Source organism: Lynx canadensis, chromosome D1 (genome assembly GCF_007474595.2).
Source record: "Lynx canadensis isolate LIC74 chromosome D1, mLynCan4.pri.v2, whole genome shotgun sequence".
NCBI classification, from domain to species: domain Eukaryota; kingdom Metazoa; phylum Chordata; class Mammalia; order Carnivora; family Felidae; genus Lynx; species Lynx canadensis.
Window position 1 is genome coordinate 108961059 of NC_044312.2, and position 107771 is coordinate 109068829.

The following is a 107771-nucleotide window of genomic DNA, read 5'->3' on the forward strand; positions in this document are numbered from 1 at the left end:
GCTTTCACTGAGTCCCTCCCATGTGCCACATACTGTGACGAAGGGATGGGATTGGAAAATGAAATGACGCTTTCTTCATGCTTGATCAATCAGACAGCATCTTCGGCCCTGCTACCCCTCTCCACCTTTCTTTTTTAAATTTTTTTTTTTCAACGTTTATTTATTTTTGGGACAGAGAGAGACAGAGCATGAACGGGGGAGGGGCAGAGAGAGAGGGAGACACAGAATCGGAAACAGGCTCCAGGCTCTGAGCCATCAGCCCAGAGCCTGACGCGGGGCTCGAACTCACGGACCGCGAGATCATGACCTGGCTGAAGTCGGACGCTTAACCGACTGCGCCACCCAGGCGCCCCCCCTCTCCACCTTTCAAAACAGGAAAAGCCCACTGAGAATCAGGCTCTAGAGGTACACTGCCTGGATGGAGTCCCAGCCCTGTCACATCCGAGCAGAGTGCTCATGGAGAAATCGCTTAACCTGTCCAAGCCTCAGTTTCCTCATCTGTAAATTAGAGATGATGATAAGACCTAATTCACGGTGTCGTCCCGAGCATTAAGCAAGACAGGTCGTGAAAAGCCCTTAGCACAGTGCCCACCCCAAAGAAAACATACACCGCAAGTTGAGTAGTAGTATTTTTGTCACTGTATCATCAAGCCCTTTCCTGTTCCACAGAAATGTCAGGTCAATTAACACTACAGTTAAAAACAAGAAGAAAAGCTGATACCTTTCGGGTGCCTGTTAGTGTGAAAATACAATAACATAAATTATATTTTTCAGAATCACAGCTATGCATCATAGACCACACTTGGTACCATGTGAACCTGACCTCCAAATGAGGCAGTCAAGGGTGGCTGTTATTGAGTTGTGCGAGTATATCTGCCACCATGGTGTTTGCTGCCACTGAGGAATGGGTCTAACTACTGCCGTGTCAGCAGTGCCACAGGTAGGGACAGATGTTGGGCTGGCTTACATGAGGGTGTGATAGATTCATTGGTGAGGGAATAGTCTGAAAGAGTCCAAGCCCACTGCTTCCCAGACAACTGGTCTGCTTTCCATGACTACTATGAATAAGTTTTACCACCAGCTTTTCTAGGATCTTCTTTGTACCCCTGTCAAAGACTGGCAAGGGGCTGAGACTGCCCCCTACTTGCAGAGTAAGAAGTGAGCCCACCATTGTCTTGTGCATGCCGGCAGAAGACATGAGATTCTTGGGTCAGAGTCAAAGGACTTCATTACTCAGGGCACAGTAAACAGTGTGATCATGAGCCTATTGACATTAGTCCCCTTGTCCCTAAGTCCCATGGAGGTGGCATCAATGGGCCAGATAGATGTCTGCACACAGTGGGTTGCACTAGGGAGAGGACTCTAAATTTAGAGAACCCAAATCTTTTCTTGTTTTTAATATATATTTTTTGTCAAGTTAGCTAATTTACAGCCTATACAGTGTACTCTTGGCTTCGGGAGTAGATTCCTGTGATCGATCACTTACATACAACACCCAGTGCTCATCCCGACAAGTGCCCCCCTCAATGCCCATCACCCATTTTCCCTGCCCCCACCCCCATCATCCCTCAGTTTGTTCTCTGTACCTAAGAGTCTCTCTTTTTTATTTATTTATTTATTTATTTATTTATTTATTTATTTACATCCAAGTTAGTTAGCATATGGTGCAACAATGATTTCAAGAGTAGATTCCTTAATACCCCTGACCCATTTAGCCCCTCCCCCCTCCCAGAACCCCTCCAGCAACCTCTGTTTGTTCTCTATATTTAAGAGTCTCTTATGGTTCGTCCCCCTCCCTGCTTTTATAGTATTTTTGCTTCCTTTTCCTTATGTTCATCCCTTATGTTCCCTTAAATTCCTCATATGAGTGAAGTCATATGATATTTGTCTTTCTCTGGCTGACTGATTTTTCTTAGCATAATACCCTCTAGTTCCATCCGCATAGTTGCAAATGGCAAGATTTCATTCTTTTTGATTGCCAAGTAATAGTTTAGTGTGTGTATGTGTGTGTGTGTGTGTGTATACCACATCTTCTTTATCCATTCATCTGTTGATGGACATTTAGGCTCTTTCCAATGTTATAGCACTGCTATAAACATTGGGGTGCATGTGCCCCTTTGAAACAGCACACCTATATCCCTTGGATAAATACCTAGTGGTGTAATTGCTGTGTCGTAGAGTAGTTCTAGTTTTAATTTTTTGAGGAACCTCCATAACTTTTTCCCAGAGTGGCTGCACCAGCTTGTATTCCCACCAACAATGCAAAAGAGATCCTCTTTCTCCACATCCTCGCCAACATCTGTTGTTGGCTGAGTTGTTAATGTTAGCCATTCTGATAGGTGCGAGGTGGTATCTCATTGTGGTTTTGATTTGTCTTTCCCTGATGAGTGATAGTGATCATTTTTCATGTGTCAGTTGGCCATCTGGAGGTCTTCTTTAGAGAAGTGTCTATTCATGTCTTTTGCCCATTTCTTCACTGGATTATTTGTTTTTTGGGTGTTGAGTTATCATGATAAGTTCTTTGTAGATTTTGGATACTAACCCTTTATCTGATATGTCATTTGCAAATACCTTCTCCCATTCCGTCGGTTGCCTTTTAGTTTTGCTGATTGTTTCCTTCTCTGGCAGAAGCTTTTTGTTTTGATGAGGTCCCCATAGTTCATTTTTTGCTTTTGTTTCCCTTGCCTCCAGAGACATGTTGAGTAAGAAGTTGCTGCAGCTGAGGTCAAAGAGGTTTTTGCCTGCTTTCTCCTCTAGGATTTTGATGGCTTCCTGTCTTACATTTAGGTCTTTCATCCATTTTAGGTTTATTTTTGTGTCTGGTGTAAGAAAGTGGTCCAGGTTCATTTTTCTGGATGTCACTGTCCAGTTTTCCCAGCACCACTTGCTGAAGAGACTGTCTTTATTCTATCGAATATTCTTTCCTGCTTTATCAAAGATTAGTTGGTGTACTTAAGAGTCTCTTATAGTTTGCCTCCCTCTCTGTTTGTAACTTTTTTTCCCTTCCCTTCCCCCATGGTCTTCTGTTAAGTTTCTCAAATTCCACATATGAGTGAAAACATATGGTATCTTTCTCTGACTGACTTACCTCACTTAGCACAATACCCTCCAGTTCCATCCACGTTGTTGCAAATGCCAAGATTTCATTCTTTTTCATTGCCGAGTAGTATTCCAGTGTGTGTGTGTGTGTGTGTGTGTGTGTGTGTGTGTACATACACATCTTCTTTATGAACCCACATCTTTTCTTTTCAAAAAAAATTTTTTTAACGTTTATTTATTACTGAGAGACAGATACAGAGCGTGAGCAGGGGAGGGGTAGAGAGAGGGGAGACACAGAATCTGAAGTAGGCTCCAGGCTCTGAGCTGTCAGCACAGAGCCCGACGCAGGGCTCAAACTCATGAACTGTGAGATCATAACCTGAGCCGAAGTTGGTCGCCCAACCAACTGAGCCACCCAGGCGCCCCTGAACCCACATCTTTTCTAATGGCCAGCAAGCATGTCTGCCCTTTGCTCTGGAGGAGACATTGTTTCCATCTTCTCTTCCATGGCTGCTCACTGTACCAACATCCTTGAGAGGAGTCCAGGACAAGGGAGATAGTCCCTCTCTTGCAAAATGTGCAGAAACTTAAGAGACTCCCGGAGAACTATTTTGCAATAATAACCAATCCTCATTTCTGAACTTTGATTTTGGCAGATTTTCCCACGAGGGTACCACATCATCAGTAAATCTGATCAACAGAGTCTGGGACCAAATCTGTTCAATTTGTCACACACAGCATTACGTAAGGCTTCTCTCAACAGGAATTGAAGCAGCAGAATGAGGTCAGTTTATAGTACTGACCTCAACCTCAACCATGCCCCTCAGGGTCCTAGTTCAACAGATTCATTAAGCATCAGATCTCCCTTAAAGAGAGAGGTTGCAGGGTGACCAGTTAAGCACCCAACTCTTGATCTCAGTTCAGGTCTTTTTTTTTTTTTTTTAATGTTTATTTATTTTTGAAAGAGAGAGATAGAGCGTGAGTGGGGAGGGGCAGAGAGAGAGGGAGACACAGAATCTGAAGCAGGCTCCAGGCTCTGAGCCATCAGCACAGAGCCCGATGTGGGGCTCGAACTCATGAACCGTGAGATCATGATCTGAGCTGAAGTTGGATGCTTAACTGAATGAGCTACCCAAGCGTCCCCCAGTTCAGGTCTTGATCTCAGGGTCTTGAGTTCAAGCCCCACATTGGACTCCGTGCTGGGTGTGAAACCTACTTGAAAAAAAAAAAAAAGGCGGGGTGGGGGTGGTTGCTTGCTTCTAGGTATCAACCTTTCCACTTGACCAGAAGTGTTAACCCAGGTAGGTATAGCAGAATATATCACAATTGCACGGACTCTGCCCCGGCTGGCAAGGAAGAAGTCCAGGGAAATTCTATCCTCCATAGCAACACGAGGTAGTGAATTAAAACTCTCCTAAAAGATTTCTAGGCCGAGGTGGTGCCACTGATCACTTCAACTAAAGTCGGATAAATTAAAAAAAATTTTTTTTTAACGTTTTTATTTTTGAGAAAGAGACAGAGCATGAGCGGGGGAGGAGAGAGAAAGAGGGAGACACAGAATCCGAAGCCGGCTCCAGGCCCTGAGCCGTCAGCACAGAGCCCAACGCGGGGCTCGAACTCACGGACCGCGAGATCATGACCTGAGCCGAAGTCGGACGCTTAACCGACTGAGCCACCCGGGCGCCCCAGAAAGTCGGATAAATTTGAAGTCATCCTGTTTTCAAGAAAGAGGCAAGTTAACATTTAACTTCCACACGAGTCGTGCAGTCTCGAGGATGCACATGGTGCTTCTGGGAAGAAACCTAACCCCCCCCCCCCCCCCCCCCGCCAAGTGGGACCTGCATCAGTTGGGGGCACAACTGACAGCGCCTCCAGTGTGGCTTCTCCACGCGCTAGTCGCCTTAGAGTGCCCAGTCCAAGTCAAATAATGGAGTGTAGTCTTTGTTTCCGGAGGGACTGATTGAGGGCCCAACCTCTCTGGGTTGTCCTTGCCACCAGCCAGATGGCATTCATCTACCCCAGGGAGTGTCTGAGTGATGACGGCTACAGGCTTGGGGATGAGGAAGACACCTGGAGGTGCTGGTGTTGGCAGGTGTTTTATGTGGGAAGCAGAGGGGCCGAGGCCACCCTCTGCTGCTCCCGGCCTCTCAGCTCAAGCGGAATGGCAATCAAAGCAAGGTCAGAGCTGTCGAGTGGACGATAACAGACCCAGCGGGCAGTTAAGTTTAAGGCACTCGTGACAGTTTGCGTGCATTGGACCAGGATGTTTTCCTTAGTAAGGGGGGCTCCAGGTGCCTCGGAAAGACAAAGATCACTAATGTCTCTCTCCCCCTCATGGCTCCTGTGTCTGAAGTGCTCCCTCCGAGCTGCCCAGGCGGTTGTTTCACTCCCATTGTTACAAGATCAATCTGTTCTGTTCCAGTAGCCAGAACGTCACCTTTTTCCAAGCATTCCCTACTGACATCTTTCATCTGGAAGGGTCTGGTGCAAGAAGGACAAGGACATTTAAAAAAAAAAAATTTTTTTTAACGTTTTTATTTTTGAGAAGTGAGAGAGCATGAGCAGGGGAGGAGAGAGAGAGAGGGAGGCACAGAATCCGAAGCAGGCTTCAACCTCTGAGCTGTCAGCACAGAGTCCGACGTGGGGCTCGAACTCACAGACCATGAGATCATGACCTGAGCCGAAGTCGGATGCTTAACTGACTGAGCCACCCAGGCGCCCCTGACAAGGACATTTTTATAAAACTTACAGGGACTCATTAGGTCCCCCAGTCTACATTTGGGCCACTTCTGAGGACTCAAAGAGAGAACACTCCAGTTGTTTTCACGATCCAGGACCACATCTGTCCAACAAGAGAACCTAGGTGGTTGAACCACGATTCAGTGTAAATCTCGTAGGTCCCCTTTGAGCTGCCACCGAGGAAATGCAGCAACCAGGCTGGGGCTAGTGTTAGGGGAAACAAAGAATCATGTATTTTTTTGTTTTCTAGAGATTTTACACCAAACATGGGGCTCGAACTCACAACCCTGAGATCAAGAATCGCCTGCTGTACCAACTGAGCCAGCCAGGTGCCCCAGTGACTTTTTATTTTTTATTTTTTTATTTAAAAAAATTTTTTTAACGTTTTATTTATTTTTGAGACAGAGAGAGACAGAGCATGAACGGGGGAGGGGCAGAGAGAGAGGGAGACACAGAATTGGAAGCAGGCTCCAGACTCTGAGCCGTCAGCCCAGAGCCCGACGCGGGGCTCGAACTCACGGGCTCAAACTCACGGCCCACGAGATCGTGACCTGAGCCGAAGTCGGCCGCCCAACCGACTGAGCCACCCAGGCGCCCCCCCAGTGACTTTTTAAAACTGGTCTATCTAAACCCCACCCCTCTCATCCTGATCATTACAAAGGACATAGCCAAGAGGAGATGGTCCCACCCTGGGGACAGCCACATTCAGTGACTGAACTGCTGTACTGAGTTGTGTGGACCGGGGGGAGGGCCAGAAATATTTTTGAGCTTATTATTTCTTTAAGTAAACTCTACCCCCAATGTGGGGCTTGAACTCCCCACCCCAAGATCAAGAGTTGCATGCTTTTTGAGTTTAGTTTTGAGGAAACTACTTCAACACTCAACAGTGCCACCTGCCTGCGGATGATAGCATGAAAGGGCCACCAAATCCCTAGACCATCAGCCCCTTGTTGCGTGGCTTTTGGGATAACAGTTGCCCTGTTCCTACGCTACAAATCATCCAGAAAGTAAAACGCACAGATGAGTCTCAAGAACCACAATGATGTGGCCAAAGCTGCCTGGCCGGACTGGCACAGCACGACCGTACCCTGAAAAAGGCACCGCCGATAGCCCCAAGAAGGAGTGAAAGGTTCTATGTAGTCAATTCCCCCGGAGAGAACAGGGGCAACACTACCTACGCTGTGGCCTCCCTCGTCGTAGGACACACAGATGAACGTTCGGCAGGAGTCACAAGTTTGGCAGGGAGTGGTGGCCTCTGTACCAGAAGCCTAGAATCTTCTACTTTGTGCCCACTCTATGGTGGTGGACGTGTTGTGTATGATGAAAGACCCAGGAAGAAATGGAGACAACCTGGGTGATGCAGGACCGATCAACAGCTTGATTCTTGCCAGTCTCGTTAGAGAATGGCCCATAGCATGGGCAGCTACGTGAGCGATCTGTATTGAGCAGCCGCGGTTTGTTTCCACAGTTAGCTGAAAGCACTGCCATGCGAAGCCCCCTATTGGGCGGCAGGGTTACTATCACTGGCATTGACCTCACATGTGGGGACTCCCTGACATAGCAACCACAGCCACGTTGCTTTCTGGCTGCAGCTGCCAGGTTCACACCCTTTGGCTAACCTGGGCCTGAGCCGGTCAGTCCAGCAAAAGGTTTGTCAATTTTGTTGATCTTTTCAATGAACTAATATGTAGGGTAGTTGATTTTTCTCTAATCTTTACTGTAGCTTTTCTTTTGTTTGCTTTGGGTTTAGCTTATTCTTCTTTCTCTATTTTCTTAAAAAATATTTTTTTTAATGTTTATTTATATTTGAGAGAGAGAGAGAGGAAAACGCAAGTTGGGGAGGAACAGAGAGAGGGAGACACAGAATGCGAAGCAGGCTCCAGGCCCAGAGCTGTCAGCACAGAGCCTGACGCGGGGCTCGAACTCAGGAGCCGTGAGATCATGACCTGAGCTCAAGTCGGACGCTTAACCGACTGAGCCACCCTCTTTTTCTATTTTCTTAATGTGGAAGTTTAAGCTCTTGATTTTAGATCTTTTTTTTTTTCTTTTTAAATTGAAGGTTTTAGGGGTGCCTGGGTGGCTCAGTCGGTTAAGCGTCTGACTTTGGTTCAGGTCATGATCTCACGGCTCCTGAGTTCGAGCCCCGCGTCAGGCTCTGTGCTGACAGCTCAGAGCCTGGAGCCTGCTTCGGATTGTGTGTCTCCCTCTCTCTCTGCCCCTCCCCTGCCTGCATCCTCTCTCTTTCTCTCTCTCTCAAAAATAAACATTTAAAAATTAAAAAAAAATAAGATTTTAGAACTATAAATTTCCTTCCAAGCAGTGCTTTGACTGTATCTCGTAAGTTTTGGTATGTCGTGTTTTTGTTTTCATAAATCTTAAAGTAGTTTCTAATTTCTCATGTTATTTTTTCCATGTGATTTCTTCTATGACTCATCAGTCATTTTATTTTATTTTTTTTTTAATTTTTTTTTTCAACGTTTATTTATTTTTGGGACAGAGAGAGACAGAGCATGAACGGGGGAGGGGCAGAGAGAGGGAGACACAGAATCGGAAACAGGCTCCAGGCTCTGAGCCATCAGCCCAGAGCCTGACGCGGGGCTCGAACTCACGGACCGCGAGATCGTGACCTGGCTGAAGTCGGACGCTTAACCGACTGCGCCACCCAGGCGCCCCTCATCAGTCATTTTAGAGTCTGCTGTTTAATTTCTACGTATTTGTGAATTTCCTAAATTTCCTTCTGTTATTGAAAACTTCATTACATTGTGGTCTGAGAACTTCCTCTGTATGATTTCCACCCTTTTGAATTTACTGAGACTTGTTTTATGATTTACCATATGGTCTCTTCTGGAGAACGTTCCATATATACTTGAGAAGAATATGCATTCTGCTATTGTTGGGTGGAATATTCTATAGATGTCTGTCAGTACTTGGGCTTGACTTGCACGTCTGTGACTTTTAAAGGAAACTACCTTGGTCGAGGCTCTTTCTGTCTCATTGTGATAACATCTTGGTTTTTTTCCTGGTTTTAATGTAAGGGCTAGGCGCATTTTCTAGGGCAGTGGAGCTGATCACAAAAATTTATCCAGATTTTTTTTGGCCACCTTTAGCAGCACTGTGAACCCATATTAAGACAATAAGAACCCAAAGAGCAATCCATGCCTCATCTATGGTTTTCTAAGGGAGCTTGTCTGTCTCCAGAGAATCTCCCTGAGTGGGATAAAGCTTCGATATAGCAGCTAGGACTCATTGGCAAAAAAACAAAAACGAAAACAAAAAACTGAGCAAAGCTGAGACTTTTCATCATCATCTTGGCATGGGTATAAGATTCGCATGATAGGGGCTCCTGGGTGGCTCAGTCGGTTGAGCGTCCGACTTCGGCTCAGGTCATAATCTCACAATTTGTGGGTTCGAGCCCCGCGTCGGGCTCTGTGCTGACAGCCCGGAGCCTGCTTCGGATTCTGTGTCTCCTTCTCTCTCTGCCCCTCCCCGACTTGTGCTCTGTCTCTCTCTGTCTCTCAAAAATAAATAAAACATTTTAAAAAAATGTAACGACAACAACAACAACAAAAAGATTCGCATGATAGACTGTAGGAAGGACTGAGCTGTTAGATGGTCCAGCTGTTACTGTCCTTCCTTAACAAGCATCCCATGTCCTTCTCCTCATCTCCCGAGTGAGCCAACAAAATTCTCATGATTCATCTGACTTTGGTCCATAGGGGTAGTAAATTTCCCTCCCTTCATTGTTCAGTGGGTATGTGCCGTCTGAAAGGGGCTGGAAACTTCCGTATGCCCCAAATGAGTCCTAGGGCTGGTTGTTACAACGGGGCAGACCCGAGGCTGCCTGCCGGGCTGTGGGCAATTACCCCTGCATCCCCCAGTCCCACCCAGAGGAGAGTTAGCAGCGTCTGGCAGCTGGCTTTGACCCTACTTCCAGGTACTCCACCTGCAACGACCTCCCTCACTCGTTCTCATGAACAGGAAAGGAAGTCGCAGGCCGTTTATTGATTGGTTGATTGTACGATTTGGTCAACCTGTGCGCTGCTGCTTCCCTTGGCCTTCCCCTCAACATGTGTTCGTCAGCCCGTGAGGTCCTCATACTTCCTCTTACAGAAAACTGTGCTTCCGTCAGCACCTCATCCTCAGTGCCAGAACAGTCCAGAACTGTGAAAGGGTCTCTTATTATTATTTTTTTTTTGCAATTTATGATATTTATTTATTTTTTAAAATTTTATATTTTTTAAAAATTTACATCCAAATTAGTTAGCATCTAGGGCAACAATGATTTCAGGAGTAGATTCCTTAGTGCCCCTGACCCATTTAGCCCATCCCCGCCTCCCACAACCCCTCCAGCAATCCTCTGTTTGTTCTCCGTATTTATGAGTCTCTTCTGTTTTGGCCCCCTCCCTGTTTTCATATTATTTTTGTTTCCCTTCCCTGATGTTCATCTGTTTTGTCTCTTAAAGTCCTCATATGAGTGAAGTCATATGATATTTGTCTTTCTCTGACTAATTTCCCTTAGCATAATGCCCTCCAGTTCCATCCACGTAGTTGCAAATGGCAAGATTTCATTCTCTTTGATTGCCAAGTAATACTCCCTTGTATAGATATACCACATCTTTATCCATTCATCCATCGGTGGACATTGGGCTCTTTCCATACTTTGGCTGCTGTCGATCGTGCTGCTATAAACATGGGGGTGCATGTGTCCCTTCGAAACAGCACACCTGTATGCCATAGGGTCTCTCATTTCACCCTACTTTCAAATAAACAAGGTGACACAATTTCAGGGATACTGGCAGAAGACATGAGACTTCTGGGCCAGAGATATAAAGGACTTCATTACAGCACAGCACGCGTTATGAGCACGAGAATACTCGTCACTTCCCCTTACCCTCAGATCTCACCAGTGCAATGCAGGTGGACTCATATGGATGCCCACACACAGGGCGAGTTGTGTCACAGTAGAGGAACCCTGAACTTGGGCCACCCAGGGATTTCATAACGGGCAGTAAGTATGTCCGCCCTTTGCTCTAGAGGGAGCCGCTATCTCTGTTGTCCGAGGCTGTTGACTCTACAAACATCCTGGGAAAGACAGTTCAGAATAAAGGTAGTGTCTCTGCTCATGAAACCTGCATTCGTGTGAGAGGCTGGGCGACAACTGTCTCCTACCACCTCTCTCCTCGCATCTCACTAAGTCCCCACGGCCACCCTGCCAAGTAGGTGTAACTGACCCGGTTTCACAGATGAGGAGCTGGAAGTCCAGATAAGCGAAGGGAATTACTGCTGGTGGCGGAGGCAGTAAGCGGCGGATCCAGGACCAAAGCCAGGCCTACCTGATGCCCGACCTGTGCCTTGTCTACCCTCCTGCACAACTGGAGGCAGGGACGGGCTCTGAGGAGAGAAAGGTGATGAGAATCCCCTTGAGTAATGGGAGAGCGGGCTCACAGGGAGAGCGGGAAGAGAGGAAGTGGGCCGGGAGCCAAATTCATAGGACCTTGGAGACCATAGTAGAGACTTTGGATTTTTGTCTGGGTGTGATGGGGAGATGCCACAGGATTTTGGGCAAAAGAGCGATATGACTTGATTTGTGTCTTTTTGTTACTGTTTATTTACTTTTGAGAGGGAGAGGAAGACAAAGTGGGAGCAGGGGAGGGGCAGAGAGGGAGGGAGACACAGAATCCGAAGCAGGCTCCAGGCTCCGAGCCATCAGCCCAGAGCCCGACGTGGGGCTCGAACTCACGGACCGTGAGATCGCGAGATTGTGACCTGAGCCGAAGTCGGACGCTTAACAGCCTGAGCCACCCAGGTGCACCCTGATATAGGTCTTAAAAGCATTATTGTTGGGGCGCTTGGGTGGCTCAGTCAGTTGAGCGTCCAGCTTCGGTTCAGGTCACGATCTTACGGTTTGTGGGCTCAATTCCCACGTCAGGCTCTGGGCTGACAGCTCCGAGCCTGGAGCCTGCTTCAGATTCTGTGTCTCTCTCTTTCTCTGCCCCTCCCCCCGCTCATGCTCCCTCTGTGTCTCAAAAATGAATAAATGTTATAAAATTTTTTCAAAGCATTATTGTTTCCTGTTCTGTAGAATGGGGATAACAGTAGTACCTTCCGGATAAGGCTGTCATGAGGAGTAAACTAAAGGGATGGAACAGGAGGATGAATGTCAGGATCTTAGTTGGTTCCAGGAAGAACAAGCTGTTGAGGGGATCCTGGCCACGCTGATGAGATGAGTTTAGGATGGGGCTGGGAGCTGAAGCGGTATGGACCTGGAGGGTCTGTGCATACAGGTTAGAGTTCAAGAGTTCCACCAGTCAGCTTGGCTGAACTGACTTCGGGTCAGCCTGAGAGTCAAGAGCACTAATGCCCAGAAGCCTGCTGGTAAATGGAGAGAGTGAAGAGGGGCACAGAGCTCTCCAAGTAAGCAGGAGGCAGCAAGGGTCAGAAAATGGCAGTTCCGGGGAGTCTATGTAGAAAGAAGATGGGGCCAAAAGGAGGGCACTCGATCTCCAGGTAAGATTGTAGCCAAAGAAGGAAGTTGCCGATTAGATGATGGGGGTCTAAATCCTAGCTCCTTCTCCTCTGCCCTGGGGTACAGCCTTAAGGCACTTCGGGCTGCACATCTGGGGACCACTGCCTGCCCCGTCTGGCTTCTCTAAATCTAATAAAGGAGAGAATGTATAAAGAAAAAGAACACAGAAGAGAAGGAAAAATCAAGACCAATGTCCAGGGAGCCCTAGTACTTTTAACAGAGACCTACCTAAAAAAGAATATTACAACTTCAGCCAGGTCACGATCTCGCGGTCTGGGAGTTCGAGCCCCGCGTCAGGCTCTGGGCTGATGGCTCAGAGCCTGGAGCCTGTTTCCCTCTGTGTCTCCCTCTCTCTCTGCCCCTCCCCCGTTCATGCTCTGTCTCTCTCTGTCCCAAAAATAAATAAACGTTGAAAAAAAAAATTTTTTTTAAATAAATAAATAAAAAAAGAATATTACAGTCATACCTATTAGGTCCCTCAGCCTCACCATCCAGCGGGAACCTCTCCGCAGCAGCTGGACCAGCTCTGGTGCCTGTCCAGCACAGCACTTCTCAGTCAGCCAGCGTTTTGAGGGCTTACACTTTTTTAAATGTTTGTTTATTTTTGAGAGAGAGACCGAGGGGGAGAGGGGAAGGGGCAGAGAGAGAGACACAGAATTTCAAGCAGGCTCCAGACTCTGAGCTGTCAGCACAGAGCCCGACGTGGGGCGGGAACCCACGAACTGTGAGATCATGACCTGAGCTGAAGTCAGTCCCACGCTTAATCGACTGAGCCACCCAGGCGCCCTATTGAGGGCTTAAACTTTAAAAAGAAGAGAAGGAAAGAAAAAAAGGAAGGAAGGAAGGTAGGTTAGGGGTGGACTTTGCATTAGTTGAAAGAAAAAAAGAAAAGAAAAGAAAAGAAAGAGAAAGAAAAGTTAGGGGCAGTCATTGCATGAGTCAAAAGAAGAAGAAGAGAGAGAGAGGAAGAAAGAAAGAAAGAAAGAAAGAAGAAAGAAGAGAGAAAGAAGAATAAGAGAGAGAGAGAAGAAAGAAAAGAAAGAAAAGAAGAGCGAGAGAAAGAAAATGACCTAAAGAAGAGAGAGAGAAAAGAGGACAATAGAAAGAAAGAGAGAAGGAAAGAAGAAAGAAAGAAAGAAAGAAAGAAAGAAAGAAAAGAAAAGAAAAGAAAAGAAAAGAAAAGAAAGAGTCAGGGGCGGACTTTGCATCAGTCCCAGGCCTTGGGGCTAAGGGGTCGGCAGATCGGGACTCCGAACAGGCAGAAAGGGGTGGGAGTGTCTTGAAACAGGCTGAAAGGAATAGAAAGGGAGACCGATCCCCGCCTGGCCTGCCTTCTGAAGTGAGAAGTACTGAGGCCCGAGGAGGCTCGACGCGCGCGCAGGGGGCCACTAGACGACACTGCCCGGCCTGCCGGTGCGACCGGTGCGGAAAGGGAAGCCCTAGGGCAGGTGGAGGCCAGCGGGGATTTCACCAGCCAAGTGGTCTTCTTCATCTGCGACGGGTAAGACAGGCGACCCCGCACACCCACCACTTTCCGGTCCTCCGACCCGAGCGGCGTTACCCCGGGGACTCCCCTCCTGCGGCCCCGCCAGCCCAAAGTTCGCAGACCCGGTTCCGGATGCGGGGCTCGCCAGCAGGCCAGCGTCGCCGGCAGCAGCCACGCCCCACTCCTGGCATGTTGACGTCTGAGGGGTGCCGTTTCCGCCCTCATCCTAGGAGGGCGTGAAGGGGGCGGAGCCGGGCGGAAAGCGCGCTGCTTGTACGTCACTTCCGGTGAGCCTAGTGGCGACAACGGCAACATGGCCCTGAACGGCGCTGGTGAGGACTTGGGCTGCGGGGGCCTGTGGTTGCGGGATATAGGAGGCAACCCGCTCGGGCAAGACCTCTCTGTCTCTTGTGACTCTCTTCCGCCAGAAGTCGACGATTTCTCCTGGGAGCCCCCAACCGAAGCGGAGACGAAGGTTCTGCAAGCGCGACGGGAGCGACAGGATCGCATCTCCAGACTCATGGGCGACTACCTGCTGCGTGGTTACCGCATGCTGGGCGAGACGTGCGCGGACTGCGGGGTGAGGAGACTCGGGACGTGGGATCGGGGATGGGGCCGCGGACCAGGCCTCCACGGCCCTTCCTCAACTCTCCCCCCTGGATTCCATGGCCTTGCGTCTCACCCCTGCCCCCGTACTTTCTGCTTCTAGACGATCCTCCTCCAAGACAAACAGCGGAAAATCTACTGCGTGGCTTGTCAGGAGCTCGACTCAGACGTGGATAAAGATAATCCGGGTGAGGGGGTCGAGTGTGCTTGGTGGAGAAGATGCGTGCTAATAGAAGCCCCGGAACAGTAGGTTTGGGAGGTGACAGTGGAGTCTGCGGGTGGGGCGGAGGTAAGGTGCTTTCTCCTTTCGGCTCTAGGAAGGACCATTCGTTCAGTGAGAGCACTAAACACCTACTTTGTGCCAGACACTGTGAAGAGTCTGAGCTCCATCGGGCACGGTCCTGATGGGAGAGATGAATCAAGGGCACAAATAACTTCGACACAAAGGAGAAAATGGATGCGTTACCTAATAGAGGGGTTAGGAAAAACATCTCAAGCATAGAAAGAGCAGAGCAGTAAAGAGTAAGGAGGTGGCTCAGCGCCGAGAGGGGACAGGCGTCCTGACCATTTCACCCACTTTCTCCTTTTTTTAGCTCTGAACGCCCAGGCTGCCCTCTCCCAAGCTCGGGAACACCAGCTTGCCTCTGCCTCGGAGCTCCCCTTGGGCTCCCGGCCAGCCCCTCAGCCCCCAGTACCCCGTCCAGAGCACTGTGAGGGAGCTGCAGCAGGGCTCAAGGCAGCCCAGGGGCCACCCCCTCCTGCTGGGCCTCCAAATGCAGACGTCCTGGCCTGCACACAGGAGGCCCTCCTGCAGAAGCTGACCTGGGCCTCAGCTGAGCTGGGCTCTAGCACCTCCCTGGAGACTAGCATCCAGCTGTGTAGCCTAATCCGAGCTTGTGCTGAGGCTCTGCGCAGCCTGCGGCAGCTTCGACACTAAGAGGCCCCTCCTGAGAAGAACCCTCTAGAAAAACAGCTGTCCTCTCGTGTGGTTTGTTCTTTTCTTGGTTCTGAGTTGCATGCCAGCCCCGGCTCCGTGAGCCTTTTCCCTGCCTTTGGCCTCTTACCCTACTACTGTCTGCTCTTCCTGATGCCCTGAGAGATTCGTTGGGCTTGTCTCTGCTTGGTTTCCCCGCCCAGAATGAGGGAAGAGGGAGAGGACTATGTGATACTTTCTTTCTGAGGAGGAGGCCAAAGCCTCTTCAAAAGCCGAAGGAAGAGGGGTGGTCCTCTCCGCACCCCTGCAGCCTCCTCAGCCATCCAGTGCTCATTTCCCATCCTCCAGTGACACTTGGGGGTTCCAGGCCCCTTTGGCATCTTCTCCTTCCCCGGAGTATTCTGGTACCATCATCCTGACCCACCTCATGCCCAGCCCAGGTACTCAGACGCTTGACAGGACGTCAGGGACCAAGTATGGACTTACCCAAGTCTCCCGACCGCCCCAGCCCCCTCGTTTTGGATCCTTTCCCTTGGGAGTTATAATTGGGCAGAATGGTTAAACACATTGTTGTGGGGGGAGCAAAAAAGAACCACGAAGGAACCGCGTGCGCCGCTTTTGGTCACCCCCACCCCTTTTCTGGCTCCTGTTCAGTGGATGCCCCATTCCGTTTTCTCAGCTTTTCGAGATGTGGTCCCACCACCATAGCCCTTTTAAGGGAGGCCCCGCCCGTGTGAAGGGGGTGGGGCAGGGGCGGAGTCGGAGGAGTCGGGGAAGGAACAAAGCGCGGCCTGCGGGCGGCGGCTGGGCTCGGCCGGCTGGGCCGCGCGGTGCGGGGCCTGCGGGCGGCGGCCCGGGCGCAGCGTTGAAGGGAAGCAGGCCGCAGCGGGGTCCGCGTCGGCCGGGCCATGAACGGGCTGCCCTCGGCCGAGGCGCCGGGTGGCGCTGGCTGCGCCCTAGCCGGGCTCCCTCCGCTGCCGCGCGGCCTCAGCGGTCTCCTCAACGCAAGCGGGGGCTCGTGGCGGGAGCTGGAGCGCGTCTACAGCCAGCGCAGCCGCATCCACGACGAGCTGAGCCGCGCCGCCCGCGTCCCAGATGGGCCCCGCTACGCTTCGGGCGCCACCAGCGCGGGACCCGCCGCCGGTCCCCCCGGTCCGCGTCGTCCTGTCAATCTCGACTCAGCACTAGCAGCGCTGCGCAAGGAGATGGTGAGTAGCTGGGCCCGGGACTTACTGGGCGGGGGTCTGCCACTGAGCGTGAGGGTCCGGGGCGGGGCGGAGGGCAGAGGCACGGAACGGGGAACGCATAGCTTGCGTCTCAAGATCTACAGAAGCTAGTTGGGTCAGAGGGGATATGGTAACAATAATTATAGTTACTGTTTATGGCACTAGTTACCATGTATTTTTAAGAGCTTTACTCGTGTTATTTCATTCCATCCTGCTAGATAAATGTTATCCCCATTTTACAGATGAGGGTCAGTGACTCGCCTAAAGATTCATAGCTTGCAGGTGGCATCTGATGTCCACAAAACTTTGTGCTTAGAAAGGTGCAGGAAGATTGGCTAGGGCCGAGGGTGGCCTGGACCCCAACCCCAGCCCACCCTCAGTCTTTTGCAGGTGGGGCTGCGGCAGCTGGACATGTCCCTGCTGTGCCAGCTGTGGGGCTTGTACGAGTCAATCCAAGACTATAAGCACCTGTGCCAAGACTTGAGCCTGTGCCAGGACCTGTCATCCTCCCTGCATTCAGACAGCTCCTATCCACCTGATGCTGGCCTATCTGATGATGATGAACCTCCTGATGCCAGCCTGCCCCCGGACCCGCCACCCCTCACTGTGCCCCAGACACACAATGCCCGTGACCAGTGGCTGCAGGACGCCTTCCACATCAGCCTCTGAAGAGCTGGGGGTGGGGGGGGAATATGCACCCATGCAAAAGGCTCAGAAACTCACCCGTAGTAAGTACTCAGACTTCTAGTGCCTGCTTTCCCCCATACCACCTCACTTTATAGGAAGGCAAGGCTTGGGCCCCTCAGAGGCAAAATTGCCAACCTCTCTCTCCTGACTCTGGTTAGCTGGCACTGGGGCAGGCACCTGGCCTACAGCCTTTGCCCGTGGCACTGGACCTCCACTTCTGCCACAGTGTGCACCCAGCTTGGCCAACCTTCAGTCTGGTGGTGGGGCCCAAAGCATCTGGCACTCCCCTTAGCGTCTCTGGGATTTTGGGATGAGTGCCTGGTTCCCATCACCTTTTCACCTTTTGCTGCTACTGGCAGCTGCTGGCTCAGGGGCATCCCACCTCTGGTCCCTGGGTTCCACTGCTCTAGACCAGGGCATCCCCATTCCTGCACCCACCCACGGCCAGGAGGGCCAAGGCTCCATGCTGGATATTTAAGTTTAGGGGCCAGACTCCTGGGCACGGAGGTAAATAAATACTCTCTCAGCGTTCTTGTGTTCTGACTGCCTGGCTCTGCGGCTGGAAGATAGCGGTGTTTCTGGCAAGTGCGGCCCCGCGCTTCGCCGGCAGATGGCGCCCAAGACCCCCGAGTGGAAGAAGGGCTGGCCGGTGATGGAATGCGAAACCTCCTTCCACCGACGGGGTTGGGGAGCTGGCCAAGCTGGTCCCGCGGTTCTGCGACGGCTGGCGAGGAACTTCCCCTCTCTGGCCGGACATCTAGGAGTCCAGCCCCTCTCCCCCCCCCGCCTCGCTTTGGTCCTTCCTGGCCGGCTGGGAAGGAAGGAGAAGGAGCCGCCTATCTTGAGAGAAACTTTCCACCCCGAGTGGGGGCGGAGTTGGGGCGGCACAGGAAATGGGTGGGCCTGAGCCAGCGGGCCTAGGGGCCCCTCGGCAGGAGAGGGGAAGACGCCTCCAGGAAGGGCCTGGGAGTTAGTGAGTGCTCTTTGGGTGGAAGGAAACAGCTGCAGAAGCCGAATGGGGTGAAGTTGCGTTGGCCCAGGCCTCCGTAGAGGCCACACAAGCCCTGGAGGGGAGCTGGGGGCAGGGCCCCAGGCTTCCGTGCATAAGACCCAGCTTTGATGAGGGGCGACTGGGTGCCAGATACTCCCATCCCGCGCTTACAGGCTGCCTAGCCCCCCCCCCCCCCCCCCCCCCCCCCCGGCCCCGGTCGCACTTGGAACCTTTAGAGTTATATGTCAAGGGCTTTCTCTTACAGAAGAAACCGAGACTGCACTGCTGGGTCTGGGAGCCAAACCCAAACCCAGGTGTCAGGCTCGCTGGAGGAAGCCTGCACAATTGGGTATGGTGGGTGCTCAGACCTCCAGGCACACACATAACACCCCCGTAACTTCCTGAGATGAAAAACAGAGCACCTCGAAATTGCACAGCTTAGGTTTACAGGTTGCTCACCCCCACACCCTGCTGTACGGTCCCTTGCCTCCTGGACACAAAGGCAGGCACTCCTGGCAGATCAGTTATCCTGTTCAAACCGAGTATTTACTAAGCACCAGCCTGCAGTCCATTCACAAGCCTTGCAGAGGGCAGGCAGGGAGGGAAGGAGACTGACAGTTCTCTAACTCGGCCTGATACCTGCAGGTGCTCATTACCATGCAGGTAGGCGATAAGGGTTCTAATCTAGGTGTGAACAGGGCGGTTGATGCCTGGGGCAGGCTTCTTAGGGCAGGGAGAGTAAACTCATTTGTGCGTGCACACACACACTTTCCAGTCTGTGATAACGGGTTCCATTCATTTGTTTTAAGTTTATTTATTTTGAGAGAGCCAGCGGCAGTGTGAGCAGGGGAGGGGAGGAAGAGAGAGAGTGAGAGAGAATCCCAAGCAGGCTCCATGCTGCCAGTGCAGAGCCAGACACGGAACTCGAACTCACGAACCACGAGATCGGGACTGAGTTGAAACCAAGGAGTCGGACTTTGAACCGACTGAGCCCCGCAGGTGCCCCGGGTAGCGGATTCCATTTAATAAGACCTCAGAAAATCAGCCAGTCTCCGTACTAAACGCTTCCCAGGATTTCATATTCTCAGTGACTGTGTAAGAGGCAGAACTATAATTATCCCTACTTAACAGAGGTAGAAACTGAGGCTCAGAGTGTTGGTGCTTTGCCCAAGGTCACACACTTGTTGGAAGTCAGCTGCTTGTGTGATGTTGGGGCTATCTTCCCACTTGCCAGCTAAGGAGTCAGGTTCTGAGACTGGCAAATGGGTGCTGCCCACAGGTAGGGCCACCCAGGTTGACCCCTGACTCTGCTCCTTCCTACTTAGGTTAAGACTCAGGTGGCAGCAGAAGTCCGCCACCCGTGTCGAGGGCAGTTGGCTCTGGCCCAGGTTCTCAGTGTGGACCTGAGCAAGTCCGTTCTTCCCGGGTCTCTGTTTCCACCACCTGTGAAATGGGGCCAACAGTACATACCTCCCAGGGCTGCGGGCAGGAAGGGTGGCGGCCAGGGCAATGCTCGAGAGGGCGGCACCAAGTTGTCGGTTGCTCTCTCCCCTGGCCCCCGCGTCCGCACCGCCTCGGCGCGCTGCGAGCCGGCGCTGCGGACCGGGCGTCCCCCTCGGTACCCCTCCCCTCCCCGCCAACCGCGGTAGAGGCGCGAGGCCCCGGAAGCCGGGCCGCCCCGCCCCCCGCGCCCGCCCGGGCCCCGGCCCCCGCCCCCGCCGGAGCCCCGCCCGCCTTCCGACGGGGGTGCGGCTCCAGGAAACGGCGCGCTCGCCGCTCAGCGCTCCAGCGACCCGACGCGCCCCGGACAACCCGCCGACTCAGCCGGACCACCCGGCGGGCCCCAGCGGCCTCCCCGGGGAGATCGGCCCCGGGTCCGAGCCTCGGACATCTCCGACGGACGGGACGGGCGGCTCGGATAGCAGCCCCGGAGGCCATGGGGACCCAGGGCCGGCCAGCGGTCTCGGGCCAGCGGGAGCCCAGAGTCTGAGGATCCGGCGGCGGGGGCGGCGGGGGCCATGACCTCGGTGTGGAAGCGCCTGCAGCGCGTGGGCAAGCGGGCCGCCAAGTTCCAGTTTGTGGCCTGTTACCACGAGCTGGTGGTGGAGTGCACCAAGAAATGGTGAGTGACAGGGAGGCCTGGGGGACTCCGCCGGGCTGGCCGGGACCCTGTGGCGGCGCCGTTGAAGCCTGAGAGAACCCTGCCCCCAACCCAGGGGCCAAACAGGCCCCTTGCCCCACCTTGGGCCCTGGCGTCCCAGACAGAGATTCAAAAGTGCCTCTGCAGTTTGTGGGGCCCCTAGACTTGGTGGTGTGGGTAGCTGTTGGGGAGTGGAGGTCAGAATTTGCAGGCCTGGGAATCTGTCTGTCTGTGCCCACACCTTCCTCGGCTGCGCTCAGGGCTGGGGGAAGGGAGGCCTCCTGTTTTTTTCACCAGAGGGATGGTTCCCGGTGGCATCGGAAAAGGGAGCAAATTTTGAGGTCTGCGGGTGGCCAGGCCGCGGCAGAAACCTCCATCGACGGGTCCAGCTCAGAACAAGGATGTTGCCCCCTCCCCCTCTGCCCACTTGTTGAGCCAGAGGAACACGCACGCACACACGCAGGCCTCAGCCAGAGTGGATGCTGGGAGGCTGGATAAGTCTCCACAATGTCCTTAAAAGGGGAAACTGAGTACTGAGAGGGATGAGGAGGGAGGCAGGGATCGGCTTAAAGGGGCCTGAGGGCCTAGAAGGTTGTGAGTCTGGGAGGAGAGAGGGCTTAGGGAGGGCGAGGTGGCCCGGTCAGGGGGAGATGTGTGAGAGGGCACAGAACCTGGCTCAGACTCCCAAAGGAGCCGGGGGCATCTTGTTCACATGGCTCCCACCCGCAGCTGCCCGGACCCCTGCGTCACACCCTAAATATACGTGCTCACTGGTGTCGGCTTCCCTTGGCTGGATTAGGGCGCAGCTGTGGGGGCCTCGCCCGCCAGGCGGGGCTAAATTTAGGCTCCCAAGAGAAAGCTGCTGGGGCAGGAAGGGATCATGGGGTCCAAAGGGAGGGGAGTGAGCAGGAGGCTAGGGTCCCTTGGGCAGCAGCCAGATCCGTGGTTTTGACTGGGCCAGCTGGAGGGCCCTTCACTCCATTTGGCGAGGCCCAGAGAAGACAGGGGCTGACTAGGGTAACACAGCACAGGGCTAGGACTTGAACTCTGGTCTCTGGCTGCTGCCTTCTGCCCCAGCATCCAGGATGAGCCCAAGGGGACGCTGGGCATGGTCCCAGAGAGCAGGCCTAGGGTGCGGGCAGTGTCAATGCATCTGAGTCACGGGGGTGGGCAGGGCCTACTGGGCTTCTGAGCTAGGAGCCCAGGCTAGGAAGCTGCCCCTGCCCAGATCTCAGGCTCCCCAGGAGGGCGTGCCTGGCCTGAGTCAGGCTGCCCAGCCAGGCCCCGCCCTCTCTAGGCACCCCTGTCTGCTTCCCCTTTCTGGGAAGGCCCCGTGGTGGTTACTTTTGCTCAGCCATCACCTGCAGTTTGGGGTTGGGGAGAGGAGCTTGGCTGCAGGCTGGCGGGCTCTGCGCTTGGCTTTGTGACCTTGCCTGGCTCCCAACCTCTCCGGGCCTCAGGATTCTCAGGGGTTGATGGGAGAGCCATTTATCCTGGCCCTGCCTACAGAGGGGCAGTGAGGTGGGTGAACCTAAGTGCCCTGGCCTGGGGCCGGGTGCAGGCAAAGAGGGCTCTTGTACTGCCCTCGGCCTGATGGTCCCCTCAACCACCCCCACCCTCGTGGGCAGCACTTGGACCCTCTAACCCAAAAGGACCTTCTCCCCGCACCCACGTGTTATCGCTGTGGGGCTGGGCCCTGCACGGGCAACTCTTGGCCCTTGTTTTGTCTGTCTCTTCACGTCTCTGCCTCTTCTCTGAGTCGGGCCCGGTGTATGCAGTTGGTTTGGATGTCACCTTCTGGAAGTCTTTCTTGATGCCCCTTGTGGGAGTCAGGGGCCCTGCAGAGCTAGAGTCCAGGGCTCTGGGTTTGAGAGGTGGGGGCATGGCTGGCTCTCAGGGCCTCTGAGCCCAGCGAAGGGCTGGACGTGGAAGGCCCTGGGTGGTTGTCTGATGACAAACTGACCCTGTGTGTCTCTGATCACCTCCCACCCTCTGCCCCTCGCTCTGATCCCGAGCCCCCACCCCCCCCCCCACTCCGTCCCCCACCTCGGACCCTTGCACTTGCCATCCCTTCTGGAACCCTCCTTCTCCAGAGCCTCACGAGCTTGTCCCTCCCCCACTCATGCCTTGCTCAGACACCCCAAGTTCAAGGAGACCCCAGTGGCTCTCTCCCATCTCCCTGAAGCCAGCGTGTTCACTTATTTTCTTTCTTGATTGGCCCTCCACCCCTACCTCTGTTGTCCTCAGCCCCCGAAAGGGTCTCATTTCTTCTGTGCTCTGCTCTGCCCCTAAACCGGGCTGGGCTCACAGTGCACACTCCCCACATATTTGTGAGTGATGGGGTTTGTTTTCCTCCAAGTCTGTCTCTCCCTGTGTCTCTGAGTCTGTGTGTCTCTTGCAGGGTCCTCGCTGTGTTTATGTGTATCTCCCTGTCTCTGTGTGTGCCTGTCTCTCTATGTCTCTGTCTCTCTGGCTGCCTGTCTTCATAATCCCTGTCGGCCCACACACATCTGGGCCTTTGCCCTTCTGCCCTGGGCCTCACCCTGCCTCAAGCAGCTCCACCCTGCTCCTGGCGGCTCCAGATAATGGGCTGTCCAGTCCCTCTCCTGGGCGAGGAGGGTGTGGGCAGAAGGAAGACCCCGGAGGAGATGGAGAGGCTGGGCGAGTGGGCCCGACTGAGTAGCCCCCTCTCTCCCCACCCCTAGGCAACCGGATAAGCTGGTGGTGGTGTGGACCCGGCGGAACAGACGCATCTGCTCCAAGGTGGGGGAGGTTGTCAGCTGGGGGGTCCAGGTTGGGGGTGAGGCCAACAGTGGGTGCGGGGTAAGTGGGTGAGGACTGATGGGAGAGTGGAGTCAGCTTCGGGTTTGGACCAGACTCCGCAGAACGGGGGCTCCTGGGTGGCTCAGTTGGTTGAAACTCCGACTTGGGCTCAGGTCACCATCTCGTGCTTCACGAGTTGGAGCCCCGCGTTGGGCTTGCTGCTGTCATCTTGAGGCCGCTTCGGATCCTCTGTCCATCTCTCTCTGTGCCCCTCCCCTGCTCGTGCTCTCTCTCTCTCTAAAAACTAAATCAACGCTAGGGCACCTGGGTGGCTCAGTCGGTTAAGCATCTAACTTCGGCTCAGGTCATGATCTCGTGGTTCGGGGGTTCGAGCCCCGCATTGGGCTCCGTGCTGACAGCTCAGAGCCTGGAGCCTCCTTCGGATTCTGTGTCCCCCTTCTCTCTCTGCCCTCCCTTGCTTGTGCTCTCTCTCTCAAAACTAAATGAACATTAAAAAAAAAAAAAAAAAGAATCCACAGAATGGAGAGAAAGATGAGGTCAAGTTTGGGGGTAAGGACAGGGGACAAGGGGAGACTTAAGAGTCAGGGGAGGCTTCAGACTGCTCATTGCAGGCCCACAGCTGGCAGCCCGGCATCCAGAACCCGTACCGGGGCACCGTGGTGTGGATGGTGCCAGAGAATGTGGACATCTCTGTGACCCTATACAGGGTGAGTCTCTAACCTTCCTGCGTAGGTGGGAATGGGAGGGGCCGATTACAACCCAGGCAGCCACGAGGGATCCCGGTGTGTTATCCATCCAAATCAGAACGGAGGGGTGAGGCCAAGAAGCAAGATGGGGGTGGGGGTAGCCTGCTCAGTGTGGGTGGCCCAGGAGGTCTCTCTGGAGCGGGTAGCACGCACACATAGCTGCTAGAAGCAGTGTGAGAGACGGCTGGCCCTTCTCCCCGTACCGCCCTCACCCCAGCAGCCCCCGTACTCACCAGTTCCCCCTTTTCCCAGGACCCTCACGTGGACCAGTACGAGGCCAAAGAGTGGACGTTTATTATTGAGAATGTGAGTGGCCGGGCAGGCAGGGGCTTGGGCTCTTGGGGCCTCGGGGGCGGCACTGATGCTCCTCCCCCCGGCCCTTCTCCCCGGCCCACAGGAATCCAAGGGGCAGCGGAAGGTGCTGGCCACCGCAGAGGTGGACCTGGCCCGCCATGCGGGGCCCGTGCCTGCCCCAGTCCCCCTGCGGCTGCGGCTGAAGCCCAAGTCGGTGAAGGTGGTGCACGCGGAGCTGAGCCTCACTCTCTCGGGGGTTCTGCTGCGCGAGGGCCGTGCCACGTGAGTGCCCATCCTCCTCCCTTGGCCTTAGTCTGTAATCTCTGTCCCCAGCCCCGACCCCTGACCTCTGACCCCCCACCCCACCCCCAGGGACGATGATATGCAGAGTCTTGCGAGCCTCATGAGCGTGAAGCCTAGTGACGTGGGCAACCTGGACGACTTCGCTGAGAGTGACGAGGAGGAGGCCAATGGTCCAGGTGCCCCTGAGGCACGGGCTCGTGTCCCCCAGCCAGGTGGGCTCACAGCCTCCCATGGACTGAGATCTCCAAGACCTAGGGAGGGTGGGGGATAAGCCTGCCCATAAGCCCCTCGCTGTGCCGGGCCAGGGCCTGCCTTGAGCACGCCCAGTGAGGGGGCTCACTACGGCCCGGGCAGCCCCAACCTGCCCCGGCAGCCCTGACTGTCCAAACTTGGCTCCTGGTCCTGCGGCGGCCTGGGTTCTTGGCTGAGTCCTGCAGGATGGGTTCCCAGAGCCGCTGGCCCTCTCATCAGCCCTGAGCGGGTACCTGCCCGGAGACGGCAGGGCCAAACGCGCAGAGGGGAGTCTGATCTCCCCAGCCCTCGCCACCCACCCTGGCCCTCCTCACTGGCTTCCTCATCCCTCCCTTTTGCTTGTTAAGGCTTTGTTTCTGTCTGTCCTTGTGGTTCTCTCTCTCTCTTTCTCTGCATCGGAGGGCCTGTCTCTTCTCGCAGGCCGGGGCGGTGCCCTGAGGCTGGGGCGTTTCCCAGGTAGGCCCAGGACTCTGGTTGGGGGGAGAGGGTCAGACCTGCAGGGCCCTCCCCTGGGCTGACCTGCCCCCCCACCATCCCCACCCCAGATCCCCCTCGGGAGCTGAAGACACTTTGTGAGGAGGAGGAGGAGGGCCGGGCCCAGCACCAGCAGGCAGGTGAGGCCCAGGCTCGGGTTGGGACCGGGGAGGGAATGGACCTCCAGCCTCAGGGCCCAGGCCTCAGCACCCCTCCCTTCCTTCCTCCCCAGCTGCCAACCCCTCTAGTGTGGAGGATACCAGCCCGGCCCCTGTGAGTGCCCCTGCGCCCCCAGCCAGGACCTCCCAGGGCCAGGGGTCTGAAAGAGCTACTGTAGCAGGGGGCCAGGTGGGCCTCAAGGCCCCAAGGCCCCCGGGAACCCCACCAGAGAAGAGGTGAGCTTTGGCACGAGCCCTGTCCCCTGCCCACTGTTAGAAAGCTGCACTCCTACCAGCGTGCCTTTCCAGGGCCCTAGGAACCTGAAGGGCGGGGATGGGGCTAAAAATGCTCTCTCCTGCTCTCTCCCCAGGTCTTCAAGACAGCCAGGCCAGGAGGTGGCCCCCACCCCAGCCCCTCGGCTCCGGAAAGGCTCTGATGCCCCCTGGCCCCTAGTCCCCCAAGGGGAAGATGAGGCTCCCAAAGCCTCAGGGGATCCCCCGGCAGGAGTGCGTTCTTCTGGGCAGACCCAGGCCCAGGAAAGCCCGCAGGAAGGGACAGAAGCTCAGGGAGCCAGGCTGGCCCCAGGCATTGAGGGTGGAGGCTCCAGAGACTCTTTGGGGGGGCAGAAACCTAAGGTTAAGGGGAGGAGCGCTGGGGATAGGCGGGGGGCTGGGGGGACGGACACTGAGCAGGAGTCAGGAGTCAGAGAGGTGAACACTAAGAGGTCAGACGTCAGAGCCGGGGAGGCTGAAGAGAGTTTAGAAGGGAGTCAAGTGGAGGCTGAGCAGATGTCAAAGGTGAGACATGTGGACACTGAGGGACCAGAGGCTGTAGGGGTGATGTCTGAGGCAAGATTCAAGGGGACTCCCGAGGCTCCTCCAAGGGGCTCTCAGGGGAAGACGGGGGTCAGGACCAGGGATGAGGCTCCCACAGTCCTGAGCCCACCCCCAGCAGACCCTGCAGGGCACACCAGGCATCTCGGTGACCTCAGTGGGGCCAGGGCTGCTGCAGGCCAGGAGAGAGAGGGTGCAGAGGTGAGAGGCAGAGCCCCTGGTGTTGGGGGGACAGGCCTGGAGCAGGGTCCCTCTGTTGGAGCAGCAAGCACCAGGCCCCAGGTGAGCGGGTACCAGGGACCCCCGCCAGCAACTGGCCAGGGGGTGATGTCTAGGGATCTGGGGGTCTGGGAGGCAGAGACTCGGGATTCAAGGGTCCTGGGAACAGAGACGGGGGTGGCAGAGTCAGAGGTCCTGGGGACCCAGGAGACCGAAGTGGAGGGATCAGGGTTCCCAGAGATAGAGATGGGGACAGCAGAAGCCAAGGCATCGGGGGCCCAGGAGACACAGATCGTGAGATCAGGGCTCCTAGAGTCAGAGGCTGCTGGGATGGCAGAGTCTGAGGAACTGGGAGCCCAGAAAACAGAGGCTGAGGGTTCAGGGTTTCTGGGGACAAAGACTTGGACGGCAGAGACTGAGATAGTGGGGACCCAGGAGGTAGCTGGTGGTTCAGGGATACTGAGGATAGCAGCTGAGATAGCAGAATGTGAAATATTGGGGGCCCAGGAGACAGAGGTGGGAGGTTCCCGGATGCCAGAGACAGAAGCTGGGACGGCAGAGGCTGAGATACTGGAAACCCGAGAGGCTGAGGTGGGGGGTTCAGGGATAAAATCTGAGACAGCAGGGACCCGGGAAACAGAGGTAGGGGGCTCAGGGATCCCAGGGTTTGAGACTGAGACAGCAGCAGCGGAGATACCGGGGACCCAGGAGATAGAAGCTGGGGGTTCAGGGGTTCCCAGGATAGAAAATCAGATAGCAGGAGCCCTGGAGACAGAGGTGGGGGGCTCAAGGGTTTCAGGGCCAGGAGTTGGAAGGGCAGAGGCTGAGGGACTGGGGACTCAACAGACAGAAACGACAGTTTTAGAGGCTGAGAAGGACAAGGCTAAGACTTTGGGGGTCCAGGAGGCAGAGACTGGGCTCTGGGAGACTCTCCAATATGAAGCTTTGCAGGATTCCATCACTAAGCGTGGAGTTTTAGGGCCCCAGGGAGCAGAGGCAGAGACCACAGTTTTGAGGGCCCAGGAGGCAGAAGCTGAGGTGCTGGGAGTTTCAGAGGCCAAGTCTGGGGCTTGGGGGGCCCAGGAAGCAGAGACGGAGATTTTAGGGCCTCCAGAGAACGAATCTGGTATTTTTGAGGCCCAGGAAGCAGAGGCCGGGTTCTCAGGGACTGAGCAGGGACAAGAAGCCGAGGGAAACCTCCCGGAGGCCAGCCTGATTGAGGTGCAGGTGGCCAGCGGGGCAGGGGCTGGGGTGCCCAAGCCCTCGGGGGCCTCTTCCCCAGAGGAGCCTGAAGAGGACGGGAGGCTGCCAGGCAGCCAGGTAGGGATGGGGGCCGCCGAGGGCCCAGTCCGCTGCTTTCCACTAACCTGGGGCTGAGCTAACGGCGGCTCTGCATGGACCCACCTGGTCGACTGGGGTGCGGTGGGATAGGGGCTCAGCTTCAAGGAGCCCCCCTCACCCTCTCCTCTCTCAGGATGCCCTGGCTCCCCCATCTGTCTTCCCTGGGCTGCATGGACCCGGACACCCCTAAGCTGATTTTCTGGGCTGACCTTGAGGTGTGGCTGCTGGTGACCTCTGATCTTGCCTGGGGGCCACTGACCTTTTAGGTGACCTTGGTAGATAACCACAGAGCTGGAAACCCTTTGCCTAGTCCCAAGGCTCTGGCCAGTGGTCTCTGGTGACCCCTGCAAACCCAGAGCCAGGGCTATTTTGTGCCCAGGGGTCAGAGGGTATACAGGTCCTCCGTTCACATTCCCTGAGCCCATCCCTGTGTCCCTAGGCACCACGTGCTCTGGTCAGCTCCAGTCAATCCCTGCTGGAGTGGTGCCAGGAAGTCACCGCTGGCTACCGTGGTGTCCGAGTCACCAACTTCACTACATCTTGGCGCAACGGCTTGGCCTTCTGTGCCATCCTGCACCGACTCTACCCAGACAAGATGTGAGCGGCCAGAGGGGGTGGGAATGAATGAGGGAGCCTGCTGGGAGGGCAGTGTGATTTCAGCCTCTGACCGGCCCTCTCTCTGCAGCGACTACGCCTCCCTGGACCCACTCAACATCAAGCAGAACAACAAGCAGGTGAGATGGAGAGAGAGCGATGCCTGGGGGGAAAGGGTCCAGAGCCAGGCCGTAGATCCAACATTTAGGGTCCGTCTGTCCTTAGGAGAGGGACCTACGGGCTGCAGGGCCCCAGCAAGTGGGTTTGGGAAGTTCTGTCACTTTTTCACCCTCTTGGTCTTTAAACTGTTCGTTTTTCTTAGTTTTGTTTTGTTTTAAAGCCTATTTCCCCCAGATGGTTTTTCCAAAACGGCCCTTTGGTGTGCAGTTGCTGGGTGACGCGGGGGCGGGCCCTGTTGCTAGATTTCCCCCAATAGAAGGGTGAAGGCGTTGCTAGGCAAAACCCCGGCGTGCCAGTCGCGGGGATTCCTCCGGCGGTCCTGGGCGGGGCCGCAGCGTCGCTGGGTAACACCCGCCGCCGCCGCCGCTGATCCCCAGCGCACCGTTCTTAGGCCTTCGATGGCTTCGCGGCTCTGGGCGTGTCGCGGCTGCTGGAGCCGGCGGACATGGTGCTGCTGTCGGTGCCCGACAAGCTCATCGTCATGACGTACCTGTGCCAGATCCGCGCCTTCTGCACCGGGCAGGAGTTGCAGCTGGTGCAGCTGGAGGGCGGCGGCGGCGCTGGCACGTACCGCGTGGCCAGCGCCCAGCCGAGCCCGCCCGACGGCCTGGACGCCGGGGGCCTGGCGCAGCGGCTGCGCGAGCACCGGGCCGAGGCGCCGGAGGAGCCCAAGGGGCCCAAGGGGCCCAAGGAGCCCGAGAACCGCGCGGACGGGGCGGCTCCCGAGGCGGCCTCCAAGGACCGCGGTGCGGAGGCCGCCCCGGAGGCGCGCTCCGCGGAAGCCCCTGCCGACGGTCCCGGAGCCCGGGCGTCCGTGCCCCCGGCCGAGGGGCTGGTGAACGGGGCGGGGGCGCCGGGCGCCGGGGGCGGCGTGAGGCTGCGGCGGCCGTCGGTCAACGGGGAGGCCGGGCCGGTGCCCCCGCCCCGCGCGCACGGTTCCTTCTCCCACGTGCGCGACGCCGACCTGCTGAAGAAGAGGCGCTCGCGGCTGCGGAACAGCAACTCCTTCTCGGTGGAAGACCCGGACGCGGGGGCCGCCGGGGCCGCGGCTGCGGTGAGTGCCCTCCTGTGGCGCGGGGTCGAGGGTGGCCGGGCAGAGAGGGATGGGTCCTGAGGGGCCCCAAGGGCAGAGACGGCGCAGGGGCGGCGGCTTCAGGCCAGCAGGACTCGGCTGGACGCTTTCTGAGTGCGGGGGCCGTGGTGTCCGGGAAGAGTCCCCCGGCGCCGGAGTGGGCTTCTGTTCAGGGGACACATGCAGGCCGAGGCCCCCCAGGCCCAGAGCGGCCGCCTGGGCAGGGTCTCCACCTTGGCTGCCAGCTTGGAATCTATGCTAATGGTTCTTACTGCCTGACACCCAGGTAGTGGAATCAGGGCTGTAGCAGGAAGTTCCTAGGAGGCTCCATCGTTGTCAGCACTCAGCACGCTGCTCTTTAGGGACTGTGAAGTGGGTGGGGGCGTTTCTTTCCCTGCGGTTGGCCCTGGGTCGCTCAGCAGCCACCATTTCCCTGTAAGCCGGCCAGGGCTTCTGTCCTCAGCGGGGCCGGCTAGGGCCTCCCTGTTCCAAGTATCTCTGGTTCGGATCTTTAACTCCAGATCCTGGAGACCCATTCTTCTCTGAAGAATTGAAGCTGGGAGACCCTGCCTGGTGCCCCCTCCACCCCACTCCCCCAGCCCCTGCATTTCTCGGGTTCGGGTCTCCCAGGGTGTCATATGGTCATTGCACTGAAGGGGAGGTGGTCCCGGAGAAGGCAGGGATTTGCTCAAGGACAAGTGCCACTGAAGTGGCTTCCCAGTTGGGGTTCCTTCCACCCCCTGCACCCATCCTGCCCGCAACAGCAGGGGCAGCCCTGTCAGGCCACCGCAAGCCTTCAGCTGCCCAGGGATGACGTTCCAAGGAAAGGAGGGAATAAACCGGGAAAGGCTTTCTGGAAGAAGCAGCCATGTGAGCTAGGCTGATAAGATGGGAAGAGATGGTTCTCAAATGGGGGGACCTGCTTAAGTAAAAGTGTGCTCTTAGCAGGAAAGCTCAGGTCTCCTTTAGGGATCTGCCAGTCGTCTCCCACGAGGTCCGCAGGTTATAAGGCTGGTTTGGAGAACGGGAGCCTTGAGCAGGTCAGAGGCACAGCATTGTGAATGAGAGACAGAGAGGGCACCAGAGGCACCCCTAGGAGACGTGGTACGCAAGGGCCAGAGGGACACAGTCACCCCTGGCCTGTCTGTTGTCCTCTGGCCACAGTCTCATTAACATATGTCACTGGCTCCTTAAATCTTAGAGGGGAGGCTCCGTCCTACACCCTTCTCTGCCCAAGTCCCAGCATCTGGTCCTTCTGAGCCAGTCCCCTCCGGAGCCCTTGTCCCACAGGAGATCTGTGACCCACGGGGCTGGAGGGGACTCCTCCTTATTGGCCGTTCCCATCCCCCATGCCCTATGCATGCAGTAGGAGGTGGTCAGGCCTGTCCCTGCCCTTGGGAGCTCCCAAAGTCCTGGATGGGATGAAGTCAGGCACCTTGAAGCTGGGGTGGGGCCGAAGCAACGCCTAGAGGAGGGCAGGGTGCCTCTGGTGCGGCCCAGCAAGGCTTCCTGGAGGAGTGGCCATGCGTGAGGGTATAGAAAGGGGAATTGGGGTCAGACAGGAGGAAGCATTGGAATTCCCATCGGGGCTGAGTGAGTAAGCTCAGTGGCTGCTGAGCTTGGGGTTTCTCCTCCACTCTTCTGCCTCTGCCTGCTCTGTGGGTGGAGTGCACGCTGCGTGCCAGGCCCTGCCCCCATGACCCCTTATTAGCTCCCAACTGACTTCTCACAATGTCCCTTCCGGGGAGGAATGATTACCCCATTTGCAGGTGGGAACATTGAGGTTCAGGGAGAAAGTTGAGAACACCCGTGAAGCCGGAACTATGAAACGGTGCCCTCTGCTAGGCTCAGCACTACTGGCTGGCTGGCTGCGGGACTCTGGGCGAGCCACTTAGCCTTTCTGTCCTCTTTCCCTGAGGAGAAGCAGCAAATGCCTAAGTCCTTCACGGAGTGGCCTTGAGATACTACTTCAGGGTGCCGTCAAGAAAGGGGAACTGTGTTCTTCCCCCAGATGCCTTTCTGGAACCCTGCCACCCCCAGTTTCCACAGGGTTCGGATTTCTCTCACATAAAGACAAACAGAAGCCCAGGGAGTATGACTAGCCCAGAGGCAAACAGCCAGTGGGTGGCCCAGCTTGGGAACACATCTTTGGATTAGACGGCCCTGGGTCCTAGGCCAGACCTATACGAGCTTCATCTCTGACCTTTGGTGTCCTGTTCTGTGAAGTGGTGATGTTATGACCCCTGAATCACAGAGCTGTTGGGGGGACTGGTGGAGTCATTATATGCACCGTGTCCAACGCATCAACGTCTAGTCAACAGCGCTAATTGGTGGGCCCTGAGTGAATTCTCTGGGCCCCATCCTGTCTGCAGGGGCTGCCTCTGGGCAGGGAGACACAGATAACCAGCAGCTATGATGGGGGTGCAAGCAGGGATGGGGGGGCCCTGGGAGGCCATGGAGGGGGGCACTCTCCGGGCTTCAGGAGGGGTGAAGTTCGGGAAGAGAGACAGAAAGCTGTGTGGGAGCCCGAAGGGGCCTCATGGAGGTGGAGCCGAGCCGGGTCATGAAGGTTGCTGATGTCAGGTTTCCCCAGATAGAGGCCGGTCCAGGCTGAGGAAGCTATTTGGGGAAGCGAAAGTCCATTGCTATGGCCAACGGCTGGTGTCTGGGTGGGGTCTGGGGTAGTAGGAGTTGAGGCTGGAGCTGCCAACAGGCCTTGGCAACAAGATTGGGCGCTGAGAGGGGTCGGGGGGCTGGGGGAGTGACACCATCCGGTGAAGGTTTTAGGAAGACCCCTCAGTTGTGACTTGAGGATAGAGTCAGCAGGCAGGGAATGGGTAGTGGCCACTGACACGGGCCAGAGAGGATGGCATCTGACCGCCATCTGTCCAGGGACGCTTCTCAGAGAAGCGCAGGATGGAGTGGACAGTGGGGTAGTTCAACCTTCTCCCCACCCTGTGACCTAGAAGGGTGGCCCGAGCAGGAGCCATCAAAGGGGTCAGGCTATCTGCTGACCTGAGCCCCCGGAGCTGACCCCCCACCCACCCAGCAAGTCGCCAGGGGCAGGGCACATTAAGGGCCAGCCCTGCCTTTGGAGACTGAAATTGGTAGGCCCAGCCCACCTGACCCGTTCTGAATGTTCTACGAAGAGCACAGCAGTCTGGGCGTGGGAATTGATAAGGTGGGAGGGTGCCCCCTTTTGGCCAGGATATGGAGGTGCTGGCCCAAGACGGCCTGGGTCTGGAGATGAGGTGCATGCATCAAGGGAGCTCAGTGTCACCGCGTGGGCCCCTGGCCACGATGGAGACTCAAGCACCGGGTGATGGGAGTCGGAGGTGGCCTGAGGGAGCTCCAAGCAGGAAGGGGCGAGAGGGAGAAGGAGAGGCCCCAGCCAGGCCCCTCACAGCCTTTCACCCCTGACTCTCACAAAAGCCTTGTAAACCCAGCCCAGGGAACAAGGACTGTGAGGCTCCCAGAGTGGGCGTGGACTGGCCCAGGATCACAGGGCCAGGCAGGGTGAAGGCCATGGCCTTCCCTTGGGGAGGCACTTTCCCTGGAGGGGACGGAGGGTGGAGTTCTGTGCATGCAGGACTGGAGAAGCAGCTGGGGTGGGCAGGGCCTGGAGCTGAGGGCCTCTCCTCCCCTGCGTGTGCATGAGGCTCTGGCTGGCCCTAGGGCAGGGCTGTTGGGGAGCCCTGCAATCCCTCACCGGCCCCTTTCTCCACAGGAAGGCCTGGGCCCTGACCCCAGCCCCGCCCCTGGCCCATCTACAACCACAGCCCCACAGCAGCCCCCTGGTGAGTAGTTGTGAAGGAGTAGTGACCCAGCTCAGTTCAGGCTGTTCACAGACCCTGAGCTGGGGACGCCCTGGGGGCAGCTGTCACATGGAGGTGCCTTAGCCCGGTCTCTGTCTGCAGGTGGGAGTTCCCCACCGGAGGAGCCACCCCCAAGTCCAGGGGAAGAGGCTGGGCTGGTAAGGAGGGCTGAGGAGGGAGGAGCTGGTGGGTGGCGCTTCCCAGGCAGAGCCTGGACTGAGCCCCCCCTGCCCCCCCCCTTTTCTGCAGCAACGGTTCCAGGACACAAGTCAGTACGTGTGCGCAGAGCTGCAGGCCCTGGAACAGGAGCAGAGACAGATAGATGGGCGGGCAGCGGAGGTGGAGACACAGCTGAGGAGCCTTATGGAGTCAGGTGGGGCAGACATCTGGAGTCCACTCCCCAACACATGCCACCAGATCTGCCCAGCCCTGCAGCCCTTCCTGATCTGGGGAGGAGTTGGGAGGAGGCAAGGCTGGGGTCTCTGTCCCCATTTACAGCGGGACAAGGGAAGCAGCTTGCCGGAGGCACCAGGCTCCGGCTTCTGGGATGCCGTAAGGAAGCGAGCCCCGATCCCCAGCCGCCCTACTCTTGCCACCTGGGTTGACGGCAGGCCTGGTGACCGTCCTGGCCGGGTTCAGGTGCCAACAGGTTGCAGGAGGAGGTGCTGATCCAGGAGTGGTTCACATTGGTCAACAAGAAGAACGCTCTCATCCGCAGGCAGGACCAGCTGCAGCTGCTGTGAGTGAGCCCCTCCCACTCCCGGCCCCGCCCCCAGCCCGCCCCGGGCGAGCAGGACAGAGGGGAATCTGGGCCACTTTGGTTAGAACTATTCGCTACTTTCTTCTTTCTGCAAAGGTCTTTTTGGGAAATTGCTCAGTCACCTTATTTTCTTCTTCTCAAAAGTCCTGTATGAATTGTACACCTCTTTTATTGGTACTGTTTTTATGAATCAGAAAACTAAGGCCGAGAGAAAAACGTGGTACAGGCAAGTCAGGGCTGAGTGCCTGTTCCTTTGACCCTTCCAATAAGAAAAACTGAGGCCCACAGAGATCTGAGCTGGTTTCCAAGTGGGGTCAAAAGCAACTCTTGACCATGATTGCTTTGATAGTCCTGCAGGATGAAGGCAAGTTTGCCTCCCTTTTGGATTTTAGATCATTTTTCAGAATAATTTTAGTGTCCCATACTTGCTGCTGATGAATAATGTTCATCCAAATGATCCTGCAAGGTTGTTTCCTAATTAAAAAAAAAAAAAAAAAAAAAAAGAAAAGAAAAAGGGAGGGGTGCCTGGGTGGCTCAGTCAGTTAAGTGTCCCGACTTTGGCCCAGGTTATGATCTCATGGCTCATGAGTTCGAGCCCTACGTTGGACTCTGTGCTAACAGCTCACAGCCTGGAGCCTGCTTCGGATTCTGTGTCTCCCCCTCTCTCTGCCCTTCTCCCACTTATGCTCTGTCTCTCTCAAAAATAAATACATATTTAAAAATTAAAAAATAAAAAGCAGTGGGGATGGGAGGAGACACTATAAGCATCCAGCATTTGGAGAACAGTTGGAAGGAAGATGATCTGGGGCAGGGACGGGGGTATAGCACTTTCCTCAGCCCAGCCCTCCACACGAACTGGTAATGAGGTGGGATGGGAGGCCAGGGAGTAGTCAGAGCCCCGGGACCCCTTCCTCTCCTGTTCCCCTTTTCCTGACCCACCCCGCACCCTCCACCCCAGTATCGAGGAGCAAGACCTGGAGCGGAGGTTCGAGCTGCTGAGCCGGGAGCTGCGGGCGATGCTAGCTATCGAAGGTGGGAGATGGGGCCCGGAGAGGGTGAGAGCCAGTACGGAGCAGGGGCGGGCGCCTCCTGACCCTCGGCCTCCTCCGCCCTCAGACTGGCTGAAAACGGCCGCGCAGCAACGCCGAGAGCAGCTTCTGCTGGAGGAGCTGGTGTCGCTGGTGAACCAGCGGGATGAGCTGGTCCGGGACCTGGACCACAAAGAGCGGATGTGAGTGGGGTGGGGACCGCGCTGGGACGGGGGGGGGGGGGGGGGGGCGTCTAGGGGCGGATTCCCGAGGAGGGCTCGCTCTGGCCAGGGGGGCAGACTAGGGTTGGGGCCCCGACTCTGACTTCAAGCCGCTCCCTCCCAGCGCCCTGGAGGAGGACGAGCGCCTGGAACGCGGCCTGGAGCAGCGGCGCCGCAAGCTGAGCCGGCAGCTGAGCCGGCGCGAGCGCTGTTCGCTGAGCTGAGGCCTCAAGCAGTCGGACCGCAGGCTTTCTCGCTGCCGCGCCGGGTCGCCGCCCCGGACTAGCGCTGCGGAGGACCCGGGCCGCACGGACGCGGCGCGCCGCCCGTAGGGGCCGCCGTCGCCCCCGTGTGGGGGGAAGAAGGGCGGCCTCTGGGGGCCCGACAGACAGGAGCGGCTGGACGGCCGTGCCGTCCGGGCCGTATTTATTTGTCCGTGTGAGTGTGTGTGCGTGTGTTCGCGGGGCCTGGGGGTCCCAGGAGCACCCCTACAGAACCCCTCCCCGATGGCAGGGCCCGGGCCGGCCAGCGGGGGGACAGGGATGGCCGGTGAGCCGCTGCGCCCCCGCCCTCCCCCCTTTCCTGATCTTCGCGAGCAATAAAGTTGGACGAGGCCACACCAGGCCTGCCTTTCTCAGCCCTGGGGCTTTCAATAGACGGAAGGGGGCGGGGCTAGGCCGATAAGGCTGTCTGCGATCCGAAGTGGGGCTGGGCGGGTTTTGAGTTTCCCAGATGCGGCGGAGGACCCCCCTCGGCCTTCGCCTTCAAAGGATGATGGGGCTTAAGGATGGTGGGGTTTGGGTCGTTGATCGCTTTAGGGATCCCATTTTTTAAATTTTTTTTTTAAAATTTTTAACGTTTATTTATTTCTGAGAGACAGAGAGAGAAAGAGTGCAAGCAGTGGTGGGACAGAGAGAGGGAGACACAGAATCGAAATCCAGGCTCTGGGCTGTCAGCACAGAGCCCGATGCAGGGCTGAAACTCACAAGCTGTGAGATCATGACCTGAGCCCAGTCGGTCGCCCAACCGACTGAGCCACCCAGGCGCCCCTAGGGGTCCCATTTTGAAAGAAGGGACCAGAACAGGGCTATTGCCTTTCCCTTTAAAAAACAAAACAAAACAAACCACTATTGCCTGAGGTCCTTACAATCACACCCTCCCCTCCCTTCACTGGGGGCTTCCTCCTCAAGCTCGTCCACCTGAACAGAGCTCAACTCCATCACCTCGCACCCATCAGCAAGTTGGGGTCTGTTCTGGGGCTGCGGCCAAGGGTGGCAGGGTGCTCAGGGCCAGTTCATCTTGGCCTAGGATGCCGCTTTGGTCTTCAGCCGTCCGCGGGCCACTGGACCCAAAGAACTTCACCACGGCGCGGACCTGTGGCAGCTCTGAGAAGGTCTCCACAGCCAGCAGCATGGCCAGGAGCCCGAGGAGCAAGTAACCTGGTGAGGAGAGGTTGCTGGCACGGCTCTGGCAGTGCCCGTATGCTCCCTGCCGCCTCCCAGCCAGGTGACCCGCCACCCCGGCACCCGGCGCCACGCAGAGGTGCCGTCAGGGTTCTACGACTCCCACGCCACAGCCCGGGGCAGGGTTCCTCCACCTGGGCGGCTCGGCCTCCCCAGTGGTTTACGGAGTCGTAGTCCGGGCGCCTCTTCCCTCCTCTCGCCCTCACGCTCCTTGGCAGCTGGACTCACCGAGAAGTGCGAGCTGGCCCAGGTGGTAAAGCACCGGATGCAGGCCACGGCCGTGACCCGGCAGCAGGTCCCCCAGGCCGATGGTGCTGAGGGAGCTGAAGCAGAAGTAGATGGCCTCCAGCAGGCTGCAGTCACCCTGGACGCCCCACAGCACCAGCGCTGGCAGCAGCACGAAGGCGCCAGCCACTAGCAGGCCCAGTCCGGCTGCCCGTAGCAACGCGGCCCTGGCCGGGGCCGGCCGCCAGTAGGCCGCTACCCAGGCCCCTGGGCGGCTGAGCAGAGGCAGCAGGCAGCGGCGCAGTGCGGCCAGGAGCGCTAACGAGGCTGGCAGCCCCAGGGCCGCGTAGACCACGCAGAAGGCCTTTCCGCCCGCCGACAGCGGGGCCATGCAGCCATAACCTGGAAAGGAGAGAGGCCGTGGGCGACGAGCACTCGAGCGGGATGCCGGCTGTGGTCCCCCCCTTCCCCCAACGAGGCCTCTGGCAGAAGACCGCCCTCTAGTGGCTGAGATCGGGGGACCGGCTCCCGCCTGTGCTCTGGCTGGCTTTGCTCCTCATTCGCTGGGGGTCTTGGACAAGTCCCTTTACCTCTGTGCCCACTCTTTTCTGGGAAATGGAACATTAAAAGAGGCAGTCACCTTAGGCCTCTTGAGGCTGGGACAGTTCTGAGAACCCCTATCCTGCCCCAGAGGAAGCTTGGTTTTCTCCGGTTCCTCAGCTCTGCCCTTGACCAATACGATGCTTCCAAATCCACTGGGAAGAACGTTACGCACTCTTCCCCTGCCCAAAGGTGTCTTGAGACACCCTGTGTGCCAGGCCTTGCACTGGAATCTGAGTCTGCCCAGGCCCTGCCTTTTGGTGGAGACGACAATGAAGGAAAGTCAGTGGAGACACGACATGAACGGCGACAAAAGAGGCAGCGTGCGTGAGAGAGGGCAGTCAGGACTGGAAAAGCATGTGCAAGGCAGGGAGAGGCGGGAGAGCAGGGTGTGCTGGGAGAACAGGACCAGCTAGTCCAGAGGTTGTAAACGCAAATGCCTAGAGGGGCCAGATGTGAGACAAGAGTGTTGGGTTGGCCTGGAGAGGAAGCGTTCTGTCCAAAAGTACAGGCCTTGTTCCTCTCCAGACAATACGCCGCCTTGCAGGGATTCTGGCTCAGAGTGAATATAGCTCTCCTGATTGTCCAAGAGAAGTTGGGAATACAGATTTAGACGACATTTAGACACTCTGCAGATGTTTGTACGGACGATGTCCACTCACAGGACCAAAAAACCTCCAGGGCTGTGGGTCCCATTCCTTTATTTCCCTGCACCTTCACACATGCTGTTCGCTCTGCCAGGAATTCCGTCATCCCTCATCTCTGTGCCCTCTCGCCATGGCTAACGTTTCATCAGGACTTCCTCCCCCTGGCCACTCTCTCCGGAGTCGGTGGTCCTGACCTGCACTCCTGGGTTCACTCCATTCTCTTCTGTTAAAGAATCCACCCTACAATACCTGTTCCCCACCTTGCCTCGGGCCACGGGGTCTGGGCATCTCTCCCGGATGTCAGGGGGCGTCGGGGTGTGTGGCTGAGGAGGACACACCCTGCCTGGCCGCTGAACTTGAGGTACCAGTTGGGGTACTGGTGTGGGAAGCCCCAGCTCTGATGTCAGGCCGAGTCAGGCCTGGGATCTGTCTGGCCTTTTGGGGCTGAGGGAAGGGCTACATCGCCAGGGCCCCCCAGGAACCCCTGCCTGCCCGGCCGCCTGGCAGCCTTACCCGTGGTGGTGAGGATGCTGGCAGTGAAGAGCAGGGCCGAGGGCAGATCCCAGTTCCCAGCCTCTGAGCCATCGCCCCAGCTGGAGACCCCGCGTGCCTGGGCTGCCAGGGCGGTGCCCAGCAGCTCCTCCAGTGCCCCAGGTGGCAGGCAGGCCCCATATTCTGCCTGGAAAGCGGCCAACTCGGTCCTGAGCTTGGCCTGGAGCCGGAGGGCTGGCGGCCCCTCCAGTGCCTGAAACACAGCAGCCCCAATCCCCAGGGCCAGCAGGTGGCCCACGACCAGTAGTGGGAACCGGGCCCAGGGCCTTAGAGCCCCCATGTTGTGCCGCCTGGGGTCGGAGGTGCTGTGGGAGCTGGCGGCTCCACAGGCACCTGGGAGGGGCTGGCAGGGTGCGGCTGGGAGGAGGTGCCCGTGGGAGGCTGAAGACAGACGCCAGGGACTCACTGAGGGAGAGTGTGAATGAGCTGGAAGGGGGTCGGTCTGGGTCCCTCCTCCTAATATCTGGGGACGAGACATTATTTGCCCAGTTCCCTGAAGCTGGGGAGATGGGGGCGAGGTGGAGTAGGTTGAGGCCCAGAGAGCGAGCGAGACTGGCTCAAAGTCACACAGGGTGGCTTATTCAGGGAGGAGCTCGCTTGAGCCCGGCCCGCTCCCTGCATCCCCTCAGCAAGTACTTCTTTCTCCTGAGGACACTGGACAAGAAGACAGACACAGGTCCCTTCCCTCCTGCTGTTCCACAAGAAACCTGTTAGCAAGAGAATGTGACAAGTTTGAATTGTCACACATGCCCTGAAGTTCTGGGGGAAGGCCCTGGAAGAGTGAAGACTGACATTTCAGCTGGGGAACAGAAGCCAGTCAAGGTGGGAGAGAGCTTGGGGTGTGAGAGGAACGGCGTGGGGCGGGGGGGGGGGTAAGGACACAGGGCCGAGAGGACAAGAGTGGCCCAGGTAGACCTATTGGGAAGGGGGTGCGAGGGGGGTACAGCAGGCAGCCTGCAAGGAAGAGGGGACAGGAGTGGGGATTTGGGAAGAGTCGGGGGGGGGGGGCAGGGCAGTGAGCTGAGAGGAGCCAAGGCCGCCGCCCAGAGGACGCTCTCACACCTCCATTCTGAGTGCTCCCTGAGAACCCTGTGCTGGGCCCTCCTGAGTCCCGCCCCACTGAACACTGGGAACACAGTGAGCCTGGCTGCCAGGGTGTGTGCAGGGGCGGGGAGCCTAGACTACTACTCCCCTGAACCTGAACCATGGAGGGGCTGAGCGCAAGGGCCCCCCCCCCCCCCCCCGCAGAACCCGCAGAAGTGTGGACGGAGCCATGAGCCAGGGTGGTCACTCCTCCTGGTCCAGACCCTGGAATAGAGACAAACCCAGGACAAACCCCAAGATTTTGCCCAGTGGGCTCTGGACGCCCGAGCTCCGCGAGCTGGCTGTGGTGGGCACAGCATGGCCAGGGAAGACGCCCCAGGGGAGGTGATGTTGCAGCTGGGTCCCGAGGCTAAGCAGCAGGAAGAACGGGGCGATTCTTGAAATGGCAGGAAAGGCCTGCCAAGGGTGGGGAGGAGGTGGGCGAGAGCAGCGCGTGTGGGTGCCGAGGAGGCTGAGGCGGGCCTGGAATGCCTGACCGAGGCCAGCGCCCTTGGTCCCAGCCTAGCCTCAGGCCAACTGCCCTTGTGCTGAGGGCACGAAGTCACCAGGTTTGCGTGATGGCTCGGATCCCCCGGTTACCTCCCAAAAAGGTGAGAGGCTGCACCCGGGGAGACAGCTCGGGGAGTTTATTTGGCTTCATAGGATCCTGAGGCCGAGGCCCCAACCCTGGCCGGGGCGGCAGGAGGGCACCCAGAGAGTCCTGGCCCCAGAGGACCCCCAGGGCAGGGGTGGGGGCATCCGGGCACTAAGCCCCGGGGGGGGGGCACAGTAGCAGGGCTTGGTCAAGAGTGCTGGTGACAGCCGAGGCCAGCCCCTCTCCCCTGTACTTCCCCTCCTTCCTGCACCACCCCTGGGGGCGATTCCCTGAGACAGGCTCTGGTCCTCCCAACCAGCTGGGTACAGTGTTGGGCCCCAACGGGGCAGATGAGTCGGGGGACCCACAGGTTGCAGGTGTGGGGGGGGTGCAGGCTCCCCCCCTCCAGTGTGAAGGCTTCCTGTGCAGTGTAGTGTTCCTGACCCCCAAAGGGGGTGGGGTCCCTGGGGGAAACCAAGGCAGCTACAGAGGCTCGCCCGGCTCCTGTTCCAGTGTATACTGTGGCTCCTGTAGGGCAGCTGGAGCCTGGGGGAGCAGCCCAGCCCACTCAGGGCCCTGCCTCTGGCGCCCACGGGGCCTGGGCACCTATGTCTTTGGTCTGTGCCCTGCAGTCCTGAGGGCCCCCCCGGAAGGGGTTGGCAGGTGGAGAGTCCCAGAAGGGGTCCGAGTCCGGGAACAAGGTCCAGGGTGCCCGGCGGGGCGCAGGCTGTGGCGAGGACAAAGGCGAAGGCCGTGGCCCGGCTGACACGAAGCTCCACGGGTCGATGCGGCTGCGAAGGGGTGAGGGTCGAGGTCGGCTGATGAGGCCCAGGGGCGGTGAGCGTGGGGTGCCTGGGGTGCCAGGAGCAGAGCGGGATATCCCTGGCGGCGGTGAGACAGCACTTCCTAGGAAGGTTGAGGGAGGGGGCACGGGGTCAGGCAGCCACCAGATCCCGGGTATCCACAGGAGGCACCGCCCACCTCTGGAGCTTTCCTATCTGCACAGCGAGCTGCTTGACTCATAACTTCCATGGCCCTTTATACTCTGTGGTGCATCTGTTTAATTACCCAGTGGTTAAGGGCAAGGCCTCTGGCGTAGACAGGCCTGGGCTTGGATCCCAGCTCTGCCACTTCACTGGTGAGAGCCTTGGGTCCCTCATCTCTCTGTGCCTTAAACCTCATCTAAAAAATGGGTATAACAAGAGTATTTTGTTCACAGGCCCGTCATGTCATTAAGTGAGACAATCTCTCCGCGGCTCAAGGAACAGCGCCTGGCACAAGTAAGCAACCAGTAGGCGTTTGCTGTCATTATCTCACCAGGATTATTTCTATTCTTTCACAACCTGCCTGGCCATGTCCCCCCACCCCAGCCCCCTCTCCCGCCACTGGGTGGCTGAACTTAGAACTCAGTTCCTTCCGTGCGTCCCCAGTGCCCCGAGGGCCTGGTCTGGGATCCAGCAGATGGCTGTGGCCCCAGCCTTACTGCCCCACACGTCCCCAGCGGCCTCTCCTCCCCGCTGTCACCCACAGTAGACCTGCTTCGGGCCACTTACCGCGCCTCTCCTCCTCGCGACGGGGGCTCTTGGCTGACAGCTGGCCCACGGGGACTCCCAGTTCCAGCAGCAGGGGCGCAGGGGTGGGCGGGCCGGGGGCGTCTGGGCTCAGCGGGGAGGCGGGGGCGTCGGGCCTCTTGGGGGAGAAGCGGATGAGCTGGGAGGGGGGTGGCTCGGCGGCTGACGGTGTAGGCAGCGGCGCGCGGGGCATTGGCGAGGGCTCCCCACGTTCGCGGCCCGGGCCACCTGGCGACGGCGACGGCGATGGCGACGGCGACGGCGGCTGCAGGTCGCGGCCCAGGCCCAGGGAGGCGAGCAGGGCTGTGCCGCGCAGCAGCGCGCGCTGGATCAGCTTGGGCGTCCCGGAGCCGCTACCGCGCTCCGCGGGGCCTGGGCGCCGAGGCTCCTCGGGCTCCGGGCTCGGCCGCGGGGGGTTACCTGGCAGCGGGGGCGGGCACACGTTAGGCCGTCTTCCGGGCGGGGGCCACAGGGGGCCCTCAGCGGCCTAGAACAAGGACTGAGTTCTGCTCCCCACCAACGTCCTCCCTGACTCCTTTTCTCCCCGACCCGGTTCCTCCCTGCCCACCGATCTCACCCATCGCGCGTTCTCTCTCTCCCTCTCCCTCTCTCTCTCATACACACACACACACACACACACACACACACACACACTCTGGCCTTTCAGAAGTGGCAGGTGTGGGGAGGGCAGGCATGCTCAGGAGCTTGCAGGAGCAAAGCCTGGGAGGCAGCCAGGTGCCTTGGAGCCCAGAGATGGGGGTTGGGGTGAGAAGGCGAGGCGGGGTCCACCAGGAAGCAAGCTGAGGTCGCATCACAGCTGACCTCGTTGGCCTCTGTGGCCAGCCAGGGGCATCTGCATGGCTCCAGGGACAAGGCTGGGATCGATGCCCTGTGCTCTGTGCCCCCCTCCTTCCTGACTGGCCAGCCCTGGCCCTTCTGCCCACCTGCCCCTACTCGATCAGCCACACAGGTCAATTCCAATGCAACGACGGCCCGGAGAGGCACACATCACTGTCCCTATTCTAGAAATGAGGAAACTGAGGCTCAGAGAGGTCAGTTGTTTGTGCCAGGCCTGAGCTCAGTGATTCAGGGGCATTATGTTGTCTGATCCTCGTGCCCCAGGGTCTCCAGGCTCCAGAGAAGTTAGGCGCTTGTCTGAGACTGCACAGCCAGTGAGGGCCGGAGATGGCCTCACTCCAGGTGGAGGCTGGTCTCCACCATTTCCCAGCTGGACTCTGCTCTGGATTTCAGAACATCAGTGTCCTACTTGTGGGCCCAAGGTTGGCCTGACTCCATTCTAGACCACCAGGAATAGGCCGGGAGAAGCTGACATTGAGAAGGTGGTGGTGGTAGGGTCCTATGATGGCCTCCCACAAAGCCCAATTTTGTCAGTTCCTCTCTGGCTCTAGAATCTGCCATCGTTCTCCATTACCACTAAAATAAAGTCCAAGCTCCTTGGCTGAGCTTTCGAAGCCTTCCTCTACTCCACCCTCCTCGGGCCAGGCCTGGAGTGGGACATGGGGCTGGGGGTCCAGAGGAGGAAATGCAAGGCTGGGGAAACTGAACTTTTACTACCAGGGCTTGGCTCAGGGTCCCTTTTCTCAGCCACAACCCTTACCCAGTCTCTCTGACTTATCTGCCCCTGCCCAGACCCCTGCCTTCTAAAATGCAATGGCTAAACTCCCCATCGTTTCCAGGCCCTTCCTAAACTGTCTCTTGCCTCCTTTTCCAGTGTCACCCACTCATTCATTCAACAAACATCTGCTGGGGCTGAGCCGGGCCCACAGACCCAGAGGATGAAGGCCTGGCCCCCACCTATGGCTTCAGGCCTGCAACTCCATGGCTCTCAACTTTTCCTCCGAGGTTTCCTTTTCCTCAGGTGTGGAAAGCCCCGTGCCTGTGCACACACCGTTCCCTCTGCCCAGCACAACTTTCCCACCTCGGCTTTCTGTGATCCCTTAGTCACCATTCAAGCCCCTGTGAAGCTGTAATACTGTTAATTATAATAAGAAATACATATTTGGTTTTCATCTCATCCCTGGCACGGAACTCCGACAACTCTTAGATTTTCCTAAGTGATCACATCGATAGAAGTAAAAGGAGCATTTTTTGTTCTTCCCAACAAGCCTCTTTGAATCACATTTAAGTTCACATTAACGATGGGGCACCTGGCTGGCTCGGTCGGTTAAGCATCTGACTTTGGCTCAGGTGGTGATCTCACAGTTCGTGGGTTCTAACCCCATGTCAGGCTCTGTCCTGACAGCTCAGTGCCTGGAGCCTGATTGAGACTCTGTGTCTCCCTCTCTCTCTGCCCCTCCCCCGACCTGTTCTTGTCATCTCTCTCTCTGTCTCAAAAATAAATGAACATTAAAAAAATAATTTTAAGTTCACATTAACGAGGTCATTTTTGGAAAGCCTGGTTGCCGGGGGAATGAACCACGTGACGAGAGCTGGAGACTGAGGTCTATCACCAACGGCCAATGATTCAATCAATTGATCGTGTCCGCATAATGAAGGCTTTATAAAAAAAAACACCCTAGCCAAAGGGTTCAGAGAGCTTCCATTGGTCAACACATGGAGGTGCTAGGAGAGTGGTGCACCCAGAGAGGGTCCTAAAGCCCCACTTCCCCCCTTCCCACAGACCTTGCCCTAAGCACGTCTTCCATCTGGTTGTTCTCGATCTGTATCCTTTATGATAAATTGGTGATCTAGTAAGTAAACTGTTTTCCTGAGTTTGGTGAGCTGCTCTAGCAAATTACCAAACCTGAGGAGGAGGTCACGGGAACCTCTGACTTATCAGTGGTTGGGCAGAAGCACACAGGACACCCTGGACTTGTGACTGGCATGTGAAGTGGGGTGGGGGGCAGTCTTGTGGGACTGAGCCCTTCACCTGGAGGGTCCGATGCGAACTCCAGGTAGACTGTGTTAGAACTGAACGGGAACCCCACATTTGGTGCCAGAAGTGAAGTGAGTAGTGCCTAGAGGAAACAAGAGTTTTTTCCCTCTTTTAGAAGCCTTCCCAGAATCTCTGCTAACCTGTGGAGTTACTGCTCACGTTATGCCTTATACAGCCTTTGCCCCACCACTTACTTGTTTGTATCTGAGTCTGCCCCTCCCCCCCACTAGGCCCTCCCCCAGGGCAGGGCAGGGTTGATTTCTTTTCTTTTCTTTCTTTCTTTCTTTCTTTCTTTCTTTCTTTCTTTCTTTCTTTCTTTTAGAGAGAAAGAGAGCTTTCTTTTTTTTATTTGAGAGAGAGAGAGAGAGAGAGAGAGAATCTTAAGCAGGCTCTACACTCTACACTCAGAGCCTGAGGTGGGGCATGATCCCACAACCCTGGGGGATCATGACCTGAGCCGAAATCAAGAGGCAAGTACTCAACTGACTGAGCCACCCAGGAGCCCCAGGGTTGATTTCTAATATGTATGATGCCTGTCTCACAAAATGCATCAATATATGTTTGATGGGGGCATCCATTCTTATGATCTTTGCAACAGCCTCATAAGGTGATCACTATTATATAACTTTACAGATGATGAAACTGAGAATTATAATGATATTAAACTGAACAGGGGAAAAACATGTTTAAAACAAACAGGAGGGGCGCCTGGGTGGCGCAGTCGGTTGAGCGTCCGACTTCAGCCAGGTCACGATCTCGCGGTCCGTGAGTTCGAGCCCCGCGTCGGGCTCTGGGCTGATGGCTCAGAGCCTGGAGCCTGTTTCCGATTCTGTGTCTCCCTCTCTCTCTGCCCCTCCCCCGTTCATGCTCTGTCTCTCGCTGTCCCAAAAATAAATAAAAAAACGTTGAAAAAAAAAAATTTAAAAAAATAAAATAAAATAAAATAAAACAAACAGGAAGGGGTGCCTGGGTGGCTCAGTCGGTTAAGTGGCCAACTTCAGCTCAGGTCACGATCTCACGGCTTGTGAGTTCGAGCCCCACATCGGGCTCTGCTGACAGCTCAGAGCCTGGGGCCTGCTTCGGATTCTGTGTCTCCCTCTCTCTCTGCCCCTCCCCCACACTCTCTCTTTCTCTCTCAAAAATAAACATTAAAAAAAATAAAAACTAAAACGAGCAGGAAAAGTGAGACAAAGGTTAAGGGCGGATGGAAGTCAGTACAGAATATGAGAGTGTGAAGAAGTTCCTGTGATCAATGGCCTTGAGAAACTGAGGTTCTGAGAGGTAAGTGCTTTGCTCAAGGTAATTCAGCAGGGATTTGAATTTGCCTCCATCCTTCCTAGCACTAAGAGTTGGCAACTCTGTTGCTTTGAATTAAAGCAGCACAACCATCCTGACCCAGAGATGCAGGTGAAATCGCTTCCATGGGGCCTCACAGAGAGGACGTGCCGTGTGGTAGTTAGCGGCTCCAGAGAGTCACAGAGCAGTCCCGTCAGCATAGGCGGACCGTATCCACCAACAGGCACCTTACGGCAACCCGTTCCCCAGTAGTATGGCGTGTGCCTGGGACAACCTCACAGGGTCCTCTTTGACTCTCAGCCAGGCTTCTGACTGTGTGGGTGGCTGGGAGGTCAAGGTCACGGACTCTCATAGGCCCAAGATGGCCACTGGAGTGTGGGCTCCTGCTAGGGAACCAAGTGTTCAGCCGGCGGCTGGGCTGGGATAGGTGATATCCTTCCAGGTCAGGGGCAAGCTTGAGAAGGATGGGGTTCAGACCCTTGTGTCCCTGCTCCTGGTTGCTCAGAAAGAGCAAGGTCAAAGGGCTCTGCAGAACATGGTAGGGGCCGCTTCAACCTACACACCTGGGTTGACAGGACTTTAAGTTCTCCACTGGCCCTTCTAGCTTGGTACATTCTAGAGCAGGTGAACCAAGCTGCCCCTTGGGCCTTCTAATTCTCAGTTCCGTCTCTACAGTACAGCTAGCTTGGGGCAGTGTAATTTCTGGAGTAGAAAATGGAGCGGCAGATGAGGGTCCGTGGCCCTGTTGCTGGAGTCAGACCTGGGTTCAGATCCCTGTTCTGCTGTGTGCCCTACATCAACCCACATAACCTCTCTGTGCCTCTATGAGATGGTCCTAATCATAATACCCAGCATTGCCTGGCACACACGAAGGACCTAGTAAATGTTACCTGTTGTTACTACTATCAAATGTTACTCAAATAATGGTGGAGGTGATGTGCTGGGTGGGGCGAGAGGGGCTCTGACGGGATCCACAAGCAAAGAAGGATGCAGCTTTCTACCCCTTGCCAATCCCGAGCTGCTTGTCCCTCTGACACAGGAGCCCTGATCTCTGCCCAACCCACTAGCTTCCCAAACAGTTTGTGTGCGAAAAACCCTTTCTTCAGGTGAAAGCATCTGAGGAAGCCAAAGTCTCTCTGCGTTCAAATCCTTAGCTGAAGGCCCCAGGTAGGTTACTTTACCTCTCGGGGCCACAGCTTTCTCATCTCTAAAATGCCGATGATAACAGCACCTCCCTCACCGGGTTGTTGCTTAAAGGGAATGCCTGACGCGCAGTAACTGCTCGTATCCTCATGGAGGACAGAAAAGCTCAGAACTGCCCCAGGTGCAGTGAGAATGGGCTCTGGATCCCCACCTTCTCAGCTTTCTCATCTTCTTCTCTACCTACAGGCTGCTCAGAAGGGACTCTGAGCACAGTGTGGCAGCCACCTGTCTGGTCCACTCCACAGGCGCAGTTTCCCTCCCCTCTCTGGACCCAGCTTCCCTTGGGTCCCAAATGGGGAGTACCATCGCTTCTTCCTTCCCTCCCTACAGCCTGCTGAGGCACAGCAGCTGCCACCGGGGCAGAAAAGAGGCCTTTTGCGGGCCAGGCCTGACCACGAGGACTGCACTATGGGCCCCCTGAAACCTGGGCTGTACCTGGCTCAGTTGTGGACCTATATAGGTCAGATGGGGGTTCTAGGAACGACCTCCCCTGCTGCTGATTTTTTGTAGTTTCCCCGTAGTACCCATAGGAGCGCAGCAGGAGTCTGCTGTTTGCTGGTGGGGGTAGGGGGAGGGAGAAAAGGCCACTCACCATTGAGCATTGGGGGTGTAGAAGGAGATCCCAAGGAGGATGAGTCATCTGAATCCAGGTACCACGTGGCTTCGTCCAAGCGGGACCTTCTCCTGGGGAGGGGAGGGAGGTTGGGCTTCGTGAATCTCAGGACTATTGGGGAGATAGATGATGCTGGGGCGGGGGCTGTCTGGCACTCACCTCCCATTCTGAGCTTCCCCAGGCTTGGGGGAACTGGGGCCCCAGGCCCAGCATGCTCGCCGCTCTCCGTTGCTGGAGTCCTCCAGACGTCTAGGGGACTGGCGGCCCCATGCCTGGCCTGGTTCAGCAGGCTCCACTGTGGGTGGAAAACCAAGAGGGTCTGAGCTGAGGTCAAGAGCCGTGATCCTTGTCCTCCAATCATAAGAGTCTGGCTCCAGGGACAACTTCTTAGAAGATGGGGGATCAGGTGGGAACCCATACTATTCCGAGGGTGGGCTTTGGGTCACAGAGAAACTGAACAGAACTGGGATGGGGTAGGTAGGTTTGGGTTCTGGGGTTAGCAGTGGGGTAGGGTATCTCATCTAGTTCTCCAGTTGGCATTTGCTGCTTAGTAGTTCGCATGCTGTGGCAAACTTGCCTGGGTTTGCTGGCTCTGCCCCTCGTTAGCTATGTGACATTAGGCAGGTTACTTTTTCCATTTTTCTCATCTATAAAACTTAGATCAAATAAATGCCGCCCAGGGCACGCAGAGATATCGGTCTAAACAGATAGGGGAGGGAGTCTGGGTGTGGGCAGTTAGGAGAAGACAGTGGGATCCAGCTCCCAGGGTAAGGTTTGACAGAAGGATATGGTGCTGAGGGGAAAAGCATGGGGAGAGGTTTCTTACACTGGATGGCCCGGAACCGGGGGAAGGTGGGCGAGTCCCCAGCCCCAACCTCGAAGACGTTTCTCCTCCGGTCCAGGCCGGGTGAGGCCTGCACGGTGATGCGGTGTTTGAAGTCTGGGGTTGGGGGGAAAGCAGGGTGCAGGTTTGTGGTGAACGAGAGCCAGGATTCCAACCCTCAAGAGCCCTCAGCCAGCTCCCAGGCCACGAAGGCGGTTCAGGCACGGTGGCTGCGTGACTGAAGCCGGGGTCACCGCTCTCCTGGGCCTCAGGCTCTCCATAAGGAAAGCGGACAGCCAGGACTCCACCAACCGAAGATTCCCCGGAGGCGACCGGCCGGGCGCCCACGGCCTTCCCCGAACTTTCATGAGCCCCGCCCCTCTCCGGGAGCAGCCACTCCCTGGCCGCCATGCAAATATTTCCGCCAGAGCCCGCCCACATGAGAAAACAACACCCCCGGCCCCACCCCTTCCAGCCTTCAGCTCACAGTCCCACCCACCAGCACCCCAGACCAATCCCAGTGAGGGCAGCACAAGCCCGACCCCACCTCTCCGCTCATAACCAATGACTGGGAGGCGCGCTAGACCCCGCCCCTTACCGAGGGGCATGCTGATGCGCTCGCCGCCGTCTCGCGCGCGGAGCTTGCTGCGCTTGAAGGTGCCGCGGCGGCGGCGCACGTGCGGCCGCTCCCGGTCCACCTGCTGCAGCAGCAGCGTCAGCTCGCGCTCGAACACCTCCAGCTCCCACTGAGCCAGCAGGTGCTCGCGCCGCCGTAGCTGCTCTGCCTGTGACCGCTGCTCACGCGCCGCGCGGGTCAGCTCCTCCTCGCGGCTCAGAAGTTCCTGCGCCCGGGACAAGGAAGGTGGTGGGATCAGCCCAGTAAGGACCCTAGCGTCCGCCCCCACTCTCTGCCCCACGGAGACCGTGGAGGCACTTCCCGGCCTCTCTTTCCAATCCCGTCACCCCGACCCCTCCCACCTTTTCCTTGGCCCGCAGTTCGTCGAAAAGGCCTTGGATCTCACGCTTCCAGCCTTCCTGCATGGAATGGAAGGAGTCCCGCGGCATTTCCCGCAGGACCTGCGCCTCTAGCGCCTCCAGCTGCTGCAGGATGGAGGCAAAGTCGGGCCTGCGGTGGGGGTCCTGCGCCCAGCAGTCTGGGGACACGAGTGGAGGGGGAACAGAATGAGAAAGGGTCTGTGGGTGGGCGTGTCCTGTGCCAAAGGGCTCTGCCCCACACCCTTCAGCCCCATATCCTTACCTGCCATGAGCTGTGCGAAGGGCTCAGGGCAGGTGGATGGGATGGGCAGTGTGAGCTTGTTGACAGCTACTCCGTAGGCTACAGCAAGGCAGTCGATACCACGGTAGGGCACCTCCCCAGTCAGCAACTCCCACAGCAGCACCCCAAAACTGTAAGCAAGACAAAGGGTCTGTGTCCCGTCCTCTACTTACTTATTACTATTTCACCCCAAAGCAACTAGGAACCAAATGATTTGGGTCCCTCCCCCTGGGCTCTGCCTGTCTGCCCAGCCCTAGATTTTGGCAGCCACCTCTGCCCTCTTCAGCCCCACGGATGGCCTCGTCCTGTCTCTACCCAGGCCTCACCTCCAGACATCGCTGCCCTTAGAGAAAGTGGAGGCCTTGATAACCTCAGGGGCCATCCAGGCATAGGTGCCCGCAGCACTCATTTGTGTGGTTTTGTGCCACTCTCGGGCCAGTCCGAAGTCAGTGATCTTCAGGGTCTTGTGGTCCATGTCATCACCTTCAATGGGCTGCAGCAGCAGAACTGGGGAAGAGGGTGGGGGGCAGGACTGTGGGTGCTCCATGCTCAGTTAGTGGGGACAAGGGAGGAGCTAGGAGCAAACCATCATCTCACAGACAGGCTGGCTAGGTACTGGAAGCACAGAGGTGATCTTGCTCTGGAGAACTCACAGCTGGAGGTTGGGGTAGAATCAGACAAAAATAATAATGCTGGGAAACATTAATGGAGGGGCTACTTGAGGCCAGGCATTAACACTCAGCTCTAGCATTCACAAAACCATCTCCGAGGTACCCATCATTATCCCCATTTTACAGAAAAGGAAACAGAGCAGAGAAACCACTTAGTCAAGATCATATGCAAATAAAGAACGGCGTCCAACCTAGTCTGTGTGGTTCTCAAGCCAGCATTCCAACTTTTCCCTGATGCTGCATTGGACAGAAACCCATGTCTTGTCATGGTGCTGACACAGGAGTGTGAATTAGAACCTCCGTTCGTGTGGGGAACAGGAGGGAACCCCCTGGTGAGAAAGGAAACCCAGCAGGCACTGCAGGCCCCCGGTGCCCATGTCTCGTCTTGGCTAGTGCAGCCACTCTCCGTGAGGACAGAAAGACTCCCAAAAAAAGATATCTACTGATGCAGCTGGACATGAAGAAAATGGGGAGTCTGAGAAGTGAAGGTCCTTGGCCAGAAAGGAGGAGCTTGGGACAAACACGGGAGTGGATGGTCAGATTTGGCAGGGGTTCATGGTGTTGACCCCAATGGGGCCACCATAGTCTGTAGACAGAGGAGAAGCAGCAACTTGCAAATCTCTCATCGGGACAAACGTGGCTCAGATGAGAGGTTTTGAGGAACAGAAAGAGGATAAAGTCATAGAATCATCAAGGGTTTGAAGGAGGCCTCTCGCTCTGCTAGTTATTGTAGAGAAGTGACATCCAAGCCAATTACCTTTCTAAACATACGTCATTTCAGGGCACACCAACCACTCAGCCCTGCTGTCCAGGGTGAAAGCACCATTACGGGGGCAGCTCAGGGTACTGAGGGCAGAGGGGATGGGCACCTAACCCAGCCTGGCAAAAGGGAGGACTTCTTGGAGGAGGTGGCAGAACCAGGGTATTCGCTTTTCCAGGCTTGAAACCATAACCCCTGCTCCTGCTGCTGGCCAAGCTTTCTGGGCCTTGCGGCCGCATCTGGCACTGCCATCCCCCCCCCCCCCCAGCTGTCTTTGATTCTGGGGCCTCTGGCTGCTTGTGCTATTTCCTTAGGGCCTCCCCTCCCCTCAGCCTTTTCGGTGCCAGTGCTCCTCAGAGCCTGGCCTCTCCTCAACCTCTGCCCACTGCCCCCAGGCTGTCTTGGCCTCTCCCAAGTGCCAGCTGCCCCCTCCCTGTTGGACTCTCCCACATTTGAAGCTCTAGGCCAGAAGCCAATTCAGCTGCCCATCACCGCCCCGTCTGATGTCCAAATGCCCTCAACAACCACCTTCTGAATCCCACCGCACACAGCAAATCTCCCTGCAATTTCTCCTAATTCAGAGAACAGTCTTGCAGTCCGTCCTCTCCTCTGAGCCAGACTGGGGCTGAGTCCCAAACAGTTAATAAAGCTAAGGACGACAACGAAAGCCACCTCAGAGGGTTGTCATGAGTATTTAACAAGATCACACTTCTTAAATCCTTAGCACAGGGTGTGACATCTGGTGCTGAGTGTCAGCTGTCCTCTAAAGATTAGGTCTCTACCGTCTCGTGTTGACTCTCCTTGCGGTCCTCTGTCACAACATATTCCCTGCTTTGCAGTGGACTCTGGGCTGGCTGCTGGAGGCTCAGAACTGGACCAGTTAGTAAACTTTACACGAGTTCATTCCAAAGCAGCAGAACTGCAACAGGGGGCGGGGCGGGGCGGGGCGGGGGGAGGGCGGCAGGTGGCTGGAGTGGCACCAAGCAAAGGGGTCTATGTGCTAGGGCCCGAGGGTCTATGTGCTGGTCTCTCCTGGTGACAGGACCCACCCACCCTCTTGGAGACCAACTGGCCAGGTCTCTAGCTACTCGTACCTCACAGACTAGTGAAGCACTTTCTCACTAGCATCTCTGGCTGGGAGGCCAGCTTCCCCTTTTCGGTCAGGTAATCTGAGGCCCAGAGATAGGCAGCCTCTCATCCAAGTCTCAGGACTTCTTTGTCCCTGGTGGCCTTTCTGTCACCCTCCACCCCCAGCTTCACACCTTTGAAGCCTCATCCTCACCTCCGCATCCCCTGCTTTATATCGAGTGTCTTGAATTTGTCCCAACCCAAGTTGCCCTTCTGGCATCTGATCCAAACCTTGGGGATGGGGTGATCAGGGGCCACCTGGAGGAGAGGGAGCTGGAGATCCCAAGCTCTCAGCCCCCTCTTAGGGCTCCCTAGCCTCTGAAAGGGGCCTGGCCCCCAGCTCCCTCCACAGGCTGGCCTCTGGGGGCCTAGGCAGCTCACACCTCTTCCGCTTCCCTTCCCTGGTCCCTACTTCTCCTTTCTGGGAGGCCTGGTCCAGGTTTCCATCTCGGGGGGAGCCCTCTGGGGGAGAATTGGGGGAGGTCAGACCCAGGCCGGGCTGGCTGGTCAGTCCTGTGACTCGTGGGCCTGGAGAATTCCCCCTCCACTCCCCGCCAGGCTTCCTCACAAGGCCCCCATTGTCCAGGAAAATCACGCCATTGTTTCCTGCCTGTGCCCCCCCCCAGCCCAGGGACTCCCCCCACCATCCCGCAGACAGCACCCCAGGCCTAGGACCGGGGTCTTCGAGGTGGGAGGCCAGGCTCAGAGAGGCTGAGGGCACCTCGCCTGCCTTCATCACCACCCAGACTCTGGGAGAGAAACAGGGGAACTGGAGGGGGGGCGGGTGTGTGTGCAATCCCTGGCTCCTTCCTCTCCCATAACCCCCCCCCCCCACCCTTGGCTCTTTCCTCCCCTGCAGGCAGCTGGGCTGGGGAGGGAGCAGAGGCTGGAGCAGGGGCAGGAAGCCGGCTCAGGGGCAGCAGGAAACGCAGGAAGCAGTGGGGAGGGTGGGGAGCAGGGGCCTGGGCTATTGTTCCATTTTCTCTGGAAAGAAAACTGGAGGAAAAACAGAAGAAGGGAGTCCCCTCCCCCAAGGCCTTCGGGGAATCTCCCTCAGGCTGGGGCAGTGAGTGGGGGGTCCCTGGAAGGCTAGGGCCAAGGAGTGAGGGTGAGCAGAGGGAAGTGCCCCACTGGATGAGGGGAGTAGGTGGGGGTGGCTGGCAGGCCTCCCCAGCCCCTCCAGGCCTGTCAAGGACTTGGATATTACTGGGTCAGGGCATTCTGCTCTCCATAAGCTACTTGTATATGGTCAGCTCAGGCCAGGCCGCCCAAAATATCCATGCTTACTTCCCCCAAGAGTTGCCCATGCCTCTCCAATAACCCATCAGCCCCTCCCGCACCTCCTGTTGCTCTACGGCCTGTACCCTGAGCCCCAGCAGACCCAGCCCCGCGTCCCCACTACTGGGAGGGGTGGTCCTGCCTCTTGGCCTGACATGGCTGGAGACGGAGTAATCTTACTGCTTGAGGCTCCCTTAGCCCCACCACGCCCACCCCAATTGCTCATTCCAGGCAAGGCCCTCTCTGATCCAGCCCTCAAATGCTCACACCCACAGCTGCAGACCTACTGCGTGCCAGGCATCAGATGCCAGGCTTGCCCAGTCCCTTAAGCCATTCACCTTCCTGGTCACTCCCTTTTTACAGAGTCTGAAATTGAGGATCTGAGTTGAAATAAGGAGCTAAAGGTCATGCAGTCAGGGGCATGGGCGGGACCAGAATTCCAGCCCTGTCCCCAGCCTTGACCCCCAGGGGTGGGAAGGGTGGGGGGCTTTCCTCTCCAAGATCTCTGTTCTGGAGAAGCTTCCCACCACAAGAGCAGAGCAGCAACAGCACAAGTGTGAGCTTTAGGGGGAAAGGAAGATGAGCGCCAGTATCCAGCTTCCTTGAAGTGGTGCCCGTGGTTAGACAGGATGCTTATGGCTCACCTGAGAGCTTCCAACTTTTTAACTTGGCAGCTATGAGCTCGGGTTAAGGGCTCCATCTGAGGCTGGGACGTGAAGGACGGTTTGGTGCCTGGGACTCCTGCTTTGGGGTCCGTGTGGACTCATGGCGCCCCTAGTCAGCTGGGACTCCCCTAGGGCAGGAGCTCCTGCCTCTCCTAGATCCCCAGGTGGCTCAGCTGAGAGTTGGCAGGTGTGTGCTTGGCCCACGCCGCCCTCCAACCATGCTCCCCCAAACTCACTGTTGTTGGACTTGAGGTCTCGGTGGATGACGGGCACCAGGGCCTCACAGTGCAGGTAGTGCATCCCGCGGGCAATTTGCACAGCCCAGTTGACCAGAACATGCGGGGGCACACGTCGCCCAGCCAGGGCACGGCTGAGGGGCCCACCGGCCGCATACTCCATCACCAAGCACAGGTTGGGCTCCTCTAGGCACACGGCCTTGAGGGCAATGATGTTGGGGTGTGCCAGCATGGCGAAAAGCCGGGCCTCCTGGCGCACGCTCTCAGCTGTCACACTGATGTCCTCATCGGGGTCCTGGCGAGCTGCCTTCACAGCCACCAGTTCACCTCGCCAGCTGCCGCGGTAGACCTTGCCGAAGCCACCGATGCCGATCACCTCCTCCAGCCGCAGCTCTTGGAAACTGGCCACCTCGCAGGGGGGCGGGCCACCGCCCCGAGACACATAGTTGGATGGAAAGATGCCCACCTGGCCGCCCACCTGGCCCGCCCACCAGCCCTCATCGCCTGAGATAGCTGCATCCCGGGACAGCACCTCCACACGGTCGCCCTTCCTCAGGGCCAGTTCGTCCTGCCCATTGGGTTCGTAGTCAAACAGGGCTGTCCAAACAGGGTTGGCATAAGCCGCTGTCTTCGGGGACCCCTCTGGCCAGCCTCCTCCGCCGCCACCCCCACCGCCCCCACTGCCGCTGCCGTTCCATGACCCCAGCGGGCTCTTGAGAAAGAGGTTCTTCAAGGGCTCCATGGCTGGGACCCGATACTGGGGCAAGTGGGGTACCTTCCCTGGGTGCCCCTGGTCCCCACCCCTGCTGGCTGCCAAGGCCCTAGTCCCGGAACCTGGGCATCCGGGCCCTGGCCCTCAGCCCCAGACCCAAACCTCTCTGGGGAGCCAGGAGTATTGCCTCCCGGCCCCCCGCATCTCGGGCTTCTAGAGGGCCACCCAGGGCAGTGTGGTCAGGCTCTGGGGGTGGGACCCCGGGGCCTCCGGCGTCTCACCATGGCCAGCCTGGAGGGGCCCGAAAGTCCCTCAGTCCTGGAGCAGTCCTGGGAGGCTGGCTCCGGCACTCGCCAAGTGTAAGGTGGGGCCAGCAAGGGGCAGCGCCTGGACTCCGGTTGGGTCTTTTTGCGCAGGGGGTGGCTGGAGTGTCCCTAGTTGGGCCGAGCTGCCGCTTCCCAGCCCGGCTCCCTCAGCCCGACGGCTCCAACCCCGTTCCCTTCTTCCTCCTCCCTTTGTACTTTGGCCCCGGGGGCGGGAGGCAGAGGTGGAGGGTGGAGTTTCACTTTTTTCCGCTCTTCTCCCTCCTGCAGGAAACAGCATCAGATGACGCGGGCGGGTAGCCCTGCTCCCCTCCCAGAGGCTGCCGGAGCAGGTCCCGGGAGTTCCCGGGTAGGCGGGCAATGAGGGGATGGGTAGTCCCGACCGCCCATCGCAGGAGGTTCAGGGTCAAGGTTGGTCTTTGCTAAGGACAGGCCATCATCCCCTCTGCATCCGCATCAGCAAAACGGGGTAAAGAACCTGGCTTGGGAGTGGGGCAAAGCCGAGTCTAGTCTTGGCTCCGAAGTTGAAGGACTGTGTGACTCATCTTCTCTTCGCCTCATTCCCTTCATAGCTGAAACAGAGACCAGAAGCTCTGCTTTGTAGAGCTAGTTTGGGATGAGAGTGGGCAAGATTGGAGGACGGGACTGGCTGCACCTCAAGCTCTTGGAACGGGTTGTCTAAGGCTGTCCTCTGCTCCTCACCTGGAAAACAATCCGGTTCTTCATGCCCCTTCCCCAGTGGGCTGAAACCTGAGACTGTCTTCCAGAATTTCGCCCCGCGATTGGATTCAGAATAGCTAAATCGCCCTCACAGCCGCTGGATGGACTCCAATTGCCTTGCACCTGTCTCTTTAAGAAAAACGACGTTATCCTATTTCTATTACTCATGCCTGTTCTGTAAGGTTACTCTCTAACCGCTAAATCTGAGCTCTGACCCGGAAGTAGACACCGCTTAGGGCGAGAGTGCCGGTGTGAGGTCCAGCACTAAAAGGGGCGGACCGAGAGGGGCGTGCTTTGGTGGTGCAGAGCTGTCCCTGTAGCCCTGGGGAGTCCACGCCTCCACCCCGCCTCCTGTAACTCACTGGGAGAGTTTTGTGCCAGTTAATTCCGCCGTCACCCAGTGGCCACTCATCAACCAACCCTTGGGTTCCGCCCAGTGGTGTCTACTGTGTTGACAACGCCTAGGTGTGCGCATGCGCTCGAGCGCTACCACGTTTGAGCTCTTTTAGACCTGGACTCTGCGCACGCCCAAAGGGCTCCGCCGCTTCTTAGCGCTCCACTACCTTCCTGCGCGTGCGTCGGGTTTCCTGCCGTCAGGTTTTCCTTTTCCGGGTCTCAACTAGGCCCGTCGCACGCATGCGCCACTGTTGGCTGGCGGCTCGCGGTTCCTTCCGGCCTCCCCCTTGGGCCGGCTCCTGCAGTAGCCGGGCGAGCGCGGAGCCCGAAGAGAGTGACCTGTAACCCCGGAAGTGGACCTCAGGGTCCCGGGGCTCTCCCCGGGCCAGAGCCGAGGGAGCCGTCGTCTGCACCCCCGGAGCACCCACTCCACGCCCATCTCTGGATGCCGCCGACGGGTGCCCGGCCCGTGCCCCGCGCCTGCCTACCGGATCGGCCCCTCGGAACAGTTCTGGGCCGGGGGTGGGGGCCTGGACCCCGCCCCTGATGAGGCTCCACCCCCGCGCCCAGGCCTCGCTCCGCTGACTGCTCCAGCCGGCCCCGCCCCCTGCCCGCCCCCTTGCCCGGGCGACCCCTCTCCCCCGCTGGGGGAGGCCATGGCGTGAGCTCGAGGCCGGGCCCCGGGGCCCTCGGGCGCCAGGCGGGGCATGGGCCGGCGGCCGCCCCCATGAGGGTCCCGGGAGGGGGGCGCGCGCATCAGCGGCGGGGCCATGGGGTCGCAGGTATTGCAGATCCTGCGCCAGGGGGTGTGGGCCTCGCTCACCGGCGGTTGGTTCTTCGACCCGCACCAGAGCACCTTCTCCAACTGCTTCCACCTTTATGTCTGGATCTTCTTGCTCACCTTTCCCTTCTTGCTGTACATGGTGAGATGCTGCCGCCACCTGTGACTCTCGCGGGGAAAGGGAGGGTGGATGTCAGGGAGGGGTGCCAACCTGGTAGGGATTCCGGGCTGTGCCTTGGGCACTTGGGGTGTGGAGAGGATTCACTGCGGCGTTTGGGGTAGGTGGAAGAGTGGCCAAATTATTCTCTTGTTGGGCTGGGTGACCTTGAGCCCCTCACTTAATCTGACTCCAGTTAGAGGACCGAGCTTCTCGACAAGGTCTCGGTACCAGTTGTAGCAAGGGATGGGCGATGAAGTCTTGTGAATTTGTGAATCCTGGCTCTGACTGTGGTGGTAGGCCTACCCCATGGGGCCAGGGCTGTATAAAGAGGAGCCTGACTTGCTGCCATCTCCAGGTCCTGCCCCCCAGCTTGATGGTGGCCGGTGTGTACTGCCTTGTGGTGGCTGTCATCTTCGCTACTATCAAGACTGTGAACTATCGGCTGCATGCTATGTTCGACCAGGGCGAGATCGTGGAGAAGCGCAACTCTACCATGGGGGAGCCGGAAGAAGAGCCTGCACAGGGGGACAGCAGTTTGCCCAGGTTGGTGGGGTCGGGGTCGTGTTGGGAATTGAGGGGTCCCGGTGCCTGGCCTTAAGGTTTGGGGGCTTAGGGGACATTGGCTCCGTGAGCAGTTGAGTGCTAGCTCTGCGGTCAGCCCCAGACTTTCGAGAGGACCCTGGAGAAGAGAGGAGTGCCGGGGATGGTGGAGGAAGTACAACGGGAAGAGGGGAGGTCAGCTGAAAGCTGATGTTTTTCTCCACTGCTAGGGACCCCGGAGTGGAGATGACAGTGTTTCGGAAAGTGAGTTCTACACCGCCGGTACGCTGTAGCTCCCAGCATTCCGTGTTTGGCTTCAATCAGGTCTCGGTGAGTGGTCCCTAGCGTCAGTCTGTCCCACTTCTCTCTTGGGAGCCCGACCCCACTGTGGGTACGTCCTGAACCTTCGTCTTACCCGGCGCGCTCCTTCATTTGTTTGTCTGTGTGCCTAGGAGCTGCTGCCCCGGATGGAGGACTCCGGGCCCCTCAGAGGTAGGTGGCTCCTGCTCAGGGCTGAGTTTGGTGGTGTGGAACGGGATGGCACACCGGTGCCTTGAAGTCCTGCTGACACCTGTGGGGCCATGGTCGCAGACATCAAGGAGCTGGTTCGGGAGCAGGGCAGCAACAACGTGATCGTGACCTCGGCTGATCGAGAGATGCTGAAGTTAAGCTCACAGGAGAAACTGAGTGAGTGGGCATGATAGGGCAGGGACTTGGCAGCGGGGGGAGGACTAGCAGACTTGTCTTTGAGTCACCCCAAGTTTTGTTTCTCCGGGGCTCTCTTTATTCTTCAGGTTGGGGCCTCCTCGTTGTCCTGCCCCCGCGGGGCTCTGGGGAAGCAGCGGCCTTAGGACCCTCTTAGCGACCGGTTCCTTTTGCAGCATGTCCTTCCCTCACTTTCTGTCTTCCTTTTCTCTGATAGTTGGAGACCTTCCCCAGACACCCCCGGGGGCTGCCCCAGACCCCTCTCTCCCCAGCACAGACTCTTCAGAACGTTCTCCCCTGGCTGGGGATGGAGCCCCCTGGAGGGGGAGCAGTGTGGCCGATACTCCCATGAGCCCCCTTCTGAAGGGGAGCCTCAGCCAGGAGCTGAGCAAGAGCTTCCTGACCCTGACCCGGCCTGACCGGGCCCTGGTGAGGACCAGCAGTCGACGGGAACAACGCCGGGCAGCAGGCGGCTACCAGCCCCTGGACAGGCGGGGCTCTGGGGAGCCCACACCCCAGAAAGCCGGCTCCTCGGATTCCTGCTTCAGTGGCACTGACAGGGAGACGCTGAGCAGCTTCAAGAGTGAGAAAACCAACTCCACCCACCTGGACAGCCCCCCTGGGGGGCAAGCCCCGGAGGGCAGCGACACAGACCCACCCTCTGAGGCTGAGCTGCCTGCGTCACCAGATGCTGGAGTCCCCTCAGATGACACCCTGCGTTCCTTTGACACGGTCATAGGAGCAGGGACGCCACCGGGCCCAGCCGAGCCGCTCCTGGTCGTGCGGCCCAAGGACTTGGCCTTGTTGCGGCCCAGCAAACGGCGGCCACCCATGCGAAGACACTCCCCACCTGGCCGTGCCCCTCGGCGGCCCCTGCTTGAAGGCGGGGGCTTCTTTGAGGACGAAGACACCAGCGAGGGCAGCGAACTGAGCCCGGCCTCCAGCCTCCGATCTCAGCGCCGCTACAGTACCGACAGCTCTTCTTCTACTTCCTGCTATTCCCCCGAGAGCTCCCGTGGTGCAGCAGGGAGACCCCGGAAGCGACGGGCCCCCCACGGGGCTGAGGAGGGGACGGCTGTGCCCCCCAAGCGGCCCTATGGGACCCAGCGGACGCCTAGTACCGCCAGCGCCAAAACGCATGCCCGAGTGCTGAGCATGGATGGGGCAGGGGGCGATGTCCTCAGGGCCCCCCTGGCTGGCTCCAAGGCTGAGCTGGAGGCCCAGGCGGGGGTGGAGCTGGCTGCTGGGGAGCCCGCTCTGCTGCCTGCTGAGGCCCCCAGGGGACCTGCCGCCAACCAGCCCGGCTGGCGGGGGGAGCTGCAAGAGGAAGGTGCTGTGGGGGGAGGTGAGTGCCCGCTCTGCCGGGGGTGGGGTGGGGAGACGAGCTAGCTGTGGGCTTGGGTTTGGACAAGGGCCGGGCTGCAGAGGAGCTGGTCAGAGTCAGCTCAGCCTCTGTCTCAGGGAGCAGGTGGAGGTGGACTGAGTGAGTGAGAGGCGTCTGCTGAACCCCTCACCTGAGCAGGGCCGAGAGACCTCAGACACCTGGCTCCAGATCTTGGCAGTTAGTACAAAGCCTCCGCCCGTCGAGGATCCTCAGCATCTGCATTCGTTGTCCTGGGCCGCCAGTGGGGCAGGGCAAGGTCCTATCTTCATTTCCAAGCGTGGAAACTGAGGCACAAGTGTGGTTAGGTGACCTGGCTAGGCCCCAGAGGCAGGACAGCGTTGAATGAGGCCTGACACTTAGCTCCGTGCAGGAGCAGCTGCTGCCTGCTCCCCCGCCCCCCCACCGCCCCGCACTCCCCCCGACGTGTCCAAGCCCGTGTCGCTTATGCTTGGGGCCTCTCTCTGGGCAGCGGCCGAGGAGACCGGCAAGCGGGACCGCGCAAGCAGTGTGAGGCGTACTCAGGCGATCCGCAGGCGCCACAATGCGGGAAGCAACCCCACCCCTCCAGCCTCTGTTATGGGCTCGCCGCCCAGGTGAGCCCCTGCTGGCTGGTTGGAGGGGCGGTGGGGGCCCGTGGCTCTAAGTGGCGCTGACCCGTGGGCCGACCCCCCTCTTCAGCAGCCTGCAGGAAGCTCAGCGGGGCCGGGCCGCCTCTCACTCCCGGGCGCTGACGCTGCCCTCCGCCCTGCACTTTGCTTCCTCGCTGCTGCTCACCCGGGCCGGCGCCACCGTTCACGAGGCCTGCACCTTTGATGACACCTCCGAGGGCGCCGTGCACTACTTCTACGACGAGAGCGGTGAGCCCCTCCCCCGAGTCCAGCGGCCGAGCCCCTGAGCCCGGCTGACCCCACACCCCCTGGCCCTCACGCGGGGGTTTTCGTAGTCCTCGCAGCAGCGCTTGCTCTGTCGGGCACGTACCACGCTCTCAGCCCTGTGGTGACCGACCGCTTTACCTGTGCTGCCTGACGTCAAACTTGCAGCCGCCCTGAGGCACGGGGTAGCCTCGTAATCCTTGCCCTGCTGCTAAGGAGGCTGAGACACAGACTGAAGTCACAGCTGAGCCAGTGGCGGGAGAGAATCCCAAACCCAGGGCGGGCTGACCCGCGGTCTCTCTCCTCTCCAGCTCATGGTCCCTAGGGGCTGGGCTGCCACCCAGGAGGACGTAGCACGCGGTTCTTCCTTGCATGACGGTCCACGTGGGTCAGGCCTGGGTGCTCCTGTCCCTGATCTGCTGCTTTGTGTCCCATACCCTTGCCCCAGGCGTGCGGCGTTCCTACACCTTTGGCCTGGCTGGAGGCGGCTACGAGAACCCTGTGGGGCAACAGGGGGAGCAGGCAGCCAATGGAGCTTGGTGAGTCTCCAAGCTTGGGCTCGCCCAGCCGGCAGCCTATTGGGCTGCTGTTTCTAGGGATATTCTCTCTTCCCTGGGCTGGGGCAGGGGCAGCTCAGAATCTCTAGGAGAAGAGGGTGGAGAGTGGCAAAGGGCAGGCCCGTAGGGGTGCTTACGCTGTAGGAACACGACATCTCTAGGCAGGAGGCTTCTAGGAACCAGGGCCTGGGAGGGAGGTCTTTCTGCCACCTGTTTCCTGTGTTCTGTATCTGAGCAGCCCCCTTAGGGCCCCAGTTGTGGCCTGACTTTGGCCTCAATCCCCCCGCTGCCCCAGGGCTCTCCAGTGGCCTAACCTTCATGGCTGCTGTTCCCACAGGGACCGCCACTCACACTCCTCCAGTTTCCACTCGGCTGATGTCCCTGAGGCGGCAGGTGGCCTGAACCTGCTGCAGCCAAGGCCAGTGGTTCTGCAGGGTATGCAGGTGCGCCGCGTGCCCCTGGAGATCCCAGAGGTGAGGAGCCAGCGGTCAGGGAAGGACCTGCGGGAGGGGCAGTGGTGGGGGGGCAGGTCACTGAGCACTTGCCCAGGTACCAGGAGGGACGAGCCGTTCCAAGTAAGGGCTCCCGGGGGCCCTGAGGTGTCCATCCTGACCTTTGATGGCTGACACTGGGCATGCAGGCCCTCTGGATCTCTGGGGCCCAAGGAGTTGTTCATTTGCTTATTCAACAGGCGTGTCTAGGGTATCTCCTTTATCCCAGAGGGGCCCCTACTAAGTGGGGATGACGAGTGTCGACAGTGATACCTGTGGAAGAGGCGCTTTCTTCCACGTACTTGGCTGTGCTGCTCCCTGTGCTGGGCCCAGGTGCACTGCATAGCACGGGGCACTCTGTTCGAGCTTGTTGCCTTAGCAGGGTTATTCATGGGCTCCCATCTCACTCCCAAAAGTACCCCAGTTTGGACAACAGTTTACAGGATCTAATAATGGCAGAAGCATTAAAGATGCTTCAAAGCCAGAGTCAGAGTTTAGAGAACAGTCGTGAAAGGAGCACCCACTCATCTAACACTCAGGGTCACAAACAGCATATGCAGTGCCCAGTAGCCCCACGTGTCCCTTTCTGGTGCATTTATTCTCCTTACTTGTCACACGGGATAGGCACCACGGTCCTGAGACAGCTGATGGCCACATCCAGAGGCAGGGGCTGTGCATCTTTGGCTCTGCATTGTATCCCTAAGGCCCAGGGCGAGGCCTATAGTTGTGCCCCATGAGTATCTGTTGAACGAAAGATGCAAGAAATCCAAAGAGATTAGGTATTTGCCCGGGGCCTCACAGTACTGGCATTGGCACCCAGGCCTGTCATCAGGGCTGGTTCCCTGTGTGCTCTGGGATAGGATGGTCAGAGTGAGCCTGATGGCTCTGTCCAGGAGGAGGGTAGCATTGCACTGCGTCCCAAATGTGGATTTCACCGAGCCCAGGAAGAGGTGGGAGAGGCTGCCTGAGCGGGGAAGACACGGACGGCACTGGTGACTGTGGCCCGCAGCAGCCCCGGCAGGTCCCCAGCAGCCATTGAGCCATTGAGTCCTAGGAACCTGGAGAGAGGATCAGGCCTTTGTGATGGAGCGTCAGGACAGGCCACAGGGCTGCTCGATGGCGGGGACTCTGTGCTGGAGGAAACGGCTGACCAGCCAGTGTGCACCGGGCAGGGGGATGGTGGCAGTGGACCGTGTGGGGGGCGAGGGGCTGATGGCTGCGGCTGTGGGGACCGCAGTTTGACCTGCTGGACCAGGACTCCCTGCACGAATCCCAGGAGCAGACGCTGATGGAGGAGGCACCACCTCGTGCCCAGCACAGCTACAAGTACTGGCTTCTTCCTGGCCGCTGGACGTCTGTGCGCTATGAGCGGCTGGCCCTCCTGGCCCTCCTGGACCGGTGAGTGCCCACCCGCCTCGGCCCCCGGCCCCTGGCCCCCCGGCCTTCTGAACCCTATGAACATACGGAGGCCATCATGGCAGCAGGAAGCCTAACCGTTGCTGGGGGTCACTGAAGGTGTGTTAAGGGCTGGAGTGGGCTTCTGCTAGGTCCTTTTGGAGCGTGAAGGGGTGAAGGCGTGGCCAAGCGGATGGTGCTCTAGTTACTCCTCTGTCCCAAAGCTCCACTCAAGACAAACCATTCTTGGCCAGTCTCTTGTTTATATCTGTTTCTATTTTAGATTTTCTTGAATAGAGGTCCACGGTCTAAAAAAGCTCGCAAACTCTTTGTCTTAGCTTTCCCATTTCTTAGGGGTAACTGAGGCCCGGGAAATCAGATAGAGAAGTCAAGTGACGTCTCTTGTCTGCATGGCTGACTTGGGCCTAAGAGCCCGTGTCCTGGCTTCCATGGTCTGGATTTCCTCCCGGCACTGCAGCCAGTGTTTGTGGGGCACCGCCTGTGTGCATGGCATGCGTAGGCTAGAGACAGGCAGTCCCCATAGCGGTGGCACTTGGAGCCTACAGGGTCTAGAAGGGATGAAGATTGGGATTCAGGGTAGCAATGGGGTGGCTTCCTAGGAGAGGTGCAAACTGGCCTCCATCCCCGAGAGGTCTAGATTCCGACATTCAAAGGATGAGGGGGTGGCACGGGCACAGGCACAAACGTGGGACTTTGTGGCTGGGTCCTGTCCTCTGTGTTCCACCCACTTTTGCCCCCCTAGCCGGTAAGGAGTTGGGTGTGCCCTGACCTTGCTGTCTCTCCAGGACTCGGGGGCTGGTGGAGAACATACTCGGCGTAGGCCTGAGCAGCCTCGTTGCCTTCTTGGGCTACCTGCTGCTGCTTAAGGGCTTCTTCACGGATATCTGGGTCTTCCAGTTCTGCTTGGTCATTGCCTCCTGCCAGTATTCCCTGCTGAAGGTCTGTCCTTACTCCCTGGGCCACCTCCCTCCCCCCCTCCCCCCGCCCCACCTCTTTCCACATGCCTCCTTTCCCATGATCCATTTTGAGGGGTGTGAGCTGGAAAGCAGATAAGACGCTTGAGATTCCCTGTAACCAGCCCCTTGCCTTACAAATGAGAGAACCAAGGCTCAGGACAGTTTAGGATCCTGCCCTGGTTACTCCTGACAGCCAGTGGTGGAACCAAGCAGGTCCTGGGCTCTGGCTTCTGTTGCGAATGTAGCTCCTGTCTTTTTCCAGAGTGTCCAGCCTGATGCGGCATCTCCCATGCACGTGAGTAGAGTGCTTTCCCGAGGGTGCTCAAATGTGGGGCTGGCAGGGGCTGAGACCAGGTGTGCAGGGGTCTGGGAGGGACAGGGCTCCCTCACCACCCGTATGGCCTCAGATCCTCAGTCCTGCTGCCCTCACCCTGCCAGGCTTTCTGTCTTAGATCCAGGGCCACGGGTAGGGCACGTGAGCATGTGCGTGTGTGTGCGCACATGTGTGCGGGGTGGTCAGTGGGGGAGGCCTGGCCCCTCACAGTCCCACTCCCCAGGGCCACAACTGGGTGATCGCATATAGCCGGCCTGTCTACTTCTGTATCTGCTGTGTGCTCATCTGGCTGCTGGACGCCCTGGGCTCAGCTCAGCCCTTCCCACCCGTCTCCCTGTATGGCCTCACGCTCTTCTCCGCCTCCTTCTTCTTCTGTGCCCGGGACGTGGCCACTGGTGAGATTGGGCAGCCTTGAGGTGACTCAGGGGAGTGAGGCCCCAACGGTGGGCCAAGGGGTGGCCTGCAGGCTGACCGGCCGGGCCTTTGCTTTCCCTCCCTGGCAGTGTTCACCTTGTGCTTCCCGTTCGTCTTCCTCCTGGGCCTCCTGCCCCAGGTCAACACTTGCCTCATGTACCTGCTGGAGCAGATAGATATGCACGGCTTTGGGGGTACAGGTAGGGGGCCCATAGGTGGCTTGCGTGTCAGGAGGCAGTGTGGGGCCCGGGAGGGGCCTTGGGTTGGGTATGTGGCTCCAGCCTTTTGCTGAGTCTTCTCCTGTGCCTATACTGTGGGTATCTATAGGTGTGGATCAAGAGCCCGTCACCTCCCCCTGCTTCCTCCCCTCCCCAAACAAGTGGTTTCAACCCAAGAATGCCAGAAGCCCTGAAAGCCTCTCAGGGCTCGAGGAGCAGAGAACAATGGGCTAGTGATGGGTCCCAGGGAGGTTATCCTGTGAGAATCGAGGGCAGTGGGGTGCGGGTGAGGTGGGGCAGCAGCAGGTAGCAGTCGGGCCTTACCTGCTGTTTCTCACCTGACAGCCGCCACCAGCCCGCTCACTGCCGTCTTTAGCCTCTCCCGCAGCCTGTTGGCTGCTGCCCTGCTCTACGGCTTCTGCCTTGGGGCCATCAAGGTAGGGATGACCTGTGGGGTGGGGGGCATGCTGAGGCCCAGGGGTGTTGTTGGGACAGGACTGTGAATTGGGCTCAGCAGTGGCTTCTCCCGGGGCAGGGGGAGGGGGCAGTGGATCCTCCCCTCCCCCCACGCTTACCCTGCCTCCCCTGACCAGCATGGGTTCTCTCCCCAGACTCCTTGGCCGGAGCAGCACGTCCCTGTCCTCTTCTCGGTCTTCTGTGGCCTCCTGGTGGCCCTGTCCTACCACCTGAGCCGTCAGAGCAGTGACCCCACCGTGCTCTGGTGGGTGCCTGCACGTGCCTGTCCGTGCGCATGTGTGTGTCTGCGTGTGTGTCCGTGCATGGCAAGGGTTGCGGGGGCGGGGGTGTTCCGTGCACGTGCCTGGCCCCAACCGACCCTGGTGCCTGCGGCAGGAGTGTGGCCTCTGCAGACCCGGGCCTCTGCCTCTTCTCACCCACCCCAGGTCTCTGATTCGGAGCAAGCTCTTCCCCGAGCTGGAGGAGCGGAGCTTGGAGACGGCTCGGGCCGAGCCCCCAGACCCACTGCCAGACAAGATGCGCCAGTCGGTGGTGAGGGGCTGGAGTGTGGGGTTCTAGTCTTGGGGTGGGGAGCTGACAGGGTGTGGTCAGCCCCCCGGGCGGCGGGCACCCACGCTGGTGTTTCCCGGCCCTGCAGCGTGAGGTCCTGCACTCTGACCTGGTGATGTGTGTGGTGATCGCCGTGCTCACCTTTGCCATCAGCGCCAGCACCGTCTTCATCGCCCTGAAGGTTCGTGTGGCGTGGGCCATCCCTGTCCCCTGGGTCTTTGCTGGAGCCTCCTCCACCCGAGGGCCCTGGGCAGCCATGGCCTCGTGTCTTTCTCTGCCCCTGCCCAGCCCGTGCCCAGGCCCCCTTGGCTCCTTGGCCTGCTCCCCTTGGCTGAGCCTCTGGCCTCTCCCTCCTGCAGTCGGTGCTGGGGTTCGTATTGTACGCACTGGCTGGGGCCGTGGGCTTCTTCACGCATTACCTGCTGCCGCAGCTCCGCAAACAGCTGCCCTGGTTCTGCCTGTCGCAGCCTGTGCTGAAGCCGTTGGAGTACAGCCAGTATGAAGTTCGAGGTGAGTGCCTGCCCCCACCCCTCCGCCCCTCCTGCCCTGATTTCCTGGTTGACCTGCAGCCTGCCGGCAGGGGGCAGCCTCCACCCAGACTGTCCTGACCGCGCTGATCCTGCAGCCCCTTCGAGGGCCCTGCCTGCCTTCTCCTGCCTGCTGTGCCCCAGCTTGGCCCCTGCTTTGCTCTCACCCTGCCTGCCCTGCCCTTTTCCCGCCTCTTTTGCTTTCTCTGAGGAGATGGAGGAAGTAGAATTCCAAGGCTCTAAAGGGATCTGTCGTCCGGGATCACAGATTGGTTTCCAGTAGACCAGGTCTGCCTGGCTGATTTTCATTTGAGCCCTGTGATAAAAACACCTTTAAGTCTCTGTTTAATCGTCTGGTTTTGTTATGCAAAGTTCCACGTGCCCTGTTTTACTTAAGTGAGAAAAGATTTTGCCCATCCCCGCGTGACGATGATCAGCTCAAGCCAGGTGGCAGTGGCCCCTTACGAAGGGCCCTGCAGCTCAAGGTCACAGTGCATAGGGGCCTCACCCAGCCTGCCTCGGCTCCAGTGGGCATGTTGGACGACCTCATTCCATTTGTTTTCAGACAACAGAACAGGCAAAGAGCGTGCCCTGGGCCCCTGATGTGCCCTGTCCGGGCCTCATTGCCCTCATTTGAGCTGCCACAAAGCTTCTAGGCACCTGGAGAGCCATGTCCCCTGGTTTGCCCTTTCTCCAGGTTCCCTCTGGTAGCTCACCTGACTTGGCCCTGCGGTAAGAGGGGAGCACACAGAGTCAACAGTCCTGCCTTCTCTCGCAGGCGCTGCCCAGGTGATGTGGTTTGAGAAGCTGTATGCCGGCCTGCAGTGCATCGAGAAGTACCTCATCTACCCCGCCGTGGTGCTCAATGCCCTCACGGTGGACGCCCATGCTGTCGTCAGCCACCCGGACAAGTTCTGCCTCTAGTGAGGACTGCCCCGCCCCCACCATCCCACCACTTGCGTTCCCACGTGACACGTGGGATGCTGAAGCCCACAGAGGGAATGAAAACCTGCCTCCGTTGCCCAGCCAACTAAAGCAGGATTCGGGCTTCTGACCCTTTCTGTTGAGACAGTTGCCTCTTGGAAAACAAACGTGTCTCCCAGATGTGTCTAAAAAGGGCGACCCCTTTAGAGAGCAGAGGCTGAGAGTCACCAGCCCAAAAGAGCAGGGCCCAGCCCAGCGGCACCCAGGCCAGGGCGGGGGAGGGATGGGCAGCCATCTCCTCTGCCTCCTGAGCCCTGCCTGGCACATAATGCCTGCTTCTCGTCTACAGCTGCCGGGCGCTGCTGATGACCGTGGCTGGGCTGAAGCTGTTGCGCTCAGCCTTCTGCTGCCCGCCCCAGCAGTACCTAACCTTGGCCTTCACTGTTCTGCTCTTCCACTTCGACTACCCACGCCTCTCCCAGGGCTTTTTGCTTGACTACTTCCTCATGTCCCTGCTCTGCAGCAAGGTGAGGTGGTCATGTTGCAGTCTCTAGGCTGTGCAGCGGGAACGGGGTGGCGGGGAGAACTCCCCCAGGGGCCTGCGGCCCTCGCAGCTGCTGTTCCACATCAGCCCCACCATGGGCCTTCGCAGCAGTTTATCCAGGGGCACGGAGGAAACTGGTTTAAAGGGCTAAAGTGACTTGCCTCAGGTCCCCCAGAGAATTGGTAGCCAGCCAGGACTTGAATCCAGGTCTGTCTCACTTGGCTGCCTCTTCTCTGAATCATGGTCTTTGGTCACTTTCCTTATAAGCAGTTAAGGCAGTTCAGACTTGGCCTTGTCCTCTAGATACCAGCCTCTGAGCTCTGCCCCTTTGCCAGCCACAGCCCTGGGGAGCAGTTAAGAGCTGAGTTTCAGAAGCCCCTGGGGCCTGGGTATATCCAGACTGCTCTGCCAGGCTGTGGGATCCCCTGATCAGGGGTTGGGGGAGGGGATCGCTGTGAACAAAGAACCATTCCTCGGCACTGTACTGGAAGCCTGTAGTGGTACCTTCCTAGCCCTGGGATCCCAGCATAACCCTGAGCCTTTTTCTTTTACATGGGTATTCTGGTCTGGTTTTCTGGTCTGGCCCAGAGTGGTAGAGATCCAAACTGTATCCCTTTCTGAGGGTGGGGCCTGTGACTGTCTCTTGACTCTCAGTATCATGGTTGAGGCCCAGCCTCATCACTGACTGATGGCCCGAGCAAGTCATTTGCCTGCCCTACCTTTTCTGAACCTCACCTTTCCGATCTGTGAAATGGGACAGCAATAGGAAGCTCCCAGGGTGGTCCTGCAAATAGACGGCTAATGCTCCCGTAGAGGGTTTGCTAACAGTAACGGATACTTTGAGCCAGGTCCAGAGAGAAAGGGCCGGGAGTGATCTTGAGCTTGACTCGCACGTGGGCAGCCACTGGGGTAGGCTCGAGGCTGTGAATGGGTACTTGATAGACCCCACCTCTGTGAGTGACCTGTGTATCTTTCACTTCTCCCCTCTCCGACCCTGCCAGCTGTGGGACCTGCTGTACAAGCTGCGTTTTGTGCTGACCTACATCGCGCCCTGGCAGATCACCTGGGGCTCGGCTTTCCACGCTTTTGCCCAGCCCTTTGCCGTGCCACGTACCCAGCCTGCCGCCCGCTGCCTGGGTGGGGGTGTGCGAGGAGGGCTGTGGCCTGGATGGGGGGGGGGTTGGGGGCACGGGGCAGGTTGATGGGGGTCAAGGAGTGGTGAGGGAGGTCAGGGAGGGTCCTGTATGCCTGCCACCTCCTTGACTTGCGCCCAGACTCGGCCATGCTGTTCGTTCAGGCCCTGCTCTCGGCACTTTTCTCCACGCCACTTAACCCCCTGCTGGGCAGTGCCGTCTTCATCATGTCCTACGCGCGGCCCCTCAAGTTCTGGGAGCGCGACTACAAGTGAGTACTGCGGGAGCAGGCGGGTCACCCAGAGGGGACCTGGAAGGGAGAGGAGCTCGGGGCCCAGGTGGGGTGGGGTGCCACAGCGAGGTTGCAAGTGCTCGGGCACGGTGGGCTTCAGATGGGTGATCTGATGAGGGCAAAACCTGAGTCAGGCCGAGCCTCGGGCTCACACCCTGGGCTTCCTGGCCATGTGGTCCTAGGTGAGTCCCCTCACGTCCCGAAGCCTCAGTCTCGTGTGCAGTGGGGCTGTCATGGCATCTGCCCAGAGAACAGGGGTGTGGGCTCAGAGGACGCGATGGTGGGCTGGCGGGAATCATCGTCTGAACCCTGGGCAGCCTCACCCTCTCAGCCAACTGTGTTGTCGTTCTCTCTGAACAGCACTAAACGTGTGGATCATTCCAACACCCGCCTGGTCACCCAGCTAGATCGGAACCCAGGTGTGTACTTGGCCATCTGGGGGCTTTTAGGGCCAGGTGTGTACTTGGCCTCCCTGGGGAGGGAGCCTTGCTTACTTGTCATTTTGCCCGTTTGTCTGTCTGTCCTGGGTCTCAGGCGCTGACGACAACAACCTCAACTCCATCTTCTATGAGCACTTGACGCGCTCGCTGCAGCACACGCTGTGTGGGGACCTGGTGCTGGGCCGCTGGGGCAACTACGGCCCCGGCGACTGCTTCGTCCTGGCCTCTGACTACCTCAACGCCCTGGTGCACCTCATCGAGGTTGGCAATGGCCTCGTCACCTTCCAGCTGCGTGGCCTTGAGTTCCGGGGTGAGCGCGGGGCCTGGGCCTGACGCAGGCTGCTGCGTTGCATAGCGCGTGAGGGCTGGATTCTAGTCCATCCCTGCCCTGGTTTGCAGGGTGACCTTGAGCAAGGCACTCTTCCTCCCTAGGCCTGGGTGTCGCGGTATAAGTGGTGAGGCGGCAGGGTCTCCTTTGGCCAAGCTGTGTCCCTGCCCTGACTCTGGGTCCACAGGGACTGAACAGGCTGCGCTCGTACAAGCTTGGGCCCGGAGCTCTGGGGTCTCCCTTCCGCTCCCAACTGCCTGCCCTGTGGTCTTGGGCTTGGCCCAGGTTGGGTGCCACCTATGACCCCTGGTGGGTGAGCTAGCTCTTTGCCTTCGGAAGACGTCCGTGTTGGATGTCAGCTTCAGAAAAGGCCCCTGAGGGTGCAGAGGGGCTCTAAGCACAGCTCATGAGCACCATGAACTTGAGCAGGTCGCTCCTCTCTGAGCTTCGGTCTTTTTTTTTTTTTTTTTAATTTTTTTTTTTAACGTTTTATTTATTTTTGAGACCGAGAGAGACAGAGCATGAACGGGGGAGGGTCAGAGAGAGAAGGAGACACAGAATCTGAAACAGGCTCCAGGCTCTGAGCTGTCAGTACAGAGCCCGACGCGGGGCTCGAACTTACGGACCACAAGATCATGACCTGGGCCGAAGTCGGCCGCTTAACCGACTGAGCCACCCAGGCGCCCCCGAGCTTCGGTCTTTGCTGTGGCCCCTGGGAGTCAGGAAGAGAAAGGGTTCATTTGTCGATCCGTTCATTTAATAACGTTTACTCACAAGGCATCCCCGGGCAGGGAATGACGAAGGCCAGGGCACTGGCTGGGGAGAAGGCAGGCGGGATGTGCTGGTGGCCCCCTGACTGCCCCCCCCCCTCCAGGTACCTACTGCCAGCAGCGCGAGGTAGAGGCCATCACGGAGGGCGTGGAGGAGGATGAGGGCTGCTGCTGCTGTGAGCCTGGCCACCTGCCACGGGTCCTGTCCTTCAATGCCGCCTTTGGGCAGCGCTGGCTGGCCTGGGAGGTGACGGCCAGCAAGTACGTCCTGGAGGGCTACAGCATCAGTGACAATAACGCCGCCTCCATGCTGCAGGTGTTTGACCTCCGCAAGATCCTCATCACTTACTACGTCAAGGTATGTCGGGCGGGTGGCTGGGCGGCAGGGGTCCCCACTAGCGAATGCTCACTGACCAGGAGCGTCCTGAGTGTCATCTTCTGGATTGTTGGGAACCTGTTTTTCCCAAGGGAAGCAGAAGCCTTAGAGAGGTTAAGCATCCTCCAAGGTGCCACCCACCACCAGACAGCAGGACTCAGGGGCCTCAGTGGCCTGTGTGGCTCTAGCAGTAGGGTACTGGGGGGGCGGGGGTCTCCCTGTCACCACCCTCTGGAAGATGCACCTTGGGCAGTATCGGGGGAAAGTGGGCAGTATGTGCATGGGTCCCCTCACTGGGCTGCTGGTCCTGGGAAGGGCAGTTGCTGAGGCCAGTCTTCTAGACCACCAGGACCCTGGCCCAGGTCCCACCAGCACAGAGGGACGATAATGCTACCAATGGTGGCGTTAAGTGATAATCATAAAGTGGCTGCCAAGCAGTGGTACTTACCAAGGGACAGACTCCTAAACTGGCTGAAGCCCACCATACCCTTCAAGAGAGGTCCTGATGTCTCGGCCACGGCAGCTGGCTCGCAGAAGGAGGCAGTTAGTCTGAGGCCCCAGAATCAGGAGAAATGTGGCAGAGCCAGTCTTAGACCCAAGCCTGGGCCTCCCTGTCTCAGTCTGGGTGTGCCAAGCACCTGCTGGGGGTGGTGGGGTTTGTGAGGCACAGTGTGGGGTCCAGCAGGAGCCCTGGACTGGGTTCTGGGAAGCCTGCGATGTCACCTCCTTTGCTGTGTCTGGTTTATCCGCTTGAGAAGTGGGGATTACTGGAGTTCTGTGAGATGGCAGGAATGATGCAGCTTTGTGACCCCCAGAGTAAGGGAACTGAGGGAGTGGGGTGAGGGTGGTCACTGGCCACAGTCCCTTGTGCCCTCTTAACATCTGCCCTGGGGCTCCTGGCGCGGGGTCTGGACGGGAGGCCTCCTGGGGCCCAGATAGGCCTGCTCACCTGAGGTCATCTCTGGGGCAGGCGTCTGCATCTCCCAGCTGTCCTCTCGCCTCCAGTGACATCCCTTCTTCAGCACACGTCAGAGAAACTGTAATTCTTCTGTGGTTTTTCCTATCCACCCATCCACTTCTAAGGAAGGGCTTGTGAGCCTCACACCTCTCACTGTCACCTAGGAGGAGGCTGTGGTCCAGACCGGGACATTCCCAGCTTCAGGTCATCCAGGGGTCACAGTTCTGTCCACCTCTCCCCCCCCCCCCCATTGTCAGAAAAGTGCTTTTACTGAGGTCACCCTGCTGCCTCCCGGAAACCCAGCTCAAGGCCAACAGCAGCCTTCTCATGGCTGTGCACCAGGCACCTAGCCAGGCTTGGGCTGGCAGGCTGAGATGAGCTCCACCCCAGCCAAGTTTAATGTGCCATGGGGAAGCTAACTTGCCACGGGTGCAGCTGCCTCCAAAGCTGGGCACGGTCAGAGCTGGGTACAGGTGTCTGGAGGACCTGGGGAGTGCTCTGCCAAGGACAGTGTGGGGTGAAGTTCGGAAGGATAAGTCGGGCGTGGTGGCAGGTGTGTGGGGCAGGGTGCCCCACCGGAGCCACCCTGCTGGACATTCCTCGTCCTGTCTGGGTGCCCTCTGTTCATGGCCAGCTGCAGCACCCTCCCCAGCCCCAGACTGGCCACCCTGTCCCCAGGCACAGGACCAGATCGGCTCCATCCCAGGGTGCCCATGGAATCCCTGTAACCTTGCTGGTTACCACCTGCCAGCCACACACTGCCCATCCATCCTGACTGTCTACCTTCCAGAAGCTCTTCTCCATTTGCCCAAACACCTGCTCAGCAACCAGCGTTCACTTAAGGGGTACAGGAGCCGCCGACTTTGGGCACAGGATACTGTGCCTTTGCCTTTTTTTCTGAGTGGAAGCCCTGTGGCTGTCACATCTCACCTGCCTAAAGGGACCCATGACCTACGGGCATGGCCTGCAGGCAGCCCCACTACCTCAGCCTGACCTTCCAAGGTCTCTGAGATTTGGATCCCATAGCATCATGGTGTGGAAGGTTCTGGGGGTTCAGTTTAGAACCCCCTAGCTGCGTCTGCTTTGCTGTGTAACCTCAGGCAAGTCTGCTGTCTAAGCCCCAGTCTCTCTTCAAATGAGGGATCTTCTGAAGCAAGCAGACAAGCACTTGCCACAGGGCAGAACCTTCCAGGCGGCGCTGTGTAAGGAGGGGGGCTTCCTGGCCTAAGAGAGGGGGGCACACTTGCCCGTGTGGCTTCAGGGAACTCAGAGGGGCCGAGGGTGGATGGCCCAGGGAGCATCCTGGTGCTTTCTCTCCCACGACTAGGGCATGACCGCAGTCACTGGCCCCAGCTCTGATGCCTGCCCTCTCCTCCTAGAGCATCATCTACTACGTCAGCCGCTCACCGAAGCTGGAGGCGTGGCTGAGCCACGAGGGCATTGCAGCAGCCCTGCGGCCCGTGAGGGCGCCGGGCTACGCTGACTCGGACCCCACCTTCTCACTGAGCGTGGATGAGGACTATGACCTCCGCCTCTCCGGCCTCTCACTGCCCTCCTTCTGCGCGGTGCACCTCGAGTGGATCCAGTACTGCGCCTCCCGGCGCAGCCAGGTCCGGCCCCCACGACCCTGGGGCTGCCTCCCTCCCTCGCCCCACCAGTTCTCCCTTCCCCGTGCGAGTCCCTCTTGCTCTCAGCCTCCCTCGGCCCGGGCCCTGCCCCCCGCCCCGCATTCCCTGTCCTGGTCTGAGCTGGGCTCTGGGGACGGGGTCCTTGTGCCGCAGCCCGTGGACCAGGATTGGAACTCGCCGCTGGTCACGCTGTGTTTTGGCCTGTGCGTGCTGGGCCGGCGGGCCTTGGGGACGGCCTCGCACAGCATGTCTGCCAGGTGAGTGCCACAGGTCCGGCCGCGCCTCCTGTACTCCCCCTGCCCCCTCCACGAACAGCTCTGGGCCAGAAGCCCCCAGGAACCACATCAGTCCTTCCTTCAGGGTGGCTCCTCTCTGTGGGCAAGACACCTCCCAGTTATGATCATGCCTGTTCCTCACCACCCCGTGAAGGACCCAGACGGAGACGGACCTTGTCAGGCTGGGGAAACTGAGGCCCCGCAGGAAGAGCGGTCCCGGCTCCGACCACTGCCTGGAGAGCCAGAGCTCGGGAACCTTCACGCTCGCCTGTGCCTTCTCTTCCACAGCCTGGAGCCCTTCCTGTACGGCCTGCACGCCCTGTTCAAGGGGGACTTCCGCATCACCTCCCCACGCGATGAGTGGGTCTTTGCCGACATGGACCTACTTCATCGGGTGGTGGCGCCTGGAGTTCGCATGGCCCTCAAGCTCCACCAGGTAGGGGACACGCCCCCAGGCAGGGCAGGCTGTGGGGTGAAGCCCCTCCCCAGGGCGGGGCCACTGACACGGCCCTCCGGTCCACCCTGCAGGATCACTTCACGTCCCCAGATGAGTATGAGGAGCCCGCCGCCTTGTACGACGCCATCGCAGCCAACGAGGAGCGGCTGGTCATCTCGCACGAGGGCGACCCAGCCTGGCGCAGCGCCATCCTCAGCAACACGCCCTCGCTGCTGGCTCTGCGTCACGTCCTGGATGACGCCTCCGACGAGTACAAGATCATCATGCTTAACCGGCGCCACCTCAGCTTCCGAGTCATCAAGGTGGGGATGCCCCTTCCCGCCCCGTGCCCGCTCAGCCCCCTTCCTGGCACTGACCCCCTGACCCTTGTGTGTGGCCGCCCACAGGTGAACCGCGAGTGTGTACGTGGCCTGTGGGCCGGGCAGCAGCAGGAGCTGGTGTTCTTGCGCAACCGCAACCCCGAACGCGGTAGCATCCAGAACGCCAAGCAGGCACTCCGCAACATGATCAATTCTTCCTGTGACCAGCCACTGGGCTACCCCATCTATGTGTCCCCCCTCACCACCTCGCTGGCCGGCAGCCACCCCCAGCTGCGGGCACTGTGGGGTGGCCCTGTCAGCCTGAGTGCCATTGCCCGCTGGCTTCTGCACAGCTGGGAGAGGTGAGCCCAGAACACCACCCCGAGCCTGTGGGGCTGAGGTCCTGGAGTGAGAAGCAGAGGCTCAGCGAGGTGAAGCCACTTCCTCCTAGGGCTCAGAATGAGGAAGTGCTGGAGCCAGGATTGGGCCCCGAGAGCTGACACCGTCCCAGAGCTGACCTGACTTCATCCTGCTCTCCCAGAGTTGAAGGTGGCCTTTAGCCTTAAGAGCCATTGATAACGCCTCTCTTAGAAGACCCTGCAAAGTAGATGGCAAAATCTGTTAGAGACAGGATCCTGGGGCTCAGAGATGTTAGGTGACTTGTCCTGGAGCCGGGGGCTTGTGCCTGCAAGGTCTCTGGCCCTCCCCCTGCCAACCTGTCCCTCCCCACTGCCCCCATCCCAGGCTTCATAAGGGCTGTGGTGCCGGCTGCAATAGTGGCGGGAACGTGGATGACTCGGACTGTGGCGGAGGCGGTGGCTTGGGCTCCCTCAGCAATAACCCCCCCTTGGCACACCCCACACCTGAGAACACAGCAGGTGAGCTGGCGAGGCCGGGCCGAACTGGTGGGTGAGGAGGACGGCCTAGCTGAGATCTCTACCCTCTTATCTGTCTCCCACAGGCAGTGGAGACCAGCCCCTCCCTCCGGGTCCAGGCTGGGGCCCTCGGCCTTCCCTGAGCGGCTCTGGTGATGGGCGCCCCCCTCCTCTGCTGCAGTGGCCACCCCCTCGGCTCCCTGGACCAACCCCTTCTTCTCCCGCCCCCACTGAGGGTCCCCGGCCCTCAAGAACCCCTGGCCCCGGTCTCCTCAGTTCTGAGGGTCCCAGCGGGAAGTGGACCCTGGGGGGTCGGAAGGGGCTGGGGGGATCTGAGGCAGAGCCGGCCTCAGGGAGCCCCAAAGGAGGCACCCCCAAATCTCAGGTAAGGGTCCTGTGGAAGGGTTGGGTCCTGAGCTACTCGGGTCTGCTTTCCCACCAACCTCTCTCCCCTCCCTTAGGCGCCCCTAGACCTCAGCCTCAGCCCGGATATCAGCACCAATGCCTCCTCGCCCGCCAGAGCAGCCCAGGACATTCCTTGCTTGGACGGCAGTGCTCCTGAAAGTGGCACACCCACTGGGATCCTGGGCGACTGGCCTGCCCCTGCTGAGGAGCGTGAGAGCCCGGCTGCCCAGCCCCTGCTGGAGCATCAGTACTGAGTGGCCTGGTACCCTCTGGATCCCAGCCCTAGGATTCAGTAACTTGGATCCCTGGTCTCTGGCCCTCTGCTGGACCACAGAACTGAGTGGCTTTGGCTTCCACATCTGAACCCTGACCTCTGGCTGCCTTAGCCAGCGTACCGGAACTAAGTGGCCCAGACCTCCGGCCTTGATCCCTGATCTCTCATCCCTAGTCGAGGGCCTGGGCTCCCTAAACTGAGGCAGGCAGCCTCCCAGCCAGGCCCTAGAAGTCAAACCCATGGGCTGGTCCCGTTTCGAGCCCGTGGCCAGGACTGTCTTGGCCCCTGGGCCTGCACTGCCTGCAGGGGCAGCCCCTTGGCCTGGACCGGGGGCTGAAATGTGGGAAGGGTGGTTTCTTTTTTTCTTTTCTTTTTTTCTTTCTTTCTTTCTTTCTGTTTTTTTTTTTTTTTTCGTGCTTCAGAGACACCAGAATAACACTATTTTTGATTTTGGTTGGCGTCCTCTTTTTCTGTCTGGGATTGTTTGGGTGGAGGGTAGAGGTGGCGGCCAGGTCAAGGTAGATGAGCACCAAGAGGAGGATAAAGGATGTGGGGCTGGGTTATGATGGAGATAGAGGTAAGGCCCAGGTAGGGTTCACGTAGCCCTAGGTCCTTTCCCCCCCCCAACCTGTTCCTTTTGAAGCCTTGGTCTGAAGTTCATTTTGTTCACTTTCTCATCCCTGTATTTTCAAACACTTCCAGTTCATGAGGCTAGTGCCTATAATTATCAGCCTTGACTTTAGCCGAAGCCCATCTCTGAACCTCAATTTATCCAGCTATAAAGAAGAGAGGACACCTGTCCAAAATGTTTTAAGAATAAATGAGAGCGCGTGGAGAGTAGGGTTCAGTGCTTAGTAAGTGCTCATAAATACTCAGTTTCTGGGCACCTGCTGCGTGGGGTGGATGGGTGGGAAGGGAGGGGGTTGCTAAACGCTCTAGGAATCCTGCTGTAGCCCTCGGAGTTGGTCTGGACGGCAGGTACACATCAGCGTTTTTCGGCGGAGGCTGGAGGCCCCACAGCGCTCGGACTGCCACCCGCCTTGCCGACGCCTGGCCAGTCCCCGCCCGCAGTGCTTCCCGCCGGCCCAGGCTGCTCCCAGGCCGGCCCCGCCCGCTCCGCGGCGGCCCCGCCCCCCGGCACGGCCCCGCCCCCAGGCGGAGCCAGCGCCCTAGCGCTAACGGGAGAGGCAGCGGAACCTCAGCGCGGGAGGCGGCCACCAGGCGGGAGCCCTAGAGGTACCGGCGGGAGCGGGGGAGTGGAAGCACCGAGGTCGGGCCAGACAGGGGAAAAGGCGGCTTGGCGTGGGCCTGGGTGGTGTGTGTGTGGAAGGGGGGTCCTCGCCGCGTTCGCCGCCTGCACCCTCCCAACCTTCGTCCGGGCTCCAGCTCCAGTCCCGAATCAGTACGTCCAGTCCCCTGCCTCCGGCCGGCGGCCCCCACTCTGCTCTGCGTGATGGCCCGGCCCGTCCGGTGTGCCGGCGACTGGATGCGGCGGCCCCCGACTCCTCTGGGCGGCGCTGGCGACTGCCCCTGCTGCCGGCTGTGTGAGGGGCTCCCCCTGTTCTGGGGCTCCCCTTGTCTCGGGGCGGCCTCCTCCTCAGCCTTTGCGCACCGTCCCCCAGTCTCGGGCCTGGCCTGGGAGGAAACATCTGTCGCCCCCTTGGCAGCAGAAATGGGGTCGTGACCTCCAGATGTGCTGGGAAGCGTCCAGGGCCTCCTCCTGGGGCAGCCAGGCCTTCCGGATCTGTGGGGGCGGGGCCGGCCCCCTCCCCCCAAGTGACACAGGCTGCGAGGAATGTCCCGGCCTCAATGGACCCTGTGTGAAGCTGCCGGGTGGGGGGCAGAGCCCAAGAACACCCCCCAAGGCAAGGCTAGAGCCCAGCACTGGGCCAGAGCGAGAGGCACCCCATGGGCTGTGCACAGACACGTACACAGAGCTCAGCCCACGCGGAGCAGGGGCTTACACGGCTCCCCTCTCTCGTGTCCCCTCCCACTCCAACACACACTTCACAACCCAGGCCCAAGACCAGGGCCTGCATCATCACCACACATGGTCAGCTTCACACTCTTCAACCTCCTTTCAGGCTCCCAGTGGTGTTGGGAAAGGGCAGAAGGTTAACCCCATTTTAGAGATGAGGGAACAGAGACTCAGGGGTGAGGTCAGAGGTTGTCCTAGGAGAAACTAAGGGAGGAGGCACCCCGCGCGTGGTGGCCTACCCTTGCTTTGTCTTAGAGCTTAAGCTGAAGGGTGGACAGAGCCCTGGCCCCCACCCCGGCCACACACAGTGTCACCGGAGGATGCCCAAAGCCCTACCAGCAGTCGCCTGTGTTCCTAGTGGAGGGTCCCACATCCCTGTCCTGCTTGCCCACACCAACCTGAGTTCACCTGGGGTGGCTTCCCTCACCTTCTCACACTACCCTTGGCACCTGCCCCTGGCCTCGACACGTTTCCGCATTTAGCAGGTCCCTGGGACCTTGGGTATCTCAGTCTTACATCCCGTGAGACCTCGAGCCTCAGCCCAACACCCCCCGCTCACCCCACACCTACACACACAGGGACGGGAGTGGGCAGGTACTGCGCTGTCTAGGCCCTGGAGATTGACAGAGCTAGGTTCAAATCCTTGCTGTAACATGGAATTACTTCAGGCAAGAGCATCCCCTTCTCTGGATCTGTTTGACCATCTGTCACATGGGGTTCAGACCTCCCTGTCAGCATCAGTGAGGCCAGGTAGGCAGCCGTCCCGTGGGTCCCAGTTCCAGCAAAGGGGTTCCGTCAGTGTGACTCCTTCCCCTGCCCCCAGGCATGGCCACAGTAGGCTGCAGAGAGTGAGCCTGGGCCTGTCCTTTGGGCCAGGGGGATGGGTCCCATGACTGAGCTGGTGTGACCCCAGCACCTTCCTCAGGATATGGTGCTGGGCAGGGGGCTGGGCTCAGAGTTGGGGCCACTTCCTGTACTGAAGGAAGTACTCTTGTCGTTTCTGTTGCCCTCCCAGTGCCCCCGGGAACCTCTGTGTCCTTGAGGTATTGAGGCCATGAGGGCCAGGGCATCGAGACCCAGGTTCTGGGTGCTCGGCTCCTCCGGGACCCTAAAGGAAGTGGGAGGGGCAGGGAGGAAGGTCTCTGGGGACAGGACGTCCTCCCTTTGTCAAGTGGGTAAGACCCAGACATCAGTGGCCCCGTGGGTTTCCCGTCCCAGTGAAGACGAATCGTCTGTCTCGCTGGGCCAGGACTTGGTGGGGACCCTCATTCTGGGCCCAGGCCAGAGCCACGGTGTGTGCCATAGGAACTGACCGCCCCAGGGCTGCCCGGACTCCAAGACCCTCAGGGCCAAGGCCCAGACAGCCCGGCCCCTGGCCCTGCCCCTCACTTAGCTGGAGGAGGGGGCTGGAAACCTCAGCCTAGGGCAGACGAGGAAGTGGCCAGGAAAGCGGAAGAGGCTTTGATGGTCGCGGAGGGGGGCCGGAAGCCAACCCGCGTGGTGGAGGGCCAGGCTGGGGGCCCGGGTTCCTGTTTTCTCCCCAGGCCCCACTGAACAGCCCCCTCCTCCCTCAGGGCAGGAACTGGCCTGCCGCCCGGGCACCAACCACCCGCGCCTGCCAATGCGACCCGGCCCCCGGAGAGCCAGGCCCACATCACGCCCATGTGGGCCGGTGGCGTGGGGAGCCCTCGGCGGGGCCCGGCCCCTGCGCCCACCGATGACCTCTTCGCTCGGAAGCTGCGCCAGCCGGCCCGGCCCCCGCTGACACCGCACACCTTCGAGCCAAGACCAGCCCGGGGCCCGCTCCTGCGCAGCGGCAGCGATGCCGGCGAGGCCCGGCCCCCCACACCGGCCAGCCCTCGCGCCCGGGCCCACAGCCACGAGGAGGCCAGCCGCCCTGCCGCGACCCCTACCCGGCTCTTCACTGACCCCCTGGCACTGCTGGGGCTCCCGGCCGAGGAGCCGGAGCCCGCCTTCCCGCCGGTGCCTGAGCCCCACTGGTTCGCCCACTATGACGTGCAGAGTCTGCTCTTTGACTGGGTTCCGAGGCCGCGGGGGACGGGCGGCCACGCAGAGGCTGGCTCTGGGACTCCGGCCTCCGCTGAGGACCTGTCTGCCGGCTCGGACCTGCTGCTCGAAGCGCCTGGCTTCGTGAGTGAGCTCGGGGGTGAGGGCGAGCTGGGCCTGGGTGGACCGGCGTCCCCACCCGTGCCCCCTGCACTGCCCAACGCGGCCGTGTCCATCCTGGAGGAGCCGCAGAACCGAACTTCGGCCTACAGCCTGGAGCACGCAGACCTGGGTGCTGGCTACTACCGCAAGTACTTCTACGGCAAAGGTAAGGGGGGGGCTGGGCGGCAGGCCCTGTCACCTGACCAGCACACGGTAGGGCTCAGGAGTTGTCATTTCCCTGTCAAGTTTCCGGCCGGCTGCGTGAAGGGTCAGGGTCTGCCTCTGGGGCCAAGGCTGCCCTGCAGGGCCTAGCTTTAACCACCTGAGGCCTTCTAACCACCTTTAACCAGCTTTAACCACCTGAGGCCTTCTGCCTCCATCGATTCATCCTACCCCTCCTACCCCTCCGGGCTGGGGAGAGAATTTCTATCAACACTTCTGTGAGGTGAAGAGTGAGGTGTGAAAACCTCTGCACCTGGGAACCTCGTTCTCGTCAGTTCCCAGAAGGGAGGGCCCCAGACGTCCTGCAGCAGAAGATGGGCGGATGTGGCTGGCGGGGCCCGGCAGGATCTAGGCCTGGAAGCGAGCGGGCATTGGCCCCCTGGGTCTGGGGCAGGTGTGAGGTGTGCCGAGCCGCCCAGGGGGCGGGGCAGAGGGCCAAACACCGATAGGGATTTGGCCTGGTAGAACGGGGGCGGGGCTGCGGAGGGAGTGGGCCTTAGTCTAGGGTCCCCACTAGGTGAGGGGATGGGGCGTGGGGGGGGGGTGGATTTAGTGATGGGCGTGGTCGAGCGGGGGTGGGACCCCCGGGGGGGGGTGGGGCCGGTCATCCACCGACTGGCCCTCCCCCACACCCCCCTCCAGAACACCAGAACTTCTTCGGACTGGACGAGGTGCTGGGCCCGGTGGCAGTGAGCCTGCGGCGGGAGGAGAAGGAAGGCAGCGGAGGAGGCACTCTGCACAGCTACCGCGTCATCGTGCGGACCACACAGGTGGGCCGAGGTCATGGGACCCGAGCGCGCTTCGCCTCCTCGAAAGCCTGTATGGATTCTGAGCGCCCCCATGTCCCCTCCTCAGCTCCGGACCCTCCGCGGCACCATCTCGGAGGATGCGCTGCCCCCGGGGCCCCCGCGGGGTCTGTCCCCGAGGAAGCTTCTGGAGCACGTGGCGCCGCGGCTGAGCCCAACCTGCCTGCGCTTGGGCTCAGCCTCACCGAAGGTGCCTCGCACGCTGCTCACACTGGACGAGCAAGTGGTGAGTGGCCGGTGTCCCCGCGCAGCCCCTACAGCTAGACCTGGTCTGAACCCAGTCTGCTCAGCTCCCAGCCGCCTAGCCCTGACCCTGATCCTGGGCTGGACGGTGACCCCAAGAGAGCTGACTTTTCAGAGGGGGCAGCACAGGTCATCCAGAGCCTTGCCTCTCAGAGTATAACCGGTAGACCAGCAGCATCCACGCCATCTGGGAGCTTGTTAGAAACGCAGACTTTTGGGCCCTGCCTGTCCCACCGCATCAGAGCCTGTCCTTTCAGAAGATCGCAAGTTAATTGCCATGTACATTTCAGTTGAGAAACACTGATCTGACCACTTGCTCCCCTTCCTGCAAGTCCCTCTCCTTCCCTGTCACTTTGCCCTGCAAGGTGCTGCTTAGTCTCCTCTCAGTGTGGGGTGCTCACTCCTTCCTGGGACTGCCTGTTCCACTGTGGGACAGATCAAGCCAGTGGAAGTCCTTCCCGACCCTGTGCTGAAAGCTGCCCACTGGCTCTGATTCTCCTCCTCTGTGTCATTCGGTCTGTCAGCCATTCAACAAACATTTTCTCACAATTTGATGCTGGGCCCCGGACTGGACACTTGGGGACATGTCCAGACCAGGTGCTGTCTTGGAGTAGCTCACAGCCAGTGGGGAGAGAGAGAGAGAGACCCACAGTTAATCGCGGAGCAGTGAAAGAGGAATATTGAAGGCTCCGTGGGGCTCCAAGGGTAGTCTTGACAGCCCTTCCTTGGCTTGGGGTTTAGTATCATGGTGGAAATGTAAGGGCTTGGCTCAGGAAGAACAGGTGTCTTCTAGACAGAAGAAACAACTTGTGTGAAGGCTTAGTGACTGAGGGCAGGTCACACTGGGGTCCTATAGGCAGTTCTGTGTGGCAGGAGTAGCACTTGGGGGGAAGGGGGATGGGGAAGGCTTGTATTCGGGAAGGCTTGCATTTGGTCCCGGGGGCACTGGGGAGCCATGGAAGGTATGAAAGGTAGAGCAGCCTTCAGGTGGCAGTGTGGAGGCCAGACTGGAGGGGCAGGGAGGCCAGGCCAGAGGCTGTTGTAGTCATCCAAGCCAGACCTGATGGTGATGATGGCAGAGGTGAAGAGGAGATGACAGTCCAGGGGTAGGTGGGTGGGATGGGAGCGGCACAGTGAGGGGGGTGAGGTGCCAAGTGGGGGGAAGGACACTTGGGCAGCCGGAGAAACGGGTCTGGAGCTCAGAAGAAAGGTCTGAGCTGGAGGCAGAGACTGGAGTCTCTTCCCGTGGAGACGGTTGCGACCGTCACCGAGGGCAGAGACCGTGGGCGGAGAAGAGGCCCAGGCCGGAGACAGTGGGGTCGTTAGGGTTTCAGGTAAAGTGAAGTTCCAGTTGTCCCAGGCGCCCACCATGGAGACAGTGTGCCAGGGTAAGGCACGCCCATGGGCTGAAGGAGCCGCAGGGATTTGGAGCTGGGGTGGAAGCGGGGCTACAGGAGTCAGGAGTGATGAAATTGAAGTGGGGACTGAGTGTAGACAAGCTTCTCGTGAAGAAAGGAGGCTGGAGCCCGAGGGGCCAGAGCACCTTGAGCTGTGCACGGTTAACCCCGGATGGAAAGGAGCCGGGAGCAGCGTGAGCGGAGGGGGTGCAGGGTTCAAGGCCTCCAGAGGCTGGGCTGGGGATGCCTGGGATTCGAGGGAGGGGAGGACAGGCTAGCCTTGAGATAAGGAGGATGACAATGTGAACGTGCACAGAGATGGAGCGAGCGCACCGTGGGCCAGGTCCTTTCCACGAATCACCTCGTCTGTGGTCACATGAGAACCACCCCCCTCCTGGTCCCTTCCCACCTGTGACTTCCTCTACCCTCCTGAGCACTGGGTGGGGTGGGGTGGGGGGAGGGGGCAGGACAGACCAAACCCACTTATAGGCAGAAACACAGAGGTGGCTTAGCGAGGGAGGTGCTCGGGGCGGCTCGCAGAGACAGCCCAGCCCCCAGCCCATTGCCCAAGAGCCGGTGGGCGCAGGGCCCGAGAGACTGAGGCCTGGGCCCTCTGCCTGTGCTGCCCCGCAGCTGAGCTTCCAGCGCAAGGTGGGCATCCTGTACTGCCGCGCCGGCCAGGGCTCGGAGGAGGATATGTACAACAACCAGGAGGCAGGACCGGCCTTCACGCAGTTCCTCACCCTGCTGGGCGACGTGGTGCGGCTCAAAGGCTTTGAGAGCTACAGGGCCCAGCTGGACACCAAAAGTGAGGCCCCGGGGCTGGGAGTGGGGGCGGACCGGTGCTGAGGGGCAGACGGCCTTGGTGAGAGCCCCCTGGCTTGTCACCGCTCCCCCTGTGGTGTCCTGGGTCTGAGGCCCGGGTTGAAGAGTTCTTTGGGCAGGTTGAGGACGTGGGTCAGGGGCCACACTGGCCAGGCAAGCCACGGGCTGGAAGGAAGGACTAGGATGGTCCCCCAAGGCCCTGATGCCCTACTGCCTGAGCTGGAGCCACGCGGGCTGGCAGGCACCGCTCCCTCCGTCAAACACACATGTTCCCCCAGCCCTGCTTCCTCGGGAATGCCCCTGCCTCCCAGGTTGGAAGGGCCCCGGGGCCGCTTGCGGAGCACCCCTGGCCTCCTTCCACTCTCAGCTGCTCCACGCACGCTGGGGCCTGGGCCAAATCTGTCCTCTCCTGGGACATCCACCTCCGCCCCCCTCAGAGCAGGCCACTCCTCACTGAGGTCCTCGTTCTATCTCCGCACGCCCACGCCGAGCCTAGGCTGGAGGCTGCAGCCTGTGGGGGAAGGGGCAGGGAGCAGCCACAGGTGAAGCCATGACTTCGTGACCTGGTGGCATGAGGGGTGGTCCGCCTGCTGGTTGGGGGGCACAGGAGCTCGAGACCGCAAGCAGGGATGCCAAGTTCGAGCCGATCCCTCTTGCTCTCCCCCCGTGTCCCCGAACCCCTGGCCACAGCGGATTCCACAGGCACACACTCCCTGTATACCACGTACCAGGACCACGAGATCATGTTCCACGTGTCCACGATGCTGCCTTACACCCCCAATAACCAGCAGCAGGTGTGAAGAGCTATGACGGGGCTGGGGGATGGCCACGGGCTTCTGGGGAACCATGGAGGGGGGTCACGTGGGCGGTGGCATTCGAACCTTGACCTGAGATCTCTCGAGGCCCAAACAACCCTCCCCAAAGACAATCACCCCAGACCTTCCCCAGGGGCGGGTGGGGGAGCCCCTGGGGCCCAGCCTCCGTCCTGCCAGCATTAGGAGGGACTTGGGCAGACGGGTCCGGGTTACATCTCCTGCCATCTAACTCCCAGCTCCTTCGGAAACGCCACATTGGCAACGACATCGTGACCATCGTGTTCCAGGAACCTGGCAGCAAGCCCTTCTGCCCCGCCACCATCCGCTCGCACTTTCAGCACATCTTCCTGGTGGTGCGGGCTCATGCACCCTGCACGCCACACACCTCCTACAGGTGGGTGCCTGGGTGGTCCCAGTTCTGCCACCGCCACGGACCCTCCCAGTGGCCCCTAACTACCGCCTCCCTCCCCTCAGGGTGGCCGTGAGCCGCACCCAGGACACCCCTGCCTTTGGGCCGTCTCTGCCCCAGGGCGGAGGCCCCTTCCCGGCCAACGCCGACTTCCGCGCCTTCCTGCTGGCCAAGGCGCTCAATGGCGAGCAGGCAGCAGGCCACGCACGCCAGTTCCACGCCATGGCCACGCGCACGCGTCAGCAGTACCTGCAGGACTTGGCCACCAACGAGGTGACCACTACGTCGCTGGACTCGGCCTCGCGCTTTGGCCTGCCCTCCCTGGGCGGGAGGCGAAGGGCGCCCCCTCGGGGCCCGGGCTCCGAGCTGCAGGCGGCGGGGGCGCTGGTGTGGGCCGTGCGCGCGGCTCCCGGAGCGCGGGGCGCCGCGGGGGCCGAGGCCCGTGGTCCCGACGACGCCGAGGTGCCCTGCCTGCTGGGCATCTCCGCTGAGACGCTGGTGCTGGTGGCGCCGCGCGACGGCCGCGTGGTCTTCAACTGCGCCTGTCGCGACGTACTGGCCTGGACCTTCTCCGAGCAGCGGCTCGACCTGTACCACGGCCGCGGGGAGGCGATCACGCTGCGGTTCGACGGGCCCCCCGGCCATGCCGTAGGCGAGGTGGTGGCGCGTCTGCAGGTGAGGCCCGGGAGTAAGGCAACTCGCCGCCGGGTCCCTCCCCACCTCGGGGGCGGAGCGGGCTGTGGAACCCCTCGCTCCCGCCGCCTCTCCCGCGAAAGGGGAAATTGGGGTTTGGGGGCAAACCCTGCCCTGGCGCTTGGCAGAGTTGGAACAGGGGCGGGGGGGAGGTCGTCGGGCAGGTGACTTCCGGTCTCTGAGCCTCAGGCCCTCATCTGCCGGCGTGTAGGGGTGCGGGGGTGTGGGGTAGGCGGTCTGGGCGGCCTGGGACCTGGACTGGAGCTGGCGCAGTGCCCGCCCTGCTCACGCCCCGCCCCGCCCCAGCTGGTGAGCCGAGGCTGCGAGACCCTCGAGCTGGCGCTGCCCCGCGAAGGCCAAGGCCGCCTGGGCTTCGAGGTGGACGCCGAGGGATTCATCACGCACGTGGAGCGCTTCACGTTCGCGGAGACAACGGGGCTGAGGCCAGGGGCGCGCCTGCTGCGCGTGTGCGGCCAGCCGCTGCCCAGGCTGGGCCCGGAGGCCGCTGCCCAGCTGCTGCGCTCGGCGCCCAAGGTCTGCGTCACCGTCCTGCCCCCCGACGAGAGCGGCCGGCCCCGCAGGTCAGGGCCTGGATGCGGGGAGGTGGGAGGACCTGGCAGCTGGCCACCGCGGAGCCTGTGCCTCCCGTGTCGCCATCAGCATTCTCCCAAGAATACCCGTGGGGAGGGCTCTCCTCCAGAGAATCCCACGTTTCTTAATCTCTCTGAGTCGCAGGTGCAGAGTGAAGCCAAGATCCAAGAGCAGCCCCGTCTTTTAAAAAGTATCATCCACAGACGCATACATGCAACCGGCCACTTACCGGCTTAAGCCAGGATATGCAAACTTTTCCCCCAAAGGGCCAGACAGTAAATATTTAGGTTTTCTGGGCCACCTGGTCTCTGCTACAGCTACTCAACTGTGCTGTAGCACAAAAGCATCCGTAGAGGACACATGAATGAATTCGTTTTCTTTGTTCCACTAAACCTTTATTTGTGGACACTGAGATTTGAATTTTATTGATTTTCATGTGTCATGAAATGTTCTTTTGATTTCTGCCAACTATTTGAAAATGTAAAAACCATTCTTGGCTCACAGGAGTAGGAAAACAGGCACATCTGCTAAAACAGAAAAAAAAAAAAAAAAAAAAAAAGGCTCAGGCTGGATTTGGCTCCCAGGCAGGAGGTTTTAGATCTCTACCCCGGGTGATTTACTTGTGTCGTTACTTAAATCCTCACAGCGGGCTGTCAGTTGGTACAGTTTACCCATTTCGCAGACGGAGAAACGGGTGTTCAGAGTGGTTTACCCAGGATACACAGGGGCAGCGCTGGGTCTGGAAAAAATGGCCAGTAGTCAGGCAAACAGTTTTCGTTGTCGTTAGGGTGTTTGGAGAGCTCTCCTCCTGGAAGTGAGCCTCGGGCACAGCCGGGAGTGGGGCCGGAGATGCGGGACACCGGGGACAGGGTGTTCCTGCCTGACGCCGCCCGTTCTCCCACCAGGAGCTTTTCGGAGCTGTACACGCTGTCTCTGCAGGAGCCCAGCCGGCGGGGGGCCCCAGAGCCCGTGCAGGATGAGGCCCCCGGGGCGGCGACCCTGCAGCCCACCACGCAGCAGTTGCTACAAGCGTGCCTGCTGGAGGGTGGCAGTTCCACCGGGCCTGGGGATCTGGCTGAAGAGAGGACCGAGTTCCTGCACAGTCAGGACTCACCGTCACCCCGCAGGTGCTCCCTCTCGGCCCTCCCTCTTGTCCAGCCCAGTGAAGTTGGACAGCCGCGGTCTGTGAGAGCAGGGGCCCTGGGGTGCAGCTTCTCTCGCTGAACTGTCTCTGCTCTCCCCAGCTCCCTGTCAGACGAGGCCCCGGTCCTTCCTAACACCACCCCGGACCTCCTCCTGGCCGCCACGGCCAAGCCGTCAGCACCCAGTGCTGGCCGGGAGACACCACCCACCCGGGTGAGCAAAAACAAGACTCGAGCCCAAAGGGCGGTGGTGGGCACAGTGGGGAGGGTGGACGTCACCGCATCCGTACCCATTAACACCCCTCAGGATGGGCCAGGCAGCCCCAGTGGTTGTGAGGACAGGGGCGACCCGGCCCCAGAGCTGAGGGCCTCCTTCCTGCCACGAACCTTGTCTCTGAGGAACTCCATCAGCAAAAGTGAGTCTGGAGCAAGGTGTGGGTCATGGGTGGGGTCGGGCAGAAGAGGGGCTGGCTTGGGCTCTCCCTGGGCTGAGCCCACCTCCCTGTGCCCACAGTCATGTCAGAGGCGGGCAGTGAGACCCTGGAAGACGAGTGGCAGTCCATCTCAGAGATCGCCTCCACCTGCAACACCATCCTGGAGTCACTGTCCCGGGAGGGTGAGGCCACCAGGGCGCCGGGGGTAGGAGCCAGGATGGGGTGGGGATCTTTCTCCCTTTATCCTCCTGCCCAGATGGTCCCTCTGTCCCCACAGGACAGCCCATCCCAGAGAGCGGGGATGCCAAGGGAACTCCGAAGTCTGATGCTGAGTAAGCCTCCCCGTGCGGATCTAGCCCCTTCACTGTACCTGCGTGGCCTCCATACGTGCCCGTCCGCTAGAGTTAAGCGTTGTCCCGGGCAGGGCTCCGCGCTCACACCCACAGAAGTCTGAGAACACAGGGGTTGGGCCCATCTCATTTAAGCGGGCTGGGAGCCAGCCGGAGGTGCTGACACCTGCCCTGGTCCCATGAACCTGTCCCCCACGTCCTCAGGCCAGAACCTGGGAACCTGTCGGAGAAGGTCTCTCGCCTGGAGTCCATGCTCAGGAAGCTGCAGGAAGATCTGCAGAAGGTGACGACGGGGCGGATTGGGGGCCGGCGGGGAATTACAGGGCCGCCCCGGGAAAGGAGCCGCTGCTCTGACACCTGCCTCCCACCGGTCCCAGGAGAAGGCAGACAAGGCGGCCCTGGAGGAGGAGGTGCGGAGCCTGCGTCACAACAACCGGCGGCTGCAGGCCGAATCAGAGAGTGCAGCCACGCGCCTGCTCCTGGCCTCCAAGCAGCTGGGCTCACCTACTGCCGACCTGGACTGAGCCGTCTGGGCCAGCCTCAGCCGGGCTGTGGACCTGCTTGGAACTGCTCAGGTCCTTCAGGGTACCTGGGTCACAACGGGCCCGGGGCCCTCCTCAGGAACTCTCCCTGCGCACAGAGGCGCGTCTTAGCACTGCCCCCACTCCCCAGTCCATTATTTGGTGGTGAAGTTGCCCCTACCCCCCATCCCTGTTTGTAAATATTCTGTGGAGAAGAGGGGACTTTGGGGAGTAAAGAAGCCACTACTATTTGTGTCTGTGTGGGTGTTCATGACACGACGGGGGGGGGGGGGGTTGGGGGCAAATCGGTTTTGACCCCAGAGGCTCCTGCCAAGTTCCCAGGACCAGTTAGAAGGACAGGCCTTGGGGACATTGGCTCAGGCCTAGGTCGGCACTCGCTGAGGGGTTCTCTGAGGCTAGGCCACCCCTTGGTTTCTCTCCCACAAACATTTATTTGTTCTGGTGGGAAGCAGATGGCCACGCCCCACACTTACTCTGCTTTATCTGGGAGCCAGGCCCAGCCAGGCCCTTGCCCTGGAACCAAACCTGAGGGAGTGAGACCAGGGCCAGAGGGACAGAGGTGGGCCTGCAGGCGTGGGGGAGGAGTTTAGGGGTCAAGGAGAGAGGCTGATTATGCTCCGATGGAAAGTCCTTTTCCAGGCCCTGCCCTCCAGTGAAGGCCCCACTTCTCCTCTCTGTAGTCACCGAGCCCCCAAGACTGGAGCTCCCTCGACCCCTGGCAGCTGGCTGCAAGACACTGGGAAGGCCAAGGGAGAGGCGTGGCCCGGGTAGGCGGACCAGGGCTCACTCGGTTCGTTCCCCTCGGGCCTCAGGCTGGGGCCACGGTACGCAGCTACGCCGTCTGCTTCCTCCGGTCAGGAGCCTTCTCACCTCCCTCCTCGGGCTCGCCCGGGCCCCGCCTCCGGGGCTGGGGTTCCACCGAACCCGGCCTCCCTGGGCGATGGGGTCGCGGGTTCGCAGGGGTCCTGACCTGGCGACCACGCTCGGGTTCCGCCCCGTACGCGGACGCGCAGCTTGGCCTGGTCCCTGAGTGGCCCACCCTGCTTCGGGCCCCGCCCCTGGCTCCGCCCGCTGGGCTAGAGGCTGGAACGCAAGCTTGGCTCTGCAGACGCTTTCCGATACCCCGACATTTTGCGGCTCTCTGGCGTCTTCCTCGCCGGCAGGCAGTCCACCACCGGAGTCTGCAGCCAGGGCCTACTGTCGTTCCCAGGGTACACGCTAGTTTTTGCAGCAAGCGCCACTGGTAACCCGCATACCTCTACCTTCACCCTCCCGCAGCCGTGCAGAGCGCAGAACTTGGATGCCATCCGATTTGGGACTGGGATTTCCCCGAAGCGCATTACAGGGCCGCCCCTCGCGGAATGCCGCCTGTGCGCGTGCGCACTTGAGAAGGCGGGGTCTTGCGGGCCCGAGCCTTCGCGAACACTGCCTTACTGCGCCTGCGTCGGGTCAAGCCGGAAGTACGTCCAGCTCCAGGCCTCTGGGCTGTGGCCTGGCTTTTGTTTAGGCTCTCGGGGCTGCAGATTTAAGATTTCTTTGGTCCTCGCAGAACAGGATGTCAAAGCATAGACCTTTACCTAGCACCTCCCTTCCCCAACAGATGCGAACTCTCCCTCAACCACCCAAGAGATGAAATCCAAACCTCTCGGTCCAGCGTCCTTCATGTTTTTTATAGCCTGGCCCCATCCAACTTTTCCAACATTGTATCTTTTACCCGGCTCACCTTCCAACGCTGGCTGGACCCTTTGCAGGACTGACCCTCCTCTGATCAAAGACCTGAAGCTGATTGCCCCTATGGCCTCTGTGAAGCTCTTCCTGAAACTACTCCATCCCCACAGCCACTGGGCCCTGCTGAGCTCTCACTGTGCTGGGACACCACCCCTATTAGCTGCTTGCTTTCATCCACGGGCATTTCATTCCAAGGACATCCTCGGACTGCAGGCTTCTAGATGACAGTGTAACTATTCATCCAACTCTGTATTGCTAATGTCCAGCCTGACATGACCAGCAAAGAGTGTGCTGTTTGCTGAAAGAAGGGGAATCTCTGGCCAGCTTGGCAACAAATTTATTAGTTCAGAATAGAAAGAGCAAGAGTCCAACTGCTTTGATTTCTTCAGTAAAAACTGAGCCTCTTGATTGGAGAGCTGCCAGCCTGCCCTCCCCCCTACTCTCCAAACAACTAGCCCTACTATTAAGGCACTTGAGGAAAGGGAGAACAGAGAGGTCTCAGACCGAACCACCCAGGATCCCGGACAGGGCCAGTGTTGTCCCACCAGTTCCCTTACAGCCACAGCTGAGCAAGGAGAGCTGGCAGAGACCTCTGCAGGGCCAGAAGGCCAGGCCCTCAAATGCTGGTGTTAGTTCAAGGACAACGTGCCAGCACCACAGAGGGGCTGGTAACAGGCATTATTTTGGCACAAGATGTGAATCCATCATGTGAAGACACTTGGTGATAAGGCTTTGTGGCCTCAAAGGCCATAGCTCCAGCCTGTCCCTCTCTCTAGGAGAGTATTAGAAGCTGGAAGGTAGGGATGGGGGCCCCCAGAATTCCCTGTAAAGAGAAGGGAGCGGAACATCAGGATAGGGGAAGAGTTTGGGTCCTCCCTGCTCCCCGCTTTCCAGAGAAGTTAATGCTTCTGCTTAAGCACCTCCAAAAAGAGAGAGAGATAGACACTGCCAGTAAAAGAATAAAATGCACCCCCCGGAAGACATCACCCAAAGAAGTTGGGGGCAGTTGGAGCACACCCCCCTCCCCGAATCCATAAGTGCTTGCTTTGGGAGGGCTTCAATCCCCTGCAACCCAGTACCCCAGGCAGGGTAAGTGTCACCCCCTTAGGAGCTGATCTGACTCAGAAGGGCTGAGAAGTCCATGTCGGCAATGGAAGAGAAGTCTTCATCTCCTGAGAGGAGGCCGTTGGGAAGCCCAGAGGCCCCCAGGGGAGCGGGAGCTGGGTCAGGGGGCCTCTGGGATCCCGTCACCAGGCGAGTTATTGCCTCAGGGTATTCCATCAGCATGGGCTCAGCTGGGTGGGGGGCCACAGATACACCCTGGTTCAGCAGCTGCTGAAACTCAGAGTTGTCGACGGATGCCAGGTCTGTGAACACTGCTGGGTCGGCGCTGTTGCCAAGCAGGGCCCCCAGGTCTTCATCAGCGTCAAACTGCAGGTGCAGCAGGGCCTCCGTCAGCGTCCCTTCCCCAGCCTGGGTGGTCTTGGGAGCAGGCGGGACCACAGCCTGAGCAAGGCCTGGGGCTAAGATTGGGGCAGGGGCCGGGGCTGGGGCCGGGGCAGGGGCGGGGACAGGGGCAGGGGCCGGGACAGAGGCAGGGGCCGGGGCCAGGATTGGGGCAGGGGCTGGTGCCAAGGCAGGGGTCTGGCTTGGGATCTGCCCGGAAGGGAAGACCATGGGGGAGAACTCCTCGAAGTTGATGGTGCTGAGGGATGGCGTAAAGGGATAGGGCTGGGGAGCTGGGAGAGAGAGACAGAGTCGGGTCAGACAAGGCTGCAGAGACCCACCCTGTCACCTGTGCCCCAGCCCCTGTCAGTAGTGCTTAGGATCAGTCCCTAGGAGGAGGTCCCTCCCTAGAAGGTCATGGCTAGCACCCTCACTCCTTCTTCCTCAGTCTGACCTGTTCGGTTCCATCCCCACGTCCTCCTGTGGAGCCCTCCAGCCCGCAAAGCTCTCCCAGCCTTTTAGAGGAAGGGATGCTGTCAGAGATCAGCTGGTAAAACCCAAGCCACAGACCATGAGCCCAGTGAGCGCCCGGCGAGTCAAAGCCTGAAGCAGGGCACTTGGTCGCTCTTTTGTGAGCTACATACCAGCATGCACGTTCTGCTGGAGGAGCTTTTGCTTCCCTAATTCAACTGAGAGCTGAGGGCGAAGACTGCATGTTTGAACGGTCTCCTGCGGCATCCAGTGTGGGGTTTAGCTGACATAGTGGTTCTCAGACCACAACGTGCATTAATTCGTGAGCTGGTTCCGGGGCCACGCTTCCAGAGCCTCTGGATTGCACAGGTCAGTGATGGGGCCGGGGAATGTGCATCTTCACTACCCCCCCCCAAATGACTCTGATGTGGGTAACTAGACCTTAAGCCCCGTGAGCCCCACAGACAGTAAGCTTCAGACACCCGCTGGTAAAGCTGACCCCCTCCAGCCCAGAGCCACAGGCTGAATAGAGTTGAGCCCACAGTTCTGGTGGGGCAACAGGAAATCCTTACCTGGCTTGGGGACGGCAGCTGAGCTTCGGGAAGGCACAGCAATGCGCCGGGGTGGAGGCCGGGGGTCGGTGGGTCCTGTGGGGCAAGGCTGGGTCAGTTCCTAGCCCCCAGGGTCTCCCCTCCCCTATCCACCACCTTCTAATTCTCTGCACTGCCCCTCTCACCATTGAAAGGACTCTTTTTCATGATGCTCTTGAAGGTCTCATATGTCCTTTTGCGTTTCTCCTCAATCCGGTGACGATCATCTAGAAAAGTAATGGGGAGAAGTGGGTCTTGCTCTTCTCAGCTGGATCCCCAGAGCCTTCAAAGGACCCGCAGGAGGAAGATGACGAGACCACCTTTCCGTAAGACCCTTTCTCCAAACATTGCCTGCCAATGAGAAGGGCCTCATGACACTGACACGCAATTCTGAGAGTCCCACAGCGTTCTGAGAAGGCCTTGGTCACTGAATCTGACCACCCCCCTCAAAGGCCACGTGGGTGCCTCCAAGTAGGGGTCATGCTCTGAGGGGACAGGAGCCCTCGTGAAGCCGTCTCCAGCTTTTTCTCTTACCTGCATTGCCCACGTCCTAGCTCACCTCTGGCCTTGATCCAGGCCTGGCCATGATCTTTGCACTCAGGGGCAGCATAATAGGCTTGCTAAAGACCAACAAGGACTTGTATTCTTATCTCTGATGGTTTGCTAGTTCAGTCTGGAGCCTCCAGGACTGCCTTTCTAAGTACTGGAGCACATGGATAACTCCAAAGTACTCAACACCATCAGTCCAAAGCCAGCCTCATCATCTCACCTCAAAAACCTGGTTCTTCCTTCTCCAGTGGCCCCTCACCACCTGTCTGCCCTGTCACCCCAACTAGAAACCTTGGAATCATCCTCAGCATCTTCCTTTCTCTCACTCTCCACCATCTACTAACACGACACACGTTTACCAACACCCACCATGTGCAGGCTCCATTGTAGCCACTGGGGGTATGGCTGTAAGCAGACAAAGGCTCCTGCTCCCCCCGAAGTGGACATCCTCATGACAGGGGGACAGGGACACAACCACATACAAGTGACAGGCGCTCTAAGGAAGAGACACAGGCTGATGTAACAGAACCGGAAGTGAGGTTGGGGAGTCGAGCTTAGAGGTGGCCATGGAAACACCAGTGTGGGCCCATCATGTGGAGATCCGAGCACTGCAAGCAGAGGCAACAGCTGGAGCACAGGTCCCGAGGAGGGACTCAGCTTAGTGTGTGTCGGACAGAAGGGCTTGGGGGCGGAGGGCACCCAAGGGAGACAGCGGTGGAGGAGACTGTCTTCCTCTGCCATTGGCTCTGCAAGGTTCACACCACGTCTTCTCCTGGACCGGACTACGGCATCTTCCACAAGAGCCTCCCTGCCTGGAGTCTCTCCCTCTCGGATCCTCTATACATTCCTGCCAGAGTGAGCTTCCAGATCCACGCGTGTCCCTTCCTTCTTAAACCTTTGGTGGCTCCCCACTGTCTTTAGGATGAAATCTTGGATGAATGCCTTGAGTCTGACACTCGAGGCCCTCCTGCCAGCACCTGTTCAGCGCCCGCCGACAGCTCCCACAAGGCTGCCCCCAAATGCGATGGGCACCCTCCAACGCCCTTGCGCCTCCAGGTGTCTGTCCACCTACCTGGAGAATGTGCTTCTGGGGCCTTCTCCACCTTAAAACACTCCTGCCCCATGCAGCCATCTCCAGCTCTTTGCACGCACCTCCCTCTGTTTCACAGGTCTTTCTGTCACTTAAGAATCTTTGTGTTTGTCTTTCTCATGAGACTGAGCTTCTGGAGAGCAGGGAACACATCTCATTCGTCTTTGTGTTCACAATACCTGGCACGGGCCCTGACACCACGTGGGTGTCAATAACTATTTGTGGAATGAACCGATGGCTATTTCGGGGGTTGCTTTCCAAACTCTATCAGACTGCTCCTGGGACAGAAAACACTCTCAGGCTCGACGACGGGCTTTGGATCGAAGATCATTCTGGCTGTTCCTAATGTGGTCAGATGCCCGAAAGCCTTGACCAGATCATGGCTACGTGGGAGTGACGAGACACATCGCCTGGCAATAGGACCCTAGAGCCAGATGGCCTGAGTTTAAATACTAACTCTGCCACTCACTATCTATGTGACCTCAGGCAACTTAGATGCCACCTTCTACCTCAAAAAGCTCACGAGGGAACAAAATCAGGTAATTCACTGATACGCTTGGAATAGGAGCAAACATGGAAGGACTCAGCCAATCTCAGGGATCCTTACTACTAACTGAGGCAAGAAAGAGAATCTGATTCCTGTATAAATCCCTGCCCTGACTCCAGTTCTTGACCCACTACTACAGCCCCAGACGTCTAGCCCTAGCCTCACGTCTGCTGGCTGGAGACGACAGTCCTGCTGCTTCCCTCCCCAGCTGTGTACCTGTGTCTGGCAAGTACTGAAATTCCATGGGCTCGCTGAGCTCCCGATCTGAAGGCCGCCGCAGCTGCATGGAGACACGCACGGGGGCCTGCAGGCTGGGGTCGGCATAGGGAGGTGTCCGGAACACAATGGCCACTTGTCGGTGTACGTCAGCTTGAGAAAAGGAGCCTCGGGCCTCCCAGCCTGGTCCCGTGAAATACACTTCAATGTCCTCTGCGGGAGATGGGGAGCAATGTGGGTCACCATGCTCGACTCATACGGCTCGCTGCCCGCCCCCCCACAATCGCTGAGACTTGTTTCCCAAGATACATCACTCTGCTGCCCCCGAGGCATTAGGGGGAGTGTTTAAAGCCAGTCTCCTGACACTCACCGTCTCCGCTCAGCATTGCCCCTCACCTCCTGTTCCAGAGTCCAGCCCTCTTCCTGGTGTGTACCTTTCTGCACCTTGTCACACAGCAGGAAGATCTCATCCCCCCCGAGGCAGCTCCCAGAGTTTCGGTTCACTCGGCAGATCTTGAGCTCCGCGGTGTTGGGGGCACCTGAGGGCGTGGGAATAAAGAGGGAAGCCCTGAACCGTCGCAGGTCTCCGGGACTGGCCTGCAGGGGATGCAACATCCCTGTCCATCCCAGAGTCAAGGCTGTTCAGAGCTTGCGGACCACACCTCCGCAGCCAAGGCTGCACCGTCCCCAGGACCCCTCAGCCCAACGTATTCAGCAACTGTTTATCTACTATGTGCCCAGCACTGTTCCACGCACGGAAAACACGACAAAACTTAATCATCTCTGCCCTCGTGGAGCTTATAGTCTGGGGGAACCAACCTGGTCACATACCCTCTTTTTCCATCAGACCCAAGCACCCTTCAAGACCCAGTTTGCTTGGTAACAGACCCTTCCCTCCTGACCTCCACTTCATCCTGGTTTTCTGTCCTTGGGGCTCCAGGGCCCTTTTATTCCCATTCATCCTGCTGATTACTTGATTAAAGGCTGCAACTGATCAACATTGGCCCAAATCATCTGTGAACTTCCTATGAGATTTCATCATTGAATTACTACTCTGGTAACATCTTCTTGTTCCTGGGAGTTCATTTCCCGGAGTCGTTAGTACCGTTCCGGGCACACTATCCTCCCATCATGTAGTGGAAATGCCTGTCTCGCATCGACTCCCTGCCAGCCTAGAAGCGACACCTCACAGGCAGCTCCGGGTCTCCTTTGCCCTGTCCCCCCAGGCAGCACAGAGCTGGACACAGAAGAGGTGACAAATCCACAAGATGCCTGGACCAAGCGAGAGCTCCTCTCGCAGGCCATACCCAGCCAACCCCCTTCCTCCTCACAGGCCCATCCCCTTCTCCCTTCCACGGCTACCCCGGCCACTCACGGTTGTCAAAGATGGGATGCGAGAGGACAGGTGGCAAGCGGAGGGGCCTGCCTGCCGGGTCCCGCACTGTCACCTGGAAGCAGAGCCGCACCGCATTCAGGTCGTAGTCCCCACGCTGTTCTTCTATGGGAACTGCCACAAAAGCACATGGTCAGGAGACTGGGAGGCATGGCAGGGAATGAGGGGGGCAGGGAGCTCTGGGCCAGGAGGGTTAGTTGAGGGTGTGTCAAACAGTAGGAGTCCTAAAGCAGGAGAGAGACAAGGTTCTAGACCCATCACTGACCTGTATGACCCTCATGGGACCCTGGATGTCATGTCCCCTCACCGGCTCCCAGTTTCCCCAATGGTAAAATGGGAGTGTGTACTGAATGGGCAGCAAGATTCCGTCTGCACTATGACTGTTGGCCAATGAGGGAGAGGTGCAGGGAAGGTGGCTTCAGAGGGGCGACAGAGGGTGGGGGTGCTTCAAGCAGGCCCAGGCTTTCGCCCCCTCACCTTGGAAGGGATTGTTGTTGGTCTGGATACGTTGACTGATGGCCTGCTCCAGGTCCCGCTTCTTTACACACTGGATCCCCAGGTTCTGGAAGCTGAGTCCCCCACCAGGCATCAGTCCCAGGGTCTCTGCCCAGGCTGCCCCCCTCCCCCCACTCACGAGATCACCTCTGTGCTTTACCCCCTCGAATGGCTTCCTCCTGTGCTGCAAAGAAACTCCACTCCTTACTTTGGCTGAAAAGCACCTGTGCCCTGCGACCCGGCCCTGGCCACGGTCCCTGCTGGCTCCCTGCCCTCAGCCACAGTGGCTTCTTGTCTGTTCTCCAAACACGCCAAACTCACCCCCACTTTGAGGCCTTTGCATGTGTCCACTCTGCTTGGAATGTTCTTTCCATGCTTCTTTGCTCTTTCTCACTATTCAAGCCTTAAGTGAGAGGCCTTTCCTGACCTCCTGGCTCTCCTACCTCCCTCCCCTCCACCAGTAGATTATTCTTCCAACCTAACACTGTTTTATTTTCATCTGTGAAGTTATCTCAGGTATTGAGGTGACTGGGGATCCAGCCCTAGCCCACAGAGCTCTTATCTACTTGACAGTGGAGATGCACAAACATCTTGGAGATGTAACTCCAAGACCAAGGGAATCTGCTTGCAGAGCTGGGAGTGAGGAATTCGGTCTCTTGTCCAGACGGTAACAGCTACACAACTGCCTTGCCTCTTGTCCCCCAACCCCAACCCCACCCCCACACCCTGCTGGTCAGGAGCTCACCTGTGGATGCAGCGGTCTGGGCAGAGCTCAGCCTCATAGAAGCCATCCCGGCAGTCTTTTCCCACCAGCTCATGGGGGTGAGGCCGATGAGGGGGGTCCTTGGTGACCAATGAGATGCGAACTGTCCCTGGCCCGGTGTAGCCATTGATCTGTTCAAAGTACAGAGAACATCTAGAAACTCAGGAATTCCAGACCCAACTCCCAGACACTGCACCGGGGCCCGGAAGCAAGCCTACCACAGTTCCTTCCCGCAAACCCTCTCTGTGCCCCCCACCCCACCGCTAACAGCCATGCTGACCTTGATGGTGGGGTGGGTCTTGGTGGTATCCGTGCTCCTCTCGCCGGGGATACTGCCCGCGGAGCGACCCTCGCACTTGTAGCGGAAGCGCATGCCCCGCTGCTTGGGCTGCTCGATGATCTCCACATAAGGGCCAGAGGCCTGGGCCGGCTCTGCGGCGGGGACACGGACCAGCCCCGGTCAGCCGGCTGCCCTCCTTGCCCCTAACCCTGGGGAGCTCCTCCCCAGTCACTGGGAAAGGCTGGTCCACTTACCAGTCGGGAAGATGAGGGGAAACAGGTCTGAAAGGGGAGGGAGACGAGGGTCAGCACAAGCCCACTTCCCATCCTTACCAGGGAGGGCCTGCTTCCCCACGGAGAGGAGATGGAGCCAGGCTCCCTCCCTCCGAAGGAGACTTTGTCAAGGCCTGTTCCCTGGGACCTGCGGGTGAAACTAAGGAGAAGGGGTAAAGAAGGCAGAAGCACCTGCTTCGCGAGGGAACCCTGGGTATAGCGTCCTCTCTTTACGGAGGGAAATGGAGTCGGGGCCTTTCCTACTTCCATAAGGAAAACTAAGGGAGGGCACTTCCCACACCTCATCCTGAGAGGAAACGGAGTCAGACACAGTCTCTCCCCTGACCAGGAAACCAAGTCGGAACTGCCCCCACGGCCCCGGGGTGAAACTGAGTCAAAGCTCACAGCCACCCCTCCACCCTCCCCCGCCAGGGGATACTGAGTCAAGTCTCCGCCACCTAAAGGGGAAACTGAGTCAGACCCCTCCATGCCCGCCCCGCCCCGCGCCACCATCCGGCCGGCCGCTCCCTGCGCAGCGCCCGTCGGCGCAGGAAGGGGCGGAAGGCGGCGCGGGGGGCTCCCGTCGCCGTCCCGGAGACCCCGACGCGGCCACCCCGCGGGGTCAGAGGGTGCCCTCACCGTCCATGGCCAGGGTCCCGGGGGCGGGGCCGGGGTCGCAGCTGGGGCCGCAGCGCGCGCTACAGCCAAGCCATTCGCCAGAGGCGGAAATGCGCCGCGCGCGCCCGCCGCCGCGTCACTGCCGGGAATCCGGCCGCGCCTGCGCGCTGCGCCGCTCAGCCGCCGTCGCCGCCGCCGCGGCCGCCGCCACCCGCGCGGGGCCAGGCGCGCGCCGCGCTCAAGTCTGAGAGGCCGCGCGCGCCGCCGCCGCCGCCGCCGCCGCCGCTGGAGTCTGGGAACCAGAGCGCGCCGCTCCGGGGACCAAGAGGCTGCTCGTCCCGACGCCACTCTCGAGGCTGGCGGGGCTGCTGGGCTGCCTCCCGGGTCCAGGCCCCGCCTGGAGGGCGGGCCCAGCGATTACTCACAATGTTTTTAGGGGATTTCGGGGCCCCCTCCCGCTGATCGGAGGAGTTGGGTGATGTCACCCGGGCCGGGTCTGGAGCCCAGCCAGGGCTGCTGGGCTGCGGCTGCCCGCCCTGCGCGGGGAAAGGCCCGGGCCTGCTTCGCCCGCAAAGGCCAGGTGGCTGATCTCCGCAAAGTTTCCTAATCGCCAAAGGTGCCTCTTGGTGGTGTCGCGGCAGAAGCACTTTTTAATTAGCCATTCACGCCAATCTAACAAAGCAGGGGCAAAGGGGAACTTCCGGACCTCTCCACCTGGCAGTGCTTGGACCGTGGGCTTCACGGAGCCTGCAGAACGCAAGGGGCGACCAGGACACTGCGCCGCATCTGCTCCCGCCGGCGAGGGCGGACCGAGGGCTAGTAGGTTTAAGGTTCATACGCGTTTATGGTTCATTCACATTGTCAGCCCCAGGTCCCAGGCCCCCAGCGCCCCCCCCCCCGGGGCGATGGTAGGGCTGGAGGCGCCCAAGGGTAAATCTTCCGAGGAGCTTTGTCTTTATAGCCTGAGGCCTGTGTCTTGGAAGGTCCCAGACCCCTGGGGCCACCTAAACCCGCCAAGTCCTGCACCCCCCTCCCCCGCCCATCTCCTCAGGGCCTACTGCTAGGGTCCAACCATCTGCTAAAGCAATTCCACTAATTAACCCTCCTGTGACCTCTCCGCGGAGGTATAGTCCCCAAGGCCAAGCTCAAGGCCTTTTTGTGGGGTGAGGGAGGAGGCTGGAGTAACCCCCCCCCCACCAGGCTTTTTCCCCAAACGAAGATGCTCCAAGGCAGGCGGTAGATTCTTCCCCAGATGGAGAAAGACTGAACTCGTTCTAAATTAGGGAATCATGTGGGAATTGGAAAAGATTGGAAATTCTGACTTGCTTTCCCAGGCTCTGAAAAAACAGGAAGAGAAAAGTGAAAACAGTTAACCACCCCTCCCACTCATTTCAGTTTCTCCTGTTTTGGGCCCGGATTTGAAGAGTCAGCTCACTTTTGAGAAGGAGGCATTCAGGTCGACAGAAGTGATTACTTATAATCTTTGGTTAATGACACACAATCATTGATCCTTGCATGATCTTCTTTTTAAAATTCACATATATTGGGACACCTGGGTGGTGCAGTTGGTTAAACCTCCCACTTTTGATTTCAGCTCAGGTCATGATCTCAGGGGTTCATGGGGTTGAGCCCTGTGTAGGGCTCTGTGCTGGAAGCGAGGAGGCTGCTTGGGATTCTCTTTTTCTCTCTCTCTCTACTCCTCCCTTGCTCAAGCTTGTGCTCTCTCTCAAAATAGATAAATAAACTTAAAAAAAATTGTTTTTAAAGATAGCCAGTCTTAAAAAAGCTCTTAATGCATGGATTTAAACATATTTGATGCATTTTGATCTATTAATATTTGATCTATTGTTTTCCTTATTGAAGTTTAAATTGTTCCATCTTTGGCCAGTGGAAAACTTTTCAATTTTATTCTTCAGTCCTTTTGACACAGTTCCGCAATTCTAGTGTCTAAGATCTGGAATTGGGAAGGTTTCTGAAGAGTCCTCATTCCTCCTAGTGGGAAATGGTATTTAGAGACCACAGCCTGAGTGCTAGGGGTACTTACTGATCCCTTACTGTACTGGGTTAGTCATTGTAGATCTTTTCAATGAACAGTTAGGCTATATATATAATATAAAATGTATTAGGAGTTCATATTGATATCTCCTTTTTAAATTTAGGACTACAGGGTTTTAACTTACCCTCAATCATCTTACATATTTCTCCAGTGTTAGAAAAAAAATCTCATTTCTCTTTTTACAGAAATAGAACAATTCATCCTTAAGTTCATATGCAGTCTCAAGGGACCCTGAATAGCCAAAACAATCTTGAAAAAGAAGAACAAAGTTGGAAGAGTAAGACTTCTTGATTTCAAAACTTACTACAAAAGAATACTAATCAAGCCCATGTGGTACAGACATAGATTGATGAAATGGAATAGATAGAAAACAAAAAAATAGAAAAACAAACTCTCACATATGTGGTTGAATGATTTTTGGTAAGAGTGCTAAGACTATTCAATGAGGAAAGGACAGTCTTTTTACCAAATGGTGAGGGGAAAACTGGATATCCACCTTCAATAAATGACGTTGGACCCTAACCTTACTCTATATACAAAAATTAACTTAAAATAGATTGAAGACTTAAAGAGCCAAACCATAAAGCTCTTAGAAGAAAGCATAGTGGAGGCGGGGGGCTCACCTGGGTGGCTCAGTTGGTTAAACAACTGAGTCTCGATTTTGGCTCAGATCATGATCTCATGGTTTATAGGTTTGAGCCCCGTGTCCGGCTCTGTGCTGACAGCACAGAACTTGTTTGGGATTCTCTCTCTCCCTCTCTCTCTGCTCCTCCCCCCTCCCCAAGTTGTATGCTTCTACTTCTATATAGAATTGTCAAATTCATAGAGACAGAAAGTAGAATAATGGTTACCAGTGGCTGGGGAAAGGAAGGAATGGGGAGTTAGTGTTTAATGGGGACAGAATTTATACTGGGGGTGGTGGGAAGATTCTGGAGATGGATGGTGGTGATGGTTGCAAAACAATATAAGTATACTTAATGCCATGGAACCGTACACTTAAAATAGTTAAAATGGTAAACTTTATATGATGTATATTTTATCACAATAAATAAAGGAATAAATAAATAAATACCTCTGTTCTCAATGACATCGACCAATTACTCATTTGATGTATTTCACATTGTACACAAAACGTTCTCAGAATAATAACACCAACTGCCACCAATAACGCGTGGAGTTATTGAAAATATAATATATTTTTGTAGTATTTGTCCTTAGGTTATATATAATTTGGGGTACATATCCATTATCAGGTTAAGGTAGCTCCTTTCTCGTTCTAGTTTACTAAGAAAGTGTATGGTAAGTAGGTGTTGATTTTTTTTTTCTTTTTAAAAGTTTTTGTTTACTTATTTTAAAAGAGAGAGAGAGAGAGCAGGGGAGGCGCAGAGAGAGAGAATTCAGAGCAGGCTCCGCGCTGTCAGCACAGAGCCCGATGCCGGGCTTGAACCCAGAGCCACGAGATCATGACCTGAGCCGAAATCAAGAGTCAGATGCTTAACTGACTGAGCCACCCAGGCACCCTGATTTTTTTTCAAATGTTTTTCCACATCTATAGCGAAGAGCAGATGATTTTTCTCCTTTATCTGTTAATGTAGAGTATGATGTGGACTTCCTGATAGGAAACAGTCCTGTGTTCTTGGGATAAAACTAGCTTGGTCATCAGTGTGTTACGTTGCTGACTTGATTCACTGATAAATGAGGAGGGGGTTTTGCAACTATATTTGTAAATGAAATTGCTGTCATTTTCCTTCCCCCCGCCCCCGGCTTCGTGTAATTTTGGTATCAAAATTGTACCAGCCTCAGAAAGATTGGAGGAAAAATCTCCCCTTTTCTATTCACTTGAGGAGTCTGTTTAAGTTTGGAATGATTTCTTCCTTGAACAATTGGTAAAACTCACCAGTGAAACTGACTGTGGCTGTTGTTTTCTCAGTAGGTTTTATTTAATTATTTTAACCTTTTAATTATGAACATTTTCACATACATTCAGTATTAGAGAGACTGGCATAGTTAACCCCCACATACCCATCCTTCAGCTTACATAAGTTATCAACTTTCCTGGGGTGGTTTTTTTTTTTTTTTTTTTTTTGCTCCATTTTAGGGAGTATTTAAAAGCAACCATTACATTAACTCATAAGTACAGAATTATATATGTCTACATGTAAGGATTTCTTTTTTATTTTTTTATATATTTATTAATTTTTTTTAAATGTTGATTTACTTTTGAGAGAAAGAGAGAGACAGAGCATGAGTGGAGGAGGGGCAGAGAGAAGGAGACACAGAATCTAAAGCAGGCTCCAGGCTCTGAGCTGTCAGCACAGAGCCTGATGAGGGGCTCAAACTCATGGACCGCAAGATCATGACCTGAACTGAAATCGGACACTTAACCGACTGAGCCACCCAGCCAGGAGCCTGCTTTGAACTCTGTGTCTCCCTCTCTATCTGCCCCCCACCTCCCCCCACCTCCCCCACCCACTGCTCGTGCTCTCTGTCTCTCAAAAATAAATAAAAATGTTTAAAAAAATAAAAGGTCTTTGAACAGATTTCCTGCTGTTGAACTCTTAATTTTTGATTATATGCAAATACATTCATTCTACCCTCATCTTTTTTTAAGGTGTTTATTTATTTTTTTTTTAATTTTTTTTTTTTAACGTTTATTTATTTTTGGGACAGAGAGAGACAGAGCATGAACGGGGGAGGGGCAGAGAGAGAGGGAGACACAGAATCGGAAACAGGCTCCAGGCTCTGAGCCATCAGTCCAGAGCCCGACGCGGGGCTCGAACTCACGGACGGCGAGATCGTGACCTGGCTGAAGTCGGACGCTTAACCGACTGCGCCACCCAGGCGCCCCGGTGTTTATTTATTTTTGAGAGAGAGAGAGAAGTCGGGGAGGAGCAGAGAGAGAGGAAGACACAGAATCCGAAGCAGGCTCCAGGCTCTGAGCTGTCAGCACAGAGCCCTACACGGGACTCAAACTCACGAAACATGAGATCATGACCTGAGCCGAAGTCGGACACTTAACCGACTGAGCCCCCCAGGCACCTCTCTACCCTTGTTCTTGAAGGATAATTTTGGTAAGCACACAATTCTAACTTGGTTATTTTCTCTCAGTGCTTTGCAGCTATCACTCCCTTGTCTTGTGGCTTCCTTTGTTGAGAAGGTTGCTGTTATTCTCTTATTTATTAGAAACCTGTCCTTCCTTTCAGCTGTGAAAACTTTGTGTCCATTATCTCTAAATATATTACCTTTCCTCTATGCTTTCCATATGTTCTTTCTGGGACTTATTAGTAAAATAACTAGATAGGCCTCAGGGAAAAATATGTGTAACACATACATCCAAGGAAGTCCTCGTCTCTAGAGTATAAAGAACTTCTACAAATCAGTGATGAAAAGAGAAACAATAAAAGTTGGCAAAAGAATTGAACAGAAACGTCACAAAAGAAGATATCCAAATAAATGGTAATAAACACACAAAAAGTATTCATCAAGAGTCATCAAAGAAATGCAAATTAAAAATACAATAAGATACCACTTCCCACATACTAGGATAAAAAGACTAAAACATAAAATGATAAAGAGGATGTGAAGCAACTTGAACTCTTGCTGGTGAGAACATAAAATGGTACAACCACTCTGGGGATCTGTTTGGCACTTGTGAAGTTAAATCTACATTCACTCTATGACCGGCAAGTTCACTATTATGTATTTTCCAAAAATGAATTTTTAAAAATGCTTTCACAGAATGTACAAAGATGTTTCTAGCTTTTTTATAATATGAGAAGACTGTAAACTACCTAAGTGTCCGTCAGTAATAATCCTTTGTGAGTGGATTAACAAATTGTGGAATAGTCACACAATGGACTACAGTTATCGTACCTTGAACCTTCTACCATGGAAAAGAAGCACCGTGTCTGCGAGGCAGTTTTTAGATTTAGACAACAGCACATACTACATTTAGGAATTCTGTTCTGATCCATCCATTGAATGGTTTGAAGCCTGCCATGTTTAAGTAGAGCCTGGAGCAAGAGAGAGCTCTATGTGTATGCAGGTTAAGGTCCAAGGGCCTCTGCCTATCATGATCTACGACTTGTCAACCCCATCAAGTTCAAAGTGACATATTCACAATTGGGCCTGTACAGATCCAAAGGGCAAATGTAAGTTTCATGACCATGTGGCCTGATCCCCACTGTGTCTGTTGCATCGATGTCTCCCCATCAGCTCATGCCTGTGGCCTCTTAGGGATTCTCTATGACCAGCTAACAAAGATGAGAAGCTCATGCTTGGTTCATTGATGGGTCAGTATGATAAATTGGAGTGAACCAAAAATGGTCTGCTGCTGTTCTACAGACCTACTCAGGGTGGAAAATAGTGAGGGGTAATCCTCCCAGTGGTCAGAGCTTCAAGCAGTAGACCTAGTCATCACCTTGGTGTAGTTTGAGAAATTAATGGCCTGGAATAGCGCTATGTATGGATTCCTGGGCAGTGACAAACTCATTCATCAGAGCCTGGGAGTAGCAAGGTTGAGAGCCCAGAGACAAGGAGACGTGGGGAAGAAGCATGTAAGTGGCCTTATGAGAGTGGAAAGAAAGTGCAGGGATCTTTGTGTCTGGTGTTACTGCCTACCCAGACAGCATCCATCATAGAGAGAAACTAAACAATATGGTGGACAAGACGACTTGTCTCATAGATGTAAGTCAGCTTTTGTCTTAGGCGACTCCAGCATTTGCACAATTGGTTCATGAATAGAGTACCACAGTGGCAGGGATGCAGGTTACCTATGGCCCAATGATGTGGGCTCCCTTTCATCACAGCTGATGGCAAGTGAATTACATTGGGTGCTTCTGCAATGGAGTGGCTGTGATATTGTCCATACAAGGATTGGCATGCATTCTGGGTATGAATTTGCCTTCCTTACCTAGGTTTGGGTTAACTCACTGGGCTAGCAACCATGTCCATGGATTGGAAGATTCAGTATTGTTAAGATATCAATTCTCCCCAGATTTATCTATAGAATTAGTGCAATCTCAATCAAAATACTGGCAGAATCTGTTCTAGAAAATGACAAATTGATTCTAAAATTTATATGGAGGGGCGCCTGGGTGGC

The 107771-nt window shown here is 58.0% G+C and overlaps 8 protein-coding genes across 20 annotated transcripts; 5 read left to right on the plus strand and 3 right to left on the minus strand.

The window, feature by feature from the left end:
- Nucleotides 1–14060: 14060 nt before the first annotated feature.
- ZNRD2 (zinc ribbon domain containing 2) lies at nt 14061–15368 on the plus strand. Its single transcript, XM_030333935.1, has 4 exons — nt 14061–14122; nt 14219–14370; nt 14500–14584; nt 14990–15368. The coding sequence occupies exons 1-4, from the start codon at nt 14104–14106 to the stop codon at nt 15331–15333; spliced, it is 600 nt and encodes a 199-aa protein (XP_030189795.1). The 5' UTR covers nt 14061–14103; the 3' UTR covers nt 15334–15368.
- Nucleotides 15369–16014: 646 nt separating this feature from the next.
- Nucleotides 16015–17774, plus strand: FAM89B (family with sequence similarity 89 member B). Its single transcript, XM_030333936.1, has 2 exons — nt 16015–16538; nt 16947–17774. The coding sequence occupies exons 1-2, from the start codon at nt 16239–16241 to the stop codon at nt 17223–17225; spliced, it is 579 nt and encodes a 192-aa protein (XP_030189796.1). The 5' UTR covers nt 16015–16238; the 3' UTR covers nt 17226–17774.
- A 2223-nt stretch (nt 17775–19997) lies between these two features.
- Nucleotides 19998–36086, plus strand: EHBP1L1 (EH domain binding protein 1 like 1). 4 transcript variants are annotated; one of them, XM_030333933.1, is made up of 19 exons: nt 19998–20356; nt 23080–23137; nt 23770–23865; nt 24157–24210; nt 24302–24480; nt 24571–24713; nt 25299–25367; nt 25460–25622; nt 25757–26501; nt 28219–28376; nt 28465–28513; nt 28945–29607; nt 33353–33422; nt 33543–33598; nt 33690–33813; nt 34080–34179; nt 35159–35232; nt 35317–35431; nt 35574–36086. In XM_030333933.1, exons 1-19 carry the CDS (start codon nt 20253–20255, stop codon nt 35671–35673), a joined length of 3120 nt encoding a protein of 1039 aa, XP_030189793.1. In that variant the 5' UTR covers nt 19998–20252; the 3' UTR covers nt 35674–36086. The 4 variants fall into 4 exon arrangements, with proteins under 4 accessions (XP_030189793.1, XP_030189792.1, XP_030189791.1 ...); XM_030333931.1 differs by having other exon boundaries at nt 19999–20356; nt 25757–27758; XM_030333932.1 differs by lacking the exon at nt 35159–35232 and having other exon boundaries at nt 25757–27758; nt 35574–35666.
- A 361-nt stretch (nt 36087–36447) lies between these two features.
- KCNK7 (potassium two pore domain channel subfamily K member 7) lies at nt 36448–40145 on the minus strand. Its single transcript, XM_030332140.1, has 3 exons — nt 38898–40145; nt 37141–37539; nt 36448–36888 (listed from the first exon to the last, which is right to left on the minus strand). The coding sequence occupies exons 1-3, from the start codon at nt 39412–39414 to the stop codon at nt 36683–36685; spliced, it is 1122 nt and encodes a 373-aa protein (XP_030188000.1). The 5' UTR covers nt 39415–40145; the 3' UTR covers nt 36448–36682.
- Nucleotides 40146–40651: 506 nt separating this feature from the next.
- On the minus strand, nt 40652–57206 carry MAP3K11 (mitogen-activated protein kinase kinase kinase 11). Of its 3 annotated transcripts, none has more exons than XM_030332137.1 (11): nt 57148–57206; nt 55031–56914; nt 50619–50799; nt 50275–50423; nt 49995–50170; nt 49615–49858; nt 49020–49133; nt 48353–48488; nt 48173–48264; nt 42168–42605; nt 40652–41520 (listed from the first exon to the last, which is right to left on the minus strand). In XM_030332137.1, the coding sequence occupies exons 2-11, from the start codon at nt 55770–55772 to the stop codon at nt 41183–41185; spliced, it is 2610 nt and encodes an 869-aa protein (XP_030187997.1). In that variant the 5' UTR covers nt 55773–56914; nt 57148–57206; the 3' UTR covers nt 40652–41182. The 3 variants fall into 3 exon arrangements, with proteins under 3 accessions (XP_030187997.1, XP_030187996.1, XP_030187998.1); XM_030332136.2 differs by lacking the exon at nt 57148–57206 and having other exon boundaries at nt 55031–56637; nt 56768–56876; XM_030332138.1 differs by lacking the exon at nt 57148–57206 and having other exon boundaries at nt 55031–56329; nt 56544–56639.
- Nucleotides 57207–57264: 58 nt separating this feature from the next.
- Nucleotides 57265–77994, plus strand: PCNX3 (pecanex 3). Of its 6 annotated transcripts, none has more exons than XM_030332127.1 (35): nt 57265–58104; nt 58478–58665; nt 58893–58992; nt 59115–59154; nt 59254–59349; nt 59585–60712; nt 61221–61344; nt 61430–61608; nt 62072–62162; nt 62518–62653; nt 63909–64069; nt 64873–65026; nt 65306–65338; nt 65601–65772; nt 65881–65991; nt 66355–66446; nt 66621–66730; nt 66912–67017; nt 67124–67216; nt 67395–67545; nt 68341–68485; nt 68836–69013; nt 70032–70140; nt 70305–70434; nt 70816–70874; nt 70990–71205; nt 72098–72351; nt 74707–74937; nt 75109–75212; nt 75519–75666; nt 75759–75989; nt 76074–76348; nt 76731–76864; nt 76948–77246; nt 77323–77994. In XM_030332127.1, the coding sequence occupies exons 1-35, from the start codon at nt 57952–57954 to the stop codon at nt 77518–77520; spliced, it is 6129 nt and encodes a 2042-aa protein (XP_030187987.1). In that variant the 5' UTR covers nt 57265–57951; the 3' UTR covers nt 77521–77994. The 6 variants fall into 6 exon arrangements, with proteins under 6 accessions (XP_030187987.1, XP_030187989.1, XP_030187990.1 ...); XM_030332129.1 differs by having other exon boundaries at nt 63927–64069; XM_030332130.1 differs by having other exon boundaries at nt 63948–64069.
- Nucleotides 77995–78671: 677 nt separating this feature from the next.
- Nucleotides 78672–90384, plus strand: SIPA1 (signal-induced proliferation-associated 1). 3 transcript variants are annotated; one of them, XM_030332135.1, is made up of 16 exons: nt 78672–78776; nt 81093–81853; nt 82552–82679; nt 82765–82941; nt 84989–85163; nt 85871–85974; nt 86232–86389; nt 86470–87079; nt 87404–87678; nt 88594–88815; nt 88933–89044; nt 89138–89246; nt 89345–89446; nt 89542–89596; nt 89819–89897; nt 89992–90384. In XM_030332135.1, the coding sequence occupies exons 2-16, from the start codon at nt 81181–81183 to the stop codon at nt 90136–90138; spliced, it is 3126 nt and encodes a 1041-aa protein (XP_030187995.1). In that variant the 5' UTR covers nt 78672–78776; nt 81093–81180; the 3' UTR covers nt 90139–90384. The 3 variants fall into 3 exon arrangements, with proteins under 3 accessions (XP_030187995.1, XP_030187993.1, XP_030187994.1); XM_030332134.1 differs by having other exon boundaries at nt 78673–78776; nt 89521–89596; XM_030332133.1 differs by having other exon boundaries at nt 88933–89246; nt 89521–89596.
- A 1820-nt stretch (nt 90385–92204) lies between these two features.
- On the minus strand, nt 92205–100737 carry RELA (RELA proto-oncogene, NF-kB subunit). The gene is made up of 11 exons (XM_030332139.1): nt 100636–100737; nt 99979–100005; nt 99725–99876; nt 99427–99575; nt 98664–98755; nt 98169–98300; nt 97228–97332; nt 96794–97006; nt 94538–94618; nt 94374–94448; nt 92205–93623 (listed from the first exon to the last, which is right to left on the minus strand). The coding sequence occupies exons 1-11, from the start codon at nt 100640–100642 to the stop codon at nt 92989–92991; spliced, it is 1668 nt and encodes a 555-aa protein (XP_030187999.1). The 5' UTR covers nt 100643–100737; the 3' UTR covers nt 92205–92988.
- Nucleotides 100738–107771: the final 7034 nt, after the last annotated feature.

Coding starts and splice junctions, on each gene's coding strand:
- EHBP1L1 (XM_030333931.1), top strand. CDS start 20,253: ATGACCTCGGTGTGGAAGCGCCTGCAGCGCGTGGGCAAGCGGGCCGCC. Junction 25,368..25,459: donor GGCCCAGCACCAGCAGGCAG/GTGAGGCCCAGG, acceptor CTTCCTCCCCAG/CTGCCAACCCCTCTAGTGTG. Junction 35,233..35,316: donor GGCGATGCTAGCTATCGAAG/GTGGGAGATGGG, acceptor CTCCGCCCTCAG/ACTGGCTGAAAACGGCCGCG.
- SIPA1 (XM_030332133.1), top strand. CDS start 81,181: ATGTGGGCCGGTGGCGTGGGGAGCCCTCGGCGGGGCCCGGCCCCTGCG. Junction 82,942..84,988: donor TCACACTGGACGAGCAAGTG/GTGAGTGGCCGG, acceptor GCTGCCCCGCAG/CTGAGCTTCCAGCGCAAGGT. Junction 87,080..87,403: donor AGGTGGTGGCGCGTCTGCAG/GTGAGGCCCGGG, acceptor GCCCCGCCCCAG/CTGGTGAGCCGAGGCTGCGA.
- RELA (XM_030332139.1), bottom strand. Junction 97,333..98,168: donor GCATCCCATCTTTGACAACC/GTGAGTGGCCGG, acceptor CCACGCCCTCAG/GTGCCCCCAACACCGCGGAG. Junction 94,619..96,793: donor TCAGTACTTGCCAGACACAG/GTACACAGCTGG, acceptor TTACTTTTCTAG/ATGATCGTCACCGGATTGAG.
- PCNX3 (XM_030332127.1), top strand. CDS start 57,952: ATGGGGTCGCAGGTATTGCAGATCCTGCGCCAGGGGGTGTGGGCCTCG. Junction 65,339..65,600: donor ATGCGGCATCTCCCATGCAC/GTGAGTAGAGTG, acceptor CCCACTCCCCAG/GGCCACAACTGGGTGATCGC. Junction 70,141..70,304: donor CCAGCCCTTTGCCGTGCCAC/GTACCCAGCCTG, acceptor ACTTGCGCCCAG/ACTCGGCCATGCTGTTCGTT.
- ZNRD2 (XM_030333935.1), top strand. Junction 14,371..14,499: donor AGACGTGCGCGGACTGCGGG/GTGAGGAGACTC, acceptor TTCTGCTTCTAG/ACGATCCTCCTCCAAGACAA. Junction 14,585..14,989: donor CGTGGATAAAGATAATCCGG/GTGAGGGGGTCG, acceptor TCCTTTTTTTAG/CTCTGAACGCCCAGGCTGCC.
- FAM89B (XM_030333936.1), top strand. CDS start 16,239: ATGAACGGGCTGCCCTCGGCCGAGGCGCCGGGTGGCGCTGGCTGCGCC. Junction 16,539..16,946: donor CAGCGCTGCGCAAGGAGATG/GTGAGTAGCTGG, acceptor AGTCTTTTGCAG/GTGGGGCTGCGGCAGCTGGA.
- MAP3K11 (XM_030332137.1), bottom strand. CDS start 55,772: ATGGAGCCCTTGAAGAACCTCTTTCTCAAGAGCCCGCTGGGGTCATGG. Junction 48,489..49,019: donor CCGGTTCCGGGCCATCCAGT/GTAAGAAACCTC, acceptor TTCCACCCACAG/TGGAGCCTGCTGAACCAGGC. Junction 41,521..42,167: donor TCGCGAGGAGGAGAGGCGCG/GTAAGTGGCCCG, acceptor CAACCTTCCTAG/GAAGTGCTGTCTCACCGCCG.
- KCNK7 (XM_030332140.1), bottom strand. CDS start 39,414: ATGTCTCGTCCCCAGATATTAGGAGGAGGGACCCAGACCGACCCCCTT. Junction 37,540..38,897: donor CAGCATCCTCACCACCACGG/GTAAGGCTGCCA, acceptor TCTCCTTTCCAG/GTTATGGCTGCATGGCCCCG. Junction 36,889..37,140: donor GGGCCAGCTCGCACTTCTCG/GTGAGTCCAGCT, acceptor TCTCCTCACCAG/GTTACTTGCTCCTCGGGCTC.